At 42.7% G+C, this 144,179-nt stretch overlaps 2 protein-coding genes across 5 annotated transcripts; one reads left to right on the top strand and one right to left on the bottom strand.

Annotated features, from left to right (window-relative positions):
* Nucleotides 1-17,723: 17,723 nt before the first annotated feature.
* Nucleotides 17,724-37,409, bottom strand: LOC111152056 (zinc finger C3HC-type containing 1). Of its 3 annotated transcripts, none has more exons than XM_022510339.1 (10): nt 37,249-37,409; nt 35,246-35,357; nt 31,898-32,048; nt 31,220-31,303; nt 24,006-24,133; nt 22,668-22,822; nt 21,540-21,783; nt 20,965-21,177; nt 20,332-20,538; nt 17,724-18,161 (listed from the first exon to the last, which is right to left on the bottom strand). In XM_022510339.1, the coding sequence occupies exons 1-10, from the start codon at nt 37,392-37,394 to the stop codon at nt 18,093-18,095; spliced, it is 1,509 nt and encodes a 502-aa protein (XP_022366047.1). In that variant the 5' UTR covers nt 37,395-37,409; the 3' UTR covers nt 17,724-18,092. The 3 variants fall into 3 exon arrangements, with proteins under 3 accessions (XP_022366047.1, XP_022366048.1, XP_022366049.1); XM_022510340.1 differs by lacking the exon at nt 37,249-37,409 and adding an exon at nt 36,979-37,130; XM_022510341.1 differs by lacking the exon at nt 20,965-21,177 and having other exon boundaries at nt 37,249-37,399.
* Nucleotides 37,410-56,747: 19,338 nt separating this feature from the next.
* Nucleotides 56,748-121,557, top strand: LOC111152019 (kelch domain containing 10). 2 transcript variants are annotated; one of them, XM_022510288.1, is made up of 10 exons: nt 56,748-56,919; nt 89,281-89,367; nt 105,762-105,983; nt 107,202-107,356; nt 109,986-110,134; nt 111,746-111,830; nt 112,908-112,974; nt 113,507-113,554; nt 115,553-115,692; nt 116,343-121,557. In XM_022510288.1, exons 1-10 carry the CDS (start codon nt 56,748-56,750, stop codon nt 116,550-116,552), a joined length of 1,335 nt encoding a protein of 444 aa, XP_022365996.1. In that variant the 3' UTR covers nt 116,553-121,557. The 2 variants fall into 2 exon arrangements, with proteins under 2 accessions (XP_022365996.1, XP_022365997.1); XM_022510289.1 differs by lacking the exon at nt 89,281-89,367.
* The last annotated feature ends 22,622 nt before the right edge of the window (nt 121,558-144,179 follow it).

The raw sequence follows: 144,179 nt of genomic DNA, 5'->3' as shown, positions 1-144,179 counted from the left end.
CTCTCTCCCTCTCTGTCAAATAAATAAATAAAATCTTTAAAAAGAAAACAAAGAGTTTGTCAAGGGGAGACACCCCCCATCCCCAGGGCCCCTCTTGCAGCCCTGGTGCTCTCTGGCCCCTATCCTCCAGAGGGCCCAGGCCTGCCGAGGAACTGACACCCTCCTGTGGCCACCTACATGGAGGGCTGGTCCCCCCAGCCCAACATAGGGTGCAAACATGTCCTTTCTCTTCACATCAAAAGGACACAGTTGCATTTTTCATACCAAACATTTTCTAAGATCTGTTGGTTAGAAGGTTTTGAGCCACAAGAAACCAAAACACCCCTCATCACAATAAAATTGACTCAGACAAGAGTGATCAGTGGATGCTAAACAGGGGAGAGCGGCTTCAGGAGGAACAGGACATTTATGCGGTCTCAAACTATGTCCCCACAAATTACTTATTAATTACAAAATTTCAATAGTAACCATACAGTACAGAAACTAGACTAGTAACATACTAGTACAGAAACTAGACAACACCCTCACCAAGCGACCAAAACTAACATTTTGCTGTGAGGTGAAAAGATACCTTGTCTCTCCCATTGTGGTACCTTGAGAAGGACAACAAGTCACTTATGTAATATTCAGGTCAGAAAGGTATAATCTATTGGGCCCCTGGCTAGCTCGGTCAGAAGAGCATGTGACGGGGTGCCTGGGTGGCTCAGTGGGTTAAAATCTCTGCCTTCGACTCGGGTCATGATCCCAAGGTCCTGGGATTGAGCCCCACATTGGGCTCTCTGCTCAGTGCGGAGCCTTGCTTCCTCTTCTCTCTCAGCCTGCTTCTCTTGACTCTCTCTGTCAAATAAATAAATAAAATCTTAAAACAAAAAAAAAGAAGAGCATGTGACTTGACTCTTGATCTTGGGGTGGTGAGTTCGAGCCCCATGCTGGGTGTAGAGATTACTTAAAAATAAATAAATAAAACTAAACAAACAAACAAACAAACAAATCCAGTTTGAGAAAAAAAAATGTGTAACCTGAAACTGATAATGAGGAAACATCAAACAAACCAAGTTGAAGAACATCTTATAAAGTAAAATAACCGAATAAGTGGCCTGTTAAAAAGGGTCATGAGATCTTCAAAGACTAGAAACAAAAAAGCACCAAAGGTTGAGAAATGGTTGCAGATTAGAGGAGACTGAATAGTGATGGCAGTGATGTAATATGTCATCCTGAATTAGATCCTGTGCTGGGAAAAACAAATACTTTAGAAGACAACATTGAGACTGTTGACAAAATTCGAATATGGACTGCAGGTTAAATAAAATTATTAGATCAGTATATTGTCCTGGATTTGATAACTGGACTGTGATTGTGGAAGAGGCTATCCTGGTTCTTAGGAAATACACTGAAGAAGGAGTATAGGTAGTAAAGGGACATGAGATATATAGTCCGCTCTCAAGGGATGGGGCGGGGGGAGATTGTGTGTATAAAGGGAGAATTAGGAAACAAACATGGCAGGCGCGCCTGGGTGGCTCAGTCAGTTAAGTGTCCCACTCTAGGTTTCAGCTCAGGTCGAGATCCCAGGGTCATGAGACTGAGACCCGTGTTGGGCTCCCTGCTCAGTGGGGAGTCTGCTTGAGATTCTCTCTCCCTCCCCCTCTCCCCGCCCCCTGCCCCGGGCCACTCATGCTCTCTCTTCCTCTCTCTCTCTCTCTCTCTCTCTAATACATAAATAAATCTTCAAAACATTAAAAGAAAACAAACATGGCGAAGTGTTAGAAGTTGGGGACTCTAGGTAAAGTTTACAAGTGTTTTCTTTAGTCTTCTTGCAACTTTTCTGAAAGTAAAATTATTTTAAAAATAAAGTTAAAAGCAACTACCACCATCTGACTCGAACAGGCTTACACAGTGAGGTAATTTATTATCTCCTGTAAGAGCAAGTTCAGGGGTGGGACGAGCTATAGTAGGTTAGTGGTCCAGCGACCCCACGATGTCAGAGAATTTAGGTTCTTTCCGTGTCTCCATTCCACCATGTTTAGCACAGACTTCATGTTCAGGCTGGCTGCAAAGGGCCCTGGAGGTCCCAGGTTCATACACAGACATGAGCTGTGCCAATGCAGAGAGACTGTCTCCCCCTCTGGCTTTTTTCTGCTTGGATACTACTCTTCCCTACTTTCTACTCCTAGGCGTTGCTCCTGCAGTTAACCCTCTCTGTCTCTTATCAGCACTGTTCGCTCTGTTTCCCCTGCCCCCCACCACTGGATCATTTCCATCAGCATAAAGACACTCGGTAATAGCCTTTCTCTTGCAACACAAACAAGCCAGCTGCTCTTCTAGCCACCACTCCCATTCTCTTCCAAGCAAAAGCCCATCAGTGGTGTTATCTGTATCTGTCATCGTTCACTCATACACACACTCCCTTTTGGTCTCTTTACCCCCACCTGATCCAAACTTGCCCCCACCACTGCACTGAAACCACAGCCTCCAGCTTACCAAGGTCACAGTCAATCCTTAGCCCTCAGCTTAGTCAAAGGACCCCAGTGATCGTCCCCTCCTGAAAACTGCTTCATCACCTTTCAGGACACATCCTTCCATGTCCTGTGTCCCTCCACCTCTTATCATCTTGGCTTTTAAATATCAGGGTTGCCAGAGCTTTGTTCCTTGATTCTCCCAGGGGACTTCCTCCAGGCCCAAGACTTTAACACCAAGTGTATTCAGACCTCCTCCAAGTTTACACCTCTAACCCAGTGTCTTCCTGGGGTTCCAGGTCATACACCATAATTCTTTTTCCTTTTTTCTTTTTCTTTTCTTTTCTTTTCTCTTCTTTCTTTCTCTGTTTCTTTTTTCCTTGGATTATGGAAAAATTCAAATCTATAGAAAAAAGGGGAACATAATGATGAACCCCATGGTCTTAACTTGCTTTGGAGATGTCTTTCCATGGGTTTCAAATGAGTATCTTAAAGTTAACTACGGCTGGATTAAAACTCTTGACACCCCCTCAAATACCCTCTTTTCTTGATCTTTTCCTTTCTATGAGCTCACACCCAAACCCTGATTGTCATTCTTTGTTAAATGAAGGGCAAGCAAGACTCAGATTATGCAGATCCTCTGTTACCCACCCTGCAAAATCACAGTCCCGAAACTGGTAAGGGCATTCATCTTTGCCTGCAGGTTAAATAAATACACACTCTCAATAGATATGAGGCTGTAGCATCCTTACCTTCCAATGCTGGGAGGTAGATGCACAAGCCTACCCCTGGATCCAAGAAAAGCCAGGTCCTTTGGGAAGGAAAAGGAAAAAGGGAAATGGATGGTGGGTAGGTGATGACTGGCCCACTATACTAGAAAACTACAGGAAATGTGCCCATTGCTAACATCCCCCCACACCCAAAAGAAAATAACAAAAGGCAAAAACCAGTTATAGTTTATAGATCGCACACACACACACACGCACACACGCCTTTTTAATCTGTAAAATAACATATAGTATCTTACCTCACTTAATCCTCATAATGCTGTGATAAAGGCAATAGCGTAATTAGTATTTAAGTTTCCTAGATGCAGAAATCAAGGTTTGGAAAGGCGAACTGATGTGCCTAATGCTGCAAAGCTAATAGGGGCAGAATAGGAAGTAAACCCCAGGTTTTGTGACCTCAAATCTATTAATACCTTGCCCCATACTTCAGAGATAAGCCCTGTACAGTTGGGCAGGTTGTTCACCATGCCAGCAGCCCATGCTCTGCTAGGAAGACTTCATAGGGGTGGGCCCACAGTAACCCTGACCAGAGGCTGTATCACAATTAAAACAAATATTGTATGTATATGTAAAGCTTTATGTTTTATAAGGTGCTTTTGAAACTACCTTTTTCCTTAACTTCCTGTTGTAGTGTTTTAATAGTAGTGATGCAATAAATAAAAAGTATACCATAGTAGAAAGAGTCCAGGGTCCTGGGTTGGATACATCCAGGTCCTTACTCCGTATACGGACTCTGCCATTTCCACTTTTCTCTTCTGTAAAAGGAAGTTGAGACTAATGCCTGTTCACCTAATTCTATGGAGTTGTTGTAGGGTCAGTGAGACCAGAAGTCAGTGAGACTTCTGAGAGTTTTGTGAATGATAAAGCTCTTTGCCAAGCTAGTTACCCTTATTTTAATAAAAACTAAATGGGGCACCTGGCTGGTTCACGCAGTGGAGCATGTGACTCTTGGTATCAGGGCTGTTAGTTCGAGCCCCATGTTGGGTGTGGTGATTACTTAAAAAAAAACTTAAAAAACAAAACAAACAAACAAACAAACAAAAAAACCAAGAGCTAAAGCTTGCACAGAAGCTCTCCCATGCCCCCACCCATGCTGAGAACGTCACATGAGCTGGAGAGGAGCTACAGAGGTATATCTTATGTTATAAGCTTCTTAACACTCTGGAAGTCAGGCCACACACCTGCTGGGGCACTCGGTCCCCTTTCACTTTTCAGTCTAAACCTAGCCCCACATTTCCTCTTCCCCATCCTCGGCTAATTTCCCCCTCCAATTCCCGCCTGGTCTTCCCCCTTCTCATCAAGGTGCGGGGTGGGGGGAGGGGAATCATGTCTTCCAGACCCCTATCAACCCCAACAAAATAAGTTCTTCAAGGGACCAGAATGAAACCCTTCAAGCTCACGCTGTCCATTCTGCAAGACAAAGTGAGCTCTGCCTCCAGACTCCCGTACCAGCGACGTCTGTTTGCTCGCCTAGGTAGCAAGCATTTCCCAAGCTCTTCCTCTGGGTCAGGCATGGGCTCTGTCCTGGGAACACAGGAACGCAGACCAGATGAAGTAGCTGAGAAGTTCGAACAGCTGAAAGTCAGCTTACACGTGATTTCACATTTTTCAGGCCTCCACTGGATGCTTCCTCTTCGTCATTTCTCACCCGCTTCTGTAACGTGGTGTGCGCTGTGGAAACTCGGGCCTAAGATTCCCAAAGCCCTGGGAACAATCAAAATCACTGGAAAGCCGATCTTGTACAAAACTTCAGTATGCCTCGAGGGCACCCAGTTCCTTTGTTTCAGGAAAAAGAGCCCTAAAATTGGTCTTGTAGATATGGAAATAGAAAGGAAGAGCTTTTTTCTGAAATGGGGATGTTGGCTGTGTCCTGACTCCCAGCAGCTAAGTTGGCCTCAGGGTGCTGAAGGACAGGGGCAGAGGGCTGTGGAGAGGAAGAGGTCAGAGGTCGTGTCTCTGCTGGTGGATCCTTGGTCTGGGTTCCCGCCCCAGTTTGAGGACAGGGGCCGGAAGCTTAACCAGAGTGTTCACAAATGGCTTTGGGAGACTTGGACCATGCCCTGCGGCTTTGGGGCGCACTGATGATGCTTGGCACTGAATCAGGCTGAGGGGCGTTAGCCACACACAGAGAGCCCGACTTCTCGGGGCAGCCCGAAGCATGGCAGTTTGCGCTTCCTCAAGTGGCTTTGGGGTATGTGTGGTCAGCCAGTGGGAGCGGAAGTCAGAGACACAGAACCTGACGTCAGCTGGTGGCACCATACACCGTGACACCTTGACAGGCTGGCTTGAGGACACACATGAAGCACCGTCTTGGGACTCCCTGAGAGATCCAGGGACCAAGGGTGGCACTGATTTCCCACTTAGGCAGTCAAGGGGCAAAAATCCAAATTCTCAGGGCACCTGGATGGCTTAGTTGGCAGAGCCTGTTTGTGACTCTTGTTCTCAGGGTTGTGGGTTCAGGCCCCACACTGGGTGTAGAGATTACTTCAAAATAAAATTTTACGGGGCCCTTGTGTGGCTCAGTTGGTTCAGCATCTGCCTTTGGCTCAGGTCATGATCTCAGGGTCTTGGAATCGAGTCCTGCATCGGGCTCCCTGCTCAGCGGTGAATCTGCTTCTCCCTCTGCCCTGACCCCACTCGTGCTCTTCATCTCTCTCTCAAAAAAAATAAAATCTTTAAAAATAAAAATATATAAAATCTTCTAAAAAAATCAGAATTGTAGGGGCGCCTGGGTGGCTCAGTGGGTTAAAGCGTCTGCCTTCAGCTCAGGTCATGATCCCAGGATTCTGGGATCGAGCCCCACATAAGGCTTCCTGCTTAGCAGGGAGCCTGCTTCCTCCTCTCTCTCTGCCTGCCTCTCTGCCTACTTACGATCTCTATCTGTCAAATAAATAAATAAAATCTTAAAAAAAAAAAATCAGAATTGTCAGGATTGTCTTACTCGCCTCCTTACCTGTCCTGTAGAGCTAACACCGGCTCTAGCATTCCCCCCGGGAACAGTCCGGAGGTTTCTGTTTATTTCTGGCTCAGCAGGCAGTGCTCAGAGATGGGGCACAGCCCAGCACCCAGACATCCTGTTCCTCAGTGGGCAGGCTGGGCACCGATGTCAGGTCTGCATGCATCTCGGAAGGGGAAACCTCAGCTGAGGGAAGGAACGTCCCTCTGCCCAGGGCACCACCCGATCCCCCTCCTTCTTCCAAACCACAGCCCAAAGCTTCTAGGCCTGACTTCTCGGGGTTTTTTCCTTGGTCCTTGACTTTCCACTGTCATCTCTCACTTCTGCTCTTTTTCCCTGTTCTTGACTTAGACACCAGCTGCTGCCTGCAACCCACCCCCGCCCTTGTGGTAGCACCTCTCATCCCCAAATCAAGTCCTTCTGTAACTCCTCACAGCTCATGTTGGGGGTGGGGGGTGAGAGAGAGACAGAGACAGACAGACAGAGAGACACTTGCCAATTTTCCCAGAGGCTTCTTGGCATCAACAGGAAGTTCTGAACAAGTTAGATACTTATTACTGAGTATCTGAAGAGACAGAATGAAATGGAGATTGATTTGCCCAAGGTCTCCAGGGTGATGCAGTGCTGGGGCCCTAGAAGGGCCAGGCTCCCCATTCCAGCCCCATCGTCCCCTGAACCACAGTACTTCCTGCCTGCAGAGCACTGGGCCCACACAGACTGTGTGACTCGTGGGTTGTTCTAAATGGCCATGTTTTCATGAACTCGGTGCTCCTTGTTAGATCACACGTCCTAAATTTTCCCTCAGAATATGTGGTGATGAGGGAGAGTCTTTTGGAGTCACAGGGTCCAGGCCCCTGTCCTGAGGGAGTCTAGCCCCGAGGCCTTGTTTCGTGGAGGAGGAGCGCCTGGCTGAGCTCTGTGAGGCAAGGCCCAGGACAGCTGCCTGCCTACCAAGAGCCAAAGTATCCTTTACGAGGCTGTCAGAAAGGTCGGGGCTGGGAGTCACCCTCAGTGGGCAGGTTCACCGGAAAGCCCGTGGTGACGACACTGAGGTCCTGTTCTAGTGAGCAAGGCCAGAACTAGGTCTTTCTCCACCCTCCTGTCTTGCCTCTCCCTTCCCTCCGGGGATAATCTGTCATCAGACGCCCTTCCTGCCAAACTAGAAAGCATGAGGGGCCATGGGTGGCCCCAGGAATGCTGAGGCTTTAATGGAGAACAGATTGCACAGCGGGAGGTACTCCTGCCAAGTCCCCAATTACTTGGGGAGCTGCAGGGAAAGAGGGAGACAGGCAGTGGCCACAGCTGTGGGGAGGTGGGGCCCGAAGCAACCCTCCCAGGGGGTCTGGGGGGGCAGTCAGGAGGGTAAGCTGGCCTCTTGGCCTGTGCTTCGTTTTATGGGGCTCTTTTGCTCTTTTTCTGGAAGGAGAGAGCCACATGCCAAGGCCTCTGGGATTGCTGCCTTCAAACACTGCTTCCTGTGTCTCCCGTCCCACCCACAGGTGTCCCCATTTGGCCTTCTCGGGTTCCCTTTACCAGCTGCGCCACAGATGGTTCTTACCGTGGAAATCACCTCAAGGCTGTAAACTTCTTCCTCCGGTCGCAGGGAAGGGGCCCACATGTCTTCTCTGTCCCATCCTTCTTGTTTCTCTCACTCTGTGAGTGAGACAGGGAGTAGAGGACTTGGGTTCTCATTTTTTGATATTTTGAAAAAGTATTTCTTAGTTCTCCCTTTAAAATGTTTTTGTGAGGGGCGCCTGGGTGACTCAATGGGTTAAGCTGCCGCCTTCGGCTCAGGTCATGATCTCAGGGTCCTGGGATCGAGTCCCGCATCGGGCTCTCTGCTCAGCAGGGAGCCTGCTTCCCTCTCTCTCTCTCTGCCTGCCTCTCTGTCTACTTGTGATCTCTCTCTGTCAAATAAATAAATAAAATCTTTTTAAAAAAAATGTTTTTGTGAAAGAGAACACCTATCTGCTTCCTCATCTGGCTTTGGAACAAAGCCCAGTTGAGCCTCGATGGCTGCTGGCCCTCAAGGCTGGCCTGGGGAGTACTGGGGGGACCCCCTGAGTGGGGCAGAGGGAGCCCCTCAGCGATGAGGCGGTGAGGAAGCTGCAGCCGGGGCAGTTCTCTAACTCCTGGTTTCATCTCTGATCCATGGAGGTGATTTTCCCAAGGCTGTGAGGCCTCTGCTCTGCCTGTGCTCATGCCAGAAAGAGACCGGGGCCAGGCTCCTGGCGCGGTTTCGAGCTGTGTCTCCAGAGCCCAACTGCCTCGACTCACCCTCTGAGGGGAGAGCAAGGAGGAAGTGCAGCACTCGCCAGCTTCAGCGGCCTGTTCTAGACTCCTGGCAGCCTGCTGGTCCAGGTCCAGGCCCAGGGGGCTCCAGGCTACAGGATGGATGACTCAGGTAAGCCGTGCTGGACAAACAAGCCAGTATTCTCAACCCAGCAGGGTGATGACAGTAATTAGCTCTCCTGTCGTCATTATCCCCCCACCTTCTGAGGGTGGGCTTGCCAGGCCGGGAGCCAGGGCCTGAGGAGATTGGCAGGAATGTGGTTATCTTGGTCTGTATCTTGTTGCCCAAGATTCTTCCTGATGCTTCTAGAGCTGGGCTTGGAGCTGAGCCAGCAGCACCTGCATTGTCGGGTGATGTCATGAAGGCTGCTGGGCGAAAAGAGCCTCCCCAGAGCAAGGGTAATGGGAAGAAATTCTGGTGTGTCTCTTTCTCTGGAGCCCAACACCTGTCCTTTCAGTTCTCCCTTCCCTCAGGGGACCCGGAAGACCAGGCAAAGCAGAGAAACGGACAGAGGGACAACTGGGTTGAAGCCAGTAGGGTTGCAGAGGGGCCTGGGTGCAGTTAAGGACTGGGGTAACTTTCTTATTTAAATAATACTTAAAAAAATACCTACGATTTACTGAGCACTTTACATATTTACTTTGCTTCTCAAAATACCCCTGTGACATTGCAACTGGCACTCGTCTCATCTTATAGATGGAGGAACCCGGGCATCGACTAGCTGGCTCAGAACCACACAGCTGGTAACCCATGAATCCGGAATTTGAACCCGGGCTGCTGAGCCAAAGGCCGGACCAGTGACTCCCACACCCCTCCTCTCTTCTGCTGTCTTTGGGGCTGCACAGGGGGTGCTGCATGCAGAACCTTAGGATTCTAGGCCTGGCTTAGTCACAACACCCACGCGTGATCTTGGCTGTCACTCCGGCCTTCAGATGCCTCCCTGCAGAAGCAGAGGGGGTTGGGGGGCTGTGGGGCCAAGGAGTCTCTGCAACCAGGAGTTTCTAGTTCTGTGGCTCTAGCCCACATGGAAACAGCGCTGAGGAAAGGTCCCCCTCTCCTCGTCGGGACGGCCCATTGGGAAGTGTCTGCTCCTGATCATCAAGGGCAGCTTCAGGGGCATTTGAGCAGGGCTGTGATAAACTCGTGGCCTGGTGCCACTGACTAAGGGAGCAAAGCTGCTTCCCCACTCCACGCGTCCGTTTCCCCACTGGATTCGGAGGAGACAATGACCTCTTTGTGCTCAGTGTCACAATGAGTCAGGGTTAATTAGTATTAGTCATAGGCTTTGGAATCCTCACAAGAAAATGGTCATCTGCTGGGTCCTGGCTGCACTGTGGCCATGATGACACACCATGCTGGCCCGTGCCCCTGGGAACATGTCCTCAGAGCTTCATTAGTGGCTCTGTGGGTTGACCCCGAGGTGACCCAGCTCCAAGTGCTGGTGCTGAGACTGGCAACGAGGATGATACCTGCCGATGTCTTCTGGTCCCCTGGGTTTCCTGTTGTGGCTGAATTCCTGCTCGAATCTGCTTCTCATCCCTGCGGCTCTTGCACACAGGGTCCTAAACCTACCTTAAGTTTTTTCCTTCCCTGGCTCCTCCGTAGACATCATTCTCTCCATTTCTCTCTTCTCCCTACCGATGTCTTGTGCTCGCTATCCATCTCTTTTCCCATCTCTGCACAAGCCTGCGGAAGAAGCAAGGCAGCTTCAGCCTTCAAGGAACCTCAGTGGGGTTAAGAGAGAAGACAGGTTGCAAAGTAAGGATGATGTAAGAATGACGCTGAAAATGAGAATAAGCCACAGTGAGAAAGGAAGAGCTGTCATGCCTGCCAGGGTGGGTCTGTTAGTGGTGAATATAAAGACACGAGGCCAGGCTTGTAGGTTTGCCTTGTCTTCTGCAATTCCTATAGAATTCAGAAAGCCTGCCAGGAAGTCAGGTGTGGAGCAGGGGGGGCATCTAGTGGCTTTGGAAGGTACTACTGCATTACTGCTCAGCACCAAAGCCACAAACCTGATCTTGACCTTCTAAGTAGGCTACAGGGACTTGGGCTCTGGCAGATGTGGCATGATGGTTAAGGAAGGGAGATTTTCTAGGTACTTAATATCTGATAAGTCGCCTTTCACTTGACAGATAATTTCCTTATATATATAGGAGAAAGGTTTCACATCTATTTTCTTCCCCTTTTAGAGAAGGAGTCTTCATGGACCCCCAAGACCATGGGGGCAGCTGGAGGGTCTCAGAGTAAAGACGGACCCAGACATGTCAATGGAAGGAAAAAGGGATGATGAAAGGTGCTGCCCACACCTACATGCGAAGAGTTTAAATGACAGAATTCAAGTGGCTGTTGGTTCTGCAGAAGTGGCCATTTCTTTTCTTCTTAATGTGGTAAAGCCACATCTAAAACATACCATCTTAACCATTTTTGAGAGTATAGTAAGTACCATTAACTACATGCATATTGTTGTGCATAGATTTCTAGACCTTTTCTGTCTTGCACAACTGAACTGTTCTGTCTTGAACAACTGAAAGTCTATACCCACTGAGCTCATTGCCCCCTTCTCCTAGCACGTGGTAACTACATTCTACTTTCTGTTTCTGTGAATCTGACTCCTTTTGAGAGAAGCGGAATTGTATAGTTTTTGTCTTTATGACTGGCCTGTTTCACTCGGCAAAATGCCCTCAAGATTCATCCATGTTTTAGTGTCTAAAAAGGATTTCCTTTTTTTTTTTTTTTCTAAATGGCTGAATACTATTCCATTGTATGCAGATACCACATTTTCTTTATTCATTCATCTCTCCATGGACATTGAGTTTGCTTTCACTTCTTGGCTATCTTGAATAACGCTGCAGGGAACATGGGCGGGTAGCCATTCCTTTCTAACAGGTAGGAAGAGACCCAGCTCAGAAAAAGATTAACTGAATTCCACAGTGGAGTGAAGGTGGATTGAAGGTGAATGGAAGGAAGGGAGGGAAGGAGGGCAGAGCGCTCTCTAGATCCCTTCCCCAAGATTTAGAACAGGTTGACTGTCCAGTCCAGTCTATAAACTGTGAAAAAAGGGACGCCTGGGTGGCTCAGTTGGTTAAGCATCTGCCTTCAGCTCAGGTCATGATCCCAAGGTCGTAGGATGAGTCCCCACATCAGTCTCCCTACTCAGCAGGGAGCCTGCATCTCCCTCTCCCGCTCCGGCTCCCGCTCCCCCTACTTGTGCTCCCTCTCTCACTGTATTACGTTCTGTCAAATAAATAAATAAAATCTTTTTTAAAAATCTGAATGACATCCTGTGTACCGCTTGAATACATTAACTTTCCATTCTCGCAAGTTCTCTTCCAGTTATGGCTATCTAATTCACAGCAGAGAGAGGTGCATGGCTGTGCTTCCCACGGATGTCACGAACGACTTTCCACACCGCAACAGGTTTATTATGGTGATCGTTTTAATAGTTCGAATCGTATTCCACTGATCTGTACTCTGTGGAGCTAATCACTCTTCAACGGTTAGATGTTTAAGTCATGTCCAGCTTCTTCTTCTTCTAAGTAAACTGACCGTGTCATGAATGTCTTCCTGTAGATCACTTTTCCTCCTTTGAACTGTATTCTTGATTAGGAGGCAGACAGAGTGTTACGAGAGCAATTAACTTATGCTTTAATTTCCTCATTTGTAACACGGAGATAGTAACTGTGTCCCCCTCACTTGCTACGAGGTTAAAATATGTAGTGTTTAGAATAGTACGGACCCATAGGGCTGACTTGGAACGAGAACTATTTGTAGCAGTAGTAAATTCAAATTTCAAGAGAACTGTGAGCGTCCTGGAGTTGAACCTGGAATTCCTTCCTGGTCAGACGTTTTATTCCTTACTTGCATTCTCTTGAGGGCTGTTACTGACCTACTGTGGGGAACAGTCCTTTTTTTTTTCTTCTTCATATCTACCTACGTGATAGTACAACAGCTGACAGAAGTGAGGACAGAAAGCTGAAACGTATATTATTAAAATGGCCTGGGGGCACCTGGGTGGCTCAGTGGGTTAAGCCTCTGCCTTTGGCTCAGTCATGGTCTCAGGGTCCTGGGATCGAGCCCCGCATGGGGCTCTCTGCTCAGCAGGGAGCCTGCTTCCTGCCCCCCCTCTGACTGCCTCTCTGCCTACTTGTGATCTCTCTCTGTCAAATAAATAAATAAAACCTTAAAAAAAATTAAAATGGCCCGAATCATTGGATAAACCATCTCCATGGCCTATACCTCCTTCCCAGAGACCTTCATACAGACTTGGTTCCCCCCTTTCCCTCTCTTCCTGGCTGGCTTCTGCTACAGGACCGTCAACTCGCACAGAGCGGCACTGTAGAAAGAAAACCAGTAACCTCCAGCAACACTTTGGCCAAGGAACCATGAGAGAAAAGAGAGCATGGGACAGAGATGGAAGGAACAGTCTCTAATTAAAGCTGCGGGAGTCACTGCAAAGGGCATGGGTCAGCTGACCCAGATGACAGCTACATGGAAGCCAAAGAAAACCCAGAGTGGGACTAAAACTATAAATAGCAAGGAAAACTGAGGAGGAAGTGTTTGTGCTTTTGCTGTTGGTCGAGCTGGACAAGCAGCTGTTTTTGTTGCTAAGACGGAACAGGGTGGAACGGATTTAAAAGTGGGCTCTGAGGCAGCCACAACTGGTCTGAGGGTTTGAGGAGTAAGAGAGGAGAGCCCCCAAGGAGCATGCTGCACCTGTTAAGTCTGTGAAAGTTGGCTAATTTAAAAAGAGCCAGGTGAAAGACTCACTTCTGGATACCAGTATCCCATGAGCAGTTGTGAGAGAGTTTGCTCAGCTGTGAGACGCAGATCTCAGCTTTGTGCTCAGGAAAGGAAGCTCACAGAACCACCATCGTTGAAAGGTATTCCTGGCTGAGTTGTAATGGAAAGATCAGCAGGCTGGGGAGTAGGGGTCTAGTGGCAGCTCGGCCACATTCTAGCTGTATGATTGCGCTTGTGTATGTGTGTCTTTTTTTGTTTGTTTGTTTTGAAGATTTTATTTCTTCAACAGAGAAAGACACAGCGAGAGAGGGAACACAAGCAGGGGGAGTGGGAGAGGGAGAAGCAGGCTTCCCACCGAGCAGCGAGCCTGATGCGGGACCCGATTCCAGGACCCTGGGATCATGACCCAAGCCGAAGGCAGACGCCCAACTGACTGAGCCACCCAGGCATCCCCAGTGCTTGTGTTTTTAAAGGGCATTGAACTTCAGTCTTTCCTCTCTGTAAAAACAAAGTCTCCTTGGATAGGGAGTGCAATCTTTGTTAAAACCATACGTAGGATCCTAGAGATCCTTAGTGGAGAAGAATAGTAAAAGGGAGTCCGAAGGCAGGGAGGACTGGCTAAACTAGGGAGTCTCCAGGATACCACTGCTCACCCTGATGCTGGGACCAAGACTGCCAAAGAAGGTTCTCACCTGCGAGGTAGAGAGGAAGGCGTCATAAGTTCTATTTGTCAGCAGATGATTAGCACAGAGATTACAGAGCATCCTTGTAAGCGACCTACTGTGGCTCATGAAAGCAGGTAAATTCCTTACTGTGGTGATTTATAGCACCAACTCTGAGGATGGTAAAGTAGCAAAAAATGAAATTTTAGGCGATTATCTTTTTTTTCAAGATTTTATTTATTTGACAGAGAGAGAGGGAGAGCACAAGCAGGGGGAGTAGCAGGCTCCCCACTGAGCAGAGAGCCCAATGCAGGCTCGATCCCAAGACCCCGAGATCATGACCCGAGCCAAAGGCAGATGCTTAACCCACTGAGCAATCCCAATTACCTCTTTGAAGTATCTGCCAAAAGAAGAAAAATTGTATTTTCAAATGAAGACTCAAATCAGGAAAGGTGGGTTCCTAGAAAGATCACACCAATAACTTTGATGGGAACAACTCATAAGAAGAACGAGTAGCCTGGGGTTGGAGTGATGTCCTAGTGTGTGGACAAGAACAGCAGCTTTGGGAAGAAGTTCATGAGCTCAATTCCATCAGTATCAGTCAGAGTTCTCCAGTGAAATAGAATCAGTGTGGTATGTATAGATACATACAAAGGGCTTCTCTATGGGAATTGCGCCACACGATCATAGAGGCCGAGGAACCCCATCATCTGTCTCATGCAAACTGGAGGCCAAGGAAAGCCGGTGGTGCCATTCCAACCCACGCCCGAAGGACCGAGAACCAGGAGCTCTGAGGTCCGAGAATAGGAGACAGCAGATGTCGCAGCTCAAAGAACACATTCACCCTTCCCCTGCTTTTTGTTCTATTCAGGCCCTCCGTGGATTGCGTGCTCCCCACTCACATTGGTGAGGGTGATCTACTTTACTTCTTCACTGATTTGAAAGCTCATCTCTTCCTGAAACAGCCTCATGGATATGTCCAGAAATAATAATTTACCGGCTATCTGGGTATCCCTCAGCCCAGTGAGGCGGACACATAAAATTGAGCATCACCCCATCTGAGAACAACCGCTACTTCTTGAAAGTACACTCAGTCCAGCCTTGCAGCGTATTTAACAGAAACTCAGACGGGATCCTCGAGCCTTGGGTATGTAGCTACACAGGCTGACCATAAGGTGGATGGCTTTACTTCTATGCGGTCTCTAGATTTGGAGAATTTGAAACAACGACCCTCGATTTTAATACACGGGGTCCTCCTCTCCTGACCTCTAGAACATTGTTTGTAGACAGATGCTGAACTCAAAATGTTAAAAATACGACTATTGTGTTCCCTCCACACCTGGGTTCTCGATCTGGAATGGCTGGCGGCAGACCTTGAGGTCGCCCTGGATTCCTCCCTTTCTCACGCCCAGATTATTCACGTTGAAGTTGTCACCGACCTTCCTGTCAAGTCATCCACTGTCCCTGCCATCACACTCCCTTAGAGCCTTTCTGTCTCCCCTAAGGTGCTATCCACACACACCACAATGATCTTCCTGAGTACAAATGTCATTTCCCTGCTCAAAAAGTTTCCCTTTTCCCACAGAATCAAGACCATACTCCTTAGCAGAACACACAAGACTCCAGTCTGGCCCAACTTCTGTTCTCTTACCCGTTCTCTTCTGTTCTTCAGTGTACAGGCCTAGCCACAGCTGAATGCTGGATCTTTCAGGAACATAAGAAATTCTGCTCATTTGCTCACAACATTCCTTCAGCCTTAAATGTCCTTATTTCATTAAATGTCTACTGTGTTCCAGGCAGTTTCAAGTGTTGTCTAAACAAGACAGACAACATGGCACCTGACTGGCTCAATAGGTAGAACATGTGACTCTTGATTTTGGGGTCATGAGTTAGAGCCTCATGTTGGGGGTAGAGTTCACTTAAAGAAAAGATGGACAAGGTCCCAGTTCTCACAGAGCCTACATCTCCCACTCATCTCCAAGTCCAGCTCAAATCTATACCTTCCCGGAAGTTCTCTCTTATTCCACACATGAGAATTTACTCCCCCCCCCCCCCCAAAAAAAAACATTGTTTTAAATAAGCTCTACACCCTACATGGGACTTGAACCCACAACCCTGAGATTGAGTCGCATGCTTGGGGCATCTGGGTGGCTCAGTTGGTTGAGCATCTGACTCTGTGTTTTGGTCAGGTCATGATCTCAGGACTGTGAGATCCAGCCCCGCATTGGCTCCCTGCTCAGCAGGAAGTGTGCTTAAGATTCTCTATTTCTCTTTCCCTCTGCCCCTCCCACTCGTGCTAGTTCTCTCTCAAATAAACAAATCTTAAAAAAAAAAAAAAAAAGTCACACACTATCAACTGAGCCTGCCGGGTGCCCCTCAATTCTTCTATCATACTCCTCCCAGAATACTGAGCATTCCTTTTTTTTTCTTTTTAAAGATATTATTTATTTATTTGACAGACGGAGATCACAAGTAGGCAGAGAAGCAGGCAGAGAGAGAGGAGGAAGCAGGCTCCCTGCTGAGCAGAAAGCCCGATCCCAGGACCCTGGGATCATGACCTGAGCCAAAGGCAGAGGCTTTAACCCATTGAGCCACCCAGGCACCCCAATACTGAGCATTCTTGTGCAACATTTGTGTACAAATGTGTCTTCCAGCCTGAATGATAGACTTCTGGAGGACTGAGATAGGTAGTGATTATGTGTGCATTACACGAGGGCTTGCACGGTGCCTCCCACATGGAAGAGACCGTTTCTTGAATTACACCAAGTCTATCACAATCTGCTTGCATTTATACTTGAAACACACACACAAAACAAGCTTGTGGAGCTTTGCCTATTTTAAAGAAATGTGTTTTCGTTGGAGGCAGGTAGAGAATAAAAATTGCAGTGGACTTGAGGGGCGCCTGGGTGGCACAGTCGGTTAAGCTTCCGCCTTTGGCTTGGGTCATGATCCCGGGATCCTGGCATCGAGCCCAGCATTAGGCTCCCTGCTCAGTGGAGATCCTGCTTCTCCCTCTCCCTCTGCAGCTCCCCTTGCTTGTGATCTCTCTCTCTCGCTGTCTCTTTCTGTCAAATAAATAAATAAATAAAATCCTTAAAAAATTAAAAAAAAAATAAAAATTACAGTGGAATTTAAAAAGTTTACCCACATTATTATACCCTGGAATTAGGGTTGTAGTCCTTTTGAGCACCTTGTGTTAATGATTCTACACCATTCCTGAAGTGGTGACCTGGAGGATATGAGCTTCTAGAGGGCAGACTCCAAACTCAGTCACCAATGAACAAAAAGCTTCCATCCGGGGCCCAAAGTCTCATTTCTGCGAACGTCAGAGAGCTCCCCGCCAGTCGACCACTAAGGGGACCATGGAGAGTGACCATGAACTCTCAGGCCAAAGGCAAAAGAACACCCCTACAAACATAACCTGGAAACAGCTCTACTGGCCTCATAGAGGGTTGACTCAGGAGCGATAGCAACATGATGTACCCTTTTAAAAATTAGGACTGGCTCAGTCAGTTCAGCGTCTGACTCTTGATTTCGGCTCAGGTCACGATCTCGGGGTTGCAAGACCGAGCTCTGTGTAGGGCTCCGTGCTCAGAGTGCTATCTGCTTGAGATTCTCTCCCTACTCTTCCCCCACCTCCAAAAAAAGAAAAAAAAAAAAAAAAAGAAATACCTCTTTGACTAGAATCATAAATAAATTAATAAATTTTTGGCTTTGCAGCCAATCTGCAAACTGAAACCTTGATTTTGCTTAGTGCCCCCCTGGAATTTTCTCAGCGTCTGCCTTGTTTCTATCAGCCCAGACGGAAGAAGGAAGGCAGTTCTCCAGCAGTAAGAATCTTAACAAATGTTTTATTAACCCATACTGTCATATTCTCGGGATAGAAGAGTCCTCAAAACATTGCTGCATACTGAAAGAGGGTAAAAGTGCTCAAGTCCTTGGTCTTCCGTCTGGTGGAATAACCCCACACTCCTTTAACAGAAGCGGGCTTGCGGAACTCCACCTGCCCCCGCCCCAGCGTGGAGACAGCCCCTCAGTCAGACGGAGACAGTAACACTCACTGCCCTTTGCAAGGACAGGGGCTCCTAATGATTGAACCGGAACAGAGAAAAACTTAGCATCAGCTGGCCGGAAAGGAATTCAGACTTTTTTTCTCAAAGTCACTCATTCCGCTTCTCTCCAGGAAGAGCTGGAATAGCTTCAGGATGAACATAACGATTCCCACTGCCGGAATATTCGGAATACCTTCCTTGATTTCTCCGAGAGACTCTATAGGTAGAAAAGCTCATTATTAGAGATTAAATTCTTTTACAGAGATGAAGGGTGGGGTAACAGCTTTAAGGCTTGGTTTGTAAATTTCTCTCACAGGGATGGGGTCTAGGATTGAGAAAAACAAGTTAATTTTATATTATTACTTTTATTCTGTATATCTAATATACACCTAAAACCAGACTAAACATCAAAATGCCTGCATTCTACAGTCTGACTACTGCTAACACACTCTGAGCCTGTCAAACACGCCTCGAGTCCTCCCTCCAAGTATCTGCATCTGTCCTAATCTCTGTGTGTGAGGCGGACACTTGGGACCCACCATTCGTGCAGCACACGTGTTGCACTGGTTTCCATTCGTGATGCTGAACTGGCCCCAGGGCCTTATTTCTTGTGAATAAGGATTCACATTCACATGATACCTCACTGGGGTTAACAGTATAATCCAAGACCAAGGGGTAAAACAAAGTTAAATGACTCTTTCAAAGTTTAAACTATGACCCTGGACTTCTCAGCTCCATTTATAGCCGGCAGAGCTAATAATAGGAAGATTCTCACGGCCACTTGATCATGCCTATGAGGTGATCTGAGATTCTGAGAAATGGTGTTACAGGGAGACAAAGCAATGCACTAAAAGCTAAAAGTTCTCAGAGAATCAGAACACTTGGTTCCCTCTGCCTGTGAGAGTCACAATGAAGAGCACAGGGTCTCAGTGAGAATATAAATGATCATCTAGCAAGATAATCCATGAAGTTACCTCCAGTTTCGGGTATCAGAAGACATTTTCACTGTCTTCTTATCCTCTTTGTGGATGAGTGTTTCAGTAAAAGAAAAGTCCCGGGGCAGGGGCTGGGGAGAATGTGAGCTCTTACTAATGATGGAGGGGAATTTAGTGAATAGAGGGACAAAGTTAAAAGAAACTTTAGTTGAAAAAACAACATAAACTTTGTTCTAACATCAAGATCCTTTAACCAGCCTCATTAAGCTCTCAACTTTCCAGTCATAGCAGCTGTGGGAGGGTTAAAGACAAACCACCAAAAAGGATCTCAAAAGTCCTGGAACCCAGGGCCAATTATGAGGCCAACTTCTCCCACTATAAAAACAAAACAAAATGAAATGAAAAAACCACCAAAACAAAAAACCCCACAAAAATCTTGTGGGATTGCTTGTTCGTAAAACAGTGACAGAGGGCGGTCAATAAGACTCTATTTCAGGAAGATCTGGGGACAGAATATATGTGCAGACATTTGCCCTCAGATAGCTTTATGTATCTTCAAAAGTTTTTAAATTGGAAAAATGAAGATTTTTTTTTCCTGTGGAAAAACCTGGGAAGCCTTCATCTGCATTGTCTTACTAAGGGTACATATGTACATTCTCGGGCTTTTAGCAATTCTACAGTTCTGTCCAGCAGAATCCCACAAACCTGGGAGTGCTTCTTGTAAACATCTACTGGCGAGTATTATTTTACTTTGTCCTTGGACAGGACAGGGGGTCAGAAATTATTCTATTCACACCACGCTGTAAGGCCAATTTGGGAAGTAGCCAGCAGAGGAAAGAGAACCCAGTTCCCATGATCCCTTAATGCCCACCCTCCTATCACAGAGTGCACCCTCTACACAGGTGAACCCTTGTTTTCTCAGCTGTCACGATGGATTCACATCTACCCACATTCCCTAAGCAGCAGCGATCACGACTCCAACGGCTAGCTGAGGCTCAGTGCACGAGCCTGGGGCTGTGGAACAGAGCAAAGGAACATGCCCCCAGTGCAGAACGAAACTGTAATCTGGGGGTTGGAGTACAGAGCTCCCGACAGCTAAGGTCTGTCTGGCCAGGCTCCAAACCAAGTGACAGCAACTGGCAGAAAAAGCAGCTGGTCTGCAACATGAGGCCGGAGCAGCTGCCTGCCCACCCGTTCCTGTTCCGACACTCCTTCTCTACTTTGTGTCATTTTAGTTGGAGAAAAAGAATTTACCAGAATTTGAGGGAATGCCAAATGCTAACCAACTGCAGGAAGACTGAATCAGTTCCATGCCGAGTCTCTAGGACCCAACCTGAGTCTAACTTGACTTCCGAATGCTGAGGGCAGGCAGGGTGCTAATTATAGGACCGCCTCTTGTTCCTTATCCCATAAACAGCAAGGGCTGCGCACGCAGGCAGCAGCTTATCTCACCGTGGAGTCTGTTTCAGCCGGCTGGCTGGACTGCTTGTGGGCCAGGAGGATGTTCAGCACGGCCTTCCAGCCTGGCTCTGCAGCGGCACTGGCGTCTACCTCCGTTCCGCCATGTTCTCTGGTTTCCTGGCCAAGTGTGACATTCACCCACGGGCACCAGTCTCTGTGCTGAGAGGCGGGGTCAAAGAAGCTTCGGGATGAGGTATCCTGAGAGGGGGAAGAGAAACAGTGCTGATGAAGGGCGGAAGCCATGTCAATTCAGGAGTCGTCCAGTCCAGAATCTCACAACTGCCCCCATTTCCAATTTGATGTTCTCCTTTAAACACTGCCTATGTCATGCCAACTCTCTTTATAAATACTTTCATTCCCTCTGTGTTAAACCAACAGTACGTGGTCAGGTCTGTTTCCCTGATCTCACTGCCATCCCCGTGGGTCTGAAATATTTACTACCTCTCTGGAATCCACTGCAAAGATGTGGCATCCAACCGTAGCTGTCCCACCTTGAGACTTAGTTCACGTTATCCCCTTAGAGTCACACGCCCCAGGAAGGGATCCTGCCTGCTTCCCTGTGCTACACGTGGGGGCCTGGCATGCTGCTTGTGCGCAAGGACTTCTACACGTAGGTGGACCCACCGAGCTGCTGGAAGAGCAGAGGCGAGCGCGCTTGGCTCTCCGGAGAGGGCTTGACGGCACCTCCAGGCCAGTGCTGTCTCCCGTTCCCATGCTGCGGGTCACCGGCCGGCTTCTCGTGGTGGGGCTGGCGGACTCTGGCTCAGGACGGTCGACGGGACTGGAAGAGTCCCAGCTCCGAGTTCGGGAGATGACGGGACCAGGGCTCCTTTCGGCCTGAAGGAAAGAAGAAGTAACAGTAGTACACAGATGACATAAAAGATAAGGGTCAGAAGATGACATAACGGATAATGGTCAGTTTTCTTAGAAGCAGGTGAAAGCCAAGGCTTTACAGTTTAAACTCTTAAGAATTTACCTTCTGAACTGTCAACAAAACTAAACTCTCCCAAAAAATCATCGATTTTGATACAAAATCATGAATTTAGCTTCTGCACTGCAACTGGCTCAGAAAAACACGAGGTTTTTTGATCAATGTGGTCAGAAATGAAGCCCACCCGCCTCAGGTCATCTCTGACTTCTCCGCCACTTCTGGCAAGAGTGCTACAAAGGCCACCTGAGCAAGCCAGTTAAGTCCATACCTGCTCTGAGCCAGGGGAACACGTGGCATCCTGGCTCCGGGTCATCATCCTCCGAGGAGACTCGGGCACAAGAGGGAAGCGCTCCGGCTTCCCCTCAGGGCCTGGGAGGGGAGAGCTGGTCAGGCCCAAAGACGCATCCAGGTCTGTCATGGAGGACTCAATCTGCTGGAAGCCCCAGAGCCCCACCTTCCTCATACACTGTGAACAGCTTATCAGGGAGAGCTGCAGGGGTTCCAAAGAAGAACTAGGCAGGAACAGAAAAGAGAGTTTTCTCTAAGGGTAACATTTCCAAGGGACTAAGTGTAATCATTCATGAGAATGCTTTGTCTTGCCAAACAAAGCTCTGGAACAGCCCAGTGGACTGGGAATCATGTCATCTCAGGCCCCCAACTCCATCGTCTCTCACAAAGTTCCTAGAGAAAGATCTAAGGGTCTTGGTGTAACCTCTAAGGCAAGACTATCTTGAAGGTTATGTTTTATAAATTTCTCCTATTCCTTTTGAAACATTTTCCTTTTAAATGAAAAATATTCCTTAATCTATCAAAGAAAGTATATTTAAAGTAAATCTAGACTGGTTCCTTTCTTTCTTTCCTTCTTTTTTTGTTGTTAAATATTTTATTTTTAAGTCATCTCTACATCCAACCTGGGGCTCAAACTCACAACCCTGAGATAAGTCAGTCAGTGCTCCACCGCCTGAGCCAGCCAGGTCCCCCCCTGCACCTCCCTTCCCTGGTTCCAGAGAGAGTCTAAGCCAAATTGAGCAACTAGAATGGGAACACCAACATGGGGGCCTGAGGACTCCAGCTGGCATTTCCTTTGGTAGTTTTTATGAATTCAACAGATTTTTCTTCCTTTCTATAGACAGAAAGGAGCTTCACTGTTTCCAAGAGCACAGATTCTCAGCTGGGACAGTGAAGAAAAAAAAAACCAAACCAAAGTTCAGGTGTATCCAAGAATTCCTGAGTTCGAATTCTATTAGTGATTCTTACTGTCCCCTCGCCACTTGCTCAGGTTTTGTCTGTTTTTCTGACAGGAAACATCATGGGACCTCCAATACTATTAGTGACTGATGTATGCCAGTGTATGATGCTGTCAGGGCTCATGTGCCCTGCAAAGTCACCGACTAACCTACACGCCCAGCCGCACAGAGAGAGGACACAGGCAGTGACGTGGACTTGGATGTCTGAGCCTAATTTGCTTGCAGTTTTTTTCTCATCAGTTCGGTGGTCAAGTTCATCTTCAAGCAGGTGCAGGAGAAGACTGATCTTGTCTTCTGTCAAGCACTACAATGGAACCAAGGTAACAAACTGAAATTTCCAACCACAAAAATCACAAATGAGGATATTATCTAGACGATATAAGGCAAAAATCATGAAGGAAATCCCAGACACAAAGACAATTCTCTTCACTACGGAAGGCTCACTTTTAGGACAGGGATAAGGTTATAGACAGAAGCTTTCTGAATTGCCCTGCATCTGCTGACTGAGAAAGGTAGCAGTTGTCCTAGAACTACCAAATCTTTTCTTAGTTCTAATTTGTTTTCAATTTACCAATTGCAGATTTTCTCTGAAACCTATAAACTTCTACACATTACTATTTATATCTTAACCTTACACTGGATTTACTTCTTGACAGAACAAGAGAGCTTGCCAAGGTCTTTATTTTTGTTCTAAGAATAATAAAGAACTGACAAGGGGAACAGAAAAGCTGCCTTGGCTAGGGACAAGGGACATTTAAAATAGGCACAGAGTTGGGGCACCTGGGTGGCTAAGTTGGTTGAGTGCCCGACTCTTGGTTTTGGCTTGGGGCATGATCTTGGGGTCTTGAGTTCGAGCCTGGTGCTCAGCAAGGAGTCTGCTTGGGACTCTCTCTTCCCCCTGCCCCTCCCCCCATGCTCTCTGTCTAAAATAAAGAAATAAATCTTAAATAAATAAATAACAGAAGTTAAACTTTGGCTAAAATCCAAACAGCCTCTCAACTTGAAGAAGCAAAATAATAGCTTCTATTTCCCATAGTAAAGCTTGTCTTTGGTGTGTCTACAGGGTGAGGAAACGGGACACTAGATATTCAGTTTCAAAGTCACATGGGCCAGAGCATTTCTAATTTCCATTCACAGGGGAGAAGGGAGTTTGTAACTTCTCCTGTAGTATTTTCTTTGGGAAATGATATGCAATAAACCATACGAGGTCACATTTCAGTATCTTCTGTTAAATAGTTTAAGTAACAAATCAGGATAAAATTGAACGTAATGCCATTTAAAGAAGCCTATCTAGAAGTTTCAATGGATCGCATTTACTTAATCTCTCCATAGTTGCCCTTCTGGTGGAGATTGGAAAAGGTCAGTTGAGGGACAAACAACTAGTTCTCTTCATAACAATCTAAATCCTCTGTCATGTAAAGAAATCCTTCATGTACAAATGGCAGTGACAACTGAAGGCCACTGTAGGCTAGCCAAGAAAAACTCACCATAGTTTTCAAGTCCTCTGGCCTCAAGGAAGGAAGCTGGAGGTCCAAGTGACAAAGGCTTTGAAAACGATCTAGAAATTCACTAACAAGAATAGCAGGTTCATCCAATGGCAACATCCCAAATCGATCTGTAGACAAAGTACACTGGAAGATCATTTGGTGTAAATTGTAAAAAATAAAAGATGTATATAAAACAATATGGGACAGGTACCAATAAAATTGATAAAATATTTGAAGGCGAGTAGGGTTTCTCAGAAGCAGTCAGGCTAAGCTGAATTAGAAGACCAACAACAGTGTGTAAAAGCTAAGTCTCAAAGGAAGGGCCCAGGTGGGGAATTCTACATAGCTTCACGGGACTGGGACAAAATGTGCCTATAGAAAGGAGCAGAAGATGGGGTTAAAGTGTAGAGAGTAACTAGACCACAACTTTACTAACATATGTGATGAGAAATTACTGAAAGTTTTTTTTTAATTTCACATAATTTTAAAAAATATTCTATTTGTTTATTTATTTATTTAATATTTTATTTATTTGTCAGCAAGAGCTTGAATGTGCACAAGTAGGAGGAGTGGCAGGTAGAGGGAGAAGCAGGCTCCCCCCTGAGCAAGAAGGCCAATGCGGGACTTGATTCCAGGTCACTGGGATCATCACCCCTGAAAGAGTGATATTATAGACAATATGCATTAGTTTAGAGTAGAGATTGTAAGGGGTCAGTCAGGATGCAAAAAAATAAGCTTAGCAGACATTAAAGTGATTTAAGGTAATAATCCCTGTAAGACAGCAGTGGCAGAAGGATGGAGAGAAGGAACATCAATGTTACAAAGCTCTTACTGACCGGGCAGGTGGCGGATGGGTACCTGGGTGATGGGCAGTAAGGGGGGTACATGATGGAATGCGCACTGGGTGTTAAAGGCAACTGATGAATCACTGACCTCTATCTCTGAAACTAATGATTCACTGTTTGTTAATTAATTGAATTTAAATTTTAAAAAAGTACCCAGTGCGACAGATATTATTATCATACAAATTCTACAGATGAGGAATCCAAGGAATATGAAAGTAACATACCCAGGTCTCATTACCAGTGAGTGACCAAAAGCTCCTGCTTTTACAGAGTTTCTATTACAGCACTTGCCAGTTCTTTCTAGTCTTCAACAGTACTAGGGAATTCCTAGTTTCTTTTATTATTTTTTTTTTAAGATTTTACTTTTATTTATTTGACAGAGAAATCACAAGTAGGCAGAGAGGCAGGCAGGGAAGCAGGCTCCATGCTAAGCAGAGAGCCTGACTCGGGGCTCGATCTCAGGACCCTGAGATCATGACCTGAGCTGAAGGCAGAAGCTTTAACCCACTGAGCCACCCAGGCGCCCCGAATTCCTAGTTTCTTATAGCTCTACTTTTGTTTTGTTGTTACCCTTTGTTTTGTTGTTACCCTTTTGTTACTAAATATTTCATATACATAGACTTTTTCCCCCAACAATATCTAAGCTCCTAAAACAGGGATCAAGCTGTCTGGACCCTTGTGTCCAGCAAAAACCTAATATTGTATTTTAGGCAATAGCTTTAAAACTATAGTTATGACCCCTTCTTAGGTTCTGAAATCAGTTTATCATTTACCTAATTTATAAACCAGTTATTTTAACGAAACAGAATGCAATAACATTAAACTGTGGCATGTCCATACGATATATTATCCAGCAATGAAAAAAGGTGAATTCTAGAAGACACTGAGGAACCTTAAATATATAGTGCTATGTAGAGAGAAGCGAGTCTGAAAAGCTGCATGCTGTGGGATTCCAACTATATGACATTCTGGAAACAGTAAAACTATGGAGACAGTAAAATGATCAGTGGTTGCCAGGGATTCAGGGGGAGGGGAGGAGAGAGTGATGAACAGGTATAGCACAGGGGATTTTCAGGGCAGTGAGGCAGTTCTATATGATAATGTCATGGTGGATACGGGTCATTATATACTTGTCAAAATTCACTGAAAGTACAACAGAGTGAACCCTAATGTCTACCACTGACTTTAGTTAATAAAGATATTTGTTTGGGGCGGCTGGGTGACTCAGTGGGTTAAGCCTCTGCCTTTGGCCCAGGTCATGATCTCAGGGTCCTGGGATTGAGCCCCACATTGGGCTCTCTGCCGGGCAGGGAGCCGGCTTCTCCCTCTCTCTGCCTGCCTCTCTGCCTACTTGTGATATCTCTCTCTCTCAAATAAATAAATAAATAATTTTTTAAAAAGTAATTAAAAAAATATATTTATTAATTAAAAAAAGTTAGAATCTGCTAAAAAAACTTTTAATGATCAATGAAACCTCATACTGTAAGAAAAATAGGGTACAGTAATATACAGCATTAAATTGGGAAAATGAATACAAACTCATGATATTAAATAGAAATCTAGCGGTGACAGTTTCACGAGCATACAAATACGTTGGAACTTACCAAACTGTACCTCTAAATATGCGCAGCTTATTTTATGTCAATTATCCCTCAACCGTAAGTATGCTTTAAAAAAAAAAGAAAGGAAAAAATCTCTTTTCTAGTTTTGTTCTTAAGAGGTACAAAAGCAGTAAAAATAGCACTTTTATTCACATTTATTATATCATTAGCAACCAGATTTTGGTCTCTAATGTTATTAAATATTCTGAAACTATCTTTTTAAAAGATTTTATTTATTTATATGGCAGAGAGAGATACAGCGAGATAGGGAACACAAGCAGGGGGAGTGGGAGACGGAGAAGCAGGCTTCCTGCAGAGCATGGAGCCCAATTTGGGGCTCGATCCCAGGGCCCTGGGATCATAACCCTGGGATCATAACCTGAGCCGCAGGCAGACGCTTAACGACTGAGCCACCCAGGTGCCCCAAATATTCTCAAATTATTAAAAGTTGTTGCAAGTAACCAAATATGTCAAGACACTTGCCATCAATTTAAAAAGATATATCATTTTACTAGCAAAGTCCAATTATAAAAAAAACTACAACCAACAAAAAAGATATGGATTTTAAAAAATCAAGTGAAGGGGCACCAAGGTGGCTTAGTGCGTTGAGTGTCCAACTGTTTTTTTTTTTTTTTAGATATTATTTATTTGACAGAGAGAGACACAGTGAGAGAGGGAACACAAGCAGGGGTGGAGTGGGAGGAGAAGCTGGCTTCCAGCCGGGCGGGGAGCCTGATGCGGGGCTCAATCCCAGGACCCTGGGATCATGACCTACTAATGACTGAACCACCCAGGCACCCCGAGTGTCCAGCTCTTGGTTTCGGCCCAGGTCATGATCTCAGGGTTGTGAGACCAAGCCCCAGGTTGGGCTCCCTGCTCCGCGGGGGAGTCTGCTTGAGATTCTTTCCCCCTTCTCCTCCCTCTTCCTCTGCTCCTACCCCTGCTCTCTGTCTTCTCTCTCTCTCTCAAAATAAATAAATAAATAAATAAATAAATAAAAAACAAACAAACAAAAATCTTTAAAAAAATAAATAAAAATTAAAAAATAAAACAAAAAATCAAGTGAGGTTTAACAATAAGAAGGAAACATGTTCTGATGACCAGTGGCTCTGGTTTGACAAAACTTTGGAGAAAAAACCAGGTACCAACATCTTTCTGGTCACTTTCCAATTTACGGTTTGGTCTGATTCCTACAATCCTAAGAAAATATTAGTAAAAATTGATGAAGGCAAAAGAGCAATGAAGATTTTAAACCCACCATGAAAATGTTTTAACATAAGTCAAAATTTATGTTTCATAATTAACATATGTGAGTATTTTGTCTACTTCAGTGTTTGATGTGTTCAAAATAATCAGTCCAGTAAATTAGTAATTATAAATTAAAATGTTTAAAGGGATTTAATTTAGGTTGGTAAATGTTAGAAAAAAATTACTTCAAAATTGTATTTATTAGATATGCTTAATAAATGTAAGCATTAAAGTATAAATAGTTGTAGGTTTCCTCTCTTCACACTAAAGTCTCTGGAAAGAAAAAAAACCAAGGGTGGTATATTGAAAGGTCACATTTGAGATCTATTTGGGAGGTAGAATGCACAGGAGTGGGTGGCGATGATAGATAGAGAAGGGCATCTAAGGGGATGTCCAGGTTTCTGGCTAGGGTAACTTGGGGGAGTGGGGTCAGTGCCATTTAAGATGGAGAAAATATATGAGAAGTAAGGTTTAGGTCTAAAATGAAGACTTCAGTTTTGTATATATTGAGTTCCAGGTGCCTACAAGTCATTACATGAAAATGTTTAGAAGGTAGTTGAAAATGAGTCCAGCTCAAAAGAAAAGTCAGGGGGCACCTGGGTGGCTCAGTGGGTTAAAGCCTCTGCCTTCAGCTTAGGTCATGATACCAGGGTCCTGGGATTGAGCCCCGAGTCGGGCTCTCTGCTCTGCGGGGAGCCTGCTTCCCCCTCTCTCTCTGCCTGCCTCTCTGCCTACTTGTGATCTGTCTGACAAAAAAAAAAAAAAAAAAAAAAGTCAGGATAGGAGTTAGAGGTTGGCAAGGAGGTGGACCAAGAAATCATAGTATATAGTAATAAGAGTTGGGAACCACCAACAGAGTCCTGGGCAGATCCTAAAAACCTGGACTGGGTATACTGGGAGGATTTACATCCTCATGGGACTGAGGTCAGTCCTACTACACAGTGAAATAGCTAGGCCAACAGCAGAATCTCCTTGTTACACATCATCTTCACTTTAAGAACGTTATTCCTTAATAGTCCCTTTTTATCTTCCCTTCATTATCAGCAAATGGCACTCTATAGATACTTTCAATCTCTCTCTTTTTTATTTTTTTAAAAGATTTTATTTAGGGACGCCTGGGTGGCTCAGTTGGCTAAGCGGCTGCCTTCGGCTCAGGTCATGATCCCAGCGTCCTGGGATCAAGTCCCACATCAGGCTCCTTGCTCAGCAGGGAGCCTGCTTCTCCCTCTGCCTCTGCCTACCACTCTGTCTGCCTGTGCTTGCTCTCTCTGACAAATAAAAAAAAAAAAAAAAAAAAAAGATTTTATTTATTTATTTGACAGAGAGAGAGAGAGTGAGAGAGGGAACACAAGCAGAGGGAGTGGGGAGGGAAAAACAGGCTTCCTGATGAGCAGGGAGCCCGACAAGGAGCTCGATCCTGGGACCCCAGGATCATGACTCAAGCCAAAGGCAGAGACCTAATGACTGAGTCACCCAGGCGCCCCCTCTCTTTTTTTTAAAGATTTTATTTATTTATTTGAGAGAGAGTGAGCAACAGAGAGAGCACGAGCAGGGGCAGAGGGAGGGAGAGGGAGAAGAGGACTCCCTGCTGAGCAGAAACCCCAACTCAGGGCTTGATCCCAGGACCCTAAGATCATGACCTGAGCCAAAGGCAGACACCCAACTGACTGAGCCACCCAGGCGCCCCCACTTCCAATCTATTTCTTCCTCTTAGTGGTCATTCATGGAATATTCCCAGGCATCAGTGACCCTGGAATTGGCCTGAGCTGTTCGACTGAAACAAAAGGTAGACCTACATGGCACTAATGTCTGCAGGCATGAAGTTTTGCCCCTGGTCTTGGTGAGCCCTCTGGAGGGCTCTGCTGTGGAGGCTGGTTACTCAGCAGGAATAAGCTTATGTGACCAGTAAAAGATATATTTATTTATTTTAAAAAGATTTATTGAGAGAGATAGCAGGGTGGGGGCGGGTAGAGGGAGAGAGAATCTCAAGCAGACTCTGTGCTGAGCGCTAAGCTGACACAGGGCTTGAACTCACGACCCTGAGATCACAAGCTGAGCCAAAACCAAGAGTCTGATGCCCAGCCAACTGTGCCACTCAGGTGTCCCAACCAGTGAAATATTTAAAAATCCCACTTGCTGGGGTGTCTGGGTGGTTCGGTCAATTAAGTACCTGATTCTTGATTTCAGCTCAGGTCATGATCTTAGGCTCATGGGATCAAGCCCTGCATTAGGCTCCATACTCAGTGGGAGTCTGCTAGAAGGTTCTCTCCCTCTACCCGCCTCCCCACTCATGCATACACTTTCGCTCTCTCTCTCTAAAATGGGTAAATAAATCTTTTTTAAAAAAAATCCCACTTGTTACTACATTTTGGACTTTTTGTGCATACAAACACTTAAAGGCCAAGAGCTTTTAAGGGTACAGACACGATTAAAAATAACTAAAATAACTTCAAAATATATAAAAACATTAGCAACTGCATCACCTTACTATTTTTCACAGAACAAGTTTTTTTTTTTTTTTTTTTAAAGATTTTATTTATTTATTTGACAGACAGAGATCACAAGTAGGCAGAGAGGCAGGCAGGGTGGGGGGGAAGCAGTCTCACTGCTGAGCAGGGAGCCTGATGCGGGGTCGATCCCAGGACCCTGGGATCATGACCTGAGCCAAGGCAGAGGCTTTAACTCACCGAGCCACCCAGGCGCCCCCACAGAACAAGTTCTAAATCAAGATCTGAAGATCAGTAACAAAGGAGCTATCATATATCTTATAAGGCAGAGCATTCTAGAGTGTGAGGCTTCATAAACCTGCTGTGTCTCTTAGCCTAAGTATAAATTTTGGAATCATAAAGAAAACATACCCTGATGTTAGTTTCCTAGAATACATAGTCAGGTTCACTCTAAAGTAGCTTAGTTCTAAAAAAAAAGTAACGACTGAAGTTAATAATTAGAGTGAAGACAATCACAAAGTCACCAGATTCAAGGGAGTGTGCCTTCCAAGGCCCTTCTACAGGCAGTCTTTGGCTTCAGAGCTGTTGTCACAATGTGTCATTTCACTGTGATAAACTGTGTGTAATCACTCTCATTTGGCTTCCTGTGAGTCTGCTTTAGCAACGGAACCCCCTTTAACTGCCACCATTAGTGCACCAAAGGAAGCCTGGGGAGAACATGAGATTGCTTGCTATGGTGGGAAAAGCAGACAGTTTGAAATCAGATAAAACCATTGTTTTGCCTCCTCACCAGTTGATTCTGTTTCCTCACCCCCAAACTGGGCTGAGAATCTAGCTCCCAGGGCCCCTGTGAGAATTATGAGGGATAATGTCTACATGGCTGAGCTGTTGGCATGCTGACAGCCTATAATAAAACTTAGTAATAACAAGTGGATGAATGTAAGTTCTTGAAAAGCACAAATAGAAAGGAAGAAAAGAAACCTCAAAGACTAGATTTTCACAAAGATATAGGCAATACTAGAAATGCAATAACCAAGAAGACATGGTAAATGGGAGATCCTGGAAATGAGTACCTGGGGAGGGGCTGTCTGGCCAGAAACAGAACTTCTCGTGGGCGGTGCACAAGGCTTTCTTCAGCTCAGCACATCGGTCCTTATCTGAAACCCACAAAGGGAGTACTGCCTTAGAAAACGTTATATAGATTCAAAATCAAATGGCCAAGAACTTTTAAGAATATAGACAGAATTAAAAACAAAAATGACTAAGATAATGTTAAAAGATATGAAAATATTAGCACTGTATAATCTTAATATTTTTCACAGAACAAGTTCTAGAGCAAGATCCTAAGATCAAGAACAAAGGAGATAGCATGTACCTTATAAGGCAGGGTATTTCCAAGCACCAGGCTTCATCAAAGTGCCTTGTCTCTTTGTCTGAGTATATATTTTGGAACCATAAAGTAAACATACCCTGCTGTTAGTTCCTCAGAATGCGTAAAGTCAGGTTCACTCTAAAATAGCTTCGTTTTAAAAAAAAAAAAAAAAAAAGTAGTAACTGAAGCTAATAATTAAGATGAAGACAATCACAAATTCACCTTGATCTATGAGACAGTACATATTCTTCGATCAAACACAGGTGACTGGGTTTTTTTTGTTTTTTTATTTTTTTTGTTTTTGTGACTGGTCTTTCAGGAAAAATTCATCTAGTATCTGTGAACATGGAGGAAAGTATAATTTGTGCTTTATACTTACATCGGTCAAAATCAAAAGCTGGTTGTAAACTGGCACAGAGAAAAGCCTGGCAGCTGGAGCACTTCAGCATGTCGCACTCCACTGTGACCCAGCCGTATTTCGCACAGACGAGTGGAGACAGCTCGGAGGGCTTACCTGCCCATCTCAGAGAGTATTCACGTTAAGAAAAACAATGCTGCAGGTATATTAAAATGAGTAAGTCAGAAATTAAAACTTTAACTCATTCTTTTGTATATACGGGGATAAACAGATTAAGAGGAAAAGCACTAAGAAAAGGGTGAAAAAACTATTTTTATTTATTTATTTTTATTTATTTATTTTTAAAGATTTTATTTATTTATTTGACAGAGATCACAAGTAGGCAGAGAGGCAGGCAGAGAGAGGCATGGAAGCAGGCTCCCCGCGGAGCAGAGAGCCCGATGCGGGGCTCGATCCCAGGATCCTGGGATCATGACCTGAGCTGAAGGCAGAGGCTTTAATCCACTGAGCCACCCAGGTGCCCCGAAAAAACTATTTTTAAAGCACACGTACTTCACAGAATAATGAAAGTTGTTTGAAAAATGAACAGAGGGGAACAATTATGATTTTTTTCTCTACAAAGCCCTGTGTATTTTATATGTTCAAAATGTAGGAATTTGAAAATATTTCAATTTCAGCAAAAGAGGAAAGCTAGAAAACAGAATTTAGATATGAACGTTAAAGGGCTCCATGCTGGGAGTCTACTTAAAAAAAATAGTAAGTAAATAAATAAATAAAATTAAAATAAAAGCAACAGAATTACTTAACCAGCTGTGTTACATAAATGACTGTCACATCTAAAGTGGTGATCAATTCATATCCGCCGAAAACGAAAAAGACCCAAAGAAAATGGTTCTAAGTACCAAGCAAAAATCAGGAATTATGGGTGCCTGAGTGGCTCAGTCAGTTAAGTGTCTGCCTTTGGCTCAGGTCATGATCTCAGGGTCCTGGGGTTGAACCCCATGTCGGGCCCCCTGGAGCCTGCTTCTCACTCTCCCTCTGCCCCTACCCCTGCTTGTGCTTGCTTTCTCCCTCTTTCAAATAAATAAATAAAATCTTTAAAAAAATTATGATTAAAAAATCAGGAATTATTCCAAGGAGCAGCAGTAGAAGGATGTTCAAAATACCTTCCTCTTCCTGAGCAATTTATTCATAAAGCCATCAAGTGGTGAGCAAGGAGGACAGCCAGGAGGGTGAGGGGAGGCAGCTCAGTGCCAGGTGTCAGTACCCAAGGTGGGTAAAAGGGGCTGCTCACCTTGAGGTGTTGAAGCCAAGTAGGGTGGAAAGAACATCCCCATGGGGCCCCCACTTACCAAATCAGGGGTCACTGGAGTATCAAAATATATCATGAGAGTAATGGATTATAACCCACTAAATAAAAAAAGCAGCCCAAGCTGCTATGAATAAATTACTACTTAACAAAGTTTGATGAGGAATGGGATATTTGCATAGTTTCAAAGCACCTCTGCACAAACACTTTTTTTAATTACAAAGAAAGAAGAGAGTTACTTTACCATGGAAAAGATGGACAGACAGTCCCTGAATCAAGTGAACTAAGGAATCACTGCCAGGAAAGGGATAAGTCAAAATCGTTGTGCTACGTGATGAGATGCAATGAGGACACAGCGCCATTCTGGGAGGCTCCTACACTACCTGAATCTAACTGGAAGGAAAGAGCAGACGGATGGGAGCGACACTCAACAAAACAATGGGACTGTCATCTTCAAAAGCATCACAATCATGAAACTCAAGGAAAAACAGGAATCTCAACTGGTTCCTTTTGTTAAAAAGAATATTACTAGGACAACTGTTGAAATGACTAGAAGCTGAGGGTTAGATGGCAGTAATTTATTAAGTGAAACTTCCTGATTTTGATGGCTGTGTTGCAGTTATGTAGGAAAAAGTCCTTATTTGTAGGAAAACATTTGGGGGTAGTGAGGGATCACTCTGGCAACTTACAAGTAGCTCAGAAAGGAAGTTTTTTGTAACCCGTGCAACAAAGTCTGCAAGTCGGTAATCATTTCATATTTTTGAAAAAAATCACTCTAGTGAATAAAGGGCAAAAGTGATGGGAGGTCACCTCTGAGATCAGGTCACAAAGAGTCTAGCTTCTTTCACGCTCTCTCTCCCTTGCTCACTCTGATGGAAGCCAGCTGCCATATTGTGAAATGTCTGTGTGGAGAGACCCATTTTGCAAGGAACGTAGGGAGGTCTCTAGCCAACAGCCACTACAGACCTGAAGCCCTCAGTCCAACAGACACGTGAGTGAGCCTGGAAGTACATCTTTTCCTAGTGGAGCTTGAAGATGACTACAGGTCAACTGTCATCTCGACTGCAGCCTGTGAGAGACCCTAAACTAGAGGATCCAACCAACATTCCTGACCCACAGAAATTGTGACGTAAGTGGTTGGTTGTTTTAAACCACTAAGCTGTAGTGTAATTTCGTTATGTAATAATAGATAATATACAGAGGGAAATTCAGAAAGAGGAAGTGTAGTAGGCAGTCTCAAAAAACATTAGGTTTTGGGGCGCCTGGGTGGCTCAGTGGGTTAAAGCCTCTGCCTTCGGCTTGGGTCATGATCTCACGGTCCTGGGATCGAGCCCCATATCGGGCTCTCTGCTCGGCGGGGAGCCTGCTTCCTCCAGCCCCCGCCCCTGCCTGCCTCTCTGCCTACTTGTGATCTCTGTCTGTAAATAAATAAATAAAATCTTTAAAAAAAAACAAAACAAAACATTAGGTTTAGGTACCAATAGCCTTACGCTGTAACCCTGGCTCTGCCATTTGCCAGCAGCTTGACCAGAGGCAAGTCACATAACCTACCCAAAACTGTTTCCTCTTCTGTAAATAAGTATAATAATAATAATACTTATTTTCACAGGCTTAAGGGGACGATCGAATGTGATAATATATGTGAAAACATGTTACATTAAAGTGTTAAGTTATTATTATTTCTTCTGCTCTCAAGCTCTTAGTGTTTTCTTCTGTGAAAAGGTCAGGTCATCTCAACACTTGTTTGTAGTCAAAAGACCGAGAAGCGATGTCAGGTCATCTCAAATATTCCTTTGAGGAATAACATTTTATGATGCTAATTTTCCTATAAAATTTCCTACCAAATTATCTTTTTTCAAAATTTTAACTAGTCTCCATGCCCAGCATGGGACTTGAACTCACAACCCTGACACTGAGAATTGCATGCTCTACCAACTGGGCCAGCCAGTCGCCCCTTACCAAGTTTAATTCTTGAATTTAAAACATCAGAATAAGGGGAGGAGTAACAGTTCCAGGAGCAGGGAGAAAGTGCGGCTCACACGACCAAGAAAAAAGGATATAGAAAACGTTTCCACTCTGCTAAAGAAGGCTTCTTTGCTTGTAGATTCCAATGGAGGCTGTTCTGCTTGGGGCGATCCATTAACTGACTGGAATGTGGCAGATGTGTCCTTCCTAAAATAAAGTGGCAGAGCTCTTGGTAATCCTTCCAGAGCATCACTTTGTCCAAACATTTTGCACCTCACTTTGTGGCACATCATAGCATCAATCATGCCACACTAGATTTTAACCTTTCTAAAAATCATTTCAGTTATGTCATTCCTCTGCTTAAAATTATCAATGGTCACAGACCTGTACCCCTGGGGATAAAAATATATTATATGTTTATAAAAAATAAAATTAAAAAAAAAATTATCAATGGTTTCACAATACTTACTAAATAGAATCCACATTGTTCAGTCTGGCATTCAAATCTCTTTACAGTTTGGCCATACCTACTAATCTATACCAGCAAACTGTTCTAGCTCACTCACTGGTCTCCAATAGTATTTCACACAATTTCAGTAAACACAAAATTAGACGCAAGGCTTCTATGCGTTATACAATTTGAGCCACCTTAGAAATTTAACTCTTTTAACACAGGGAGAATAATTTTGATATTTCTACCTGGGTCGGCTCTTGGTACCCATTCTCCCAAAAAAGAACTAATCTGAAAATTCAAATCAAAGTAAAGATGTTTAGCAGTGCCTGGGTGGCTCAGTTGGTTAAAAGTCATGGGATCCAGCCCCGGATCGGGCCTCTCTGCTCTGAGGGCAACCTGCTTTTCCCTCTCCCTGCCACGCCCCCCACTTGTGCTCTCTCTGTCATATAACTAAATAAAATCTTAAAAAAAAAAAAAAAAAAGTAAAGATCTTCAGGCAATTTCATGAAAAATATTCAGGGAGAAAAACCCCAACAAAACAATTATCTTATTTTCAGTGAAAGGTATTTCAACAGCGTGTGGGAGAGGGAGGAACTATTGAGGACAAAAGTCATTTTAATAAAGAAAGGGTGACACCAACTACTATAACTCAAAAGAAATAAACTCAAAGACTCTTTCACGGAGAGTCAGAGAGCCTCAGGGAGGTGTGGTTCTTTAAAGAAATTGAGAGGATCCATAAACTTGGATGAGAAAAAAAGTGACATTTATGTTACTAACCTCTAACTGAAATTTAGCATTTCCTTCAATTATGAATGAAAGTAATAAGAAAAACCCCACAAAATATAGTAGCATCAGCAGTACCTGTGAGTATGTAACCAATGGAAATCAGGTATTTTGTCACCACATTAAGGTTGTACGTCTGAAATGTCATTTATGCTTATGATTACTTCAAAATTATGGTAGATCGCAGACATTCCTAGATGTTAATTAACTCTTTAATAATGAACCATGTTACTGCATCACTTTTTATTGTTTTATTTTTTAAAAAGACTTTATTTATTTGAGAAAGAGCACGCACAAGCTGCGGGGAGGGGCAGAGGGACAAGGAGAAGCAGCCTCCCCTCCCAGCAACGGACCCTGGGACCACCACCCCAGGAGAAGGCAGGCGCTTTAACCGACTGAGCCACCCAGGCACCCCACTGCATCACTTTTTAAATTCTACTATCTTGATAACTGCATTACAACGTAACTGTTTTTTTTTATAATCCCATGTAATTCACTTCATACACTTAAAAATATTCTGAGAAGGGGTTCATAAGCTTTATCAGGCTGCCAAAGGTGTCTAAGGCTCAAGAAAAGCTGAAGAAACCCAACTGAGATGTCAGGTGCATATTCAGTTAGCGGTCCTCTTTTTTATCTCCTTCCCTCCAAAAACTGGGGACAAAATTCCGCGCGTGGTGTGGAAGGCAGTACATCCCGAGAAGATTAAAGCCGAATAAATGTAGGAAACCCATTCTCCTTCACAGTCCGGGACGTAGCCAACCCCGCCAGCCGAGTAGCACCCAGGGGATCCCCCCAGGCCTGCGTTCCCCAAACCCTGTCCAATCCGCCGGCGCCGGAGCCACGATGGACTCGCGAACTCACGCTTCCGCGCCTCCCTCTTCCGGGGCAATCCCCTCATCTATCAGCTGCCGGACTTTCTGGGGCGTCCCTTCTGGGGAGCGAACAACTGCACCCCAATTCTTTTCAACCCCCGCAGCAAAAGCTTGCCCCTCACTGGGCGCCGCCATCTTGGTCCGTTGCCGACTTGCTTCCCCGCGGGTTTGAAGGCTCAGGAACTTCCGTTCTGCGCGGTTAAGACCCTCCTCCCGAGGCGCGGTCCCGCGCGTTTACCCACGCGACTCGGAGAATCTGACCGCGAGGCCTACTCCTTCGTGGCCATCTTAGAACTAGGTAAACCCTCATTTTAGAATGAGGTAAACCACCACGGGAGGCCCTGGTGTTTAAACCCAGATTAATCGTTTTCTTTATGCGCGAGCGGATTGGGGCTGATAAGGGGTTTTTAGAGCGTTGTTTCTCCCAATACGACAGAGAGGAGGGGCCAAATTTAGTCTTAAAGGAATTAACTGATATGGCCCTCCTACCTTATATCCTTTTACAAGTGAAAAAATGGCCACCGTCACTTGAGAGTAAATAATTTAGAAGCTTTCTTAGAAACCGTGTTACAGGTGGGTTTAGAAGTCTGTGGCATTTGCCGTTATTGAACACCCTCCCTCCTTTGTCCAACAAGTATTTATGGAGTGTGCCTTACTGACGCTGTCCTAAGCGTTGGCGGTGACAGCAGTGAACAAAGGAGACAGGTCTGAACAGAGTGAGATCTCAAACAAACACGTGTTCCTATAGTTTTGAGATTATGATTAGAAGTGCTCTGAAGGAGTGCCAAGTGTGTGCAAGGAGGACCTCATTTCGTCTGCAGATTCTCCCGGGACTGTCAGGCGGGGGAGTTAACAGGGATGAGATTGTGGGAAAGAGATTAGATTGGAAGGAGTTGGTCTCATCTAATCAATTGGAAAAGAAGACTGTTGTGACTGAACGGCAGACCCAGATGGAAGTGGGACCACCTCCAACCCCTCCAGCTCACTCCCTGAGGGCTTCTAACTGCAATAATGTGCCCACCCCTAGGACCTTCAGTCTACTGATCCAGCCACCTTTCCAGGATCCCGAACTCCAGAGCCTCCCTTATTCCTTCTCTCCCTAGCCAGCTTAAGTTCATTGCCAATCATTATCATCATTTCTTTGCAAAATTCGAACATGGACTGAGAATTAGTTAAGATTGAAGTATTATTGTTAGTTTGTTATAGGTGATAAAGGCATTTTGATTATGGTTTTTAGAAGTCCTCACTTCAGGGACGCCTGGGTGGCTCAGTTGGTTAAACAACCGCCTTCCGTTCAGGTCGTGATCCCAGTGTGGTGGGATGGAGTCCCTGCATTGGGCTCCTTGCTCCATGGGGAGCCTGCTTCTCCCTCTCCCTCTGCCTTTGCCTGCCACTCCGCCTCTCTGTGCTCTCGCTCTCTCTCTCACTCTAACAAATAAAATCTTGGAAAAAAAAAAAAAAGTCCTCACTTTAAAAAAAAAAAGGACTGGGGCGCCTGGGTGGCTCAGTGGGTTGGGCCGCTGCCTTCGGCTGGGGTCATGATCTCGGGGTTCTGGGATCGAGTTCCTCGTCGGGCTCTCTGCCTGCCTCTCTGCCTACTTGTGATCTCTGTCTGTCAAATAAATAAATAAAATCTTTAAAAAAAAAAAAAGGACTTATGAGAGATATGTCTCAAAGTATTTATGGGTGAACTGGTAGGATGTCTGGGGTTTGCTTTCAAATTCTTGAAGGGTGCCTGGCTGGCTCAATTGATGGAACATATGACTCTGGATCTCAAGGTTGTATGTTTGAGCCTCATGTTGGCTGTAGAAATTACTTTAAAATAAAAACTTTTTAAAAAGTTCTTTTTTTGTTGTTTATTTATTTATTTATTTATTTGACAGAGATCACTAGTAGGCAGAGTAGGTAGTCTGCCTGCTTGTGTGCTCGCTTTCTGTCTCTGACAAATAAATTAATTAATTAAAAAAAAAAGTTGCCCACTCCACCCACTGAGCCAGCCAGGTACCCCAGGAAGATGTCAAAAAATTTTTAAAGATTTTATTTATTTGACAGAGAGAGAGCACAAGCAGGGGGAGTGGCAGGCAGAGGGAAAGGGAGAAGCAGGCTCCCCAGGGAGCAGGGAGCCCAATGTGGGGCTCCATCCCAGGACCCTGGAATCATGACCTGAGCCGAAGGCAGAGGCTTAACTAACTGAGCTACTTAGGTGCCCCAAAGATGCCAATTTTAAGACATGGATCAATAAATATTTCTGAAACATCTAATTCCCAGAGTCCCTTGGCAAATGTGATATGGAGGAAAGAGCTTTGGAGTCAGGTATGGCTCCTCCTCCCACTAGCATCATTAGATATGTGGCCTCGAGATTGAGTAACCTCTGGTTATGAGATTAAATGGGATAATGTCTATGAAAATGATTGGTACGTAGTTCTTGGTAAGTGCTAGTTTTCTTCCCAAGCATTCTCGCATAGGTTGTAGAGGCAGTGATGCACCATCCAGGGCTGCCTTTAGGAATGAACTAAATATATCCTACAGTCATTGGGAGTACCACCAGCAAGAAGCCCTCAGCTGTCAGTTCCTTTAGGAGTTCCTTGAATGAAAGGAGCTATTTGCCTTCCCCAAGGCACCTGTATCCAGGGACTAATCAAGATAGTGATACAGGGACGCCTGGGTGGCTCAGTCATTGAGCGTCTGCCTTAGGCTTGGGTCATGATCCCAGGGTCCTGGGATTGAGCCCCACATTCGGCTCTCTGCTCGGCAGGGAGCCTGCTTCCCCCCACCCTCTGCCTACTTGTGATCTCTCTCTCTGTCAAATAAATAAATAAAATCTTAAAAAAAAAAAAAAAAGGCGATAATATAAAAGGCCCAGCCTCCTTGCCCCAATTTAGGACAATGCTGAAGGGCCATCCAGCTTTGAAGTTTCCTTTGGGGTTCCCTGGGGCCAACCTTGAGAGTTCATCACAGTCCACCTTCTTCCCCTGCCCTATCATGCTTCCTTCCCCTCCTTTTCATGGTGTTGATTCAAAGTGCCCTTTCCCAGACCCTCTGGCATGCTAATCTCACTCCAGGTCAGTTTATTCATTTTGTTTATCCCAGGGAAGCTGAGAGCTCTGCTGATAGCTCCAGCTACCAGACTGTCTTTGTTGTCTGTGTGGGTTTTTTATTTTATTTTATTTTATTTATTTATTTGAGAGAGAGAAAGAGTGAGAGAGAGCGAGCACAAAGGGGGTGATATCAGAGGGAGAAGCAGACTCCCCCCTGAGCAGGGAGCCCAGTGTGGTACTTAATCCCAGGACTCCGGGATCATGACCTGAGCCAAAGGCAGTTGCTCAACCAACTGAGCCACCCAGGCCCCCAGGGGTTTTTTAAAATTCACTTTCTCTAGTAATCTCTACACCTAGTGTAGGGCTCCAACTCACGATCCCTGAGATCAAGAGTTCCATGCTCTTCTAACTGAGCCAGCCAGGTGCCCCTGTGTGTGTGTGGTTTTTTCAATGTGAGAATATACAAAAATTTCTGCTGTAAGTTTTTTATGCTACGTAGGGCCTCTTAAGAATGAGTGAAACAGGGCGCCTGGGTGGCTCAGCGGGTTAAAGCCTCTGCCTTCAGCTCAGGTCATGATCCCAGGGTCCTGGGATCGAGCCCCACATCGGGCTCTCTGCTCAGCAGGGAACCTGCTTCCCTTCCTCTCTCTCTCCCTGCCTCTTACCTGCTTGTGATCTCTGTCAAATAAATAAATAAAATCTTTAAAAAAAAAGAATGAGTGAAACATACTATGTTTGCTAGTATAATTATTTCATGAAGTACAAAAATGTGCCATGCAGCTAAATTTACATTTCTAGTGGAAATTTAATTTCTGTAAAACATGACAATAGGTTTTTAAGTGGGTACACATTTGTCAAACATTATGATTTCTTATGGGCTTTTTATTGATGTGTAACTTACACAATATAAAAATCACCCTTTAATAGGGTGGTTTTTAGTATACTCATGGGGTTATGCAGTCATCATCACTATCTAATTCCAGAACATTTCATCTCTCCATAAAGAAACCCCATAGTTGGGGCACCTGGGTGGCTCAGTGGGTTGGGGCCTCTGCCTTCGGCTCAGGTCATGATCCCAGGGTCCTGGGATCGAGCCCCACATCGGGCTCTCTGCTCGGTAGGGACCTGCTTCCTCCTCTCTCTCTGCCTACTTATGATCTCTCTCTCTGTCAAATAAATAAATAAAATCTTAAAAAAGAAAAAAAAAAGAAACCCCATAGTTATTAGCAGTGATTCCCTGATCCTTCCTTCCCTCAGTCCCTGGTAACCACTAATTTTTTTTGGTACTATGGATTTGTCTATTCTGGACATTTCATATAAACAGAGTCATACAGTACATGGCTTTTTAAAAAAAGTTTTATTTTTAAGTAATCTCTACACCCAACATGGGGCTTGAACCTACAACAGTGAGATCAAGAGTCACATGGTCCACCAACTGAGCCTGCCAGGTGCCTCTAATATGTGGCTTTTTGTGCTTGGCTTCTTTCACTTCCCATAATGCTTTCAAGGTTCATTCATGATGTAGCATGTATTAGTACTTCATTGTTATTTATGGCTGAATGATACTCCATTGTACCGATGGATATACCTTATTTTGGTTTTCCATCCATCCATTGATGGACATTTGTGTTTACATTTTTTGGCTATTATGAATAATGCTGTTATGGATATTTATGTACCAATTTTTTTGTGTGGACATATGTTTTCAGGTCTCTTAGGTATATATCAAGGAGTAAAATTTGAGTCATCTGGTAACTCTATGTTTAACACTTTGAGGAACTTTTCCAGTGTGGCTGTACCATTTTATAATCCTACTGGCAGTGTAAGGATTCTAATCTCTTTATGATCTTGTCAACGCTGATTTTTTTTTAAATTTCTTTAAAACTATCCCTCTTTTTTTTAAATTTTTACTTTTTTATTAACATATATGTATTATTTGTCCCAGGGGTACAGGTCTGTGACTCGTCAGGCTTACACACTTCACAGCACTCACCTTAGCACATACCCTCCCCAATGTTTATAACCCCACCAACCTCTCCCTACGCCCCTCCCCCTGGCAACCCTCAGTTTGTTTTGTGAGATTAAGAGTCTCTTATGGTTTGTCTCCCTCCTGATCCTATCTTGTTTCATTTTTTTCCTTCCCTACCCCACAAACCCCCCACGTTGCCTCTCAAATTCCTCGTATCAGGGAGATCCTATGATAATTGTCTTTCTCTAATTGACTTATTTCGCTCAGCATAATACCCTCTAGTTCCATCCACATCATTGCAAATGGCAAGATTTCATTTCTTTTGACGAATGCATAGTATTCCTATAAATATATACCACATCTTCTTTATCCATTCATCTGTTGATGGACATCTAAGTTCTTTCCATAGCTTGGCTATTGTGGACATTGCTGCTATAAACATTTGGGTGCACGTGCCCCTTTGGATCACTACATTTGTATTTTTAGGGTAAATACCCAGTAGTGCGATTGCTGGGTTGTAGGGTAGCTCTATTTTCAACTTTTTGAGGAACCTCCATACTGTTTTCCAGAGTGGTTGCACCAGCTTGCATTCCCACCAACAGTGTAGGAGGGTTCCCCTTTCTCCGCATCCTCGCCAGCATCTGTCATTTCCTGACTTGTTAATTTTAGCCGTTCTGACTGGTGTGCGGTGGTATCTCATTGTGGTTTTGATTTGTATTTCCCTGATGCCGAGTGATGTGGAGCACTTTTTCATGTGTCCTATTCATGGCCATGTGTTGGCCATCTGGATGTCTTCTTTGTAGAAATGTCTGTTCATGTCCTCTGCCCATTTCTTGGTTGGATTATTTTTTCTTTGGGTGTTGAGTTTGATAAGTTCTTTATAGATTTTGGATACTAGCCCTTTATCTGATATGTCATTTGCAAATATCTTCTCCCATTCTGTCAGTTGTTTTTTGGTTTTGTTAGCTGTTTCCTTTGCTGTACAAAAGCTTTTGATCTTGATGAAGTCCCGATAGTTCATTTTTGCCCTTGCTTCCCTTGCCTTCGGCGATGTTTCTAGGAAGAGGTGGCTGCGGCTGAGGTGGAAGAGGTTGCTGCCTGTGTTCTCCTCAAGGATTTTGATGGATTCCTGTCTCACATTGAGGTCTTTTGTCCATTTTGAATCTATTTTTGTGAGTGGCATAAGAAAATGGTCCAGTTTCATTTTTCTGCATGTGGCTGTCCAATTTTCCCAACACCATTTGTTGAAGAGACTTTTTTTTTTTTAAAGATTTTATTTATTTATTTGACAGACAGAGATCACAAGTAGGCAGAGAGGCAGGCAGAGAGAAAGGGGGAAACAGGCTCCCTGCTGAGCAGAGAGCCCCATGCGGGGCTTGATCCCAAGACTCTGGGATCATGACCTGAGCCGAAGGCAGAGGCTTTAACCCACTGAGCCACCCAGGCGCCCCGAGACTGTCTTTTTTCCATTGGACATTCTTTCCTGCTTTGTCAAAGATTAGTTAAACATAGAGTTGAGGGTCTATTCCTGGGCTCTCTATTCTGTTCCATTGATCTATGTCCACACTGATTATTATCTACCTTTTTAAAAAAAAGATTTTATTTATTTGAGAGTGAGATCATGAGCTGGGGGTGGGGAGGGGCAGAGGGAGAGGGAGAAGCAGATTCCCCGCTGAGTGGGGAGTCCGACTCGGGGCTTGATCCCAGAACCCTGAGATCATGATCTGAGCTGAAGGTGTTGGTTAATCGACTGAGCCACTCAGGCTCCCCTGTCTACCGCCCCCCCACTTTTAAAGGTTTATTTATTTACTTATTTATTTGAGAGCAGGAGAAGGAGATTGCTCAGGGGAGGTTGGAGGGGCAGAGGGAAAGAGAGAGAGAATCTCAAGCAGGCTTTCCACTGAGCATGGAGCTGATATGGGGCTCAATGTGGGGCTGGATCTCACGAACCTAAGGTCATAACCTGAGCTGAAATCAAGAGTCGAGGCTTAACTGACCGAGCCACCCAGGTGCCCCTATTGTTCATCTTTTTTACTTTAGCTGTCCTAAGGAATGTGAAGTGGTATCTTATGTGTTTTTTTATTTGCATTTCCCTAATCATAGTGTTGTCAAGCATCTTTTCATGTGCTTATTGACCATTCTTTGGAGACGTTTCTGTTGAGATCCTTTGCCCATTTTACAATTGGGTTGTCTTTTAGTTGAGTTTAGGAGTTCTTTATATATTCATGATATATTGATATATATTTATGATATCCTCAGATACCTGCTTTGCAAATATTTTCTCTAATTCTGTAGATTGTCTTTTTACTTTCTTTTTAAAAAAAGTTTGTTTATTTGAGAGAGAGAGAGAGAGTGAGTGAGAGAGAGAAGGAGCACAAGTCGAGGGAGGATCGGGGGAGGAGCAGAGGGAGAGGGAGAAGCAGACTCCCCGTTGAGCAGGCAGCCCAACGTGGGGCTTAATCCCAGGACTCCAGGATCATGACCTGAGCTGAAGACAGACGCTTAATGACTGAGCCACCCAGGCGCCCCTTCTTTTTACTTTCTTGATGACTTTCTTGGATGAATTTTGTTGAGATCCAATTTATCTGTTTTACCTTTTGTTACTTATGCTTTTGGCGTCATATCTAAGAATCTCTTGCCAAAGCCAAGATCATGAAGACTCATCTCTGTTTCTTGTAATAGTTTTGTGGTTTTCGAACTTATACTTAGGTCAGTGATACATTTGGGGTTTATTTTTATATATAGGTCTGAGGTTGAAGTCCAACTTGTGGAAATCCAGTTTTCCAAGCACCATTTGTTAAGACTATTTCTGCATTGAATGTACTTGACATCCTTGTCAAAAATTCAGTGAACACAAATAAAGGGGTCCCTACCTCTTTTTAATGAGGTATCTTTACCGATGTTTTTAAATTTCATTGTTATATGGCATTTGGAGTTTGTATTTATCCAAGGTTCCCTTAAGTCTATGAGACTTTGTACATTTTCTTTTTACACTAAAAGATTTAAACATGACGGTATGTTTTTCCTTGAGAGAGACTTTTTCAGGTTAATCTGTAACTTAACAGGTATATAAACCAGGAGACTCACCCCTTTTACCTCCCCGGGTCCTTTTGCCTTTATGCCAATAAAATTATCCAAGGCCAAGTTCAAAGGCAATTTTATTACCTAAAAAGTTGCCAATGCTTAAAGTCAATAATATATTATTATTTCTTTATTTTTTATTCTAAAAGTAACAAAATCATGTTCTAGAACATTCTGACAATAGAGATAAAAAGAAAAAATCCATAATTTCACACAAAAACCATTAACATTTTTCATTTCTCTCATTTTATTATTATTTTTTTATTTCTCTCTTTCAGACTTAGTACAGATTCCACTTAAACCAGGGAGTCTGTGAATTGAGATAGTATACTGGATTGAATAGTGTCCTCCCTCATTATGTCTACCTACAACCTATGAATTTGGAAATGAGGTCTTTGCAGATATAATTAAGATGAGGTCATACTGGATTTGAGTGGGCCCTAAATCCATTATGACTGATGTTCTTATAGATAGAGGGAAATTTGGGTACAGAGATGCACAGGGAGAGCATGATGTGATAAGATTGGAGTGATGCAGCTGGAAGTTGAGGACTGGGAGCAACCCTCCGAAACTAGGAAAGGGACCTGGAACAGGTTCTCACCCAGAACTTGCAGAATGAACCAGTCCTGATGACATCTTAATCTCAGACTTCTAGCCTCCAGAATTGTAAGAAAATACGTTTCTATTGTTTAAGCTCCCCTGGATGTGGTATTTTGGCAATCCTAGCAAGCTAATACACCAAGGAAACGAATAGAGATAGGGAAAAAAGTACCATTATTTTCACAATCCCCTAAGTGAAATTTAGCATTTCCATCAATATTTTTGTTTGTTTGGTCGCTGTGTTTGAAAACTTATATCCTGAAAGATAATGTACTGCTTTGGGACTAAGAGATCCTCATTCTTACTGTTGCCCACCAAAGGACAGAAGAATGGCAGCAGGTTAAGAAAAAGAGAGAGAAAAACAAAGTCCTGTTAAAAAATGGTAACAATGGGGCGCCTGGGTAGCAATGGGGCACCTGGGTGGCTCAGTCGTATGCGTCTGCCTTCGGCTCAGGTCATGATCCCAGGGTCCTGGGATCAAGCCCTGCGTCGTTGGGCTCCCTGCTCAGCGGGGAGTCTGCTTCTCCCTCTGCCTCTGTCCCTCCCCACTGCTTGTACACACACACACTCTCTCAAATAAGTACATAAAATTAAAAAAAAAATAATGTGTCCAAGATATATTGCAAAGAAGAACGAAAGCTACCTGTAGCATACACTCTGTATAATCCCATCTATGAAACAAGCTAAAATGGAATACCTGCACACATCTGTAAATACACAGGAAAAGGTCTGGATGAACAGACATCAAACCATTAACAGTCTTTTGGGTTGAGGAGTAGGATTGGGAGGTGAGTGAATGGGAGAGTTTCACTTTTTCTATATGTTCTTCTATGTACAGAAGATTATACAGTAAGGATGTACTCATCATTTTAGAAATTAGAATTTGATTTAAAGATTTTTATTTATTTATTTGACAGAGAGAGAGATCACAAGTAGGCAGAGAGGCAGGCGGGGGTGGGGGGGAGGAGCAGGCTCCCTGCTGAGCAGAGAGCCTGATGCGGGGCTTGATTCCAGGACCCTGAGATCATGACCTGAGCCAAAGGCAGAGGCTTAACCCATTGAGCCACCCAGGCGCCCCTAGAATTTGATTTAAAGACTCAAAATCATTACTCATGGCTATTGGGCCAATCTTGGGACTATTACAACATAATGTATTATTATCTTATATCACCATCTCCCACCTAAGCACTTCTTAGGCATCTATTCTGTGTAGACAGTATCTCACATTTGTATTGAGACCATAACTGTATGGTTTGCATCTGTTTCTTACAACTCTAGAGATAGTATATTGATTAGGATTTTACTGGCTTTGGGTGACAAACCCAATTTAATCTATTTTAAGCAAGACTGAGCATTTGGTAGAACACTATTTCTTAAAATGATTAATGTTCGTTCCACCTTTTGATTTTGTTCATCCTGTTTTACACAGAAAAAACCTGCTCCTCAATGATGACATGTTATTTTTATCAAAAGTTACTTCAATGCATCAATTATTTATAATCTTCTTTTGCTTCTAGTGCTTATAAGATAAAATCAGAATAAACTTATAAATTAAATAACCGTAAACTCAAAACAGTTCACATTGATGAGTGATGTTTGCTAAGCTACAATCACCAATGTTGGAGAAAAGTAGAAAAAAATATGGCCCAGTTTAGGTTCTTTAATTAATCTCCTAGTGTAATTTATTTTCAGTAGTATTAACACATACAGAACATGCCTGTACATATAAGCTTATCACACCAAAAATGCAAAATGATATTAATAGTTTCAAGGTTTGTTTACTTGCTTGGGATAATCAGACTTAATACTTTACAAATCTTTGCCAGAGAATGTGCTCCTAAAGTCAATTTAATGAGATATCTCTTAATATTTTCATAAAAGTGTTTTGTTCCATTATGATTAACTTCGTGTCACTCTAATCTGAATCAAATGTACATATAACAATTATTGCTAGAATTGGTAACAGGAAATCATATCTGGACTTCAAGTTCAATATTGCAGATGTTAGAAAAAAATGTCTTGTTTTAGCCCAGAACTTTGTATTAGATTATTAAAGGAAATAAGTAAACATTCAAATGATTCAGTCACATAACTTTAAAAATGAATGACCATAAAAAAGGTGGGGGGCAACGCCTGGGTGGCTCAGTCACTTACGTATCCAGCTCTTGATTTCAGTTCAGGTCATGATCTCATTATCTTGAGATCGAGCCCCTGCGGAGCCTGCTGAAGATTCTCTCTCTCTCCCTCTCCCTCTGCCCCTACCCCTGCCAAAATAAATAAAAATAAAAATGATTGACCATTATTCAGTTTTCTTTAGAAACTTCAATTTTTTATTGGACTTGGAACATGAAAACCACTGGGAAACTGGCTTTTGCATTGCTTGCCATGATGTCACATAGCCTTCATTTGGCACAAATGCATATTCACGTGTCATGGCAGCCCTTGTCCTCTTCTCATTAGCTTGAGAGAACTAACATATCACCGCGTCTCCTAATGTCATTTTCCTGATGTCAGATGTAAAATAAACTTATTAAATAACAATAAATTTTAATTCTGTTTCAGTCTTTCAGTTACAAAGGGCCTTTTTTTTTTAGGTTTACTTATTTGTACTTTTACTTTTTGAAGATTTTATTTATTTGAGAGAGAGAGAGCATGAGCTGGGGGACAGGCAGATGGTGGAGGCAGACTCCTTGCTGAGCAGGGAGTCTGATATGGGGCTCGATCCCAGAACCCTGGGATCATGACCTGAGCCAAAGGCAGATACTGAACTGACTGAGCCACCCAGGCGTCCCTATTTGTACTTTTTAACCTACACGTTACATCCAATGTGGGGCTTGAATTCACGACCCATGATCAAGAGTTGACTGAGCTAGCCAGGTGCCCCAAGAGCATTTTCTTTATAATTGATGATTCCAGGACTACATGGTTTACTGCTAGAACAGTATTACATTTAAATCATAGCCTAAACAAGAATTCTAATCTTTTGTGATACTCCTCTCAAATATGCATAATGTGACATGATAGATCTTAGTGTGGCAGGTAGAGGATACCTGGGAGCCAAGGTCTTTTTCCTAAGGCTGCTGCCTGTAGGCAGGTTCACCCATGGCCATGGATAGCTTCCCACAGAAATCCTCAACCCTGGGCACCTGGGTGGCTTGGTTGGTCTTGGTCAGTTAAGTGTCTGCCTTTGGCTCAGGTCGTGATCCCAGGGTGCTGGGATTGGGCTTTAGTTTTCTTTTCCCTCTGCCTCTGTCTACTGCTTATGTGTGTGTGTGTGAGTGTGTGCACGTGCATGCCCACTCTCTTTCTTTCTCTCAAATAAATAAATAAAATCTTATAAAAAAGAAATCCTCAACCCAGTTCACTGGAATGATCTTTGAAAAGATTAATCTGATCATGTCACCTCTTTTCTTAAAGACTTCAAGGATTCCTCCCTCCATCAGGATTCAGTCTAAGCTCCTTAACAAAGTTTGCCTTTCCAGTGTCCCCTCAGGCAGAATTAACTCCTTCCCTATTTCAGAAGGAAATCTTGGTTTTACATTTGTAAAGCCCAAGGTCTTTTTTCCAAATGTCAAAGGCAAATTCAGGCTTTTGTATTTAGAGCTACACAAAGAAACATGGAAGCTTTGAAGTATGTGTGTGTGTGTGTGTGTGTGTGTGTGTGTGTGTGTGTGTGTTTAAATGGGCATGGGGTAGGGGAAAAGAGTTGCCTTCAGAATTTCCATATCAATTTCTTTTTTTTTTTTTTAAGATTTATTTATTTATTTGACAGAGAGAGAGACAGCGAGAGAGGGGACACAAGCAGGAGGAGTGGGAGAGGCAGAAGCAGGCTTCCCACCTAGCAGGGAGCCCCGGGATCATGATCTCAGTGAAAGTCAGACGCCCAATGACTGAGCCACCCAAGCGCCCCTCCATATCAGTTTCTTAGGGCTGGAGTTATTGGGCTTCTGAGAAACTAAAACTTTGGTAAACACTTTGGGCACCTACCCTTATGTTGATCAAATGCCTGCCTAAACATTGAGAGGGGAGCTTAACGTTTGTATAATGCTTCAGCGCAGGCCCTTTCCAACTTGAATACCTAGAGACAAGGTGTTTCAAGACCTTCCTGGATCCCTTTGTCTCCTCACCCCCTTTTCTCCTGCACTCTTATACTTTCATTCTTCTTCCAGGAAATACTGGTCATGTTCCATTGAACTGATTTCATGACTTAATGTTTTTAAAAATACTATGGTAGGGGCGCCTGGATGGCTCAGTGGCTTAAAGCTCCTGCCTTCAGCTCAGGTCATGATCCCAGGGTCCTGGGATCCAGCCCGTTTGGGATCGAACCCTGCATAGGGCTCTCTGCTCAGCAGGGAGCCTGCTTCTTCCTCTCTCTCTGCCTGCCTCTCTGCCTACTTGTGATCTCTCTCTCCATCAAATAAATAAATAAAATAAAATCTAAAAAAATAATAAAAATAAAAATACTATGGTAGGTTAATCTTCCTGCTAATAAAGACGATATACATAAAAATGCCTAGTTCGCAAAGTGTGATCAGTAAATGTGAGCCTTCTTCCTTCTTTTCCTTGGGCAGCCAAACTTAACCTTAGCTATATTTTATTTATTGTGTTTCTATGACAGCTGTATGTGTAATCCTTACGTGTGTAATGTTTATATGTAGAGATGCTTGTAATTTTTGTAATTAAGTGAACTAAGGACTAATTAGTTTGGGCTTCTGAATATCAATGCTGATTTGATCTGGGCTAACGACAAGCAGTTAGTCACCTTTGACTATTCACCAAGGAATTTATATGATTTATATGATTCTGGGACATATTTAAACTGCAACAAACTAATGAACAGTCCAAGAAGTAAACCTTTTTAAAGGATTATTATACATTGCTAATGTGAGAATATGATGTTACATTTACATAAAACATTATACTTTTCCATGTACTTTATTATTTTTTTTTTTTTAGGTAGGCTCCACACCACACATGGGGCTTGAACTCAGGACAGCGAGATCAGGAATCACATGCTCCACTGACTGAGCCAGCCAGGCACCCTTCCATGTACTTTCACATATACTATTTTATTGGCCTCCCAAGATAACTCACGTGCTGTTAAAAAGGAAGATACTACTGCCATTTTGCATGTGATAAAATTGGGTGGGGAACAGAGGACTACACTTGTGTTCTCCACCCTGGCTGTAAATTAGAATAACTCAGGGAATGTTAAAATATGGCCAAGTGCCTGTGCTCCAGGGATTCTTTTTTTTTTTCTAAAGATTTTATTTATTTGACACACAGAGAGAGAAATCACAAGCAGGCAGAGAGGCAGGCAGAGAGAGAGAGAGAGGAGGAAACAGGCTCCCTGCTCAGCAGAGAGTCCGACGTGGGGCTCGATCCCAGGACCCCGAGATCATGACCTGAGCCGAAGGCAGAGGCTTTAACCCACTGAGCCACCCAGGTGCCCCCGCTCCAGGGATTCTGATCCAAATGGCCTGTGTGGAAACTGATCATCAGTGTTTTCCGTAACAGCCTCAGGCGAGTCCCGTGTGCAGTCAGGGTTCAGAGGCACCAGGTTACACAGGGCTGAGTTTAAGATGTCAGTATGATAAATACTCCTAGATTTCCTAACGTAGTATGTACTTTTTACCCCTCCCCAATCCTCTGCCCTCTAAATGCATCCAGTGTTATAATTATGGAAGTTCTGCTGGAAAACAATCCTGGAAATTTGTTTGAATCATTGTGTTCACCATTTATAAAACAGTTTCCTGGAAAATATTGTCAATGCAGACTTCTTGCTAATTCCAACTGACCTGTTCTCCAAGTTAGGGTGAACTGCAAGCTCTAACTGCTTATGAGGCTATTTTCATGAGTAAGCCTCAAGGAGGGTAGAGATGGTCCTGCCATCTGGAAGTGTTAAGATAGTCCTTAAATATTTAATTAGGCATAATTTAAAAAACAGATTTTTAAAAATCTTGATATCATTATCATACCTAACAAATATAATGTTATTTCCCCAATATCCTCCAGTAATCGTTCCAAATTTCAAAATTTTCCCAATTGTCCCCAAATTGTTTTCTAAGGTTGATTTGTTCAGAAGGATCCCATACATTTTGCTATAAATCCCCTTTAATTTAGCGCTGTTCTTTTGGGAACATTTTGAAAAACCCTGTTAAGAGGGAAAAATTAAAATATACGCAAAAGAGAGAATAGTGCCATGAACTCCAGTTCTCATCACCCATCTACATGAAGCATGAACTCCAGGCCATCCTTCCTCCATCTACATTCTCATTGTGTCTCCCATGCCTCTCTGCATGGATGATTTTGAAGCAAAGCATAGACATCATAGTCTTTTACCTATAAATATTTTAGTAACTTTTCTCTAAAAGATGGCTTTTAAAAACCATATTTTAACTGTGCATTTAAAAAATACATACATATATCCATAATACCTTAAAAATTTAATAATGATTCCCAAATATAATCCAACATCCAATCAAATTTTCCCATTAAAAAATTATTGGCTTATTCTAACCAAAATGCAAACAAGGCCCACACCCTGCTTTTCGTTGATATATTTCTTTTTTTTTTTTAAGATTTTATTTATTCATTTGACAGACAGAGATCACGAGTAAGCAGAGAGGCAGGCAGAGAGAGAGGAGGAAGCAGGCTCCCCGCTGAGCAGAGAGCCCGATACGGGCTCGATATCCCAGGACCCTGGGATCATGACCTGAGCCGCAGGCAGAGGCTTTAACCCACTGAGCCACCCAGGCACCCCTCGTTGATATATTTCTTAAAACTCTATTAATCTGTGGGTTCCTTTTCCCTCTTCTTGAAAGATCAAGTTGAAGAAAATAGACTATTTGTTCTATAGTTATCCACATTCTATAGTTTGCAGATTACATCCCCAAGATATTATTTAACATATTCTCTGTCTCTTGTATTTCCTGTAACCTGATAGGGCTACAGGTTTGACTTTATTTGGATTCATTTTTTTTGGCAAGAATACTTCACTGATGATTGTACTTCTCAGCACACACATACTGCTTGCTTGTCCCTTTTTATCATTGCCTACCTCTATTATTTTGTTAGGGGTCATCACCTACCCATTGCGTTTTTGTGTTATTCCATTTTGTTTTTCATGACATTGACTTATTGATGAAATCAGTCTAGGCATGGCAAAGTTTGTCTTCCTGGATTTGTTTGATTGTTTTACATGTCATGTGACTGTTCCTTTGTGCCCTGAAAGTTCCTGTAAACTGGACGTTGGAGCTTGAATCTTGATTAGATTCCAGTGAATGTTTTTGGTATGATGACTTGATAGGTGGTATCAGGTACTTCATATTATGTTATGTTAGCACATACATATTGTCTGTGCACACTTATTTGTTAATTTTTTAAAAAAAGTAATCGCTACATCCAGTGTGAGGCTCCAACTCACACCTCGAAGATCAAGAGTCACATACTCTATGACTGAGCCAGCCAGCTGTGCCTGCACACACTTAATTATTTACTTATTGTTAAAGATTTATTTAGGGGCACCAGGGTGGTTCAGTCAGTTAAGCGTCACCAGGGGTCTTGAGATCAAACCCCTCATTTGGGCTCCCTGCTCAGCAGGAGCCTGCTTCTCCCTCTCCCTCTGCCCGCAGCTCCACCTGCTTGTGTGCTTGCTTTTTCTGTCAAATAAATAAATAAAAATCTTTTAAAAAAATAAAGATTTGTTTATTTGACAGAAAGAGAGAGTGGGGTGGGGGGTTGGGAGGGGCAGAGAGACCTGGAGAGAGAGAATCTTGAGCAGACTCCCCGCTGAATGTGGAGTCCAATGTGGGGCTGGATCTCATGACCCTGAGCTGAAATCAAGAACCAGAGGCTCAGCTGACTGAGTCACCTAAGTGCCCCTGTATCCACTTGTTATGAAGACCCCTTAGCAAATGTCAATACCCATCAAAGTGTACTTATATTCCACATTAAAAAGTTTTGGTGGTAACCTGTTCAGAAGGTTTCTAAAATAATTTAATAATTTTAAGTTTAGTTAGGAACAAAAGTCTCATTTTGTTTCTAGAATTAAAAGTGATTTATTACATACATATCATATGTGTATTATAGATACTATATAACTACATGAGATGGTTTTCAGCTGATTGGTTAATTGAATCTTATTTTGTAGGCTTTTTTTTTTTAAAGATTTTATTTATTTATTTGAAACAGAGAGAGAGAGATCACAAGTATGCAGAGAGGCAGGCATAGAGAGAGAGAGGAGAAAGCAGGCTCCCCGCTGAGCAGAGAGCCCTATGCGGGCCTCGATTCCAGGACCCTGAGATCATGACCTGAGCCGAAGGCAGAGGCTTAACCCACTGAGCCACCCAGGCGCCCTTGTAGACTTTTTTAAAAAAAGATTTTATTTGCTTATGTATTAGAGAGAGAGAGAGTATGAGCAGGGGGAGGAGCAGAGGGAGAGGGAGAAGCACACTGTATGCTGAGCACAGAGCCTGAATTGGGGCTCGACCCTGAGATCATGACCTGAACCCAAATCAAGAGTCCAATGCTCAACGAACTACATCATCCAGGTGCCCCTTTTCCTTTTTATTATGAAGAATTTTAAAAATATACAAAGGTAGACAGAACAGTGTAATGAACCGTTCTTAGGTCCTCATCACCCACCTTCAGCTTATGGTTAAATGTGTTCCATCTAGCTCCCCATTCATTTCTCCTTTCCCATATTATTTTAAATTTTTTAATTGAGATATAATCCACATAAAATCCACCATAAAATTCACCCTTTTTGAGTGTACAATGCAGTGGTTTTTAATAACGAAGTTGTGCAACCATTACTATTCAATGATTTTTAGTATATTCATGGAGTTATACCACCATCACAAGTCTCTTTTTATCCTATAGATTTTTCCTTCGAAATATCTCTTTTTCCTTTGTAATTATTTGTTGAAGAAATTTGTTTATCCTGTAGAAATTCCATAGTCTGGATTTTGCAGCTTGCATCACTGTAGTATTTTTTTTAATATTCCTCTGTCCTCTGTATTTCCTATAAATTGGTAGTTAGATATAGATAACTGATGAGATTCAGGTTCAATTTTTTTGACAAGACTACTTCTCAGTTATGTTCTAGAGGCACATATTTGTCATCTTTCATTTTGTGATGCTAGCAGTGGATGTTCAAAGGGTTGATACATTTATTAGGGATTGCAAAATGATGATATTGTATCGTTCTTTATTTATTACTTGGAATACTCCTGTAAAAATAAAATTTCCTTCACCTAGTATTTGGTTTACTCAGTGGTACAGTTTCTTTAGAAAGATTAGCACTTATTGATTTTTGACTTTCATATTTTAGAGCCATCAACCCCCCCCACCCCCCCAGCCAGGTCTCAAACACTTTCATAAGCAGTGTGTGATAGTGCTTACCGGGTAAAACACCTACCGGGAAGGTCTGCAAGTAGGAAAATAAGGAGGCGGGGCTAGTGGAGACATGAAATTTGACCAAAAGCACATGCATCCTCAGCTACAGCAGATTCTCTCTCTCTCTCTCTCTTTTTTTTTCCTTGCATCACTTTAGGTTCTCCTATATAAAGGTTTACATGAAAGAAAGAAAGAAAGAAAGAAAGAAAGAAAGAAAGAAAGAAAGAAAGAAAAAGAAAGAAAGGCCACCATATCTAAGAACCTTGAAAAGTTTTGGTTTCCTTGAAGAATACAACCGCTTTTCCCTTATCATTGGTAAACATCTGTAAACTATCTGTATTTTCCTGCTTAGCACTGCGCCCAATAATTTCAAAGCCAAGTTTTCTATTTAATTTTGGAATAGTATATCTGTATATCTGCATTTCCGCCTTGATCTTTCGTACCTGTTTCTGTGTTTCTGTGTTAAAGGTGATTCAAATTTTCTACAAGCAAAAAAGTATTTGAACAAAACATTTTCATATAGCCACCAGTCATTTTTGAAAGTACCTTTTTCTTGGCAGTCTTCTCACTGCTAGGTGTTATTTTGAACATCTTTACTAACGTAATAAGCCAGAAATGGTTTCTCATTGGGGTCTTCATTTGTATTTCTCTGACTACTGGTGAGCTTGAACATTTTTCATGTTTATTAACATGGTTTAAAATTGCTTGCTTCGGAGGTGGCTTATATTTCATTAGGGAGGAGCTCGGCCAGTCAACTCAAAGACAAGATAGATCCAGGAATACCTCACTCTTACATTTAAGCTTCGACTCCGCCTCTGTTTTTTTTTCCTCCACCAACAGAGTCCTTTGTGTATGTCAACCGTCAGGGAAAGGGATCTCAGTCTGCAAAGCCGGCGGAACACTGTATCGCCCCCAAATATGTGTATTATGTGCATATCCTATTTCTGATTTCGGTGTTTATGGAAAGAGTTCCTGAACCCTACCGTGCCTGGAGGACCGGCTGTCGCGGGGACTCTTTCCGCAGGAGTGGCCTCTCTCACTCGGCCTTCGATTGGCCCTCCTGATCCCGCAGGAGTCGCCGCGACGCGGGCCTGCTCCTCGCGGTTGATGCGTGTGTTGGGGGGCTTCTTCTCTTTTTCTCCCCCCCCCTTTTTTTTTTTTTTTTTTTTTTAGCCATAGCTATGGTTACCACGTCTCTCCCCGCCTCCCTCCACCTACCAAGAAGACGACTGCCCATTGGCTGTCTGTCACCAAGTAAGCCAGTCATTGGTCACTGGTGAGAACAGGGCGCTCCCCCTTCCCCTGTCTCCCGGGTCTCTCGAGGAGCCCAGGAAGGAGGCTCGGCTAGTGTCGCCGGGCCAGGGGCTGCTGGGACCCGGCTGCGGCAATCGTTAGCGGGTCATGTCGGCCGCCCAGGGCTGGGACAGGAACCGCCGGCGGGGAGGAGGTGCCGCTGGCAGTGGCGGCGGCGGCGGAGGTAGCGGGGCCGGCGGGGGCAGTGGGGGCAGTGGGGGTCGGGGGACTGGCCAGCTCAACCGCTTCGTGCAACTCTCCGGGCGGCCGCACCTGCCAGGTGAGTCGTGGGACAGGGTCCTGACAGGTTGCGGGCGCGGTGGGAAGGCTACTGCTACCTTTTCTTTTTCTCCCTGGCTTTCTTTTCCTTGGGAGGAGGAAAGGCAGGCCCACGCATAGCAGAGGGATTGGGGCATAGAGAAAAGGAAGGGTATCTTTGAGGTCAGGGAGGGAGCAGGAACACAGCGAAAAGAAGTATTTTTGCTCTGTTGAAAGCTCTGTGCTGAGAGTTGTGTTTTCTTTTCAAAGGAGAGGCCGCTGTTTCATTGACATTCCCAAATGTTTCGCCTATTCTCTTCCCAGGCTCGTCCTCTTCCGCAGTTTGATCTTGTAAAAGAAAGACATTGGCGCCTAGCTGTGAGAAATTATTTTTAAAAGGGTGCTAGATTGAGGAGAGAAGAGGGAAGAGCATTCCAAAGGGTGCTTTTGTAAAAACCACTTCGAGTGTGTAAGAGTTAGGCATTCTGAGACAAGAAAGGAGGAGGAGGAAAGGCGCGGGGTGGGGAAGGGGGGACGTGAGCGGGTGTTGGGATGTGGCTGGGAAACAGAGCCAAGAGAATTAGGAAAAACTAGTTAAATTATTAATATTTTGGAATATCTAGAGCAGAATCTGGATTTTAAGGGGGGAGAAAATGAAGATCAAGAATACACATAGTGACAAAATTATGCTGCCTTTACTGTATAAAAACAGCTGATTGAGAATTGGAAAAATGCGCCCAATGTGGTTATTTTACGTTTTGGCCTACAATTTCCTATCCTTGAGTTCAGATGCCTTAAAAAAACAAAGACAAATCAAATCGATGTGTGTGTGTGCAGACAATTTTAAAAAGATAACATTTGTAAGTTAAGTATAGTATGGGGGAGATAGGGAAGTAAATACTGCCCAGAATATAAAATATTATGTTGGGCAAGCTTATTTCTATCTTGAAGAGAACTATCAGGAATGATGTGTTAATCATTCACCATATTGTTTGTGAATAATGTTGAAGTTGATTTTATCAGGGATGTATTTGTTTAACCCAATGAGTTTTGAGAACATGATGGTTTTTGAATTCCTTTTACTAACATGACTGTACTTCCAAGTAGTCAAAAATTATTTGATTAATTTGAAGGTAACAAAGGGAATTTTGCACATTGAATGAGACAGTCACTTGTTTGTGATGAAGTTATTGATATGTGTTAGAAATGCACATTAACTATTTCTATGTGCCATTAAAATTAACAATGAAGCAGTTTTAAGTAGTCAAATATATAATATACTAGGAGTTGGGTTTGAGTCGTGATAGTATCAAACTGGGTATTCTGGAATTGCTAAATATGTGATCTTTAAAAAGAGGAAAAAAAGGAGAAATCTTTTTTCTTACCCCAAATGAATAGTAAAAACCTATATTTTTGTATATTGGCAGATTTGAAGATAAATCTCTTACCAAAGACTTATCAGTTTGCCCTCTACTACTGCTTATATTTAGGTCTTTGATCTCAGGTTGATTATACCATGGGCTGGGTATAGGCATTCCCAGGCCCCAAGAACCTGGTTGGTGCACTTCCTCACTGCCACCACCTGATGGCAGTGGAAGCCATGATTTCTGATGATGGGGCTTAGGTGTGGAGCTATTTCTGCATTTCCTTAGCACACAAGGCCAAGAACAGCCATTTGTCCAGAGGTAAAGATAAACGTGTTTAAGGTGTGAAAATTCATGTGATGGGGTGATCAGCCTTTTCTTTTTACTTTCTTTTCCCCTTGATTGGCGCTTCCGTCTTCCTTCCCAAATAGGCGGCCTCTGCCATTTATTCACTCTCAGAATCAGGAACATCTGATATCTCAATATATTTGGAATTCTTTTACACCAATTCATTATTTCCCCTAGCATGACATTTTAAGTCTCTCCCCCCACCTGCTCCCCCGGAATGAAAGGTTGTATATTGAGGTGTTTAAAAAGATTTTAGGTGATGGCGAGGGTTAGAAATATCTAGCCCCATTTTATGGCTGACCCTGAGGTTAAATTTTTTTTTTCTTTTTTAAGTTTTTGTAGCTAACTTTCTCTCTCCATTGAACTCTAATCCCGTTTTCCTTTTTTCATCCTTCTCTACCAAGACTTCCAGATACTAAGCGTCCAGATGCTTTCTTCCTTTTTGCACACCCCCTATCCAGTTCCTGGTGAAACAAAACAAAATAACCTGATCTTCCTGGAGTGTTGTCTCTCCTTCAGTGATAGCATCCTTATCCATGCAGTCAGGCAACCTTGGGCCTCTTCCTTGAATTTTCTTCTCCCTTGCATTTCAGGTTTGATTAATCACCCAGTTCTGTTTATTTTAGTTCTACTGTAACTCCAGTCCAGTCTGCCATCATCCCTCACTTAGGTCTCCCGCAGTGGCTTTCTTTTTTTTCTTTATTTTTCCCCTGCAGTAGCTTTCTAAGCAGTCTTCCTGCTTCTACTCTTGCCCTCCAGTGCATACAGCCCATTCATCTTTTGCAAGCACAGATCTGTTCTGAACTCTGCTTACAACCCTTTACTAGCTCTTTGTTGCTTTTAGGGTAAGGCAGAAATCTTAAACACCACCTAAAAGGTACTGCGTTGTCTGTCTAATTCTCGAGTTAATTCTACATCACATGGTTTGCTCTTTGATCGTTTTCTGTTTCATTAGACGTATCATGCTCCCTTCTGCCACAGGGCCATTTCACATGCTATCCCATCATACAAGAACTCTCTTACTCCTCATTCTGGGTTGTTTTTTTGTTTGTTTGTTTTTTGTTTTTTGTTTTTTTGTTTGTTTGTTTGTTTTTTTAGCTTCTCTTCCTTTGGAACTTAGCTCAATCACACTGTGTTTTCAGGAAAGCCTTCTTGGACCTTCCCTGATTTATTCTCTTCTCCCTATACACACTCATAGGGCCTTGTGGTTTTCCTTGGGGATATTTACCATTTATGCATGATTCCTTGATGTGCAGGATTTGATACTCTTGATACACACACATATATGTGTGTACATATACACACACACAATGCACTCATTTAGAATTTGAGAATATATATGTACATATACACACATATATATTCTCAAATTCTAAATGAGTGCATTGGCATTATATGTAAGCAGTTAGTTTCTTGTGAATTTGATTGATTAGTGGGTTCAATCCTCTACAGCCCCATTGACTCTGGACAAATGGATAAAATCAAATTCTTACACATAAAAATAGATTAGACTCTGCATTCATGGTGAGAGCACAAATGATATTTTGTGAAACCTTTTTGTGAAACCTTGTGAAACCTTGCTTCTTATCTTTTTTGCTGTCTCCTAAAATGCAATAGTGGTTATGTGTTTGCCCCGGACCAAGAAATTCATAGTTTGTTGGTCCTGGATTTCTAACTCATAATCTGTATATGCTCAGTATAGAACAGGGAACATTTTTATATAGTAAGTATGGAGAGGTAGAGCTCAGGGCCAAGAAGATCCTGGGGATAATAGAACAAAAGTTACTATTGTAATTTCACTGTGTGAATTTGGTTAAATACAATGTTTTACTTGGGATAACAGTTAACATTGCTACTAATGAAAACTGAAAAACTGACAAAGGAAAAATGTAACAACTGGTAAAGCTGGGCAAAATAGCATTGAAATCCTAATTTAAAAATGTGAAATGTGATAAATGTTCGTGACATGAAATCCAAATGGTGCTAAAGAGTGTGTGATACAAGGCAAGTTTTCCTTCTACCTTTGACCCCCGATAATTGACTTCTTTCCCTATAAGCAACCAATGAGAAATTCCGTGTGTGTGTGTGTGTGTGTGTGTGTGTGTGTGTGTGTGTGTGTGTAGAAACAGCATTTCTTTGTTTGGAGGGGCATTTAAAATGGTTACAGTCTTGCTAATGTAAATGATGATACAATGAATATCCCTCTATACGTTTTTACACATGAGTAAGTCTGTCTAGAATAAATTCCTAGAAGTGTAATTACTGGGTCAAAAGCTATGTACTATTGAAATTTTGATAGATATTGTCAAATTGCCTTCCATAGAGGTTGTAGCAGTTTATGTTTCACTGTTGGTGTTGGGTGCTGACCCCCCACACCCTTGGTAATAGAGTGGGTTATCAAACTTCTTAAAAATTGCCAACTAGTAGGTGTATTTTTCTTCATCTTTTCAATAGATATAAGAACTGTATTTGTGAACTTTATTTATAATATTTGCTTATATTTTTTATTCGCCTGGTTATTTTTTTTGTTCATTTTTCTGTTGGGATGTTGAATATTTTTAATAGAAACTCTGTATTTTAAGGAAATTAGTTGTCTTTGATATGTGTTGCAGATATTTTTCACAGCTTGTTATTTAGCTTTTACTTTGTTTCTGGTATATTTTTTTCAGCAGAAATTAAAAAATTTTTTGTAGTTATCTTTATCAGTCCTTCGTTGGATTTTATCTTTTTGCATCATAAGAAAGACCTCCCCTATTTTAACTATTATTTCTGATTAAAATGAAAAGTCTTGTGTTTTTTCTTGGTACTTTTATGATTTTAAGTTAAATGCACTTATCTATATAAAATATAAATTATGTAAAGTAGTAAGTTAAGAATCTTTTATTTTTCCAAGTGGCTATGGAATTATCACAGTATTGAAATATTGTCTGTAGGTACACTTAGTTCCTACATATGATTTGGGGTTCTTACTGGCACTTTTATTCTGTTCCATTGATTAGTTCACCTGTTTGTACCTTAATGACCTCATTCTTTGAGTATAGTATTCTCTACTCTAGTTCCAGAGTTTTCCTGGATACTTTTCCTTGTTTAGCTCCTCTCCCCCATTCTGTTGTTGTTCTTATTGGTAGAATGTTATATTTACAGATTGATTTAGAGATATTTGATGTCTTTTTGAGGTTTAAACTTCTGTTCAAGAACAGGGGATATATTCATTTCTTGTTGTTTAAGTCTTCTTTTGCATCTCTCAATAACATCTTAAATTTTTTTCATAAAGATCTTCCACATTTCTTGTTATGTTTAGCCCTTGGCTTTTTATCTTTTTTGTTGCTATTGTAAATGGAGTTTCTACTTTTATTATCTTTTATCTTGTTGTACCTGCCACCTTTAGAATTCTAATACTATCTATAATAGTTTTCCAGTTGTTTTTCTAGGGCTTTGCAGTTAAATGATCACATTATTACCAAATAAAGATAATTTTATCTACTCCTTTCCAATTTTTATACTTCTTTCTTTTGTCAAATTAATTTGGCTAGTACTTTCATTAAACAGTAAGACAGTAGTGGATCTTTCTCTTATTCCTGACTTCAGTGGGATTTTTTTGTGCTTTCCTGTTAAGGTTAGATCTGACTTTAGATTGAAGTGTACCTATTTTATCATGTTATGTATTCCACTATTGCCACTTTATTAAGATTTCTTAATATGGAAGTACATTTTTGGATGCCTGAGTGGCACAGTCAGTTGAGTGTCCGACTCTTGGTTTCTCCTGAGATCCTAATCTCAAGGTCATGAGATTGAGCCTTGTATACCGCTCCACTCTTAGTGGGGAGTCTGCCTAAGATTATCTCCCTTTCTCCATCCTGCTTATACTGTCTTTGAAATAAAGAAATCTTAAAAAAAAAATATGGAAGTAAAGTTTGTCAAAAGCTGTTTCAGCTTCTTTGGAAATTATGTAATTTTAATCTTTTGATCTACTATTGTGATGAATTGTACAATAGATTTACTACACCATCCTTGCATTCCTGAATCAGCTCGCTTGGTCACCGTGTATTATTATTTTAAATGTGCTGCTGGGTTCTATTTGCTAAACTTTATTTAGAAATTTTGTACTGCTTCTCATAAGCTAAATTGCTTTGTAGTTTTTTGTGTTTTATCTTTGTTCGGTTATGCCACTTTCATAAAAATTATTTCAAAATTCTCTTTGTTTTTGTTTGTTTTCTTTCTGTCTCTGGCTAAATGGTATTGAAGTTGAAGGTTTGGTTAAATTGCCTGTGAAATCTTTTGACCTTGAGGGTTTGGGGGAAGAGGATCTCTTTGACCATTATGTCTACTTTTATGATAATTTGCTTACAATGTATATTTTGGGGGGAAGCTTTGATAACTTACATCATCTTAGAAAATAATCCGTTTCATCCAAGTTTTCAAAATTATTTTGTGTGCAGTTGAGCAAGATATTCTTTAATGATTAAAAACATTCCCTGGGGGGACCTGGGTGGCTCAGTCATTAAGTGTCTGCCTTTGACTCAGGTCATGATCCCAGGGTCCTTGGATGGAGCCCCACATCAGGCTCCCTGCTTGGCAGGAAGCCTGCTTCTCCCTCCCCTTGCTTGTGTTCCCCCTCCCCCTCCTTGTGTTCCCTTTCTTGCTGTGTCTCTCTCTGTCAAATAAATAAATAAAATCTTAAAAACAAAACAAAACAAAAATTTCCTGGGTTATTTTCCTTGGTCTTTGGATTTTTGAACCAGCTCTTGGATTTTTAAAAAATTGGTTTTACTGTTTTCTCTGCTTTCTTATTTATTATTTTTTCTTTCATTGTTTTAATGATTTATTTAGCTTTTCTTAGATTTATTTTGTGATTGTTTTTCTGTCTTCTCATGTTGGATGCTTAATGTTCTTTTTATTCTTTCTAAGTTTTAAATTATAAGATTTCTTCTAGGGGCATTTGGGTGGCTCAGTTAGTTAAGCATCTGCCTTCTGCTTGGGTCGTTATCCCAGAGTCCCCTACTCATGCTCTCTCACTCTCTCATTCTCTCTCAAATAAATAAAAAATCTTTAAAAAGAATATAAAAAAAGATTTCTTCTGAATACTGCTTTAGTTGTGTTCTGTAGGTTAAGTTATAGGCTTCCAGTTGCATTTTTTTTCTTAATATCTTGCAATTCCATTTTTAATTTATTTTCTTTAGTACAAGAGTAGTTAATCTTTTAAACTTTTTCTTAATATTTCCATTTATGTTTTGAATAGCTTGAGATATAATTCAAATGCCATGCAGTTCACCATTTAAATTCACCATTTAACAACCAGTGGTTTGTAGTATAATCAGATATGTCCAGTTATTACTACAGTCAGTTTTAGAACATTTTCGTCACCTCAGGAAGAAACCCCATATCTTTTAGCTACTATTCCCTTATCCTCCATTTTGGTTCCCCATCCCAGACCCATTTCACCTCTAAGTAACCACTAATTTACCTTTTGTCTCTGTAGATTTCCCTATTGTGGACTTTCTTATATGAATGGGATTGTGTGGTATATGGTCTTTTGTGACTGCCTTTTTTTACTTTGCGTAATGTTTTCAAAGTTTACACATGTTAAAGTGGCGGATATCAATACTTCATTCCTTTTTATGGCTAAATAATATTCTGGTGGTACGGATAAACAACATTTTGTTTATCCATTTATCCATTGAACATTTAGACTGTTGCTACTTTTTGGCTATTAAGAATAATGCTGCTATAAATTGAATAAAGGTTTCTATGTGAACATAGGTTTTCATTTCTTTGGGGTATATACCTAGGAGTGAAATTGTTAGGTTATATGGTAACTCTGTGCTCTATGTATATTCATTTTAGGAACTGTCAAATTTTTCTAAATTGGCTGGAATTTTACATTCCTATCATAAGTGTGTAAGGGTTCCAATTTCATCATGCTCTCTCCAGCACTTGTTATTATCAATCTGACTTTTTAATGCCAGCCATCCTAGTGTGTATGAAGTGGCATCTCATTATGGTTCTTGATTTGCATTTCCCTGATGACTTAAGATGTCAAACATTTTTTCTTTATTTCCTTCTTGCTTTCTTTGTTTCTCTTCCAACTTTTTTGAGGTATAATTGACATTGAGCTTCTTTTCATGTGCTTGTTGACTAATTGTATGTCTTCTTTGGAGAAATGTCTTTTAGCTACTTTGCTCCGTTTAATTAATTAATTAATTAATTAATTAATATTTTAAAAAGTAAACTCTCGGGGCGCCTGGGTGGCTCAGTGGGCTAAAGCCTCTGCCTTCAGTTCAGGTGCTGATCCCAGGGTCCTGGGATCAAGCCCCGAGTCGGGCTCTTTGCCCGGTGGGGAGCCTGCTCCCCACCCCCCCGCCTGCCTCTCTGCCTACTTGTGATCTCTGTCTGTCAAATAAATAAATAAAATCTTTAAAAGTATACTCTCCACCAGTGTGGGACTCAAACTCATGACTGCAAGACCAAAAATTGCATGCTCTACTGATTGAGCTAGGCAGGGGCCCCTTCCCCCATTTTTATTTTTTTTTTACGATTTTATTTATTTATTTGACAGAGAGAGAGAGAGAGATCACAAGTAGGCAGAGAGGCAGGCAGAGAGAGAGAGAAGCAGGTTCCCCGCCAAGCAGAGAGGCCCGATGCGGGGCTTGATCCCTGAGATCATGACCTGAGCTGAAGGCAGAAGCCTAACCCACTGAGCCACCCAGGTGCCCCCCCGCCCCATTTTTAATTGAGTTGTCTTTTACTATTGAATTTAAGAGCTCTTTACATATCCTAGTTACAAGTTCCTTGCAAGATACATGATTTGTAAGTATTTTTCATGTTCTGTGTTGTCTTTTACTTTCTTAATTGTTTTGTTTGAAGCATACAAGTTTTAAATTTTGGTGAAGTCCAGTTTATCATATCTAAAAGTCTTTCCAAATCCAAGGTCATAAAAACTTATCCCTGTATTTTTTACATTTATGCCTTTGATTCTCTTTGAGTAAGTTTTAATGTTTGGTGTGAAGTAAGGGTTATCTCAAGTGACTGTCCTATTTTTCCAGCTCCATTTGTTGGAAAGACCGTTCTTTCTCCATGGAATAGTCTTGACATTCTTGCCAAAAATCAGTTGACCATAAATATTCAGGTTTACTTCTGGATTCTCGATTCTGTTCTGTTCATCTGTGTGTCTATTCATGTGCCAGTACCACACTGCCTCTCATACTGTTATTTGCAGCAAGTTTTGAAATCAGAAAGTGTGAGTCCTCCTACTTTATTCCTTTCCAAGATTGTTTTGGCTATTCTAGGTCCCTTGCAATTCCATATAATTTGAGAACCAGCCTGTCAATTTGTATGAACTCAGAGATTCTCGTAAGGATTTGCGTTGAATCTGTACATCAGTTTGGGGAGTATTACCATCTTAATAATGTTAAGTTTTCCAATCCCTGAACATGGGATGTTTTTCATTTATTTAGATCTTCCTTAATTCTTCATATAAATTTTTTTTTCCTTTTTTTTTCATATAAATTTTTTTAAGTTTTGTAATTTAAATCCAATTAATTAACATATAACATAGTATTTGCTTTAGGGGTACAGGTCTGTGATTCATCAGTCTTATATAACACTCAGTGCTCGTCACAACACATACCCTCCCTCCCCATGTCCATCACCCAGTTATCCCAACCCCTCACCCTTCTCCCCTCCAGCAACCCTCAGTTTAATCTAAGATTAAGAGTCTCTTATGGTTTGTTTCCCTCTCTGGTTTCATCTTGTTTCCTTTTTTTTCCCTTTCTTCGCCTATGAGCCTCTGCCTTCTTTCTTAAATTCCGCATATTAGTTAGATCATATGATAATTGTCTTCCTCTGATTGACTCATTTCACTTAGCATAATACCCTTTAGTTCCATCCACATCATTACAAATGGCAAGATTTTATTTTTTGATGGCTGCATAATGTTCCATTATATATTCACCACCTCTTCTTTATCCATTCATCTGTCGACGGACCTCTGCTCTCTTTCCATAGTTTGACATTGTGGACATTGCTGCTATAAACACTGGATTGCAGGGGCGCCTGGGTGGCTCAGTGGGTTAAGCCGCTGCCTTCGGCTCAGGTCATGATCTCAGGGTCCTGGGATCGAGCCCCGCATTGGGCTCTCTGCTCAGCAAAGAGCCTGCTTCCTCCTCTCTCTCTGCCTGCCTCTCTGCCTGCTTGTGATCTCTGTCAAATAAATAAATAAAATCTTTAAAAAAACAAAACAAAACAAAAAAAAAAACACTGGATTGCAAGTGCCCCTTTGGATCACTACATTTATATCTTTGGGGTAAATACCCAGTAGTGCAACTGTTGGGTTGTAGGGTAGCTCTATTTTCAACTTTCTGAGGAACCCCCTTACTGTTTGACAGAGTGGCTGCATCAGCTTGCATTCCCACCAACAGTGTAAGAGGTTTCCCCTTTGCATCCTTGCCACCAACATCTGTCATTTCCTGACTTGTTAAATTTTAGCCATTCACAGGTGCCTGGGTGGCTCGGTGGGTTAAGCCTCTGCCTTCAGCTCAGGTCATGAGCTCAGGATTCTGGGATCGAGCCCCACATTGGGCTCTCTGCTCAGCAGGGATCCTTCTTCCCCCACACCCCTCCTGCCTCTCAGCCTACTTGTGAGCTCTCTCTCTCTGTCAAATAAAAAAATAAATAAAAATCTAAAAAAAAAATTTTAGCCATTCTGACTGGTGTGAGGTAGTATCTCATTGTAGTTTTGATTTGTATTTCTCTGATGCCAAGTGATGTTGAGCTCTTTTTCATGTGTCTTTTGGCCAGTTGGATGTCTTCTTTGCAAAAATGTGTGTTCATGCCTTGTGCATTTCTTGATTGGATTATTTGTTCTTTGGATATTGAGTTTGGTAAGTTCTTTCTAGATTTTGGATACTAGCCCTTTATCTGATATATATCATTTGCAGATATCTTCTCCCATTCTGTCGGTTTTGTTGACTGTTTCTTTTGCTGCGTAAAAGCTTTTTATCTTGACGAAATCCCAATAGTTCATTTTTGCCTGTTTCCCTTGCCTTTGGAGATGATCTTCTTTAATTCTTTCAACAATGTTTTATGGTTTTCAGAGTTCATTTGTATCTTGCTTGCTTTTCTCAGTCCTGTTGTCCATGTCCATTGCTATGTTTTCAGCAGTGTTTATACTCCTTTATGCTATGTGCAATGAAGATTTCATTTCTGTGTTGGCTTTATTTTTTCCTTCCATTTCTTTCCTGCTTCCAGTCTGCTTATATTTCATCTCTTCTGTGGTCTATCTTCTTTGAGTTAGAATCTCTTAAATCTTTTCTGCCTTTGAAATATCATTAATTTAAGATAGTACAGTTTACTATCTTCCACTTCCTACCATGACCACTGTACAAGGAATACAAGCTCATTATTAAAATTTGGAAAATATTGAGTGAGAACTTGAAAATCATCCATACTAATTCCACTTAAAGACCAAGAGATCAACATTTTGATATTTTGCCTTCCTTTTAGTTCTTTATCAGTGAATTATGTTTTATTTAATACTATATAAATAATTATGTATGACTAGCAACAACTAGGGATTCTGTTCAAAACTGTTGTGTTTTAAAATGTTTTACTAATAAACACTCATTTATATTTTCTCTTATTTTATCAGGAAGAATCTATTCCTCCTCAGTTTATTATATGAATAAACTTTTAGATTTTCTTCTAACTGATGTGCCCTGTTTTATTTCTCTCATTTACAGCCAAGCTTTCAGAAATAATAGACTCTTATTTAATTTTTTTTCTCTTCAATCTATTGCAGTCTCACTTCTGCCTCCTTTGTTCCACTCAAGTGCTCTTGTTAAGGTAATAACTTCCTAATTGCTGAATCTACTTAGATTTCTTATAGTCTTCATCCTGCCCAACTTTTCTAGATTTATACTTTGACTACCTCCTGTACTAAGTATAATACTAGGTGTAGAGCCTATAGAGCCTAAGAATACGTAAAATTAGACAAAGTCTCTGTTCCTGAAGAGCTCTTTGTTATCCTTTAGCTCTTGAACTTCTCATTAGTTTTCCTTTATCTGCCCCTTAATATTAGTATCTGAGAATATATGCTTGTTTATTTGTTTTCCCTTCCTACTCTTAGATTTTCCCTGGGTGATATACTAATCTCCCAACAATGCCTAAATCTTTTTCCAACCCAGACAGACTCCTGGTCTGTTTGGTAATGGCTACTAGACATTACCACCCAAGTTACTGAAGAGTGTCTGAAATTCATCATGTCCAAAAATAATTTCATCACCTTTCCTGCCAAACCTGTTCTTCCTTTTTGCTCTTTATCCTAACTAATTTCATAGCTAACTCATCAATTTAGTGATTCAAGCTAGAAACCCGAGAATCACAGTAGATTCTTCCCTTTTGCTCATTCCTTATCCAGTTGGTCACAGATTTCTCCTCTTTACCCTAATTCTTCTGTTTGTCCCTTTTTAACCTCTCCAACTTCACCATCGATGTCTTTCATTTTATATTTCAGCTATATAGAAGTACTTGTAGTTAGTAACTTAAATTCTCAGAATAGGGTGGGGAGAGAGATTAAAAAGAAAAGACTTGTAATTTACTGCAGTCTCGTACTGTCATTATTCCGTGCACACCATTTCTTCTTCCCAGAGTTCCATTCTCCTATTTGTCTTCTAAGACCCACTCAAGTATACTTTATACAGCTTCTTAAAATTCTCTTTTTTAGTGCAAATAGGTTACTTGTACAGAGTAGTCACAGTGTATCTGTAAAACACCCGCTCAAGGTGTTTTACAGCCATCAACTTATTTCTCCTCATAACCTTGTGAGGTAAGTAACTTTTACATCCTCTTTTCTGACGGGGAACTGAGGCTAAGTGAGAAACTACATAACTTGTGCAAAGTTATATAGGTAATAAATGTCAGAGTACAAATTCAGGCCAGTCTGTTGGACTTCAAAGCCTATGCTCTTGTGCCTCTTCTGTGTGCCGCCACCTTCCTGTGTATATATATACACATATATATATATACAAAGGATCATGGTACTTAAGTATGCGGAATTGCAATTGTTTCTCAACAATAATGTCTTATTCCTTATCATATTCTACAGAAACTTAGAACACTGTCCAGCTTTTAGTAAAAAAAATTTATTGAATGAATAATTATCAACATCTGTGGTTATTCATGCAAGAGAGCTATTTTACATTACGTAGTCTAAAATACTTTTTTTTTAACTAAGGAATTTAGCACATACAATTTTTTAAAAAGATTTTATTTATTTATTAGAGTTGGGGGCGGGGCAGAAGGAGAGTGAGAAGTGGATTCCCCGCTTTTTTTTTTTTTTAAGAATTTATTTATTTGACAGACAGAGATCACAAGTAGGCAGAGAGGCAGGCAGAGAGAGAGAGAGGAGGAAGCAGGCTCCCCGCGGAGCAGAGAGCCCGATGTGGGGGCTCGATCCCAGGACCCTGGGATCATGACCCGAGCCGAAGGCAGAGGCTTTAATCCACTGAGCCACCCAGGCGCCCGATTCCCCGCTTTTTGTATGGCTTTTCTAAATATTCTGTTTTTCCAAGTACACTTTTATGTTGAATATTATCAGAAATAGTTGTAGCATTCTTCCATCTGTGCCTTTATTCTGTCCCCTCCTGCTTATTCAGAAAATTTACATTATCACTTCTCTGTCCTGTGTCTTCAAACTTTTTCTCTCCATCAGATCATTCCTCTAGCATTTGAGCTTTCAGTTTCGTCTCTTCTAATCTCTCCTTTTCCCTTCATAGCCAAGTTTGTGAAAGCATCGACTAGAGTTGCTGTCTTCATCACCAAACCTCCCGATCACATCTTTGAAGTTGGTTTTGTTAATGTCACAAACGACATATGTGTTGTCAAATCAAATGGATGCTTTTCAGCCTCCATCTTACTCTCTCTTCATTTTATTCTCTTTTTTTTTAAAGATTTATTTATTTATTTTAGAGCAAGCATGTGAGCAGGGGGAGGGGCAAAGGGAGAGGGAGTGAGAGAGGGAGAGCAGACTCCCTGCTGAGCAGGGAGCCCTACATGGGGCTTGATCCCATGACCCTGAGATCATAACCTTAGCCAAAACCAAGAGTTGGCCCCTTAACTGGCTGAGCCACCCAGGTGCCCCTCTCTTCATCTTATTTATTTATTTATTTATTTATTTTAAAAAGATTTTATTTATTTATTTGATAGACAGAGATCACAAGCAGGCAGAGAGACAGGCAGAGAGACAGGAGGAAGCAGGCCCCTTGCTGAGCAGAGAGCCCCATGTGGGGCTTGATCCCAGGACCCTGAGATAATGACCTGAGCTGATGGCAGAGGCTTCATCCACTGAGCCACCCAGGCGCCCCTCTCTCTTCATTTTAAAACATTCTTTTCCCTCAGCTTCTCAGGTATTAGGTCTGATTTTCTTTTTATGACTCTGGCCTCTCATACTTAGTCTTCTTTGTCAACTCTTCTTTATCTACCAGGCCTTAATGTGAGTTCTCACGTCTTGATCCTATACCTCCACCTTCTTTGTTTCCACTTAAATTTCAAGTATTCTCTTCCAAATCCTTGGTTTTCAGTTTCTATCCATATGCTAGTAAGTAGGGCCACTTTGTAACTTCTGCTCAAATCTTTCTTGAGGGACATGTACTTGCTTTCTTCATGCGTCCACTTACATGCCTTATACCCCTCAAGTTCAGCATATCTAAAATTGAATTTGTGACCTTTCTTTATTCTGAAGGTGAAGGGGAGCTATTGGACAGTTTTAAGCAGGGGAGTGATATGATTAACATACATTTTTAAGATGTTTCTATTTAAATTCCAGTTAGTTAACAGACAGTATAGTATTAGTTTCAGGTGATTCAACACTTCATACATCAACCAGTCCTCCTAACAAGTGCCTTCCTTAATCCCCAACCCCTATTTCACCCATCCTCCCACCCACTTCCCTCTGGTAACCATCAGTTTGTTCTCTATAGTTAAGAGTCTGTTCTTGGTTTGCCTTTCTCTTTCTTTTTTTCCCCTTTGCTCATTTGTTTTGTTTCTTAAATTCCACCTATGAGGGGCATCTGGGTGGCTCAGTGGGTTAAAGCCTCTGCCTTTAGCTTAGGTCATGATCCCGGGGTCCTGGGATCGAGCCCCACATTGGGCTATCTGCTCAGCAGGGAGCCTGCTTCCCCCTCTCTCTCTCTGCCTGCCTCAGCCTACTTGTGATCTCTGTCTGTCAAATAAATAAATAGAATTTTTAAAAAAATTCCACATATGAGTGAAATTACATGGTATTTGTCTTTCTCTGACTGACTTAACAGCTCCCTGTCCATCAGCTGAGGAATAGATAAAGAATATGTGTGTGTGTGTGTGTGTGTGTGTGTGTGCGCGCACACACACTTATACACACATACACTGGAATGTTACTCAGCCATAAAAAAGGCATGAAATCTTGGCATTTGCAACAACATGGATGGAGCTGGAGAGTAGTAGGCTAAGCAAAATGAGTCAGTGATTTACTTTCTTTTTTTTCCTTAAAATTTTATTTATTTGACAGACAGAAATCACAAGTAGGCAGAGAGGCAGGCAGAGAGAGGGGGAAGCAGGCTCCCCACCCAGCAGAGAGCCTGACACGGGGCTCGATCCCAGGACCCTGAGATCATGACCAGAGCCGAAGGCAGAGGCTTAACCCGCTGAGCCACCCAGGTGCCTAAGTGATTTACTTTCCTTAAAAAGATTTATTTATTTGAGAGAGAGCAAGTGCATGTGCACAAGTGGGGGGAGGGGCAGAGGGAAAGAATCTCAAGCAGACTTCCCATTGAGTGTGGAGGCCAACATGGGGCTCATCTCATGACCCTGAGATCATGACCCGAGCTGAAATCAAGAGTGGGATGCTAAACCAACTGAGCCACCCAGGTGCCCCAGTGATTTACATTTTTAAAAGCTCTCTAGCTGCTGGATGGAGAATGGAGTATGGGAATTGGTAAAAAGTGAAGCATAAAAGCTGTTTAGAAGACTTGATGTAGTCTCCTCAAAGGATGATGGTAGCTTGGACTAGGGTACAGTGGTATAGATGGTGAGAAGTGATTGAATATGTGATGTATTTTCAAAGTAGCATTAATAGGGTTTACAGTGAGTTATGAAGGAGAGAGAGGAATCAAGATGACTCACACATTTTTGTCTTGAGCAACTAGGTGGATGATGGTGTCACTAAATGAGATGGAACATACTGGAAGGAGCAGGATTGTGGGGGTTCTGTTTTGACTATATTAAGCATGATGCCTATTTGACCTCCAAGTGGAGGATACAGGGTAGGCAATCTTCATATATCAATCAAACTCAAGGGAGAGGTAGAGGTTCAAAATATAAATTTTGGAATTATTAGCATACAGATGATATTTAAAAGCCTCTGGACTGGATGAGATCACCAAGGAGGATTAAAGAGAAATAAGGGCAAAAAACTGTAACTTGAAGGTGAGAAGGAAAGGACAAACAGACAAAGAAGGTCAGTAAAATAAGAGGAAAACCAGGACTGCTTGATTTCACAGAAGCCAGGAGAAGAGAGTATGTCAAGAAGGAGGGAGAGGTCACCTTGTCCAAGGCTCTAAAACTGTGGGCTGTGTAATATTATTATTACAGTACTATAGTTTTCATTGTTGGTATAGTAGGCTTTTGTGGGGTGGTCTAGGGACCTATTAACTATTTATAATGTGGGAAAAAATACTAGGTTTCATATCTCAAATTGACATATAAATTTAGAATTTTGAAATGCAGCCTAATTTTTAATAGCCTCTATACTTTTTTTTTTTTAAAGATTTTATTTATTTATTTGAGAGAGAGACAGTGAGAGAGAGCATGAGCGAGGAGAAGGTCAGAGAGAGAAGCAGACTCCCCGTGGAGCTGGGAGCCCGATGCGGGACTCGATCCTGGGACTCCAGGATCACGACCCGAGCCGAAGGCAGTTGTCCAACCAACTGAGCCACCCAGGCGTCCCTAGCCTCTATACTTTTTAAGGTTCACTTCGTTTTTTTTCTCCCTGAACTATTTTTAAGGCCTTTTTGAAAGAAGTTTTTAGTGGTTTTGAACCCTTAGGTCATTAGACTGTTACCAGTTTATTCTGGGCAAGCTTATAGAACACATAAAAGTTATGCTCAGCTAAATATGTAAATTGTTATTTAACTCATCCCCCTGTTATCGAACTCATCCCACCCTATCCCCTCATATTTTTTCCATGAATTTATAAACTAAATAATACTACATAAATATGGTAAAATCAAGTAGTATACAAAGGAGACAAAATCTCCCTTCTGCCCTAGATCCCTACTTCTCTAGACTCTCCCCAGAGGTATCACCTGTGGTGTTTCTAGCGTATCTTTCCAGAAATAGAGTTTGCATATATATGCATATAGATATATGTTATCTTTATTTTTAAGTAATTAGAGTACAACATAAAGTATTCTTTCTGCACCTGTCCTTTTTTTTTAAACTAAAAATATATTTTGGGGATAGTTCTCTATTACCATATTGAGATTGATCTGATTCTTCTTCATGGCTGAAAGTATTGTGTTATATGGATGCACAATAGTTTACCATCCATGAAATAGATATTTACATTGTTCCTGGTCTTCAACATATGAAAACACTGCTGCAGTGCCTAGTGATAAATATTGACAGCTTGCCCATTTAATGTCTGTTTTTAAAGTTTTCTTCAAGTTACAAAACTAAAAACCCATGCTTCTGTTTATTCCTTCATTTTACTCAACTTTCCCTCCAGCTTGTCTGTGGGTCTTTATGTTTTATCCCCATAATAATATTATTAGCTAGGAACTTTTATAAACATAACCCAGTAAGGAGTAAGTACTGTTGTTATTCTCTTTTCACAGAGAAGGAAGCTAAGGCCCAGAGTTGAAAATCTTGTCTAAGACCATTAGCTAGCAAGGTACAGAGCCAAGTCCATGCTCATAACCCCATAGTGTGTTCTCTGCTGCCTGTCCTCCCCAGTTCTATGTGTTACTAATGTAATTCAGGCCTTTACTGCCTTAAACTGGACTATGCTAATACTGGTTTTGTCATTTCTCCTCGTCTTCTCCTGTTCTAACCTATATACTGAAATAAGTTAATCTTCCTCAAGCACAACTGGTTATTTAGGATGTGCTTCCCAGATCAGAATCCTTCAGTGGCTTCCTGCTGCATTAGAATTCAACCTGATCTCATGCTCCTCCTTTTGTATTCGCTACACTGTAGAGGTGAATTTACTCCAAGCTTTATCTAAGATACTAGCACTGAATTGTCTGCTGGATAGGGAAGTTAGAAGTATGATGACTAGCAAAAAATGAGACAAATAGTCTTTGGAGTTGATTGGAACTTGGAGCTTATTCTTATTGGCTTTTTACCCACAGTAGATCCTGCCATATAGTTTCATCAACAAATTGTCAGCTCAGTTAATTTGAATCAGATGTGTAATTGATCAAAAAATGCCAACATCTTGATGTCACATAAGACTAATTCCTTAAAACACATACAAACACATAAACCTCATGCAAGAATATGGAATTTTTAAAAAAGATTTATTTATTTTCAAGCGAGGGAGAGCAGGGATAGAGGCAGAGGGAGAAGGAGAGAGAATCTCAAACAGACTCCCCACGGAAATCATGACTTGAGCCCAAGCCAAGAGTCAACCACATAACCGACTAAGCCACAAGGTGCCCCAGGAATATGGAATTTCTAATGTGCATTCCAAACTGGATACTTTAGAAAGAGGTAACATATTGAACTTTAAATACGCATGCATATGCAAAACTAAACATTGAGAAAACCATTTAGGAAGAAAAAATAACTTTTTAAAGCTACATCAAAAATTTTTATACTCAGTTTTAAGTATGAAACTTCACTGTGCATTTATGGAAAAAATGCCACAATACAAATGTTCTTGTGAAATGGTATCTTTTTTTAAAAAAATGGTATCTTGGGGCGCCTGGGTGGCTCAGTGGGTTAAAGCCTCTGCCTTCGGCTCAGGTCATGATCTCGGCGTTCTGGGATCGAGCCCCGCATTGGGCTCTCTGCTCAGCAGAGAGCCTGCTTCCCTCTCCCTCTCTCTCTCTGTCTGCCTCTCTGTCTACTTGTGGTCTCTGTCTGTCAAATGAATAAATAAAATATAAAAAAAAAAAATGGTATCTTTTGAAATTTTCATTTCTGAGTAAAAAATAACATTTTATTTTGTTTTTTTAGAATAGCTGTTATTTTTTAATATAATGCTTTAGGCAGGTATCTTACTGGCAGTCATGTCTACTTTGGCAGTATTCATATCTATATTTTTTACTTTTGCACTGAAGTTTTTCTTATTGGCTCTCTGCTTGTTACATAATAGGATTGTTACCAGTGTTTCAAAATAGCTTTATTTTATTTATTTATTTATTTATATTTTTATTTTTTAAAAAGATTTTATTTATTTATTTGACAGAGACACAGTGAGAGAAAGAACACAAGCAGGGGGAGTGGGATGGGGCTCCATCCCAGGACCCTGGGTTCATGACCTGATCCAAAGGCAGATGCTTAACGACTGAGCCTTCCAGGCATCCCAAAATAGCTTCATTTTAAATGTTAAACTTTTAACAGGTTTTTTTTTTTTTTAAGATTTTATTTATTTACTCGAGAGAGAGAGAGACAGAATGAGAGAGCATGAGAAGGGAGGTCAAAGGGAGAAGCAGACTCCCCGTGGAGCTGGGAGCCTGATGTGGGATTCCATCCCAGGATTCTGGGATCATGACCTGAGCTGAAGGCAGTTGCTTAACAAACTGAGCCACCCAGGTGCCCTAAACTCTTTAACAGGTTTAAAAAATATATATTTATTTGCGCGCGCGTGCGAGAGAGAGAGAGAGGAAGAGAGAGAGCGAGTGCGAGCAGGGAGGGGCAGAGGGATCAGGAAAGGGAGAATCCAAAGCAGGCTCCACTCTTAGCATGGAGCCCAACACGGGGCTTGATGTCAGAACCCTGAGGTCATGACTGGAGCCCAGATCAAGGGTAGAGCCTCCCAGGCGCCCCTAAACACAGTTTTAAATTAGATAGAAGACATTAAAATTTTGTTATTTGGTGAATATTTTGTTGCTTTTTGCCAAATTTGGTTCAACACAGCTTTTATTGCCTTTGGTCAAGTCTGGGTATTTTCTTTGAACACAGTGCATTTGCCAATAGAAAATGGTAGCCCAAGAGAAGGGAAAGTGAGTTCATAAAGAGCAGTTGTGTCTTCACTTCAAAATTGATTACTTTTCTAATTTTAATCAGGGAACAGAATCAGTAGCAAAGTGATAAATGACATTTCTGGGTAGACTTATTTAACTATAGAATTTGCAAATTTCTGTCTGCTTGGTTCCTCAGTTTCACTTGCAGAAATAGGGAGGATTCAGTGTTTCTAAAGAGCTACCTATCTTTGGTGGTCCTTAAAGGAGGTAGGTTGCGAAATTTTAGTTCATAATTGTCACAGTGTGTTGATTAAAAACAAATCTGTTTTTCATATCTAGTCTCTTATGTTTACACTCACCCAATGCCTAGTCTTTCTTGTTCTCCGTCAAGGATAATTTTTGGGAAGAGAGATCATTCTCTGGGTCCTGGGTACTCATTAGAGTGCAGGAAATCCAGAAACAGGAAAAGACCAAGTCATATACTCTGACTCCTAAGTGGGTTATTACTATACATAAAGAAACTGATTATTTTCTAGGTTTGTAGGATGTATGTCATATTCATTATTTTTATTTTTTAATTAATTATTTAATTTACATTCTAGTTAGTTGACATGCAGTTCAATTTTTTAAAAAAAGATTTTTATTTATTTGTCAGAGACACACACAGCAAGAGAGGGAACACAAGCAGGGGGAGTGGGAGAGGGAGAAGCAGGCTTCCTGCAGAGCAGAGAGCCTGATGCAGGGCTCGATCCCAGGACCCCGAGATCATGACCTGAGCCGAAGGCAGCGGCTTAACCCACTGAGCCACCCAGGCGCCCCCCCCCCTTTTTTTAAATCTTAAACACAGAGAACACCTTTAAGCAGTAAAAAAAAAAAAAAAAAGTTTTAAAATTAACTTTTTATTTTTTTCTTTTTTCCCCTTTTCTAGAACATTTTAGAACCATAAAATGTTAACATTGAAAAAGACCTTAGAAATTATTTTACCCTGTCTTCTATCCAGTGTGGGAATCCTTCCTACAATAGCTCTAAACATTTTTAAAAATCTCTATTTTACTGTATTGGGTTTTTAAAAAAGCAAACTCTGTGTACAACATGGAACTTCAACTCACACCCCAAGATCGAGAGTTGCATGTTCTAGGAACTGAACCAGCCAGGTGCCCCTAAATCTCTATTTTAAAGAGGTCTACTTATTTTGACCTCTTAGATTAACGGGCTGCCCATTGTGTTGTGGAGAAAGCTGTCAGATTATTTGTTGACTCTAATACAAAGACTTGCTTTTAATTCACCTGCAAGTTCTATGACTTTCTCCAGTTGTGTCTTCTTCTGGAGTATAGAGTAAATCTATTTCTTCTTCCATTTGACCACCCTTTAGGAAAAACATTTATAACATTCTGGGGCTGAATTTTTTTTTTACTTTTTAACCTGGGGTTTACAGTTTAACCTGGAGTCTGTGGCTGGTCTTCAGGGAGTTGTATCAGATGTAAAATTGTGAGTATATATGTGCATTTTTGGGGAAGAGAGCCAATAATTTTTATTAGTCTCAAAAGTACCTGATTCCCCATCAAAATTAATATGCCAGACCTACCTGGATGGACCTGGTAATATGCTTTTTGGTTTTGTTTTTATTTTTATTGTTTGTAATAAGTTTGTAGTGAGCCAGCAAGTCCAGCACCTCAAGAACTATTGCTCTAGGTACTTTCTGAGATTCTTGGAGCATTTCTGATTCCATTGAGAATTGTAGAATTTTTAGAGCTTTAGAGACCACCTAATATACATACTGTAGTTACTTTTTCTATCAAAAGATTAAGCTGATCCAAAAGGGTGAAGTTTTTATTTAAAAATGTATTTCAGGGCGCCTGGGTGGCTCAGAGGGTTAAGCCTCTGCCTTCGGCTCAGGTCATGATCTCAGGGTCTTGGGATCGAGCCCCACATCAGGCTCTCTGCTCAGCAGGGAGTCTGATTCCTCCTCTCTCTCTGCCTGTCTCTCTGCCTACTTGTGATCTCTGTCTGTCAAATAAATAAATAAAAATCTTTAAAAAAAAATAAAAATGTATTTCAGGGGGCGCCTGGGTGGCTCAGTGGGTTAAAGCCTCTGCCTTCGGCTCAGGTCATGATCTCAGGGTCCTGGGATCAAGCCCCACATCGGGCTCTCTGCTCAGCAGGGAGTCTGCTTCCTCCTCTCTCTCTGCCTGCCTCTCTGTCTACTTGTGATCTCTGTCTGTCAAGTGAATAAATAACATCTTTAAAAAAAAATGTATTTCAGGGGCTCCTGGGTGGCTCAGTCATTGGGCGTCTGCCTTCGGCTTGGGTCATGATTGTAGGGTCCTGAGATCGAGCCCCGCGTTGGGCTCCTTGCTCGGCGGGAAGCCTGCTTCTCCCTCTCCCACTCCCCCTGTTTGTGTTCCCTCTCTCACTGTGTCTCTCTCTATCAAATAAATAAGTAAAATCTTTAAAAAATGTATTTCAAAGTCTTGGCAGCGTTCATTAACGTTAAGAATGTGGTGGTGCTGTTTGAAATCAGAAGTGTTCCCAAGATTTTTTTTGTTATATTTAATATTTTAATCTGACAAAGTTTATGAATTATTCTTTTTTATTAACTTTTAATCTGTAAAATTTTTAGCCTATTTGGTTTTTATGAATCCTAAGGAAGGACACTATGGCTTAGCATTCAGTCATTTATGAACACTGGTTTCAATATCTCATCTAGATTTTGGAATAGTTTGAGCCTAGTACAATTCCTCCTGTGCCTACCCCTCTTCCCCAAAGACAAAACTCCTCAACCAATAAGGCTTTTGTTTAGTTGAATAACTAATAACATAAACCAAATGACAAAAAGCCTCTTAAGATTTGAAGATGTCTCTCAATGTGCTGTGATTACTTCACTTTTATAGAAGTCTATGATAGGCACACATTTTGCTATCAATGTCAGAGGAGTAAAGTCAGAAGAGACAAGAGACTACTGTGAAAGAAAACAGAATAATGAAGGTGCAGCAGGGGAAAATGAACATGTTTTAATAAACAACAGAAGTGGTGAGCAACAGAGATGGCAAGAACTAGGATTTTCTTTTTTTTTTTTTTAACATTTTATTTATTTATTTGACAGAGATCACAAGTAGAGAGGCAGGCAGAGAGAGAGAGAAAGATAGGGAAGCAGGCTCCCTGCTGAGCAGAGAGCCCGATGTGGGGCTCGATACCAGGACCCTGGGATCTTGACCTGAGCCAAAGGCAGAGGCTTTAACCCACTGAGCCACCCAAGCGCCCCAAGAACCAGGATTTTCATTCATTTAACCATTTATTCCTCTCTTAGTGTTGGCTTATATATAAACAGAGATATATATGAAAACAGAATGTTTTAAATAAAAAGGGGCTCCAGGCTGGCTTAGTTGGTGGAATGTATGACTCTTGATCTTGAGGCCCAGAGTTCAAGCCCCGCATTGGGTGTAGAGATTAAATAAATAAAACTTTAAAAAAATCTGAGGAAAAAAGAATGCTTTGAATAAATAGATAAATAAGTAAATGGTTTAAAGACAGGCAATATAACATATCTGATATCTGGGGGAACATATAGCTGCTTTTGCCTCAATATTGCAACTCCCCTTAGGTGCCTGGGTGGCACAGTCTGTTAAGGGTCCAACTCTTGGTTTTAGCTCAGGTCTGGATCTCAGGGTCCTGGAAGTGAGCCCCACATCAGCTCTGTGCTAGCGGGGAGTCTGCTTGAGATTCTCTCTCTCCCTTTGTCCCTCCCGTGCTTGCTCTCTCTCCTTAAATAAATAAATAAATCTTTAAAACAATATATTGTAACTCTGTAAAGATACATTCTTGTGTAAGCCAGTAAGTAGTCAATAGCTGCTCACGCCCTTAAAAGAATCAGACTACGTGTTTCATACAGTTTCATACATAACTGTTTGACTCCTAAAAACCTAAGGGTTGGGAAGTACTAGTTATTTCATTCATTAAAGTGATTTACTGTGGTTTTTATTTTAATAAGTTGGCAATATGATGGGATAATGGGAGAGAATACCAAAGTCTTGGGAAAGGAGAGCAAATTCTTTGGAAGTTTGGGAGAATGTACTTTTAGTTGAGAATCGTTGCCTTAATGTTCATTCATTCATTCAACAAGTACTTATCAAGTGCCTCTATTAGACGCATTTCTCAGGTGCTGAATTGAATTATGACTAAGGGCATTAATATAGAGTGGTTAAGAATGGCTTCCAACTGAGCCAGCCAGGTTCCCCTATATCCCATCATACGACGCTTGATCTCAGGGTTATGAGTTCAGGCCCCACATTGTGTGTAGAGATTACTTAAATAAATAAAATGTAAAAAAAATATTTAAAGAGGGCACCTGCTGGATGGCTCAGTTGGTTAAGCGACTGCCTTTGGCTCAGGTCATGATCCCAGAGACTTGGAATCGAGTCCTGCATCAGGCTCCTAGCTCCGTGGGACGTCTGCTTCTCCTTCTGAACTTCTCCTCTCTCATGCGCGTGCTCTCTCTCTCTCTCTCAAATAAATAAATAAAATCCTTAAAAAAAATTTAAAGAGTGTTTGGATCTAAACTGTATGGGTTTGCATCCCAGATTTTTCATTTGCTTAGCTAAGTGACCTTGGGAAAATTACTTTATCTCTCCGTTTTTTGGTTTCCTCATCTATAAATTGGGAGTCATAATATTATCTATCTCAGAGTTGTGGTGAGGATTAAATGGGTTCTTGGAATAGTATTATTATTAAGGGAATGCAGTTGTTTTTATACCACACACAAACATACGTATATATATGTATATATACGTATGTATGTGTAAAATGCTATGATTACCTAATTAAGCCATAACACAGTACAGTATAGCACTCTAATTTATATTTTGGTTTGTATTGATTTATATACCACTTTGTTTCAAAAAGGATTTGAGACAGAACCAAAACCTCCTAAAGAACACTCTATATTCCACCAAAACAACAGAACTAAGATATGGTTTCAGATCTTGCTTTGAAAGGCAAAACCTTAAAAATGCTAGGAATAGATTCTCAGTAATTTTCCTGAAGTGCAAAAGAAAGTGATTTACTTAACGGGTAGGTAGCTGCTAGCCCGAAGTGTGCCATTGTGCAAATTATTTAAAAATGCCTCTTCCAGGCATGCCTGGCTGGCTTAGTCGGTGGAGATTGACTCTTGATCTTGGGGTTGTGAGTTCGAGCGTCACATTGGGTGTAGAGATTACTTACAAATTAAAAAAAAAAAAATCTTAAAAATAAGTAAATAAGTAAAAATGCCTCTTTTAGGTAAACGTAGTCCTTTGGGTGCATTGGAGAGTAGAATGGAGGCTGGATTTTAGCCCCACTTAGTCACTTGGCCTGAAGCTCTTATGAAGTAAGCAATCTACACAACTGTGATTCTGAATACAGTATTAATTTGCTTCTCTTTTGAAATGACACTGAATTGTATAAAGCATTAGGACCATACCATGTGGCATAGTCATCTAAATCAGAATTTTTAGGTCATGTTGAATAGTTCTGTTTGTTAGAATATTTGTAATTGTTTCAGACATATCATTTTGAATGTAGTCTGTCTCCTATCAACACAGTTTTTTTCATATTTTAAATTTTTTATGCTTTTTACTTTGAGATATTGTAGACTCACATGTAGTTATAAGAAATAATATAGAATGCTCCATTTACCCTTGATCTAGTTTCCCCAAATGATAACATCTTGTACTATCATATATAACACATCCAGAAAGTTAACATTGATACCACCCACTGACCTTACTTTGATTTCATTAGTTTTACATGCATTTATTTGTGTGTATGTTTGTATTGAGTTCTAGGCAATTTTATCACTTGTGTAGGTTTGTGTGACCACCTAGTCAAGATAAAGAACAGATCTGTTGCAATGATCCCTTGAATCATCCTTTTATAGCCACAGCTACTTCCCCTGGTAAACCCCTGGCAACTACTAATCTGTTTTCCATCTCTAAATTTTGTCACTTCAAGAATGTAATGTAAATGGAATCCTACAATATGTAACCTTTTGTCATTGACTTTTTTCATTCACCACAATTCCCTTGGGAGCCATCCAAGTTGTTACACAGATCAGTAGCTCATTAATACTGAGCGTTATGCCATGGTATGCATATACCACAGTTACACCACTCATTCATTGAAAGGTTGTTTCCAGATGTTGGTTATTCTTGATGAAGCTACTACAAACATTTGTGTACAGGTTTTCGTGTGAGCATAAGTTTCTTTTTTTCCAGTTTGCTGGATGTTGAATTTTTTTTTTTTTTAAGATTTTTTTTTTTTTTTTTTTTTTTTTTTTGTTAGAGAGAGAGAGAGAGAGCATGAGCACAGGCAGACAGAGTGGCAGGCAGAGGCAGAGGGAGAAGCAGGCTCCCCGCTGAGCAAGGAGCCCGATGTGGGACTCGATCCCAGGACGCTGGTATCATGACCTGAGCTGAAGGCAGCCGCTTAACCAACTGAGCCACCCAGGCGTCCTGGATGTTGAATTTTATCAAATGCTTTTTCTACATTGATTGATATGATCATATGGTTTTCCTCCTTATTCTGTTAGTGTGGTGAATTATACTGATTTTTTTTTTTTAAGATTTTTTTTTTTTTATTTATTTGCCAGAGAGAGAGAGAGAGAGTACACACAAGCATGCAGAGAGGCAGGCACAGGCAGCGAGAGAAGCAGGCTCCCCGCCGAGCAAGGAGCCCGATGCGGGACTCAATCCCAGGACCCCAGGATCATGACCTGAGCCGAAGGCAGCGGCTTAACCAACTGAGCCACCCAGGCGTCCCGAATTATACTGATTTTTTAATGTTAAATCGGTCTTATATTCTTGGAATAAATTTCACTGGATCATGATGTATTATCCTTTTTATATAACTTTGATTTTATTTGGTAACCTTTTGTTTCAAATTTTTGTGCCCGTTTGTAAGGGATGTTGACCTGTAGTTATTTTTATTTTTATTTTTTTTTTTTAAATTTTATTTATTTATTTGTCAGAGAGAGAGAGGGAGAGAGAGCAAGCACAGGCAGACAGAATGGCAGGCAGAGGCAGAGGAAGAAGCAGGCTCCCTGATGAGCAAGGAGCCCGATGTGGGACTCGATCCCAGGACGCTGGGATCATGACCTGAGCCGAAGGCAGCTGCCCAACCAACTGAGCCACCCAGGCGTCCCGACCTGTAGTTATTTTTAATGTCTTTATCAGATTTGGATATCAAGGTTCTATTAGTCTCACACATGAGTTTCTCTATTCTCTGAAAGCATTTGTATAAGATAAGTAATATATCTTCCTTCAGTGTTTGGAGTGAAGCCATCTAGTACTCTTAAATTTTTTGCACAATGCCCAAATTTGTATTTTTCTGTCAATGTCTATATTAATCACTTTCTATATCTTTCTTCTGAACAAGGGAAAGACTTCATCATTCTTCTGTTTCCCTTCCCTCATTCCCCTTCTTACCCTCACAGTTATTCCTGCCAATATCATCTGAGATTGCAGTTTTATGAAAATTAGTAAACCGTGTTTTGTTCTTTTTCCAATCAGCACTTAACTTTAAGGCCTTACTGGTTTCTCTCCTTACCCTTTTCTTATACCTTGTTTAGTGTTTCTGGATTAGTTTTTTTAGCTCCAGGTATATATCTTTGAGTAATTCTTTCACCAGAAATCTGAGGGAAACAAATTTTTTGTGTCCTTGTACATTAAAAAGTGTCTTAATTTCACTCTCACAATTGAGAGTTTGAGTAGATATCTGGACCATCAGTTGAAAAGACTGTTCTTCCCCATTGAGTAGTCTTATCACCTTTGTCAAAAATTCTGTTCCATTGGGCACCTGGGTGGCTCATGGTTAACATGGTTAAGCGTCTGCCTTCAGCTCAGGTTATGATCCCAGGGTCCTGGGATCGAGCCACATGTTGGGCTCCCTGCTCAGCTGGAAGCTTGCTCCTCCCTCTCCCACTCCCTCTGCTGTGTTCCCTCTCTCTCTGTGTCTCTCTCTGTCAAATAAATAAATAAAATCTTTAAAAAAAATTCTATTCCATTGATCTATATGTCCATCCTTATGCCAGCACTAAACTGGTTTGAATACTGTATCTTTGTAGTAAGTTTTGAAGTCAGAAAGTGTGAGTCTTCCAATTTAGTTCTTTTTCAAGATTGCTTTGGTTTTCTGGGTTCCTTGAATTACCATATGAAGTTTACGATTAGCTTGTCCATTTCTGGAAAAAAGGCAATTGGAATTTTGGTTGAAATTGCTTAAATCTTTTATATCTTAACTTTGTGAAATACTTTCTACTTCTTTTTCCTTCTGTACTCTATTGTGAATTTATTGGCTCCATCTTTCATTGTACCAATTTAGTTTGTTCATTAACTATATCTTTTCAGTTCTTAAGTATTTTAGTTAAGTGATCAAAAATTAATTTCTGAGGGCTCCAATTGATTTCTTTTTTAAATAAATATATTATTATCTTGCATATCTCTGAGGATATTAATTGTACTTGATCTAAGGTCTTACCCTATTTAACCTGTCAACTCTCTTTGGGTATGAGTTCTATTTGTCACATTCATGCCTCCTTTTCATGTTGGAATCTTGGTTTTATACTCATTTATCTTTGTTTGAGAGTCCTTGTTAGCCTTCCAGTAAATGTTACATCTATTACTGCAGCAGGTCTCCGCTGATAGTGGGTAGAGATGGAATGGGATGGAGTGTACCATTGCCAGTCTTCTTTGTAGTAGTGTCTCCTCTTCTACCTGGAAGTCAGTATCCATCCAGGGTTCTGTCTTATCTCAGAATATCTCAGAACACTGATCCAGTGTTTATACTCCTTGTTCCTACCTGGGGAGTGACACCAGTCTTGTTTGATGCCACTATTCCCATCTGAGAATACCTCTCTCTATTCTACAATGTTTATCCCAAAGAGGTAAATGGGGGAGAGGCTGATCTGCTTTGTAACTTCCGTGCTACCCCCCTAACCTGTAAATTCTGTAAGTTGTTTCACTTCTTCCTGCTGTTTTCCACCTCTGGGATTATTTTACTGTGGGGCTGTTCTGACCACTTGCAGTAGCCCTCTACTCTAGGTGTATAGGACCATGTTTTTGTATTTCAGCGATTCCTCATACTGTTAGTCCAGCAAAAAATATTTCTTCTTTTGATTATGGATTTTTTTTTTTTTTCTTTTGAAAAAATAGCTTCTGTGTTATTTGCTGGCCTTCGGAGAAAGGGGAGTGTGCTCAGCCTACCCCTGAGCCTATGTTAACGCCTATGTCATATTTATAAAGAAGTAAATTTAATAGAAAGGAAAAAAAATTAAAAGTTAACAAAAAATAGGGGTGCCTGGCTGGCTCAGTTGGTAGAGCATGTGACTCTTGATCTCTGGGTCCTGAGTTCGAGCTCCATGTGGGGCATAGAGATTTCATTAAAAAAATTATAAACATTAGCAAAAAAATAAATATTGAAGAAATTATGCTTTTTGTTTTGAAGGGTAGAAGCAATCACAAATGAAGATTGGCAGTTTGAATATATAAAAATCAATGCTTTATTGAACAAAACTTCAGACCAGGAATGTACCTGTATGAAATTAGAAAGGCATATAGTTGCTCTGTTGCTAGTTTCTCTCTGTTTCTAGTCTTCGGGTAAAGGAAGAAAATGTGGGTTCTGAAGCCAGGGCCTAACCTCTGTAGAGTCAACATTAGCTTGTGCCTATGACAGATGTATGTTGGTGGCTGAGAGAGAAACAGGCCAAAGATGTTCAACAGAGCTCTGAGAAAACATCAAAAAGATTTTTTTATTGTAACTTTGGTTCAGTAATTTTCAATATTATTCCCTTAGTGCTATTCTAAATTTCTATATCTTTTTCCATTATAAAATAAATCATGGAATTTTTGGATACTATAAAAGAGGAAATAATCTTCAACCCTAATCATAACCACTGTTAACACTTTGGTATGTTTCTTTACAGTATTTTTTAACACAATTAAAAAAAAAAAGTAATATGATATTATTTTTCTTCCAGTCCAAAAGTAATGCCTACTCATTGGGAAAGCTTGGAAAATAAAGACCAGCATTAAGGAGAAAAATCCAAAACTCACTCATAATAACCACCCAAAGATAACCACAATTAAAATTTTATGTATATGCTTCCTGTATTTTTCATGAATCTATACAAGCACTTTTTTCTTTGCTAATATGGTATCATACTTTGGTACTATTTTGTATTTGCATTTTTTGTTTGCAATATAATGTGAATGTTTTCTCACGTTAATAAATATTCTTGTATATGCTTCTTAGTGTGTGGAATTTGAACATATTTAAGTATGTTTATTTAGCATACTTACTTAGCCATCTCCCTATCGTTGGACATTGGAAGTGTTTCTAATTTTTTACCATTATCAATAATATCATAGTGAGTATCTTTGTCCATACATCTTTCCATGCATCTGTGATTGTTTCTTTAGGAATAAATTCCTAGAAGTGGAATAGCTGGGTCAAAGGGTATGTACATTTTAACACTTTTGATACATAAAAATGTCAAATTTTAAGCTAATCACTTGTTATATTCTGTCTTGTATTGCTATCTAACTGTTTTATGTGTCTGTCTTGTCTCCCTAATTCGAATATAAGCTTCTTGAGGTCAGGGGAAGTTTTTCATAAATTTTATGTATCCTTTGACAATATAGTTTACAATGTTGGACTTAGGAGTTATTCAACAAAAATTGTGTTGCTTTAAAGCTATGGTTCTTCAGACTTTGGATGTCATTAACTTGTAATTTAAAAAATATATGTATTTTGGGGCTACACATAGACTTGTAAATTTTCTGTTTTTCCGAGAAAGAATGATAAAACCAAAACCAATTATGCATTTCCCATCACCTTCATTTCATAAAATAAAGCGTATTTAATAACACAAAATTCCCAATCCCTGAAAAAAAGGACAGGCCTTTAAATTGAACATTTTACCTTTAAAAAAACAAAACAAAACACTGCCTTGTCCACTTTTTTCTCATTTTGTTTTGGGCTGGTCAGTCTTTATCCTAGCCTAGCAGTGGTCTGTAGACCAACATTTGGGCATTGCTGATTTAAAAGACTTGGACGATTAAAAGATAACCCTTTTGCAAAAATGAATACTTCTTTCCCTTGCCAAGGAGTCTGTCTTCTCCACAATAACAAGTACATATGCACCAGTAATGTGATTTCATTACACACTGTTTGTGTGTCTCTATGTACAAGTATAACAGTAAACAAACCAGACCTTGCTGATAAACATCTAAATGTATTTTCAGTTGCCAAACCCAAAAGCTGTACACTTTCTAAGGAATTTGAGACAGGGTAAGTGTGGTATAGTATAGTGGATAAAGGGCTGGTTTTTGTTTTTGTTTTTAAAGTCAATAGAAGGCTGGTTTTAAAGTCAGGCAGGCTGAGCTTAGATGCTGGGTCAGGCATTAAGTCACTTAATTTTCCTTTGGCTTCCTGACTTATAAAATGAAGAGGATAATATCTTCCTCAAAGTGTTTTTATGGCTACTGTTACGGCAGTTACTTCACTGTAATATAATTATTTGTTTAGACATTTGCCTTCCTCACAAGACCAAGAGCTGTTGAGGGTAGGAGTCATCTCCTTCTTGTACTACCCTAAGGCCTAGGCTAGGGTTCAAGGCATAGCAGATGCTTAATGAAATGACTGTTGAATCCATATAGGATTGTTGTGAGGATCAAATGAGGTAATATGTGTGGAAGCTCTTTGTAAACTTTAAACTCTATACATACGTTAATTGTATTGCCAGTTAAAGCTATCTTTGGGAGCTATCAAACTTCGGAAAGAGAGAAAATTATCCCATTTACCAGTTCAATAATGCTTTATATTTTTCTACTATATTATAAGAAAGCAAATTTTAATTGGGATTAATATGGAGCTGATTTGCTTCCTGGGAAGGCAGATGAATTTTCTTTTTTTCTCTCCCCCAGTGGAAGTGCCAAGATATTAAATGTTTGCTTTATTTGGTTGTCACCATAACATTTTAATCAGCTTATTTCATATGCAAAGAATGGTGCCCATTGCTTTATCCTCTTAACCATTTAACTGATAAAAGAATACCAAACCTGGAAGAAAACAGAAGCCGACATTATGCCAAATTAATTTTAGCCAGAGCTGCTTTTTTGACATTCACTGATTTTTTAAAATGTCATAATTTCTAATCTGTTTGTAAAGCTCCTGGTGAATTTTTGCCACAAGATGGCATTGGTGATTATTGAATGCATGTACTGTTGAACCAGAATTCTGAAAAATGGTGTACATGTTGTTCGTATTCTCTGGGGATGAGTTGAATACCTTCATCACTGCTTATATATTAATTTAATTTTGTTTTGACTTCCAAAACAGGGTTAAATGCTACTTTACATCACTTCTTTCTGTATTCAAGTATTGTTTTGTTTCCTGTTTTTCTGTCTTTATAACTACAGTAACTATGTATTATTTGCCATGTGTTGTATGTGTCTGACTGATTGCTGATAATTGTGGTGACAGGTAAGAAGAAAATACGATGGGACCCAGTTAGGAGGCGCTTCATTCAGTCCTGTCCCATCATAAGGATCCCTAACAGGTTTTTGAGAGGTGGGTGATAACTAGCAAGAGATCTCTGCTTCGTGTGGATGGGGTAAAGGGAGCTTTGAATTTTCTAAACTCAAATATCCGGTTTTAAAAAATTGTCTAAACAGCTAAAATTGGAGTAAGAAAAGTCTAGAACTTAATTTTAAACTTGTGTTTCATGTTGACCACTGTTGGAATTGTAATTATAAGTTTTAGGGAGTTAGAGTCAATGTGTATTAGATTGTAGATGGTGGAAATAAATCATCTAACTGACATCAGTATTAGTCTACTGTAACCATATGAGAAAGAACTTTGAGTGAATATTCTGTAAAATATGGGTGTGGGAAAGAATTTTCTAAATATTCTGAGGAAGAAATAAAGATTAATTTGTTTGATTTTATAAAATTTAAAACCTCTTATGTCAAAAACTATAAATAATGGCAGACAGTCTCTCCTTTGCTGTCCTGCCCACCATTCCCTTGCAGTGTATTCAATAAACTTAAAAATAAATAAATAAATAAATAAATAAGATAAATTAAAGAGGGTACTATTTTTAACAAATGGTTACTATCATGAATATACAAAGAGCTCTTATAAATCGATAGCTTAAAAAGCAAATAAATGCCCACTAGAAAAATAGGTAAAAGGACATGAATAATCAGCTCATAAAAAGGAAAGGTCAGTAACTATGAGCAAATACTTAGTTTTACTATTATATAAACATGATACTTAAAATAATAAGATATCATTTTCACCTATGAGGTTGCTGAAGACTAAAAATAAGAATACCCAGTGTTGGCAAGGGTATGGGGACATGAAGCTCATATGCTGAGGGAAGTGAACATTTAACACAGCCTGCCTGGATTCAGTTTGGCAATATAATGTAAAAAAAACCCTAAAAATGGTGACATCCTTTGACCTAGTAATTCTTACTTTTAGAAATGTTGCATTCCTTCTATTTCTTATTTTTTCCACCAAAACATACTGTACACTGGAAAAAAAAACCTGAAATGAGGGTTGAAAACTGGTTCACACTATTTTTTCTAGATATAACAAATTGTCAGACAAGTATGCTTAATGTGCTTTAGACTTCATTAAATTATAAGCCACTATATCTAATTTTAACTGAAGATTATTTAAAAAAAAGCCTTCAGCTGCTAGAGCTGTTCTATATCTAGTACCTAATCTATTTCTAGCGCCATGTTCCACAGCATGGAAAGAATAAAATCTAGACTAAATGGGTCAGGATAAGATACTTAGGGTGGTGTGCTATCTTTTAGAATAAATAATAATTTTATTGATACAAATTAAGAAGATATAATTTTAGTATTATGTGGCATGAACCATTGTGCATACATGGCCAAGTAGGCACATCAAATTCTATAACTTTTTTTTCCATTTATGAACTAGAATGCTAATTTATTGTTTTACAATGAGAAAGCTAACTCAGGCTGACTAAATTTAAGTACAATTAAGAAATTGCTTAATTAGGATGTAAAATTTAATGTAGTACCAATTTTGTACAACTATAAATGTAAAAAAACAAAGAAAGCAGTGAAATAGCATCATTATCTGGATGTGAGATTTTATTTTCTTTTGAATATTCTGTTTATCAATTTTTTAATAATGGAAAAAATAGATTAGCACAGGTAAGTTGCACACCTTTGATTATTTTGTTAGCCCTAACTTGCCTCCAACAATGGCTGAGGAAGATGTCTCTGCCAGTGCTGAGAGAGGCGGGGGTAAACCCAGCATCACCATCATCAGTCACCAGTGACTGCCTCTAAGTGAGTGGTCTTGTCTTAGTTCTCGCCTTCTTTGACCTGTTTGTAGTGTTTGATGCTGTTGACCACCTGCACCTCTTAAATTTCCTTCTTCTTTTGGGTTACTTTACTGTACAATCCTAGATGTTTTCTTCTTCTCTTTGATTGTTCATTCTGTTTCCCTCACTAGCTTCTTACTTCCTACCCACTAGAGGCGGGTATTACTCCAACGTTCTGTCTTTCTCTCCATTATCTCCTTTGGTTCTCTCATCAGCTTTCACAGACTTAATTCTCTTCGTTCGTTCATTCATTCTTTCATTCTTTTAGTATTTCTTGATTGCCTCCTGTGCAACAGGCAGTGTACTAGCTCAATATCTAGATAATATAGAATCAGATAAAGGAGCAATTACAGAAAATAATTTGAGTGTAATTCTTTGTGATAAGTGTCCTGATGAGGTAGTATGGTATGGGATTACACAAAATAGGTACCTGACTCAACTTGTGGGGAGCAAGGAGAGGAGTGGCCCGCAGGATAACTTCAGAGGAGATGTACTTAAAGGCTGAGTAGGTGTTAATGAGCAAGGGAGGGTTAGAACATCTCAGTCATGGGGACCACACAGCTTAAGTAAAGGCAGTTAGGCAAAATGGAGCACAGACTCTCAGAGAACTGTAGGGAGTTCAACATAGTGGGAAAAAGTATGGAGAGAAGAAGCTGGAGAAGGCCCAGATCAAGTGGTGGGGGTACCACCCAAGGGGAGTTTTCAGAATCATTTTGTTTTTTTAACCAGTGAAGAGATTTAATGGAAAGACCAGCTATGAGGTTATTTTAGTTATCAAGGTGAGCAGTGATAGAGGCTGCAGCGAAGGCAGAGGGTAGGGAATTGATTTTAAATATAAGAGAGAAGAATTTGATGAGACTTGATTGATTTGGCTAGTATTGAAGAGGAGGAGCATTCTGTGTGGACTGTTGTGCTCTTTAAATGTGTTATATAGGTGGATAGTGGGGCAGATTTGAGAGAAAACATGATATATTCAGTTTACAATCTCCTCAAACCAATAATAATGTATCCTTGAACCCTCAGTGTAAGAGTTATTTCCAGGGAAATCACCTTGGAAGGCCTGTCTCTGTTCTGATCCCACCCTTGGTGTACCTGCCTGTATCATAGCACTTATCACACTGAATTATAGTTGTTGGTTTCCTTGTCTATGCCTGCTGTTAGACTGTAAGCTCTGTAAGGGCAGGGGTAGTGGGACAGTGCCTTTCATTTCTTTATCTCCAGTCTGTAGCACAGTACCTGTGGTAGGTATATCATGTCTATTTCAGTCCAACTGAATTATTTTTTTTAAAGATTTATTTATTTATTTGAGAGAGAGAGAGATAGAGAGAGAGAGAGAGCACATGAGAAGGGAGAGGTCAAAAAAAAAAAAAAAAAAAAAAGACCAGGGAGAGGTCAGAGTGAGAAGCAGACGGGAAGCCTGATGTGGGACTCCATCCTGGGACTCCAGGATCATGACCTGAGCTGAAGGCAGTTGCTTAACCTACTGAGCCACCCAGGCATCCCCCAACTCAATTATTTAAAAGGCCACTGTCAGGGAATAGGATGGGACTAAAATTTTCATATGTTCTCAACTTCTCTCTGGTGGTGTGACAGTAAGCTAATGAGTTGTTGAGAACACAAAAATGCTGGTGTTTATTGTTTTCTTAGATTAAAAAGAATCTATGCTTTTGAAATTGCCACTTTTAAGACTCTCATTTTGGGAATCCAGTACATTACCTCTGTTGATTCTGATTTAAATAGTTTCAAAGGGCTCATTTTCTGTCACTGGATTCCTTCACTAGATCCTGCATTTTCTCTTAAAGCTATTTCTCATTTCTTATAAAGCAATTAAAAGTGTGGTATGAAACAATATTGGCATAATAAAAACAGTGGGTTTCCATTACAAAATGATGGCCTAAATGTACCCATTTATGTTTCCATGCTTCTTAGTATCATTGCAAAAGACAAAGTAAACATAAGAAAAATAACAAATCATAATTGTAGAAAAGGAAAGCTTTGAAGCCAGATTATCTATGTCTGAATCCAGGCTCTACCGTTTACCAACTGTGTGACTTTGGACAAGTTCCTTACTCTTTTTTTTTTTTTTTCCTTCAATTTCCTCATCTGTAAAATAAGGATGATGATGGTAGTACCTGCCTCCTAGGGTTACTGTGAGATCAAGAGAGATATTATGTGCAAAGCACTTTGAGTTTTTACATTTAGCCAATGTTGAATTAATCTTAGCTACTTTCATTATTATTTTATAATGCCAGAAAGTCTAAGGAATTTCAGGGCAATAGAAAGCAGTTGGAATTACACTGATTGAGAAACCAGAACAGAACAAAATGGAACCCAAAGTAGGTGTTCCTGCTGCATGCTGCAAGTCAGAGAATTCTTAGTAGGGCCTCTTTCCTGAAACTCCAGGCCCAGTGTCAGCAAGTATGGGAATAGGGAGCAGGTATAGGAAGATGGAACATCAAGGCAAATAATTAAGGGTCTTCCTCCAAAACAGTTATTTCCCTTACTTCTCTCTCTTCACACAAAGAGCGTTGGCAAGAGCATTAGTTCCTAGGATAAAGCTATGAGGACAGCTGCTCAGTCAGAGTTAGGGGATTTGCTCTGGGGAAGGTTGAGCAGGCTATGTTCACATGGACTGGGATTGGAGAGAGAGTGGGGGCACAAAGCAGAACTTTGGATGAGGGAGGTGTAACAAGGACAGGAAAAGAAAGGGAGCTCCATCAAGGTGTGGTGTACGTTAAAGGACCATACCATCAAAACACAGCCTTTCTCATTTGGGCAATACCAAGGCAAAGCTACTCACCTTTTCTCTCCTTCTAAAGGGCAACCTGTCTGTCAGTCTACCACCTACCTACAGAGGCCTACCATGAGAGGGACCTCCCATTTGGAGGTTTGGAGACAAAGTACTACAACTGTTGAGGAAATCTTGTCTCTCACAATTACTAACCAATGTAGTCCTTCATTTATTAATAAAAATAGGTGATCAAGGCCCATCAGACATCTGAGGGAGATTAGATGTGAAAAAGGGATGACTAAGATGAACAAATGAAATACCTGACCATGGGGGAAACAGAACAGGAGGAAGCAGGATGGAACTTTGAGAAGATCTGATCATAGGAGATTTCCTCAGAATCAAGAGTGAATTGGATCCATAGATAAAAAACCAACTGCCATGGAGAAAAGTGAATGATTAAAGAATTATTTCTGGGGGCGCCTGGGTGGCTCAGTGGGTTAAGCCTCTGCCTTCAGCTCAGATAATGATCTCAGGGTCCTGGGATCAAGCCCCGCATCCGGGCTCTCTGCTCAGCAGGGAGCCTGCTTCCCCTTCTCTCTCTGCCTGTCTCTCTGCCTGCTTGTGACCACTCTGTCAAATAAATAAATAAAATATTTAAAAAAAAAAAAAGAATTATTTCTGTGTTGAAGTCTTGATTGCTGACATAAAAATGTAGTTTGAGTATTAAAAGACAAGCTTAAGACCAATTCTAAGGAAAATAAGAAAGAGGCAATATAGAGACCATAAAGCAAGAAGACCAAAAGAGAAAATACATGAGAGAAATTCATCTTTGAAGATAAATCTAAGTGTTCCACTCTCCATATCATGGGATTACAGAAGGAAAGATCAGATAGTGGAAAGGAGAAAATAAGGAAACACAGAATATTTCCCTATACTGAACAAAGACTAACTTTTCAAGTATAAAGGGCCCACCAAGGAACAGGCAGGAAGAACACAAAAACAAAAGCATCTGTCTATACATTGAACTCCTTATGATTCCAGGGACAGAAAATTGTTTACATTTTCTTAGTCTTAGACCAAGACTAAGAATCAGACTGGTGTTGGATTTCTCACCTGCAACATGATTTGCTAGAAGATAAGTACCTTCGGTGTTCTGAGAGAAAATTACTATTTTTTAAAGATTTTATTTGTTTATTTGACAGAGAGAGACACAGCAAGAGAGGGAACACAAGCAGGGGGAGTGGGAAAGGGAGAAGCAGGCTTCCCTCTGAGCAGGGAGCCTGATGCAGGGCTCAATCCCAGGACCCTGGGATTGTGACCTGAGCTGAAGGCAGACGCTTAATGACTGAACCACCCAGGCGCCCCCTGAGAGAAAATTATTTTGAACAGAACTCTGTACCCACCCTCACTAGTGTTTAAGTGGGGGTAAAAATAAATGAGAACTCTGAAAGTTTACAACACATATCCTTTTTGAGAAAATTACTTTGAAGAGATACTCCCAGTAAAATGAAAACAAGTCCAAGAAAGAGGAAGATTGGGATATAGGAAGCTATGGTGTGGAAAGAAACCAGTGAAACTTTAAGAGTTGCATCCAAATAGAGGGACTAGGAAGCCCAAGTTTAATTGTTAAGAAAAGATTTATAAAAATACAGAAATAAATGTGTGTATATGTATATTTTATATATATAACATTCTGTAACTAAAAATACAGAATAATATAAATACATATGTGTGTGTGTATTTATATGTGTGTATATATAGATATTAGTAACATTGTACAGCATTTCAGATGATTTAAACAAATTGGGGGTAGGGAGAAAGTAAAACTGCTTAAGATCATCTTATTTTTTGTTTCAGAATTTACAGGTGTAATACGGGCTTATTTAAATTCAAATAATATGGAAATACATAGAGTGAAAAATGAATGTCCTTATCTGTATATAACAAATTTGAACAGATTAGTAAGAAAAAGACATCTCAATAGAAGAATGTATTAAAGGCTTGAGCAGATATTTCTCAAAAGAAAAAAATCTAGTTGACCAGTCTCATTAGTAATGAGACAAATGCCTATTAAAACCACAATGAAACAGGTATACAAATGGGTAGGAATTGCTTAATTAAAAAGATTGACAATACCAATAATAAGTATTTTGTAAACAGTTTGAACTTTTCTAGCAAAGGTAAAGATTTCCATATATTGTGACTCACAAATTACCTTTCTGGATTTTATAGCCAACAAATGTGGGTCCCTGTGCACCTGAAAACATGTACAAAAATATTTATAGCAGCATTAAGAGTCACTAATTTGAAACAGCCCAAAATGTCTATTCATGCAACGTAGAATAGATAAATCATGGTATATATTCATACAAAGAAATACTATTTGACAATGGAAATGAACAGGCCACTTCATTCCCAACAACGTGAATGAATCTCACAAACATAATTATGAATGAAAGAGCCCAGAAAGAATATATACTCTATCATTCTACTAAAATACACTTCAAAACTAGGCCAAAGTAAACAATATTGTTTAGGGACGCAAACTTAGGTATGATAAAGCTATTAAAAGAAAGCAAGTTTTATGATTGCTATAAAAATAGGGAATGTGTTCTTCCTCTAGAAGTGAAAGAGGCAGGTTGCAGGGAGTTGTGGCCAAAAGGAGCAGGTAAGGGGGCATCTGGGTGCTGGCAGTATTCAGTATTTTGACCTGAGTGATGATTGCCTTTTTTATAATTTGTTCAGCTATACATTTATAGTTATATGTGTTCCTGTACATGTGTTATATTTCGCAACAATGTTAAATTAAAAAAGCAAAGGTCCCCCTTCACATCTTTACTCTTCACTTCATTCCCTTCTCCAGAAGTAATCACTGTTAATAGCCAAGTTTCTTTCTGTATGTAGTTGGTTTGTTGGTTGACTTGTTCATTTGTTTATTTTTTGAGAGAGAGAGGATGTGAGTTCGGGAGCCTGGGGGGAAGGTTGAGAGGGGTAGAGGGAGAGAGAGAATCTTAAGCAGTCTCCACAGCCTAGCATGGAGCCCCAGGAGCCCCATGAGGGGATTGATTTCAACACCACGAGATCATGACCTGAGCAGAAATCACAAGTCAGTCGCTTGACCGACTGACCCACCCAGTTGCGCCTATATGTGGTTTATTCTTAATATTGTTAGGAAAACAAAAGCTTATGGTTTTTAAAAAGATTTATTAAAGAGAAAGAGAGGGAAGTCACAGGTGCTTGGGAGTGGCAGAGGAGCAGAGGGAGAGAGAGAATCCTCAGGTGGACTCCCTGCTGAGTGAGGAGCTGGGAAGCCAAGGCTTGATCCCCGGGCCCTGAGATCATAACCTGAGCCGAAATGAAGAGTTGGCTGTTTAATTGACTGAGCCACTCAGGTGCCACAAGTTTGTTGGTTTTAAAAAAATATTAGAGGTAATGGGATGTAGATCTTCCTAGGAGAAAAGGAAAGAAAAATAAGAAAGCTTAATTATTTCAGCAAAATCAGAAAAGTCGAAAACCAACAAGATTTTCTTGATATCAAAAAATTTTAATAAAATTTGATTCTCAGTATGTTCATTTTGTTAAAATGCACCAAGCTATACTCCTATATGATGTTTTCTGTATTTTCCATTTCAATAAAAATTTAATTTTTAAAAAACCATACCCATTCCTGGTAAGGAAAAAATTGGCAGGCAGACAAGAATAAAGGAAAATTTATTTTATTGTATAGGCTATGTATAAGAAACCAATTGCAAATATTATACATTATGGTGAAACATTACCAATTTAAAATGAAAATAAGACAAAATGCCCACTGCCTGGGTGGCTCAGTGGGTTAAAGCCTCTGCCTTCGGCTCAGGTCATGATCTCAAGGTCCTGGGATCGAGCCCCACATCAGGCTCTCTGCCTAGCAGGGAGCCTGCTTCCCCTTCTCTCTCTCTCTCTGCCTGCCTCTCTGCCTACTTGTGATCTCTGTATGTCAAATAAATAAATAAAATCTTTTTTAAAAAAAAAGAAAGACAAAATGCCCACTATCATTTCCACTCTTCAACCTTGTTCTAGAGGTTTCAACCAATACCATAGAAGACAAGGAAAAACATAAAAGTACATGTATTGGAAAGAAAGAGCTGAAAGTTGTCATTAATAACATGTACATGATTGTCTACTGTAAAATCTGAGATAATTAATGATAACTAATACCAGAATTCAGACAGTTGACCAGATGAAATTTGAACTTGCAAAGATAAATTACTTCTGTATATATTAACAACAATCAATTAAAAAATAGAACAAAAAAGATACCCATTCACTGTTGTATGGAAAATTATAAAGAACTTAGAAATAAAAAACAAGAAAACAATGAATCTGTACTGATGGTTATCAAAAAAGATGAGGATAAATGGCTAGAGACTATGTTCCTTCATAACATAATTTCAGACTCAACAGAGAAGCAACAAGAATGGTAAAAAATTCTATACCATTTGCCCAGATTCTCCAAATGTTAACATTTGATCACATTTGCTTGATCCTGATCCCTCTCTTCTCTTCCCTCTCTTCTCCTCTCCCCTTTTACCCCCTCTTTCTATGCATATATGACACATGGATATGTATACACATGTATATTGTTTTTGTTTGAACCGTTTGAGGGTAAGCTATAGACATGATGCCCTGTTAGCCCTAAATACTTTAGTGTCCCTGGAAAACAAATATTCTCTTTGACTGCAGAACAAGTATCCAAAATAGGAAATTACCACTATTAACACTATAAGGAATGGATAAAATTAACACCAGTATCTGATTTACAGACCTTACCTTTAGAGTTTGCCAATTATTCCAATGATGTCCTTTGTAGTAAAAGAAAATGCTAAATCATGTGTTGCATTCAGTTTTCATATATCTTTAGCTTTGACATTGATATTTTTCAACATTATAGACTAGTTATATTGTGGCATATCACTTAGTTTGTGTTTGTCTCATGTTTTTTTCATGATTACATTCAGCTTATGCATTTTTGGTAGGAATGCTGAAGTCTTTTTTTTTTTTTTTTTAAAGAGAAAGTGCAAGCAAGGAGGGGCAGAGAGAAGGAGAGCGGGAATCTTAAGCAGGCTCCACAGCCAACGTGGATCCCCATCCAGGGCTCGATCTCACAACCCTGAGATCATGACCTGAGCCAAAAATCAAAGAGTCAGATGCTTAGCTGACTGAGCCACCCCACAGTCCCCACCCTGAAGTAATGTTGTGTTCATGTCCCTTGCAGATGGTGTTGATTTTTCCTGTTATGATGACATTAATTTTGATACCTGGATAAGATGATGTCTTATATCAAGGGACTTTTTTTTTTTTAAGATTTCATTTATTTATTTGTCAGAGAGCAAGTGAGCAAGTGAGCACAAGCAGGGGGAGTGGCAGGCAGAGGGAGAAGCAGACTCCTTGCTGAGCAGGGAGCCCCATGTGGGACTTGATCCCAGGATCCTGGGATCATGACCTGAGCCAAAGGCAGACACTTAACAAACTGAGCCACCCTGGCATCCCTCAAGGGACTTCTTACATTTGTGGGGTGTTTTGTTTTGTTTTGTTTTGTTTTTAACAAACTTGACTCCAAAATTGATTGCAAGCGTAGATGGAGAAAAACAGCCCAGAAGTTCTTTGAAAAAGTAACAGAAAGGGGAATTTGTTCTACTAGATATTGAGAAGATACTTCAAAGCTGTCATAATTAAAACAGTGTGATAGGGACGCCTGGGTGGCTCAGTTGGTTGAGCAGCTGCCTTCGGCACAGGTCATGATCCCAGCATCCTGGGATCGAGTCCCGCATCGGGCTCCTTGCTCATCAGGGAGCCTGCTTCTCCCTCTGCCTCTGCCTGCCATTCTGTCTGCCTGTGCTTGCTCTCTCTCCCTCTCTCTGTCTGACAAATAAATAAATAAAATCTTTAAAAAAAAAAAAAAAAAACAACAGTGTGATAATGGTATAGGAGTTGATAAATAGCAGAGCTGGTGGAACTGAATAGAGCCCAGAAGCCAATGATGATATATAACTAGGTACAGTTTAACAACTACCTCAAGTATGCTGTGCTCAGTACTTGAAATGAACTCATCATAACACCAGAGTCTGTCAAAGCAGATTTGTTTTATTGCTGCTATCTTCTACACTAAGATTATTTGCCCTGGGAAGCCAGATCTTTACATATGCATCTCATACAGGGTACGGAGTTCCTCTGGTAGGAAATGCATATATAACTATGTAATAATGCTTGCTGGTATGAATAGATTGCTTTTGCCTGAACAGCTTGGACTCTGGGAGTAGTAAAAAAGTCTGCTTGCTGGTCAGGGGTAGGAGCCAGCTGGCTCAGTCCTCCTTGGCTTTCCAGTCCAGTTTTCCAGATGTAAAATAGAAGACCTGTCTTCTCTGGTAGAGGTAATGGAAAGCGTTATGTTTGGAAAAAAGTGACCAGTTAAATGAAACTGAATCTATCCTTAGGCTATTTGATATTTATAACTAGCTAATACTTTCAGCAGTAAAGGTTTTTTGTTTTTTTTTTAATGGCCTCCCCACAAATTAATATAATATTTAGAGGTGGCTACATCTTGTAAGTAATAAATTTACTAAGCAATAAATGTTATATGCTATTTTACTTGCAAGCTTTTGCATTTAAGATTCTGTGTTTTTGCTTTATATTGATTGTGTGCACTTTTTTTTTTTTTTAAGATTTATTTATTTATTTGAGAGAGGAAGCGAGAGGGAGATTCCCAAGCAGATTCTGTGCTGAACGTGGAGCTCGATCTCACAACCCTAAGATCAGGACCTGAGCCAAAATCAAGGGTTGGATGCTTAACCAACTATGCCATCCAGGTGCCCCAGTTGTGTGCATTCTTGAAAAGTAATAGATTTTGTGTCCAAGTTTGTGATTAGACCTGGATATTGGGATTTTCCTAATTCTACTCTAGAACATGTCAATTTAGTGTGTGATAAAGTTGGCATTTCAATTCAGTATAGAAGAGATGGCTTTCCAGAAGTGGTTTGATGGCAAAAGCCTATCCATTTTGGGAGGAAAATTAGAGCCCTACCTCATATAGTACACAAAAATAAGTTCTGGATGTATTCAGTTTCTGAGTATTAAAAAAAAATCTGTAAAATTACTAGAACTAAATGAAAATATTTTTATAATTTTATGATTCAGAGATAAATGAGATATAAAGCAGTCTTTTTTCTTTTCTTTTCTTTTTTTTTTTTTGCAAAGGAACCTTTATTAAAAGATTGAGAGATTCAGTAACACAAAAACTTCCATACATTAAAAGATAAAATTAAGACAAGTAGCAGGTTGGATAAAAGAAATATTATAAATAAATAATTTCTACAAATCTGTAAGATAACAACTAGGTAGATAGAAAAGAGGGCAAGGGGTATGATCAGGCAGCTCCCCACAGAAGAAATATAAATGGGCCGGTTAACATGTGCACTAGTAAAAAATCAGGGAAATACAGATACCTGACCCTAATTTGTACCCTTCTGATGGGCACATAGGAGAGAGGTTAAAGAGACTGTGAAGAAATAAGCACTTCCAGAAATCATTTAGGAGTATAATTGTTCCAGTCTCTTTGGAGAGCAATATGGCTCTGTCACATTGCATCTGTAACACTTTAAAGCATATATTCCTTTGACGCAGAAGTACTCAGACATTTGCATGTGAACATATGTAAAGGAAGCTTTGTTAAAATACTGTAATGGTGAAAATATTGACTAATCTGGCTAATCATCTGTCACCTTAATGTTGGGCAGCTAGCTTCTCTCTTCCTTTGGGCTGTAGTAGAAACTAAAGCCCATTTCCCTGGTTACCACGAGCTCTTGCTTCTGCCCTGGGTTAAAGAGCAAGTGTTGGTGACAAGGTGAGCCCACGGAAGAGAAGATGGTTCAGACATCATAGGTACACACTGCCTTAGCTGGATGTTGCCTTGTGGATATTGGGAGTCACCTCTGCGTACTAGCTCAGTTTTAATTTTTGACTTTTTTACGCTTGAGATTTTTACATTTTCTAGTGGAAGTTTCTGAATTAGGTAACCTAATTCAAAGGGTAATTTTATTAGTAGCAAGTCATTTTTAGGAAAGTGGGATTTGCACATGGAGAGTTTGGGGGAGGATTCAGAGAACTATTTAACAATCTAAAACCCAGTTTTATTTTGGTCAAGGCTGATGAACCTGTGCTGTATCCCACATGATGAAAATAAGTGCTTAGTCTCCATGGCATTAGCCCTGACAAATTCCCATGATTTATTCAAAGTAAAATTTGACTTTCTGATATGTTAGTCACTCTTGGGCTATAAATATGTACAAAGAAATCTCTAGTTACTGACCGAAGAAAAAGAAGAGTTACCTTTTACTCCCAGCTATCAGACTTCTTGACAGCATGTTTAATATTTATCAAACATTGATTAGGTTCTCTTTACCCAGCAGTTTAATTTGCATAGATAATGGGATTACAAAAGCCAGCAACTGAGTCAGACCAGCCCTGTTCAATAGAAATGTTTCCTGAGCCACAAATTGAAAAATTTCCAGTAGTCACATTAAAAAAGTAAAAGGTGGCATTAATTTTAATACTTCTATTTAACTCAGGTCATCAAAAATACATTTCAACATACATTCAATACAAAAATTAGTAATTCTGTATTCATTTTTGGATACTAAATCTTTGAAATCCAGTGGGTATTTTACATTGAAATCCTATCTCATTCTGGACCATCCTCACTTCAAGTGCTCAGCATTAATACATGGTTAGTGGCTACTGCATTGAAAGTGCAGGACTAGACTTTAAGCTCTAGAGGACAGAAATGATAGTGGTCCTATCACTGTATCCCCAGCACCTTAGGCAGTACCTGGTACATAGCAAGTATCCAGTAATATTTTTGGCTTAATGAATGAATGAATGAGTGAATAAATATAAGACCATCTTTTCACTAACTCCTCAACCTTTAATCCATTTGAGTTATATTTGTCACAAAAATAGTTGTCAGGTAACTCATAGTGGAAAATTATAGAGAGAAAATCCTAGAATATAGTGTATGTCTTTTCAAATATTTGTCCAAAAGCAGTTTTAGAAAAGTATCTGTTGACGTCAGGGAGTAAAGCATATGACGTTATAAAGATTCTCAAAGTTCCCATCTATTGACCACAACAACTCTGTTTTGTTTTTTCTTTAAATTTGTCTCACTAATTTTAGAAGCATTTCTGTTTTGAGAAGACCATTGCATAATCCAACCCCTGCCCCTGAAATCATATACGATTTCTCTGAAGTATAATGATATCAAAGTCCATTGGGAGCTATACACTATTTTGATCATCCCTGTCACTGTTTACTTTAACCTGAAACTAGAATCATGAAACTCCTAGTGTCTTTTTTCTTTTTTTAAGATTTTATTTTTATTTGAGAGAGGGAGTGAGAGAGAGCACAAGAGGGGAGAAGATCAGAGGGAGAAGCAACCTCCCCTTGGAGCTGGGAGCCTGATGTGGGACTCGATCCTGGGACTCCAGGATCATGACCTGAGCTGAAGGCTGTCGCTTAACCAACTGAGCCACCCAGGTGCCCTGTCTCCTAGTGTCTTTTATATCACTCCACTGGTTTCAGGTGTTACGGGTAATACAGGACAATTGTTATACATGATCTTTGCCTTTGAGGAGCTTCTAACCTATTTGGAGAAGAAAAACAAATGTTAACAAAATGAGTAGAGAAAAATTTGTAAATTTTTGTTTAGTATTTTTTGTGTGCCTTGGGCTTGGTACTAGAAAGGTGAATGCAAGTACATTCTTCTTTCTTCAAATAGTTCACACACTTGGAAAGATTAATATATAAGCCAATAAGCATTTTTTTAAAAATATTTATTTATTTGACAGACAGAGATCACAAGTAGGCAGAGAGGCAGGCAGAGAGAGAGGAGGAAGCAGGCTCCCCACTGAGCAGAGAGCCCGATGCGGGGCTCGATTCCAGGACCCTGGGATCATGACCTGAGCTGAAGGCAGAGGCTTTAACCCACTGAGCCACCCAGGCGCCCTGCCAATAAGCATTTTATTTATTTTTTAATTTTATTTTATTTTATTTTTTTGCCAATAAGCATTTTAATAGAAGTCTGAAAAATCTGTGAGGTACAGGCATAATACCCCCTTATAAAGATGAGGAAGCTGAGATACAGTGAGGGTCAGTGACTTGCTCAAGGTGGCAGTTAGAAACCTGGATTCAAATCTAGACATTTGTAGGAGCTTTTGCTTTTTCTTTCCACACCACACTTTCTATGTTTTGAGAGTCCTAGAAAGAGAAATTTAGTTCTTCAGTTGAGGTAAATCACAGCTTATGAGTAAATTTTCTAACTGATTATAGTTTGCCTAATATTATATTCATGTATTTACATAGATATGGTATAATAATCTTGCTGTGAGTGTATATCCTCTTATTTGAATCGCAGGGTATTGAACTTTAAGGGCCCTAGGGTTTAACGATGAGAAAGCTGTAAGGCCTGGATTTGGAGGCATTTCCACAAGTAGGCGTTGAAGGGTAGGGTAGGAGACCAGGCCAAGGGCTAAGGGAAGACTTGGCTTTTTAAGCAGAGAGACAAACTTAGGCAGAGGTGTGAGCTATCAGGCCAAAGTTATGTTGTGAAAGGCTCTAAATTGTGAGTTGAAAACTGTACTTGAGCAGGAAGGAGTCCTCAAAGATTCTCAGACAGGACTGACAGGTCAGAGTTGAGGGATTCAGTGATTGATTCATGGTTTATTTGTTGTTTAGTTTCTCTAGATAGGTGCAACTTCTTTTCTGTTCTTATTTGAATTTATACCCCAGGAAGTGAGATTTTGATTAACAAAATACATAAGGCCTATGTTAGGTTGGTAATAAGTGTTTTTTTTTTTAATATAACATGTTTGTTAGGTGTCCAGCATCATCCTAAATATTAATTAACATTATACTAGTATCTATTCCTAGTATAAGAAAGTAGGTAAGTCTTTAGGGTGACCGACAACTGTTGTGGCTTTTTATTCCATCCAGTATGGAGTTAAGCATCTTTGGTTCTGTAGCTATGTAAGGGTTTGTGTAGACTGGTATAAAAAATTGTAAGGATAATAGAAATAATCTAAGAATTTAGGGTTTTTTACTCTAATCTTAAAGTAGTTTTTAGTGAACTAGTTGATGCAATTTAAACTTCAGATAGCTTTCAAATATAAACTGTAGAAATAGCTTTTCTTAGTAAAGCTCTCAGTAGGATGAAAGATGCTCTTTGAGATAACTATAAGGATATTTTTTGTTAACTGCCATACTGTCTGGAGTGGTATTTAATTCTAAATCTTTCTATAACTCTTTGAAAGCCAGTTTTCTTTTTAAGTGTATGATTATATAGTGTGGACAAATCATAGGTTTTATGTGTGTGTATTTTTATTTATACATGACTCATTCACATTTGTGATTATATTTATGTAGTTCTCTAATATTTTCAGTTTAATTTAGTTGGCCTGTGTTTTTGTTCTCCTCTAAGGAAATACGAAAATTTGTCCTGTTAGCTTTTTGCTTATTAAACCCCTCCTCCTTCTTGAAAATTTCAAGTTGTCAACCATTTTTTTGAGTTTATAATGCTATTTTATCTCCCTTGGAAAAAAAACTTTTCACAGTGACCAAAATCTGAAAGTTAGTTGTATGAAATAGAAATGGAGACTAGCTCCTTAAAAACTTAAGTAGCCGTGTGTGAATGTAAAAAATAACCTAAGCAAATAAAAAGTAAATCAATGTTATAAAACTTCCCTGATTCCCTCTTAAAGCTAAAATGATTGTGACCAAATTTGTTTGTGCTTTTAATCTGCTTGGCCATCTGTGGAAACCCGTCTTCTTCTCTCCTAGGCCACAGACCTCCACCAGCACGAAGTGGACATCGTTGTGTGGCAGATAATACCAACCTCTATGTGTTTGGAGGTTATAACCCAGATTATGATGAATCTGGAGGGCCAGATAATGAAGACTATCCTCTCTTCAGGGAGCTTTGGAGGTATCATTTTGCTACAGGAGTATGGCACCAGATGGGCACAGATGGCTACATGCCCCGGGAATTGGCGTCTATGTCACGTGAGTGCAAGTAGTTCCGAACTTTTGACTTTATGAAATGTCTGTGAGGACAGGTCAGTGTCACATGGTTCTTGTTAATAATTTGTAATAATACTGTCATACGATTAAACTCTGTTAAGGGAGAGACTTGCTACTGTGGTAATAATGCAGCATGGTGATTCAGAATCACTTGGGAGGCGAGTCCTGAGTTTGAATCTAGCTGTATACCGTTTCCTTGCTTGATGATTCTTAGGTTCAAGTTCCTTACTTGTAAAATGGGATTAGTAATATTTCAGAGGGTTCAATAGAAAGTAGCAGATACAGGCTAAGTAAAATGTAGTAGAGGATCAACAGAGGGGGTTTATAATGACGATAGTAGCTTCTGAGCAAAGTATTCCACACGTAGTATCCGTTTACCTCACAGCATTTCTGTGATGCACTTACTAGAATTATTGCCGTTGTACAAATGGAAAACAGGATGTTAGAGGGGCCTTAAGGGACTTTACTGAGGTCATACAAGAATTGAAACCTGGCTCTTGTGGCTCCAGAGCCATGCTGGCTCTCAAACTATATCAGCTGAACAATTGATTTCTTAAAATGCCATTGAGGTAAAATAGTAGCATGATTTGGGGGGGTACTTGTTAGAGAAAGAATGTCTGTGCATGTGTGTGTGTGTGCGTACGTGTGTGCATGTGGTGGCAGGAACAGAAGAAATATAGAGAACACCAAAGTTACCAGCAGGATACTGGTGTTTCTTTTTATCTGGTGAAGGATTAAGGTGACAGAAGCATAATTTAAAAGTAGAGATCATTCATTCCCCTGGCAAGAACAGAATGATCCTTTTATCCCTTCATCCAGAGTCCTGCTGGGTCTTTGCTGAGGCAAAGATGATACTTCATTTCCTCTGCTTTGCTGCATACTTGAACTGTCTTCAGTGACAGTGGTGTGCCATAGTTCATGTCCTCTAGTAGTGTTAGACGCAGTATTTCAGGAACTCCACAAACACGTACTGAATACGTGTCACATACCTAACAACGAGCTGGCCTTATGGTTTAGTCTGTACAGTTTGAAGTAAGCCTTTTCCTGCAGAACTTTATAGTAGTTAGATGTCAGTGGTTTGAGTTACCTTCTGAGAGAACATTAAAGCAGACATTTTTTTAGTCTCTCTTATTCTGGGTTTACATGGGAACAGACCACAGGTAGCCAGTACATAACGGACATGTGCATCTTCTTCCCCAGTTGTGCTGCATGGAAACAACCTGTTGGTGTTTGGAGGTACAGGCATCCCGTTCGGTGAGAGCAACGGCAATGACGTCCATGTGTGTAATGTGAAGTATAAGAGATGGGCTTTACTCAGCTGTCGGGGGAAGAAACCCAGCCGTATATATGGACAGGTACCAATCTGTGGCCAATCATGGTGGATGTATTAGTGCAGATCTTTCTAGTTCTAGGGACAATGTCAGAATATTTGTTACTACTTTTTTTTTTAAACAGAATGAATTCACTGTTTAATATTTGATTTTTCAGTTCATTTTTTCAAGAAGATTTTATTTATTTATTTGAGAGATGAGTGAGAGCATGAGTCTGTGGGGAGGGGAAGAGGCAGAGGGAGAAGCAGTCTCCCCAGCAAGGGGCTCGATCCCAGGATCCCATGACCGACTGAGCCACCCAGGTCCCTAGGGTTTTTGTTTTCCTTAATTTATTTATTTGAAAGAGAGAGAGCACACACATCAGTGGGGAGAGGGCAGAGGGAGAGAGAGAATCCTCCAGCAGATTCCCCACTGAATGCAACACCACATAGGGCTTGATCTCAAGACCCTGAGATCGTGGCCTGAGTTGAAACCAAGAATCAGGCGCTCAACTGACCGAGCCACTCAGGCGCCCCCTGATTTTTCAGTTCTGATGTGAAGTCATAATTTGCAGATCTGGTTTTTTACCTCCTTTCCTTTTTTCCCTCACTCTTTATTTCTAATCCAATTTGGGATCATGACCTAGATCTATACATAAATATTTTTTTTTAAAGATTTTATTTATTTATTGGACAGAGAGAGAGATCACAAGTAGGCAGAGAGGCAGGCAAAGAGAGAGGAGGAAGCAGGCTCCCTGCTGAGCAGAGAGCCCGATGCGGGGCTCGATCCCAGCACCCTGGGATCATGACCTGAGCCGAAGTCAGAGGCTTAACCCACTGAGCCACCCAGGCACCCAAGAAGTATTTTTTTTTTAAAGATTTTATTTATTTATTTATTTGGGAGAAGACGGAGAAAGCATGAGCAGGGAAAGGGGCAGGAGAGAAGCAGACTCCCTGCTGAGCAGGGAGCCCAATTTGGGATTCTATCCCAGGACCCTGGGATCATGATCCAAAGGCAGCCGCTTAACTGACTGAGCCACCTGGGCGCCCCTCTACAGAAGTATTTTAAATGTCAGGATGCACCCTGCCTCTACTCCCACCCCCAACGAGTTTGGGCTCTACATATATCAAGGTGCTGTCATCTCTAAAATGATATTCTTTGGAGAGCTTTCTGACCTAAGTAGTAGAGTAGATAATATCTGCACTTGGAAGGGACTTAATACAGGTTAATCTAAGCTAAAACACAGGTTATGTGGACATTAGTTTCTAGTTAGATTCCAGTGCTTCAAACCTTAGGTCTGAAAAGTTCTATCCAAAAAGATAGGGAGCAACCCTCCAACATCGGCGACCCTTGGAGAGTAATCGGCTAAACTTAAAAGCATCTTTAGCTTCTTTTTCAACTGGCCAACATTAGTACTGATAATAAATACCTCCTGAGCTATGTGTAGAGGTACATACTGGATAAACTATTCCACTGGAGGAGGCATTACAACTCTGAGAAATGACCATAACAAAAGTGGAATTTATGCTGACGGGAGTCTGGTGGAAAATGTGACATTTTTAGGACTACCAACTTTAGACATTTTACTTAAGGGGTTCTGGTGCCTTATTTTCATATCTGCTTCTTCTTCCTGAGAGCGTCTTTTTTAACACTGCTTAGAAAAAGAGAAGCAGCTTTGCGTGGAAATGTTTATGTCCGTGATGTATACATTCTTTGGTTGGCCAGGACCCCTAAACGATATCCAGTCCTCTTGCCTATCTGGGTAGAACTGCTTTGTAGTTGAGCAAAGCTTTACCTTTCTTTCTTAACTTTTCTTTCTTTTTAAAGATTTGTTTATTTATATATTAGATTGAGAGAGAGAGAGTGCATGTGGTGGGGAAGGGGCGGAGGAAGAGGGAGAGAGTGTCATAAGCAGACTCCATGCTGAGCAACCCGATGCAGGGCTTGATCTAACAACCCTGAGATCATGACCTCAGCCAAAACCAAGAGTGGGACACTTAACCAACTGCACCACCCAGGCACCCCAAAGCTTTACCCTTCTAAAAATAATCCCTGGGTTCTCTAAAAATCGTTAATCTTTTATTTATTTGTTTATTTTTAGGTATATTTTTTAAAGATTTTATTTTTTAGGGGCATCTGGGTGGCTCCGTCGTTAAGTGTCTGCCTTCAGCTCAGGGCGTGATCCCAGGGTCCTGGGATCAAGCCCCCGCATTGGCCCCCCTGCTCAGCAGGAAGCCTGTTTCTCCCTCTCCCACTCCCCCTGCTTGTGTTCCCTCTCTCACTGTGTCTCTCTTTGTCAAATAAATAAATCAAATCTATTAAAAAATTTTTATTTGTTATTCATTTATTTGAGTGAGAGAGGGAAAGAGCCTGAGTTGGGGGAGGAGCAGAGGGAAAAGGACAAGCAGACTCCCCACTGAGCAGGGAGCACAATGACATGGAGCTTGATCCCAGGACCATGACATGACCTAAGCCTAAATCAAGAGTCAGATGCTCAACTGACTGAGCCACCTCGGTTCCCCCCAAATCTATAATCTTTTAAAGGTCTGCTATTTTAGAAGGTTAAAAAGTAGAAGAGAATTTCATGAAGTCTCATTTTGGGGTATTGAATACGTCTGTATTCTTTAATCAGGCGCTAATGAATCCATGGTATTCACCTTTCCTTGCCCTCCAGGCCATGGCGATCATCAATGGCTCCCTCTATGTTTTTGGAGGGACAACTGGCTACATTTACAGCACAGATCTGCACAAACTAGATCTCAACACGAGAGAGTGGACACAACTGAAACCAAACAACCTGTCCTGTGATCTGCCAGAAGAGAGGTGAGGCTCTGGGATCAAAGCATATTTATTCTTTCTTGCTAAGTTTGACTTTTTTCTGAATACTGCTAATACGGTTGGAGGAAGACTCTTACAGCCTGGTTAAAATAGCCAGCTGGCTGGTAGATCCCAGTTCAGCATTAAAGAAAAGTCGTCTGGTTAAGGAATGATATTTCCCCCTTAACCATAGATTTTTTTCTCATAGTATTTCCTTTTATAATCCATTTTTTCCTGCATTAGGAAGATAGAAACACTTTGAAGAAGAAACCAGTGGTAGCAAATGTAATTAAATACCACATTACAGACAAAACAATCACTTTCTAGTTACTTTTGTTTTGCCTTCTTAACTTGCGTTTTGGGATTGTTTGGCTCATTTGCTCGCAGCTGTATACCCAGAGAGCCTGTGGCACTCAATTCCCATAGTGGTACTCAGTGAATATTGATTGGGGCGTGGGGGGCGTGGTGGTTGGATGGGTGGTTGAGAGGAGGGGAGGACCTTCATTTCAAGTGCCCTGTTAAGCATGCAGACATCACAGGGTGCTCCTAGCCACCTTCTGGGAGCAGTCCTAGGCCTTTCACTTTTCTTTCCTGCTAGGACTTGCCTCTTAGAATTAAACTCTGTGAAATACTTTTTTCCTCTCCAGTTTAAAAGCAAAGACAGTAAATACTTTTTTATTCACTTTGTTTAGATGAATCCAGTTATCTCTTCGTTTCCTTTAAACAAAATGGCCTAGAGGTTCTAAGGAAGGCTTTATCTTTGTTGTAGTGTGGCAGTGGGCTGATGTTTGCAGAGCTACCATGTGAGGACTCAGGGGGGTGGGCTGCTGCTGGAATAATTTTGATGTAATTTATTTTATCAGCACCAGGGCCTTCAGGGAAAGGAGGAAATAGATTAAGTTTTCAGAGCATTTTCACATGGTTGCCTTCTTGAATCATTTTATGGACACATTATAAATTGTTTCAGCTTCTAGCTAGACTGCTTGGATAAAAGTCCTGGTAGGTGTTTCACATTATAATCACAGTTCTATGTGGCAGAATTTTTCTGATATTTTTTTTCTATTAAATAAGTATCTTAATTTGAAAGTCCATACTGTGGGGTTTCTAATGAAATGTAGACAGATCACTTTTTAAAAACTCTGTAATAATTTCCCCCCTTATACAAAGTTATCACAAAAAGATTTTAGAAAATCTGGAAAAGGCAAATAAGTAAAATGAAGAAAATGAAAAAATAAAATATAAATCTAGAGATAGCCAGGGTTAACATTTTGGATCTATCTCTGTAGTCATTTTCTCTGCGTATTTGTGTATGTATAAATTTTTCATGGGATTAGAGCCTATCTGCTCTTACATAACTTTTTTTTTTTTTCCAGTTAATGACATGGAAAGAAGTTCTTGATATATTAACTGTCCTCTCTGCCTACATTCTTACTGGTTGCACGCTAATCCATTTGATGTCTATTCTGTAATTCATTTAACCAATTCACTATTGTTAAACACTTAGCTTGTTTCTAACAATTTATTACTATGAATAATTATCCAACAAAAGCCTTATGGCAAAATCTTAGGTAGATCATTTTTCACTTCATTATAAACAGATTCCATGTATGTTTTCAGATACAGACATGAAATTGCACATGATGGGCAGAGGATTTACATCTTGGGAGGTGGTACTTCCTGGACAGCTTATTCCTTAAACAAGGTATATTTAAAAATAATAATAATGAGAGAGAAAAGGACAGAGAGAGGCATGTTTCATACTAAGTAAGATAATTCTCTGACTATAGATACTTGAATTTTGGAACAGTTTCTTAACACCTTTTTTTTTTTTTTTTAAGACTTTATTTATTTATTTGACAAAGAGAGATCACAAGTAGGCAGAGAGGCAGGCAGAGAGAAAGAGGAGGAAGCAGGCTCCCTGCCAAGCAGAGAGCCCAATGCGGGACTCAGTCCCAGGACCCAGAGATCACGACCTGAGCCGAAGGCAGAGGCTTAACCCACTGAGCCACCCAGGTGCCCCTTAACACCTGTTTTATGTTACATGCTCTTTATAACATATGGCCAAACTTTGTCCCTGATATGCTTTCCAGTTGACCGTTGTATCGATCACACTCTGAAAATACATGAAAATTATCCCCTCATAAGCTGGATGGGGGAAGTGACTAAAAGGAAGACATAGTAGCTCGTGTGGAGAAACTAATGAGAACTGGAACCATGATGCTCAGGATGTCACAGCTCTGTCATCGTCAGTGCTGTGTATCTAGAAAGAACTTTGCAGGTCTAGGACTATGCATCTGTAGGAAGCTGCGCTCTAATGGGTTTTTATTCATCCACTCCTGTGGTGTTGCTAAATCAACATCTCCCAGGAGAAATCTAGATTAGGCTACAGAGCCCCTGGGCTGTTTTGGCACTTTATTGTTCTTTTTCAAGTTTTGTCAAAACTGCATTCTCATATTTTCTTATCAACACTTACTTATTTTCTGGTATAAAAATGATAAATGTTTTTTGTAAAAAATGTGACAGTTGCAGAATTTCAACTGTTTTCTTTTTTTTCTGTGATTAAAAAAAAATTGGAATCCTATATCTGTTTAACTTTCAACTGTATCATTTAATGTTTTGCCTTCTTTTGGAATTAGGGAAGATTGGGGAAAGGCAAAAGAAATGAAGACTTTCCAACTAAGAATACGTGTTTGTATAGGCTGTTATTAAAAAATCCGGTTTTCAGGCTAGCTAAAATTACGTGTGTGATTCTTCTTTTTTTTTTTTTTTTCTCCCCAAGATCCATGCCTACAACCTTGAAACGAACGCATGGGAGGAAATTGCCACAAAACCCCATGAAAAAATAGGTAAATTTAAAATATTGATTCACTTATCTTTAATAAATATATTTTAATTTTTACTTGTTTTGAAGGGGGGAAAGTACTCTTATTGAGTTATATGACAAGTAAAATACGTTATGCTGGTCCAATTATTATTCTTCCTCTGTAATTGTGCAGAGACTTTTAATGGGGATTGTTGCATTCTGTGGGAACAGAGAAATGTGGGTGGTTTAGGAAGTAGACACTTGAATCAAGATCCACCCATCTTTTTGTGGGTAAAAGGACTTGGAAAAGCCACTAGTAACTCCTTGCCCTACCATCCCGTTTTGTTACCCTGGCACCTGAATGCTGTACGGTTACAGTGAGACTTGGATGGCTTTATTTTAGTGTGAAATAAGGAAGGATTGGAAGGACTAGTCAGTGTTTGCTTAATGCAACAATGGGATTGTTTTAAGTGTTTAAGAGTTATTCCTAGTGTGTCTTTCACCATGGCACATCAGCGTTAGTCTTAGTTTTTCTGTGAATAATGGAATTTCTGTGTTTATTATGTGTTTGGCAGGATTTCCTGCAGCCCGAAGATGTCACAGTTGTGTTCAAATAAAAAATGGTAAGGTTTCTAAAGAACATTCTAGTTCCGTTTTTATAATTGTATGTGCTGAGAATGTCTTCATGTGTATATAAAGGGCATAATTTTGAGAAGAGTCTATCTTATAGTTTAAACTCAAGAGAAATCCATAAAGTTATGCTTCTTTTAGTGGTTTTCATCAGGTACATGAGTCGGGTGTCTGGGTTCCCTCAGTTACTAGAGAACTCAAAGAATGGCAATAAATAAGCTTTTCTTATACGGGCTGACCTTTCAGCACTCCACCCCGAAGCTGTCTATGGTTATGGTTGGTAATACTGATAATCTTGACATATAATTGAGACCTCGGTGGACATAGTATTAAAATTACAGTAACTCCTTCAGAGTGGTATTTCATAAAGTTTATTCTGTGCTCTGTCTAATGCCAAATAGGACTCTTAGCTCATTCTTTGGCTGTATTACAACAGAGGCATTGTATGGCTTCCCAAAGCAGCTGTGCCTACCTCGTCCAAGTGTGATAAATGACTCCTCTTTGGACAACCCTCCTGTCTTCTAATTTACAGCTTATTTTATAGTTTGGTACACCCCCTTCCATTTTTCCTGGGGGGAGGGTGTGTATAAGTGAGTTTGAGAGCCCATATCCTTTCAGCAGTTTAGTTGGGATTTAACTAGGATTATGCTGCCATCTCCAGTACAAAGCTGCTTTTTATGATGCTTCTGCTTTCTGGATAAGATGTGTAGATCGTGGCATTGTTCAGCTTTGCCTCTCAAGGAAGCAAAGCTATACTTTGCCTTGGCGCTAAATTTTTCTTGAATCTTAGTCAAAAAAGTTTCCAGTGTGTTTTATTTATTTATTTACTTTTAAAGATTTTATTTATTTATTTGTCGGAGTGAGCACAGGTAGACAGAGTGGCAGGCAGAGGCAGATGGAGAAGCAGGCTCCCGCTGAGCAAGGAGCCCGATGCGGGACTCGATCCCAGGATGCTGGGATCATGACCTGAGCCGAAGGCAGCGGCTTAACCAACTGAACCACCCAGGCGTCCCTCCAGTGTGTTTTATAGTTTAATTAAGTATTGGCTTGAGCTTGATCTAGACCTGAATGAAGACATCTCATTTGATCCATTGAGGCCGGATACCGTACCAGTGGAATTCAGTCTTAGTTTGGGGCATTTTGTTTGAATGTTACAAGCTGACCAGTTATAACTATCTAACTTTACAAAAACAAAACAACAACAATGATGAAAAACCTTTGATTTTGGGGAAGGTTGAAAGAAAGAACTGTGTAGATCAAATGGGACTTCACACTGTCCTCCTTTGGCTAAAGAAAGCTTGGAAGAACCACTTTTATGCCTCCGAACTGAACATTGCAGTGAATGTTTCTCCTCAGGTTAAATGTCTGCATAAAGGACATTTGTCTTTATGGGCAGACAAATATCCATCCTTTCTAGAACATTATTTGAAAGAAGAATTTGCAAACTGGTGGCCTGCAGTTATGTTGTGTCTGGCTCGTATGTGTCTTAAATTTTTTTGGATTAGCGGATAACACTTAAAAATCAAAATGTTTCCCTTAGGAAAAAAAAATCCAGATTTCCAGCTTCTGTGGAAAAATCAGAAGATCTGGCTGTTGTGGGCCTTAAGTTCCACATGGTATAGGTCAGCTGGCGCTGCGTCACCATCTCCCCCTTTAGAGTGTGTGCGCTCCTGTTGGCTTATTTTCCCTGGACCTTCTTGTTCATTCACTTCCTGTGCCAGGTACCTACAGGTATTTGGATTTGAGGACCCAGACATGGAGCCTGCTTAGAGACTTGCATCCCTAGTCCTAGCAAAGATCCCAGCACAGTGTCCGTACTTTACTGAGGGACATGACAGCAGCCGGAGAGGACCACTCAGCCACAGTCATCTGTGCTGGAGGAGATGCACAGAACTGGTCCCCTGTCAGCTCACAGGGTGATCTGCTACGAAACATGCTGTTGCCGTGTCTCTTTTCTTTTGTGTGATCTGGGGTCTCTCTTTTCTTGATAGATGTGTTTATTTGTGGGGGCTATAACGGAGAAGTGATCCTGGGAGATATCTGGAAGTTGAATCTGCAGACCTTTCAGTGGGTGAAGCTCCCGGCTACCATGCCCGAGCCAGTTTATTTTCACTGTGCAGCTGTTACACCGGTAAGTTTTTGTTTTCTTAACCTTCCGTACATAGTTGCAGGTGATAAGGAAATCTTTTCAGCAAAGTTAGCAAAAGAAAAAGATTCTGCAGTTAGCAATCTTGAGTTAAGAATGGGTTTCTACAACTTTCTTCAAGACAAAGCAAGCTCTCCCTTTGAGAAAAGGGGAGAGAAACCATACACACAGTTTAAAAGCAATAGAAAGGTGAAAGGAAGGCTGTGTGTGGCATTCAGGCCCTGGCAGGGACAGAAAAGCTGTCTTCTGGGAAGGCAGAATAGCTCTATCCCCACGAAGCCTGTTGTTAAAGATCCCATTAGTTTCACGAAGGCAAGGGCCTTTATTTTCATCTTTGTATTCCCAGTATTTGGCACTGTGAATACTTCATATAATGTTAGCTTAATGTTTGCTGAAGTTAAAAAAAAAAAAAAAAAAGGAAAGAAAGAAAAAGAAAAAAGCTACAGTTTTCTCCTAGTAACTCATTCATTACTTAAACCCTTCTTGATCTCTGTGTTGGAATCGATGAGAAATTCTTTTTTGCTTCACCTCATCTCACTTTGGCCTAGTGGGCAATTTTTTGCTGACTCTTCAGCCTCAGCATCTGTTTCTTTCCCATTTGAATTTATCCCCTTTTGACTGCCATTTGTTCACAGGCTGGTTGCATGTACATCCATGGAGGAGTGGTAAACATCCATGAAAACAAACGGACTGGGTCATTGTTTAAGATCTGGCTGGTGGTACCTAGCCTGCTGGAACTGGCATGGGAGAAGCTGCTTGCGGCCTTCCCTAACCTAGCAAACCTCTCCCGAACACAGCTTCTGCACCTTGGACTCACACAGGGACTCATCGAGCGCTTGAAATGAGGATTTCTGGACTGTTCATTGATACTGGAAATGTTAATTTAAAGAGACTCCTTTATTTATGGGCAGTGTAGAATGTGCTACAAAGAGGATTGGTTACCCTGATCAAGGCCTTATTCAGAAAATACATCAGATGCCTTTCTGTACATTGGTTTTAAGTTTATGGAAATCTCACTTTCCCTTGTGCTTCTTTCTTTGCTTCTCTCCCTCCTGCCCCAACACACACACACACACACACACACACACATTCACATACTCCCTCTTCCTTGATGGAGTTGAGGGAAAGTCTGAAGGTACCTTAATAATGTTGTGAATCAAGATAGGATAATTTTTTAAAGGAACTCTGAAACTATGACCATGTTAGCCAATGCTCTACAAATTAAAGAAGCATCATTGACAAAAAAAAAATAAAATTTTTAAATATTTAAGTCTAGCCACAACAATGAGAAGTTTCAGGATAGAACAAGAAGGCTAACCTTGAGAATCGTGCGGGTTATATGCAAACCTAGATGTTTAACTTACTGTTTTCCAAGATGCTGCTAATTGAGTAGCTGGCTCTGGTGGCAGCACTGGTTGACATCTTGCTGCATAGATACCCAAACCCATCCTTTGACTTTGGAGGAAAGTCAAGCAGTTCAGCAACTCTTGATTAGTGATTTCTTTTCTTATCCTTATGGTGCCAGCAGTGGTTAGATTTGGCTCGTCACAAGGCTTATGTGTGTGTTGTAGTTGTGTGGTTTATTGTGGCTCTTAGAAATTATGGCACCAAGAACGTTTTGAATCAAGGAGTTTATGGTGGTCACAGTTCTTTGTTGTGGGCAGTTTCAAAATTCTTCTGTGCTTATTCCTGGTTTCAAATATCTCTTTGACTTCTTCATGGGAGGACTTGTAAACCCTAAATGTGTGGCATAAATGCCATGGGACATAAAGAAGCTTGTAAGAGGCCAGAGAAGAGCAGGGCAGGGAGGGCCTCGGCACCAGACTGTGAGGCCCAACGGTCATATTGGCCACTTCCTTTTCACAGCTGTTTCTTTTCTGACACTGGGCCACACACCTGCCATTTTCTCAGGCAACAGGTTTTATCTCTGGAAAGCCAACTGGTCCTTGATTTTTCCCTTAGTTTATTGTCTCCTTTTTTGGTCTGCTTTTAATATGCATGGTGCTGTGAGTAATTGTCTAGTTATTGGATAAAAGGTCTTGGTGAGGTGGGGGAAGCCATAAGTCATCCTTCCCGATGAGCTAAGTATCATTTTAAAAACTAGCATGAGGAAGGAATGAAACCGAGGATCATTAGTTTTTTGGTGTGAAGTTTTAGTTCTGGGTTTTATTTGTTTTGTTTTGTTTTGTTTTGTTTTGTTTTGTTTTGTATTTTAACTCTAAGAAAGGAGTGACCTAAATTTTCACTTCTTTGCCATCAGGCTGCTAGATAGTTGAGCAAGTCACTGAGATGTGAGCATTTGGAAGTCCTCAGGTGTTCGCCAGGTGCTGCAGGCGTACGAGAAGGCACAGTGCTGATCATCCCATCGGTCACCTCACGACAGGAGGCTCAGATGGGAGATTTGGGACACATTTTTTCCTTTAAGTGCCTCTTTTCCACTTAGCTCTTAAAGTTACTCTTCTTTTTTCCTTCATCCCAGAAGGGATCTCTTTAGCTCTTGTGTGGATTTAAAATCACTTTTGAGTTGTGGCTAAAGTTACCATCCATTGTTGAGTTCTGGAGAAGAGAAAACTGTGGTCTCTAGACTTGGACTTTTAACTTCCATGCCTTATTAGAACATCCCACCCATGTTGGGTTGAGTTCATGGTGCCCATAGTCTGCAAGGTCTTAGAATACCACTCCCCTGTGAGTTTGGGTCCTTTTGGGGGGACTGAGGGGTAAGGTCCAGAGGAGGAGAAGGAGCAACTCCTCTAGAGGACCCCTCCCATCTTGCCATGACCAAGTCTGTTTGACATTTAGCCTCTTACCACCCACTGCTTAGCTTACTCCAGAGAGGAGCTCTCTCCAGAGCAAGTCAGTTTGAGCAGCGCCATGAGTTCAAGACAAGGCTTTGCTGCATGACTCAGCCTGGTCTCTGGATATTTGGTGGAATATATCCAGTTCAATAAGCTGTGCTGTCTAGGGTGGTAAAAGGATTTTTGTCATGGATTTATATAGGGACCAAAGCCTGAATGCTCAGCCTCTGTTCTTATCTTCCCATGCTCCTTGGGAAATAAGCAGATCTCTAGCTTTGCTACACTGGAGAGCTAGAAAGAGAGTCTAGTTCAATCCACACTTGCTAGCAAAAAAGGATTTAAGCCTTCTGAGGGCAGTCTTCTTTGAGGTAGACTTTTGGAGGCCTGACATCCAAGACCTTCTATGTGATGTTTTTATAAAAGTACATATCCTTGGTCTAAAGTGTCTTCTTTTAATATAATACTAGTGAAAAGGATGTGGTGTGACCAGCTCAAAGTGCTATAGAACCGCACATATGCACATGTTCTGGATGCCAAATAAGACTGTGTGTATGATGACTTAAATGTACATGACTAGAATTTTATATAGGGGGTCCCCAGCCGTTTAGTATACCTGTAACCAGCGCCCTGAATTCCTGACATTGTTACTTGGTTTAGGAAAGATTATGCCTGCTGCTTCTCTGCCTCTTTGAGGCACTCCCTGCCATCTTACTGCAGTCCTGTAAATTGAAGTGCAATATATAGAAACACATATGAATATATAAAGATTATATATAGGGTGTAACTACAAAGCAGGTAGACTACTTTTTTTTTTTTTTTCTTTTTTAATCTGCCTTGGGGAAGCCAGCTCATTGCTTTAGAGTCAGCTTATATCAAGAATGTGAGATGTGATCAGCTACCATAAACCAACTCTTGGTCAGTCTGGATCTTCAAGTCTGTGTTTTCTTACTCCAACTCTTAAAGACTTTTTATTCCTTGGGCTCGTTAGAGTTGAGACTTTTCCCCAGTCATCTTTGTACTATCTCATGTGTGCATATCTTCCTACATTTCTTTGCCCACAAAAAGAGAAGTCTACCTGTAAGGAATTTCCTAAATGGAGAATTAAAACCTAATATTTAATACTATCAGTTCTCCCATGTATATACTAATTTATCTGTGAACATAATATGTTATTAAATGAAGACAATGATGCTTTCTTCATTTAATAAAATATTTTCCACATTCTGGAAAATCTATAAACCAATATAGAGTAGATGGAAATTTTAACTGTTCTTCAGGGGCCAAACTGAAATCCTTTCCACTGGCAGAATTTTTTTTTCAGCGCCCTAGTGACTTGGTGTAAAAATTTGCTCTAAATTATTCATTTCCATTACACAGATAGATTTAAACGTATAATAATAAACATTAACTTTTCTAAGCAAAAGGTTTATTAACAGTGACCTTTGGTTACCCAGGGTAGCTAGGGTAAAGCACAGATAATTGAAATTCATAATTAATCAGTGTTTCAACTTTTCTATCAAACAATTGATTCATTTATATTCTTCCTCCCTAGCCCTCTCCCACAAGCACCTCCTTTTTAGTGGAGTGGGGCTAATAAGTAGTTAGAAATGAAAAAGAAGAATCACGGAGGGCTAGAAACCAGCAAGCATATAAGCAGCCCTATTAGCCGTAATTGTCAATTTGATGACAGCTGTTGAACGCTGGAATTAGGACCCACGGGTGGTAATCCTGAGTCGAGATGTTAACTCTTCACTCCTCTGCTTCGGCGTAGTGTTCCTGCCCTGAGTTCGAGGCTGTCTCTCCTCTAACCACCAAAGAGCTCTCTGCGCCTATGGGAAGAAGCAGCTACTGTGTGTGAAGCAGAGGAAATCCCTTCATTTGAACACATTTCTTTGGCTCTTGACAAATACTTGCATTTCCTCTGTTCTTGCAGGAGCCTTATTTTCCCTTTGGAAATACCCTTTCCAGCCATATAGCTTGGCATGTAAGAAAGGTTGAATTATCCTGGAAGTCTGTGTTGGTCTTCATTCTGTAAAAGCGGCTTGTTTTTACGTGGTCTTACAGATGTTTAGAAAGTGGCACCGTTATTCATTTGTCTAGCTGCCAGCACTCCGATGTAGCACAAAAAGCCATTTCCTTCTCTTCATTGATCTGGCATTGAGCTCCAGGACGGATGAGGGTTTATGGTCCGTGGTCATGAGCTCCCCAGACTGGTCTCTGTTAGCTTCAAGTGCTTTGGTTCCCCAGATTCCTCGGGGCCCCTGGAGCGTTGGCAGCGCCTGAGGCGGGCTCGGCAGGGCTCCATACTCTCCGTGTGTGTTGTGCAGATTGTGCCGGCGATGGCGTTTCCCTTCCGAGGTCACTGGATTTGCCAGAAAGCGACCTCTTCTCTTACCTGGGGTTAAAAAGAAGTTCTGAGGTGTTCTTCAAAAGTGGTACCATCTTTTTAGTCTAATTTTCATGATTTTATCTTTTTTTTTTTTTTTCACTTGCTAGAAGTTTTTTAAAGGCCCTGCTCAGTCAGTGTACAGGGTGAGTCAGAGGCAGGTTCACCAAGGTGTAGTAATTGCTGTTTTACTAGTTGCACATTTAGAATACAAAGGAGGCATCAGAAACACACTGACTTTCTCCAGAGCCACTTCCTTGTACACAGAGTCTGAGCAGGGACGGCGCCAGGCGTCTCCCTGTAAAGGCACCTGCCGATGAGCATTTGACTGGAAGAACCTAGGCAAGAAAGGGAAACCTGTCATGCAGTCTCTGAGGGCAGGCCTGGGCTCGGCTCTCCGTACAGGGTGCGCTTAGGCCACACACGATGCTTGCCTTACTTTTCAAGCTATTTGCCACAGTCCTGTTCAATAGTGTGGAAGTCCTTTTGCAGTCCGGTGTGCATGCCATATGATCAGGACAGCTTCTCCACCTTACCTGGTTTCCTACAAGCAAGTAGGAAAAATAGTGAATTTACCCTAAAATGTCCAATCTGTATTTATGTACCTTGTCAGTGTTTTGCTGTTGGTTTTCTAAAAACAATCTGATCAATAAATCTTATCCAAATCGATTTGGTGCAAGGCTGCCTTGATTGACGGTCATTTGCGTGTATGTGACCTCACCGCTGGGACGGAAGCCTCGGTCCACCCACCTCCGCCGCTCCTTTCCCGACCCAGCAGGGCCCACTTTTCTTTGTAATATCTGTGAGTCATCTGCCTTCCACCGCTGCCTGCTGTGGCTCCTTCCCTCTGCTCACTGTCTGGAACTCGTGGACACACAGTCGCCCCCTCAATAGAACGCTGTTCCCCTCAGGACATCAGCAGAAGAGTGAGTGACCATGGGGGCAGGGCACGCTCCCTTTTCCTTTCCCTGTCCCACCCTGCGTACTCCCCGAACTACCACTAGCCGAGTTTGTGTGGATGTGTCAAGACATTTCTGAAGAGCTGGAGGAGCGATAAGGAAATTCAAAGGGAATAATGTGAATCTTTACATAAGGAGTCACAACTGTTAACGATTCAAGAGAAGAGACCCAGGAGGAGCTGAGCCCTTCGCAGGAGTCCCTTAGGGATGAAACCACAGTTCCCAGTTCTGGCCTTGGTCTTCCAGATGCTTCTTTATCTAAAATCTCTGCTTTGTGTCGCTTCACCATCTGCTAGGATCCCTCTCCCAGCAGTGCTTTTCTGCGAACTCTGAAGTCTGGCTTTAGTGTGGACACTCCAAGTCTGGTCACTTGTAAGGTCTCCCATCCAGAACTGCACACATGCCTCTTAGCTTTCAGTGTTTCCATCGACAAACAATTGGATTAAATATACCCTCTGGGGACTAATAATCTTAGATATTACAATATAAGCCAACGAGAGGAAAACATGTAATTTCTACTCCTTAATGTATAAGGTACAGTTAATACACTTACTAGGCAGAGCAGTCTTGTTTCCCTTGCTTTCTTTCTCCTACCTCTTCTGAGGTCTACTCCCCTGAGGCCTGCCAGGAATAAGAAATGGACCCTATACCTTTTTGACTTCCGACCAGCCAGAGCTTTGAAATGAAGTCTTGTTTGTATCTGATTCGGTTCTTAGTTAAGCCCCAGCTTGGGTTGGGTGGGATGAGGTTTCAGTGGCTTGGTTTGGGGGGTTTTCTTCTTCCAGTTCCATGGATAAAATTCGAGTTTGTCAAAATGCTGTCACTGAGCCATTATAACTGAGCAGTTCTCTTATGGTTAATCTGCAGTAATTGCTTGAGGGGAGAGAACATTGATAAAACCATCCAGTTTCCATGTGTTTCGTGTGAAGAACTAAATTTTTAATTCTATTTAATTTTAACTTAAATGTGAACAGTCACACGGCTAGTGGCTACCGCAGCACAGCTCTACAAGGAGGTGATCTGGAGAGTTGGGGGACCGAAGCTTACTTAGCTCTTAGTCATTGTTACTGTGTGGCTTAACTCACATGTGAAGTGCTTTGAAGAATGCCTAGCACGTAGGAAGCGCGACTGCGTGTTTACTGCTACTGCTCTCTAGCTGCTGTCATAAGAAATGGAGATGAAGTATTTACTCAAAGTTACAAAGTTAACCAGTAAAGAAACGAAGAGGATGAGACGGGGGGGGGGGGGGGTGGGTGGCGATATAAGTGAGCTAAATCCTCAACTTCCATAGCAGGAACATAATACATAGAATGTCTCAAATTAAGCAATAACCAGAAAAGCGTATTAATTAGAGGCATAAAGGAAGTTATCAAAAACAAAACAAAGAACAGCCCATAGAGCTAACAGGAACAAGATGGCCTGGGAGGTGTGACCGGCCAAAGCAGGGACTGCTGGATTTTTTAAGTACGTTCATGGTTTTTTGTTCATTTTTTCCCTTTTTTCTCCTTAATAAAGCCCAACCCTTCACAGCTCTTTGGATTGAGGCCTTCTTCAGGATACTGTGATTCTGGGTCCCTTCTGACCAAATTAGGCTGTAAAAAACTGGGTAATTCAAAAGGTAGGGCTGGAGTATTAGTGTGTGTGTATATATATATACATATATATATATTTTTTTTTTTTAAAAGAGAGTGAGTGCAGCCGTACACGAGGGGGAGGCGGGTAAAGGGAGAGAGAGAATCTCAAGCAGGCTCCACAGGGCTTGATCTCATGACCCTGAGATCATGACCTAAGCCAATCAAAAGTCAGGTGCTTAATGGACTGAGCCACCCAGGTGCCTCAGGAGTATTAGTGTTTTTAAGTTCTTTATTGATTAAGTCATAGCTTGACTAGTATTTGGAAATCTTTGATTAAAAGGCAATCTTGGGAGCTAGTAGGAGGAAAAAAGGCAGGGGAGGGAGAGAATTTAAAAACAAAACACCGATCTCTCAAGGTTTATACGTGGTTTTATTCTGTTGCCCAAAGTCCCTTCCTCACCATGCTGTCCATTCATAGAATCAAGCAAGAACATTACTTCGGAGGCTTTTTCTTTCCTGTATTCCACAGTGAGGTGAGAGGAGATGGAGGGCTTCTGAGCGGTACACAGAGCAGAGCCGGCAAATCCGCCCGTCCTGCACAGGCCTCGGGGTCTGGCCCCAAAGTCTCCAGTGGAGCAGTGAGATGCTTTTCTGATTCTCAAGTATCTGAGCGTGTGTGAGCTCCCGCCCAGCAGCCAGCCTCCAGGACGGCCTGGGCAGCTCTGGTAGGAAGGAAGGCAGCAGCAGGGCGCACGCAGGCAGGGCAGTAACCTGGGCTATGGAGGACAGAAGGACAGGGACAGGTGGGAGCTCTGGCCACTTACTATTTGGGAGCCCACCGCAGGCCGCGAGCTGTACAGCCCTAGTGCAAGTGGCAGCTGCGAAAGGAAGAAAAAGCAGCTGAGGTTCTCTCTGTGTCGCCTCGGAGAGGACAGACTGGTCAGTTCATCCTGGCTGTCCTGGCTGAGGTGGCCCTCCCTGTGACTGCCAACGACGTCGACAACATCTCCCCCACCGGACGTGAGCACACTTCCGTGCTCCGGCGACTGCACAGGAATACGTGCAGATCTCCAGGGTCTTGGTTCCTGCCTGAGCCTCACGCTGGAGGACAAGGTGGAGTGTGCCCTGGGACAGCCAGGATCCCATCATGGGTCAGCGCTGGCACCTGCCCCTAGCTCCCCCTGCACGGCCAACTCCCTGGAAAGGAGGCCGACCTCCCGCCCACAACCATGGGATCCCTAAGAACGGCAACTTGGAGGTCGCTCAGAGCGGCCTGTACCTGCGGGGCGCCCTGCTTCCCCCACCCCCCAACCTCAGAGCCAGCCCAGCGTCTGGCTTCCCGCGGGCTCCACCGCGCGTTCTCACGCGCTCCCTCCTCCGCACGCCGGGACTGCAGGGTAAGCCTGGCGGGCGGACTCCCGCGCGGACGGAGTTACCCACCTCCGCGAAGCCCACCGGAGGCTGGCCCTGCCTGCAATCGCCCGTCGCAGAACGGCCACCATGGGGGCTGTGGAGCCCCCGGCTGGCGGGGCGAGCCGTGCGGGAGCGCCCCCCGCCGCCTCCCCTCCGCGAGCCAGGCTCCGGCCGGAACAGCCTCGTGCCTGCGACCCCGCGACGCCAACGGCCCCGACCCAGCGCCTTCTCGGCCTACCCCTGGCGGGCGGCGGGCGGCGGGCGGCGGGCGGCGGGCGGCGGGCGGCGGGCGGCGGGCGGCGGGCGGCGGGCGGCGGCGGCGGGCGGCGGGCGGCCGGGAGGGGGCGCTCGGCCCCCGGCCCAAAGAAGGGAGCGCGCGGGGCGAAGGCCCGGCCTGGGTCGGCGCGCGCCTGCTCGCACCCCGGACTAACTGAGCACGTAGTAGGCGCCCGCGGCCTGCGGGGAGCCGGCGCGGCGGCGGGGAGCACGCCTGACTGCGCGCAGCTTCCGAGGGCGGTGGGGAGCGGGGAGACGGTCCCGGGAAAGACCGCTAGCGAGGCTGGGGGAGTTACTCCGAGCTGCTGGACACAGAAAAGTTAGGGAGAGCCTCTCGGAGGCCGCAGTGAACATGCACCAGGAGCTAGAAAGCGCGCGAGGGACAGTGTCACTACACCGGGACCGGGCATTCCAGACGGAGCCCAAACCCAGCTCCTGGAGTCTTCCAGAAGGGGAAGAAGCCAGGTGGCAGCAGGACGGGGACCCAGGGGAAGAGGCATGGGAGGCAAGGAAGGGGAGGCAGGCTGGGCGGATGATAAAGAGCTGGACACATTAGTCCGGTTTTTATCCTAAGAACGACTGGAAGCTGGAAGCCAGAGACAGGACGAAGCGGTCCCTCGGGCTGGGGCGGGGAGGGTGCAGGAGGAAGCAGGGCCCTCTGCTAGGAGGACCTGGCAAGGGTCCGGGCAGGGTGAGGGTGCTTTGGGCCAGGGCACAGAGCAGGGCTGGATCTCAGCTCCCGTCACTGCTCACCCTGGGCCGGCGCCCTTGGGTAGTGAGCAGAGGCCCAGCAAGCCCAAGCGGTAGGAGAAAGGCTTTGCTAACAGCCCGCACCGGCAGGGAGGCAGCTGGGGCAGGAGAGGAGAGCAGGCTCAGGTGGAACCTGGGACGGGGCGCGGGGGGAGCTGCACAGTAGCCTCCAGACCCTCCCCACTCTTCGGAGGGCCCAGGCCCTGCATCGGCAGCCCACGCCTGGTTCGAGAGCCTCTCGGGAGTGAAGCGGGAACCGCTCCGAACCAGAATGATCTGGTTTAGAGCGGCTGCCTTTCCCTCCTCCCTCTCCCCCACCCGCGCCCTCCCTCTCCTTCAGCGAATGGCTGGTTTTTGCCGCAGTCCCTGACCAAGGTAAACAGAAGAGGAAAGAGGGAAGAATGCTCTGTTTCCATGGCAACCCAGAGGGCAGTCGATATGGCTCTCTGGGATGTGCTTCAGGGGAAGAAAAGGCTCACTTGAAAAGCAACGGGGAGATGGGCCCCTTCACCATGCACACGGTGGGGGATTGTTCTGGAACACGGTGAGGGTCTAACTGAAAGGAGGGTTTGAGAGGAGTCAGGCGCCATCAGTGCAGTGGCAGAGGAACAGAAGGGTAGGGGACACACCAAAAAAGCAGACAGGCATGCTATTGCAACAACTGTCCATCAGTGGCTCAATCCTCACACCCAGGGAGCACAAAACAAAGATGGCAGAGATCTCAGAGCCTCCCCAGATGCACACCCGGCTGTCCCTTTTCAGAAAATGCTTCCATGGGGCAGGCCGGTCAGCCAAAGGGCAGCCACAGAGGTTGGACCCAGAGCCTCAAGGCCAAAGACAGGTTTTGTCTGAAACAGAGAAGCCCACTGTCCTCCAACTGCAAAGTTGGGGGTGGGGGGCACTGCTGCTCCATCTGTGCTCTCCCTGAACCTCCCTCAGACTCCTGGGAGGCTGGCACCTCAATGAGGCATCATGACTGTGGAAAAGTCATCTTTTTGGTGAAGGGGTGCGTGTGATGGGATAGCTTCATGGGATTATGGGCATGGTGGTTCCAGGGGTGCCCCCCCTCACCCCTCCAGAGGACAAGGGCTGTCCATTTTCACCATGTCACTGTCCTACTGCTGACTACAACTCTCCCTCGCACTGAGGACATCTCTCAGGAGCAACCTGTGGGCATCAGAAACCTCTTCTGTTTTCTAGGCTTCATATTAGATTCATGAGAAACTTGTTCTACCTCAGGAACTGGCCTGAAAGTTTGTGGGGGCCCTCTTACCCGTCCAGGCAGGGATGGGAGAAAATCCGGGACAGAGGGAGGTGGGAGGTGGTAAGCTTCCTGTTCCCACAAAACAGAAAGAACCTGGATGGCTCCAGCCCAGAGAAGCAGCAGCAACAGCAATGATTTTTGGGAAACTGAAGGGAGGTGCCTCGGTTTCCCCCTGCAGACATATAGAGAATCCTGTCAGTGGGGCTACAGGCCCAGTAAGTGCTCACCCACACGTTGTACAGCCCACACCCTTCTCTTAGCGCAAGCCCCCAGATGTTGTGGTCTGCATGGGAGATGCCTTCAGGACAGGACTCAGGAGTGGGAGGGAACACCCTCGGAAGACGGAATTGACAGACGTGCTTTTCCTTTGCAGAACACCCAGAAGTGCCAGGTTTACTCAGCTCTTTCCATGGCCTATAGATTCAAAACTTCTGTAGCTCTTCTTTAGCTGCCACCACTGCCCCTTTGCTCATTCTATTCCAGCTCCCCTTTGCTGTTCCTTGACCGGGCAGGCTCCCACTTCAGGTCTGTGGCACTGGCTGTGCCCTGGAAGTCTCTTTCTCCAGTATCCATGTGGCCGATCTCACACCTGCAATTCTTTACTCAAATGTCACCCTCTCAGGCGCCTGGGTGGCTCAGTAGGTTGGGCCTCTGCCTTCAGCTCAGGTCATGATCCCAGAGTCCTTGGATCAAGTCCTGCATCGGGATCCTTGCTCAGCGGAGAGCCTGCTCCCCCCTCTCTCTGCCTGCCACTCTGCCTACCTGTGATCTCTCTCTCTGTGTCAAATAAATAAATAAATAATCTTAAAAAAAAAAAAAAAAAAGTCACCCTCTCAACAAGGCAGAGCCAGGGCAGGGGTGAGTGAGGTGAGAGAGGCAACACGGTCTTCCCTGACCCTTTGGTTTAAAATTGTATATTGCTACCCCCACTCGTTCTCCCTCATCCTCTCCCCACAGAATGCGACACCCTCTCACTTGTCATTTCTCTTGTTTGTTTTCCGACTTCCTTTATTAGAATGGAAGCGCCAGGAGGGCAGGCATTGTCTCTGTCCTGTGCTGGGAGGTCTCCACCACTGCTGAGATGCTCGGGAGGTGCACTGGGAGGAGATGGGATGGCCGTGGGGACAAGGTGGGCAGGGACCCACCTCTTAGAACCACACAGGCTCTTCTGTCCTGCAACCAGGAGCTCCTGTCCTTCTGCCTCATGAGGCTCCCGCCGTTCAGTCTCGTTCAGTCTCTTCAGTCCCTAGAGCGAAGGGACAAGAGCAGGTCCTAACAGTCCGTCAGACAAACCCCCCACTTGCGGTGTGTCACCTTCAATTTCCTGCCTGCCTGCCTCTTTCCTGATTGACCTGATAAATTCAGGACAGCTTTTATTGCTTTTGGCAAAAAACTGCCATTAAGATTTACAGAGCCAAAAGCTGGCACGGTGTAATCTTCAGAGTAATTTACACAGTGAGTTTCAAAAGATGGAAAGTTAGCATTTCAGAGGTAATTTCATAGAAAGGATTATCAGATTAATCACTGTGTCAATTTAATAGTTGGTGTCTCAAATAATTAATTAGCTTTCTTGGAGTCAGCAAGGCAAAAAGGGACTCTAAGAGGAATAAAAATGGCTGTGTCAGACAGTAAGTGTGTTTGGGGCAATAGATCTTGAGAGACTCCTCGTTGGAATTACCCCGTGCAGTGTCTGGCGTGGCTTCTGTGGCTCAGAGACATAACAAGAGGAGAAAAGCTCTGGGAGCACCCAAGTCTCCCTGAGACCCGCTGATGGAGGCTGGTCTACACCTGCTGAGTGAGGCGGCCCCGCCACGTGTTGAATTGTCCTGTGACACCTGGAAAGTGTGTCTAACCACGCCGTGCCTTGCCAGGCTGCTCTGGAGGGAGAGCTGGGTGTGACTTGCAGCCCAGCCTGTGAAATTACCTGTGAGAACTCGGGGACGGAACAAAATCAGCGCGGCTGGGCCATTGTCATGGCAGTCAACGGTTCCATCGAGATGAAGCCCTCAGTCAGCCGCCACATGTCGGGGCAAGGCTATGTCTTCAGTGGGTGTTATGGGTTACATTTGTCCCCCCCCCCCCGCAAATATGTTGTGGTCCTAATCCCTTATACCTCAGAACGTGATCATATTCAGAGACAGGGTCTCTACAGAGGTCATCAAGTTAAAAACGAGCTCACTGGCATAGGTCCCAGTCCAGTATGACTGATGTCCTTATAAAAAGAGTGTATCTGGGGACACCTGGGTGGCTCAGTCGTTAAGCATCTGCCTTCAGCTCAGGTCATGATCTCAGGGTCCTGGGATCAAGCCTGGCTTTAGGCTCCCTGCTCGGCGGCAGCCTGCTTCTCCCTCTCCCACTCCCCCTGCTTGTGTTCTCTCACACACTCTCTCTCTCTCTCTCAAATAAATAAATAAATAATCTTAAAAAAAAAAAAGCGTATCTGAAAACCCACCCATGCACATGGAGGGAGAATGGCACGTTCACGTTCACTGCCAGAAGGCAGATAATGGGGTGATGCTTCTAGAACACCGAAGATTGTCAGCCAACCAGCAGAGCTGGGGGAGGAGCAGGGAACAGATTCCCCCTCACAGCCTGAGAAGGCACTGCTGACACCTTCCTGGATCTTGGACTTCTAGTCTCCGGAACTGCATGGTAATAAACTTCTCTTGTTTAAGCCACTTAGTCTGTGGTACTTTGTTATGGCTGAATTAGTAAATAATTCAGCGGGGCATCATGGAGACTTGGGTGTTGTCATTCTTAAGAAGATTCCTGTAGGGTGCCTGGGTGGCTCAGTGGGTTGAGCCTCTGCCTTCGGCTCAGGTCCTGATCTCAGGGTCCCGGGATCGAGCCCCGAATCAGGCTCTCTGCTCAGCGTGGAGCCTGCTTTCTCCTCTCTCTCTGCCTACTTGTGATCTCTCTCTCTGTGTCAAATAAAAAAATAAAATCTTTAGAAAAAAAAAGATTCCTGTATTTTTGTGTGTTTTTAAAAGACTTTGCTCTTTTAGAGCAGTTTTAGGTGCACAGTAAAATTGAGAAGGTACAGAGATTTCCCACAGGTGCCCCCCCTCAGCCTTTTCCACCATCCACGTCGGCACGAGAGCTGTACCTTTGTTACAATGGATGAACCTACACAGAAACAGGGTCACCACCCAGAGTTCGTGGTTTCCCTTCAGGCTCACTCTCAGGGGCGTGCGTTCTGTGGGTTCGGACAGATGTCTGAAGACACATGTCCACCATTGTGGTGTGATCTCCTGCAGGGTCTCTTCACTCAAAATGCTGTGTCCCACCCATTCCTCCTCCCCTCCTTCCAACCCCTGCGGCCACAGGTCTTTTTACTGCCTCCATAGTTTTCCGCTTTCCAGAATGCCATAGAGTTGGAATTACTACAGTCCATAGCCTTTTCAGACTGGCCTCTTTCACTTAATATGTGTTGAGGTTTCTCCCATGTCCTTTCATGGTTTGATAGTTCATTTCTTTTTAGTGCTGAATAATAGTCCATTATCGTCTGGATGTACCACAATTTATCCATTTCCTCCATTTTTTTCTTTAAAGAAACTTTTTTTTTTAAGCGCCAGCTCAGGACAGAATATAAAGATATGACAAATCTGGGCGGTAGGTACAACAATATTTTATTTTATTTATTTTTTTTTAAACTTTTTTTTTTTAATTTATTTGACAGAGATCACAAGCAGAAAGAGAGGCAGGCAGAGAGAGAGGAAGGGAAGCAGGCTTCCCGCTTCACAGAGAGCCCGATGTGGGGCTCGATCCCAGGACCCTGGGATCATGACCTGAGCCAAAGGCAGAGGCTTTAACCCGCTGAGCCACCCAGGCGCCCCAACAATATTTTAAAGAATGAAAAAGACTGAGGTCCTTTCTCCTGGGGCTGCTGACCAGATCGGCTCCAAGCCTGGAGCTGTGGGGGCTAGTGGCCTCGGCTTGAGGAGAGCCTGCATGGAAGAGAACAAGCTGGCAGCCTCCTGGGGGCTCTGATGCCCAGTGCGCACCTGGACCCAGCTGGCCAGGGTACTACATGAGCTTTAAACAATAAATGGTTTTGGAGCTTGAGTGACTCTGCTTAGAATGTGATCTGCTAGGCCTTGCCTTCCTCCCTTCTAAAATGAGAAGAATCCTAATTAATTAATTAATTAAAATGAGAAAAATCTGCCCCCAAACTTGGGAAGATGAGACACAAGAAGAAACTTGGGGTGACCTGGAAAGTGCCAGAACATTGATAGCTGTATGGTTAGAAACTTCCTGAGTAACTGACACCCCATTTAATAGCCTGGAAGAAGTTCTGGTCCCAGACTCGAGAGCTATGCTGCCCACCCAGGTGCCACTCGCTCTATTCACCCCCAAAGCTTCTTACTGACCTTCCGAGGGTGTCTCTCTGGGGTCTGCTTCTCGACCTTCAGGGAGGATGATTTTCCTTACTACTGCTTCTTCTCACCACCGTCTGGCCACCCTAACCCCTGTAGCCTGGGGTGCTCCTGGGAGGATGATGGCCAGTCCTTTCAGGAAGGGCACTAATGAGGGTGCCTGGGTGGCTCAGTGGGTTAAAGCCTCTGCCTTTGGCTCAGGTCATGATCTCAGGGTCCTGGGATCGAGTCCCGCATTGGGCTCTCTGCTTGGCAGGGAGCCTGCTTCCTCCTCTCTCTCTCTGCCTGCCTCTCTGCCTACTTATGATCTCGCGCTGTCAAATAAATAAAGAAAATCTTTAAAAAAAAGAAAAAAAGAAAGGGCACTAATGGTCAAGATGCCAATGACCTGCCAAGTCTGCTTGAGGTACCCAGCCATTAGAAGGGGACAGAGCTTCCATGGCTATGAAAGAAGATTCTTCAGGCTTCCACAAGCTGTGGAAAAGGAGTCTGAGGAGAGGAGAGAGGAGAGAGGTGAGAGGGGGAGCCAGCCAAGTGGCTAGAGGCTACAAATGTATTCTTCAATGGGGAGATTTACCTCAGACTGCCTCTTCCTCCACGTCCCTCTTGGCGAGGAAGAGCCTGAGCCCCTGCCTCACAGCACCTCAGAGTGCAGAGCCCAAGCCCCAGGTCCAGGTTCTATCCTGCCTACTGCAGCGTCTTTCCCGTTCCCCTTTGCCTCTGTTTCCCAGGGACACAGCTGGTGGGGGAAGAGCTAGTTGGCCATTGCCAGAGGAGGCTGTGTGGGAATTTAGGGGCTGCCTCCCAGGTCTACACATTTAAGCTCCCTCTCAGAGGCTCCTTGAAAAAGGGAAATCCAGCCTGTGCCACCAATGCTCTTCTCTCCCCTCTCCTCAACCGTCACCTGCTGGGCACCTTGCCTGCTGTCTTTCCTTTGAAGATTTAAGTTTAAATTCTCCCCATGAGAGCAAGATGGCTCCAGGAAGAGGACGGTAAGTCCTAGACTTGGACCTGGAGGAGGAATTCAACCATTTCTCTTGTCTTTTCAACCGTGTAATTTATTTCCTGCTCTTAGGCTTTCCCACGTTTCTCCACTGGGACCCTTCTGTGGTGCCTTGAACTGTCAGCCGTTCCCAAAGATGCCATGTTGGAATTCTGGGCCTGGAATAGGGAAGAGAGGAGGGCTGGTTTAGGGTGGAGGCAGTGGGATGCAGGAAGCAGATGATATATTAGATACAAGCTGTTTTGGGGGAACAAATTTTCTTATTTGGGGAAGTAAATTTTTTGTAAATTTGGATCCTAAAATGGCGTAATTGCTCACTCTTCCCCAGGAGGGATGTCAAGCCCAGATGGCGTGATCCGTTTCCCAGGCACTCTGGCAAGGTCACTGGAAGGGCCAGCTGGCGGCTTTCTTGTTATTGTAGAGTTATTTTATTCTTTAACATTTTACTGATTAAAGTCCTTAAATCTCAAGAGGCCAGATGGAAGCCAAATAATATAGCTCTTTTGGTTTCCTTTTAATGAGATCAGGGTTGGGTGAGTTCTCGGGTAGGACAGAGAGGGAGAAGCTGTCTGCTGGGTGCCCTGGGACTGGCTGTCCAGAGGCCTTGCTGTGCCGTGATTTCTTTGATCCTCTTCCCTGTTGTCAGTCCCTATTTTCCAGAAGACTCTCGTAATGGTTTCTGTAGGACTTTGCGCTTCACAGGCTTCAGTTAAAATTTGACTCAGCTTGGAGGAGGGTGAGGGGGATGAGACCAAGAAGCCTGTCAAGACGTTTGACCCTTAAAGCCACCAAGTCCCACGAGGCTGCTTGGCATAGGAGTACGGAGGGGAGCACCGAAGACGTGCTGGGCCCTTCCCTAAGTCCTGCTGCCAACGAGGAGGTGCAGTGTCAAGTCCTGCTCTCTTCAGAAGAGCTTTGAGCAGCCCAACAGCAGCAGGGTGCACCCCGTTCTGCTGGGATCGAAGGGCCTGAGCCCATTTGACCTAGATCTCAACCCTGTAGAGGCAAGATGGCCGCCTGCTGCCCTACCTCACATTCACATAGTGAAGGAGGTGAGAGAGGGTGGGCAGGCCAGGCCGGGTGAGGGTGCCGAGGAGGCGGGGCCTTGCGGAGCTCTCCAGTAACCCCCATGGGCCTCCAAGAGCCTCTCCAGACCCTCAGGAAGCTGTCGCCATTTTATTCAGCAAGCAGTTTAGCACCAGCTCTGTCCCAAGCCCCCCCCCCTCATTAGACCCTGGGGCACCAAAAGGACACAAAAGGAACAGGAAATGTGTCTGTTCTCAAGGATATCCTAAAAAGGTCAGGAAACACAAATCTCCCCCACAAAATGGCCTGAGGACAAACCGGCCCAGCCTATTCATGGTACATAAACCACGGAAGCTTCACAAGCTGGGGGCAGAGGAAGCAAATCAGAGAGGACATGAAAAGTTCAGAAACACTGGCACGTAGGGGAGGACTGTGACCTGGGGAGATGTTTGTGACCAAGCGTCAAGATTGGCCATACCCTCGCACACATGCGCGCCTCAGCACGTGGGAAGGCGGCCTGTGCTCCTGGTGCTTCCTTCGCTCGGGGTTTTCGGGGGTGCTCACCTGGCTGGAACAGTGGCTCTCAGACTTGAGGGTGCAGAAGAATTTTAAGACAGCCTTTTTTAAAAGTGCAGAGTATGAAGCCCCAACAACCCTAGAGGTTCTGCTTCAGTAACTTGGGGTGGGACCAAATCTGCATTTTTCAAAAGGTCCGCAGATGGTTCTGTTGTTAGAGCCCCGGGAAACCACACTTTGGAAATCAGTCCTTTCAGACCTCAAAACCAACGCCTTCCCCTGGACCAGCCTCAGGAAAGGAACATTAAGGAAGAGATTCTCCACTGTTTTAGGACTCCGATGGGGCAGCACCTTCCACTCCCAAAGCCTCCACTCACAGTGACCACACACCACACACGTAACACCCACACACTCATGGCAAACACACCACACTCACTCTTCCACACTCACACCACAAGCCATACCGCACCCCCCACCACATGCACCACACCATACCACACACCACAAGCTACACACACACACCAAGATACACCGCACCCCACATTCCTCTCCTGAACTCAAGTCCCGGGCAGGGGCCTGTCCTCAGTGACTCAAGGCAGGGCAAGCTGACCACCCACGCAAGTGAGGCAGCCGGCAGGGGAGGGTTTGAGCGACCGTCCCACTGCACATTTTTGTCACCAGAGACTAACTGCGTCATTGCCTCACTCACGCTGGCCATGGCTGCGCAGAAAGGTGAAGGCCTCTGGCTATTGTTCCTTTACCAGCTCTGCCATGAAAGAACCTCTTTCCTCTCAGCTGAGATTTATTGATCTCATTTTTGCAGACAGAGAAAATGGATACAGGGAAGTGATCAGTGAAAGCAGCAAGGCACTGAGCTGAGTGTGTTAAGTGTTCAATAAATTTGCTGACTGATGTCTAAGGCAGGGAAATGACACTCAAGAAGCTGGATCCCTTCTTCCGAGGCCTTGTGTGCTGGTCAGGGCCAGGGCAGGGGCCAGGGCCAGGGGCCAGGGCAACACCCGCCTGGCCCTTCCCAATCCTGGGTCTGGCCAGGCAGAGCAGTGGCTTTGGGCTTTCAGGACACGTGCCAGTGTGTCCCCTCTCCCCCACTCCCCAACTAGGGAAGAGAAGCTTCTCGGGAAAGGGGCAAACACGAGTGTCCACAAGGGTGTGAGGAACCCTCAGAGCCCTGGGTACAGCTGTGGGAAGGCTAACATCCAGCATGTGACCCCGCAAGTGACCACCTGGAGGCAGAGAGAAGCTTGAAGTGATGAAGTTCTTGAACCTAGGTGAGGTTCGGTGGGGTGAGGTTCGGAGCCGACGGCTAAGAAAGAATTCTTAAGACGTCTTTGGTGCAAAAATGTGGTTTATTAGAGCACAGGGACAGGACCCGTGGGCAGACGGAGATGCTGCGCCGGGCATGTGAGGAGTGGCTGGTTATATACACAGGAGTTGGGTAGGTGAGGACAAAGGGGTGTTCAGAAGGGCTATTGGGGTAAAGAAGACTGTCAGGATATTGAAGGCCTGGTTACTATCAAGCCAAGGCCGCTTTCCCTCTAATGAGGCACTAACATAAAGACAATTGGGAGTCTCCTGGTGGAATGTTACATTCCTGCTATCAAAGCGTCCTTGTTAGTGAGATTTAGGTTTAAAAGAAATTTAACTTTATTTACTTTTCCTTCTACCTCAGCCTCCTTCAGTTTTTATGGAGGGGAGGGTGACATTAGGGCTTGAGGAACTGAGTTATGTGCCTCTGGAAATTGGGCTATCGATAAGGTAACTTCTTTGTTGTAAATCTCAAGTACATTTGTAAACCAAGGGAGACTCTGTCTTGCAGGATTGTGATCTCTGCAAGTTAACTATTTGTTTCTCATTTACGGCAGTCAGGGGTGCCTGAGGAATGTGACACATATTACCGAGGGGAGCGGGTGGAGACGGGGTGCAAGGTGCCAGCTTTTGCTTTGTCCTCAGCCAGCCTCCTGCTCCCTCATCAGAAGAGCCAGTGGGGCTGGGGCTTGAGGAGCCACAGGGACGTAAAGACCGGAGGCCCTGTCTACCGTCCTCCCTCGCGGGGTCAGCAGCAGTGGGGTCAGCAACGGGATCAGCAGTGGTGGGGGCAGAGGGCGAAGTTAGGAACAGCCGCTTCTTGGCCTCCCGCTGCTCTGAGTAGGGCTGCCCTGGGCCTCTTCTAAGGGCTGGCCCCCTCGCACCCTGGGCCAGCCTCCTCAGCGCCCATGTCGCGGAGGGAGACGCAGTTGACTCTGAAAAGAATCTTCTAGAAGCTCGGGCCACGGAGCGCGCCTGCTCCGGCGGCCGTGGGGACCCAGGTGCCCGCAGGATGAGGGGCCAGGCGGCTGGGTGAGCTACTCGCAGCCCTGCGGCCTACTGTGGGGGTAAAAAGCACTTGCATGCATTTTGCCCACGACGCCCCAGGGCAGCGGAGAGCCAGCGGTCCCCCGGCCTAGGCGTCGCGGCGAGGCCGGGACAGCAGCTGTCGGGGCCGGGAGGACCTCTGGGGGCGCGCAGGCCGGGCGCCCTTCTCTCCCGCGGTGGAGCCCGTCCCGTGTGCGACGGCCCGGCCGGCGGCCTGGCTTCGTCCCCCAGGGCGGGAGGGGGCGGCCCGGAGCCTGCGGGGTGCGGGGGGTTAGGGACGCAGGGGCCACGGGGCGGGGGCAGGCAGGCCGCGGAGTCGGGCGATCCCTCTGCGGGGCTCACAGGTGCAGAGGCCGGCGGACCCTGGATTCATGCCAGGAGCAGGTGGCCCTGAGATCCCCGGCTCCAGCCCCCACCTCGCGTGGCCCCCGCAGGAAACCTGGCACCTTTCCCCGCGCCAGCTGCGCCGCCTGGCACCAGGTCCGCACCCAGGGGAGCCCGCGGAGCACGCCGCTGCCGGGGGACCGGCTGCGTGACTCAAGCCTGCTTGCTAATCACTCCTCTCTCCTCCGCCTCGCGTCTCGCACAGCCCGCCTTCCCCTGGAGAAAAGCGTGCCCATCTGACGCCTCGCCCGCCCGCTCCCCGGGACACAGTCATCTGCCCTTGCGGCTGGCCCTGCTCCACGCAACTCCCACACCGCTCTCCCCAGCCTGCCGCCTCCTGCTCCAGCTTCCGCCGGGACCGCACAGTGGTCCCCTACCCCTTCCTGCGCCGCACCTGGCGGCTAGGCTGTGTGTCCAGCTGTCTGTCCGGCATACCCTCTCTGGCCACCTGCACAGGGAAGGGCACAGACCCCAAGTCTGGAGGCATCTTTGGAGAGGAAGTATCAGAGCGCAGTGGCCAAGCTCTTTGAGCCACCGTTCAACTGTGACCTGTGGCACATCCCCTAAAAGGGGCCAAGAACAGAGTGGCCCCTGGGTTTGTCTCTGTAGCTCAAGTAGGCGGTGGGAGGTCCCGGGAGTGTTAGTGGCCTGGCATCGCAGAGCCAGCCTGCTGGGGACAAACGGCTCTGTCCTGCTGCCCAGCAATCTGAGGTCTGGGACTCTAGAGTGGGCTCTGACACCAGCGCCAGGCTGGACCCCCGGCAGGGGCAGGCCCTCTTTGGGCTTCCGGGTCTTCTGTAAAATTAGACAGTCCAGCTGCTTGATCCGCAAGACCACTTCCAAGTTTTCTAAGCCATGACAAGGAAAAAAAATATCTCACCTAAAGGCTGAAGCAGCCCCAAAACAAACACAGGTGCAGGTGGTGTTTCACAATGTAAGGAGCTCCTCTCTCCTGGGCAGCTGAATACAGAACTGGCTTCCCAGGCCTGCCACCTGGAGGGTCACACAGGACTTTGCAGTCAGAAGGGCCCTGTGATTGGCTTAATGCTCTGTTGTGGTTGTCTTGAAATTCTTGGTAATTTTTAACAAGGGACCCCCACCACATTTTCATGTGCTCTGGGTCCCACAAGTTATGTAGCTGGTGCATGCCAAAAATACTCAGAACGTCGGTCAAGGAGAAGCATTTGCAGCTTTCCCTGCCATGTTTTGCTCTAGAGATCTTGGCTTCTGGAATTCAGAAATGTGGACCATGGCCTGGGGACCAGGGAGAGGGCGAGACAGTTAGGAAGCACTTGGTGAGAGTTAAATTGTTCAAGGGGTTGATGAGTCCTAGCCAATTGCTGTCCTTGGAGTCAGACACAGGCACGGCACTGGGGCTTTGTGTGGGTATCTCCTGCGGGGACAGGCTGCTGTTGTTGTCCGGTGTCCAACCCCTCCTTCTCCTGTAGTGCTGGGGTTATTAGCTGGCCATGGCCAGAATCCTGGCAAACACACGCGACTTTTCCCAGATTCCTGTGTAGCTTGAAGTTTCCATGAAATGAAGTAGCTGGCCGATGGGTGGATGTGCCTGGAAGACTCGGCCACCTTCCAGGAGCTTTCCTTAAGAAATCGTTGGTGTGTCCTTTCTTCTAAGTGTTATATATATTTTATTTTATTATTTATTTATTTATTTATTTTAATAAATGCCTATTTTTTTTTAAAGATTTTATTTATTTGACAGACAGAGCTCATAAGTAGGCAGAGAGGCAGGCAGAGAGAGAGAGGGGGAAGCAGGCTCCCTGTTGAGCAGAGAGCCCAATGCGGGGCTCGATCCCAGGACCCTGGGATCATGACATGAGCCGAAGGCAGAGGCTTTGACCCACTGAGCCACCCAGGCGCCCCGCTAAGTGTTATATATATTTTAAAGATTTTGACAGTGAGAGAGAGAGAGAGAGAGAGAAGAGTGCACAGCAGGGGGAGGGGCAGAGGGAGAGAAGAAGCAGGCTCCCTGCTGAGCAAGGAACCGTGTAGGTCCCAAGCCCAAGGCAGATGCTTAACCGACTGAGCCACCCAGGCGCCCCCCCTCCCAAGTTGTATGTTTGATCTGGAACACAGCAGAGGAGTTTTAAATCTTTAGATGAAGATCTGGAGTCAGAAAAAATATATGCTATTTGTTGTTATCACTTCACAATAGAAATTGACAGAAGAGTGAATTGGCACACAGTTGCCCATCACGTTCCATTCTTCAGATAGAAGAGGACACCAGTGTCCCATCTCTAAAAGGGATGTGGGTGGGGTAAGTAGAACCTCATGTATGTGGGATGAAGAGCTGAGCAGGGTAAGGGGGATGGTGAGCGACAGGGCTGCCATTTTCGGGGGGCAGGAAAGGGCCGAGGAGGTGGTATTTGAGCAGAGATCTTAATGAAAGATGGGAAGCAGCCGTTCCAGAAAGCTGGGGGAAGAGCATTCTAAGAAGAGGGGTAGGTTCAAACTGTTTTCCCAAAAATGGGGATCTCTCCCGTCATATTCACACTCCTGTTTCTAGCGATCTGTTGTCATCTCCATCTGGAGGCCCCAACAGCAGCTCATACTCAACATTGTCTAGAATTTCTCTTCCGCTGCAAACCGGTTCTTCCTCCTAATTCTGTTACTAGTGCCACTGTCTGCCTAATCACCTCCATTGAAGTCTTGGAGCTGTGTCTGTGCGTGCCCGGTTACCAGTTGTGACCACTTTTCTTCCACAAATGCTCTCTGATCATTACCAAAGCTCCGTGTGTCTTATCCACATCTGGAGTCCGGCCTCCCCACGGGCTTCCCTGCCTGCGACAGCTCCAGCCTGTCATCCTCGGCATTGTGGTCAGAGGCCCTTTCCGTAAACACACGTGTGACTTTATTCTCTGCTCAAAAAATTTCGGAGTCTCTACTATAAAGTCTGCAGTCCTTAGCCCCGTAGCGCAGGTGCACCTTTCCTCCGAGGCCCATCTTCCCACGCTCCTCTGAACACATCTGGATTTGGACTCTCAGCACTTTTCCTAAGACAGCTCCTCCTCTCCTGTCTTCAGGACTCGATTCCTGCTGCTTTCCTCCCCCTCCTGAAATTCAGTTGCCGCCTCTCCCACCTCAGCTTCTCACTCAGTGGAGACTTCTCTTCCTTTGACCTGTAGAATTCTAAAATTCTATTTGCACCCCTTCCCCTCCTCCCACCCCTCCCCCCCGCCCAGAGTTTTTCGATTGTAAAAGCACCATAACATTGGGAGGGAATTGAAAATGGAAAAACAATCATCCACATTCCCACTTCAACAAGTGAGTTCACATTTGGATATTCTGTTCTAGTTGGCGATCTGCGTGCATATTTTTACATAATTGTAATCACAGTAGACATACAACTTTGATTTGTTTTCCCTTCCACCCAACATTTCCCCCATCTTTTTATGTAGTCTTTTTAAAGTTGTAGGACTTTTTAAAAGTGGTCAAAAATAAGTCTGTGGGTATCTCATTCAAAGATGCATCTCAGAGAGTTGAGGTACTGTAATTTATTAAACCATTCTATCATTAAACCTTTGGATGGGTTTTGTTTTTAGCTCTTGTGGACTAGAAATTTTGTGAGGGGAAAAAGGGAATGCTGAGTCTTCTCTGTATTCCTAGCACCTAGCAAACTCCCTCAAATAGTATTTACTGGGTGGATGGATAAACCAATAAACGAATGTACACAGTGAACATCTTTAGGCAGAACTTATTTTTTTTTCCTGGTGAATATTTTCCTAGGATAGATTTTCCTGGGATCGATGAGCCAGAGTGCTCACATCATGAGGGGTGGGCGCTGCACACTGGCGCACATTTATTTTTCCAAAATGGCCACATCAATGTATGACGCATCCTACAGGCTGTGACATAGGACATCTTTCCACGGAGAGTCAGGGTCTAGGCTTCCTTTGAGAATAGTTCTCCGTAGCTGCCTTGATCAACAGGGGGCAGTGGGAGAAATGCAGAACTTTCAAGTCTAGGTTCTAAAAGGTTCTAATATGCTTTTGTCCCTGTCTGTCTCCCCTTCCTTCTCAAGATACTTGCTTTCGGAATGCAGCCACCTTTTTTTTTTTTTTTTTTAAGATTTTATTTCTCACACAGAAAGAGAGAACACACAGGGGGAGCAGCAGGCAGGGAGAGGGAGAAACAGGCTCCCTGCTGAGCAGAGGGCTGGACATGGGCCTCCATCCCAGGACCCTGGGATCATGACCTGAGCCGAAGGCAGCCATTTACTGGACTAAAGCCACCCAGGCGCGCCTCAGCCACCATGTCATGAGGCGGCCCAGGCCACATGTGGAAGCCCTGTGTGGGCATTCTGCTCACATTCCCAGTTAGGCCCCAGTCAATAGCCAACCTCAACCATTAGACATGTGATTGAAGGAGCCCTAAGACGATCTAGCCCCCATGGAGAGAGATACTAAGTGACTTTTTTGTTTGGGGATACTTAGTTATGCTTCAGGAGTGCCTGATACACACACAGCCCCATGTTGTATTCGCAAAGGGCTGTACCAATTCGTAGTGCCACCCGCTGTGGAGGAGTGTGACAGAACCTGGGATGGCCAGGAGGCACAGACTCTCACTGTGGAATAGGCCGAGGCTAGAGTGGTTTCCTCATCAGAGAAAACACATCCTCTAGTCCAATTAGACACATACTTGGAGGAAAGTCCGCAGTGTGTCAGGTGACAGGATGATGGCGTCTGTGACTGAACGTAGTTTCCCCGGCCCTCACATCTCGCATCTACCCCGGTACGGCTCCAGCCTTGTCAGTTTGTGAGATGCCACTGATTTTGCGTCCGACTAAGAAACTCCTGGTCCATGTGCATCTAGACACCCCTCCCCACCGCCCCCACCCAGGGGCCACATAACTATACTCTTTACTATTGAATCAATTTCCATAGAGCCCAACAAAAAGGAATGCATGGAAACGTAGAGAGGGCCCTCTGGCCTTCCTTTCTACAAGTTTAGCTCTAACTGCCAACTGCCAACTCCTTACTGCTTTTCTTCTCAGCCACCTTCTACTTAACTAGCCACAGAGCTCTCTACGGTCTTCAGCATGGAAAGCACAGTGCAAAGTCCAGTCCAAAAGAAGGAAAGGATTGCTTTTCAAGTAAACTGTCTACTTAATCCAATTGTTAATCCAAAAATACTTCCTCAGCATCTCAGAGATGCACCTGCCCCCAAGGACCTCAAGGAAGCCACAGTCTAACAGCGGCTCCACCATCTACAGGAGTTCCAGCTGTCTGAGATCTGGTTTTCCTTGGGTATTTGTTCCAGCACTGCCCCACTGTTGTACCTACTGGGACAGGGTCGGGAGGGCGAGCCAGTGAGAGCAGCGGATCCCTCACCAACAGAAACTACTGGGAGTGGGTGGGGAGGGAGGGTGTATGAGTTTTGAGGCAGGAAATAGTAGTATACTGTAGAAACACAGTAGTTTCTTTCTTTTTTTTTTTTTTTAAGATTTTATTTATTTATTTGACAGAGAGAGATCACAAGTAGGCAGAGAGGCAGGCAGAGAGAGAGGAGGAAGCAGGCTTCCTGCCGAGCAGAGAGCCCGATGCAGGACTCGATCCCAGAACCCCGGGATCATGACCTGAGCCGAAGGCAGAGGCTTCAACCCACTGAGCCACCCAGGCGCCCCGAAACACAGTAGTTTCAATGAAAAGTGCTCTCTCTGGCTATGTAGAAAGTATGTAGTGTCTCACTTGAAGAGAATCCATAATTCTAGGATGTAGACTTTGTCTTCACGTTCCATCCAGGGCACTTGACCTAAGTGCAGTCTAATCGCTAACATTAAGGTAGTTAGCTCCAAGAATTTTCAAGATGGCTTAAAAAAAAAAAAAACTTTAAAGAACTCATTTGAAAAGCGAAAATGAACTTTTAGGACTTCATCAAGATCAACAGCTTCTGCACAGCAAAGGAGAACAGTCAACAAAACAAAGAGGCAACCCACGGAATGGGAGAAGATATTTGCAAATGACAGTACAGACAAAAGGTTGATATCCAGGATCTATAAAGAACTTCTCAAACTCCACACACACAAAACAGATAATAATATCAAAAAATGGGCCGAAGATATGAACAGACACTTCTCCAATGAAGACATACAAACGGCTATCAGACACATGAAAAAATGTTCATCGTCACTAGCCATCAGGGAGATTCAAATTAAAACCACATCGAGATACCACCTTACACCAGTTAGAACGGCCAAAATTAGCAAGACAGGAAACAACGTGTGTTGGAGAGGATGTGGAGAAAGGGGAACCCTCTTACACTGTTGGTGGGAATGCAAGTTGGTGCAGCCACTTTGGAGAACAGTGTGGAGATTCCTCAAGAAATTAGAGTTTCCCTATGACCCTGAATTGCACGACTGGGTATTTACCCCAAAGATACAGATGTAGTGAAAAGAAGAGCCATCTGTACCCCAATGTTTATAGCAGCAATAGCCACGGTCACCAAACCGTGGAAAGAACCAAGATGCCCTTCAACGGACGAATGGATAAGGAAGATGTGGTCCATATACACTATGGAGTATTATGCCTCCATCAGAAAGGATGAACACCCAACTTTTGTAGCGACATGGACGGGACTGGAAGAGATTGTGCTGAGTGAAATAAGTCAAGCAGAGAGAGTCAATTATCATATGGTTTCACTTATTTGTGGAGCATAACAACATAGAGGACATAGGGAAATGGAGAGGAGAAGGGAGTTGAGGGAAATTGGAAGGGGAGGTGAACCATGAAAGACTATGGGCTCTGAAAAACAACTTGAGGGTTTTGAAGGGGCGGGGGGTGGGAGGTTGGGGGAGCCAGGTGGTGGGTATTATGGAGGGCACGGATTGCAAGGAGCACTGGGTGTGGTGCAAAAACAATGAATTCTGTTACGCTGAAAATTAAAAAAAAAAAATGGAACTCATGTTGAACATTTAACTGGAAGCAGAGCACTGTACTGAGTTTACTTTTAGTAGTTAACTAACTCGAGATGGAAGCCACGTACTACCTTTTCCAACTCCCAGGTTTGGGGGCTGACGGCTTTAGTTCAGACTTCCTTCTGCCAAGTCTCAGGTTCATGAGTTAGCCAGGCAACGGCTCTGCCCCTCGGGCTGGCCAGGGATGATACCCCTCCTCATTTGGAAAACAAGGGGCCTTTCTGTAGAGCTGGAGCTCAGTAAGCTAATGCCTATAGTCTGGGCCAAAACTATCACAGAGCTGCCTGATTCCAGTCTACACACCGTGTGTTTGAGGAACAATCACGCCTGGCCGCTGCTCCTGAGAAAACAAGTTTTGCCCCCAACAGAGCAGATCACCACCTTCTGACTTTCCTCCTATGGGATGCAGGTCATGAAAGCAGAGTCTGATTCAGGGTTGTTATTTT

The sequence above is a fragment of the Enhydra lutris genome, unplaced genomic scaffold (genome assembly GCF_002288905.1).
Source record: "Enhydra lutris kenyoni isolate GAN:26980312 unplaced genomic scaffold, ASM228890v2 scaffoldscaffold27, whole genome shotgun sequence".
Taxonomy (NCBI): domain Eukaryota; kingdom Metazoa; phylum Chordata; class Mammalia; order Carnivora; family Mustelidae; genus Enhydra; species Enhydra lutris.
Note: the sequence above shows the minus strand (reverse complement) of the source record. Positions and strands in the feature narration are given on the sequence as shown.

Excerpts from the sequence above, each read along its gene's own strand:
- LOC111152019 (XM_022510288.1), top strand. The coding sequence starts at position 56,748 with ATGTCGGCCGCCCAGGGCTGGGACAGGAACCGCCGGCGGGGAGGAGGT. Across the intron at positions 111,831-112,907 it reads CAGCTTATTCCTTAAACAAG|ATCCATGCCTACAACCTTGA; the intron begins GTATATTTAAAA and ends TTTCTCCCCAAG. Across the intron at positions 112,975-113,506 it reads AAAACCCCATGAAAAAATAG|GATTTCCTGCAGCCCGAAGA; the intron begins GTAAATTTAAAA and ends TGTGTTTGGCAG.
- LOC111152056 (XM_022510339.1), bottom strand. The coding sequence starts at position 37,394 with ATGGCGGCGCCCAGTGAGGGGCAAGCTTTTGCTGCGGGGGTTGAAAAG. Across the intron at positions 32,049-35,245 it reads GCAGAGTGGAAACGTTTTCT|TCTCTGAGATGGGCAGGTAA; the intron begins ATATCCTTTTTT and ends TAACGTGAATAC. Across the intron at positions 24,134-31,219 it reads GCCAGACAGCCCCTCCCCAG|ATCGATTTGGGATGTTGCCA; the intron begins GTACTCATTTCC and ends CTTTGTCTACAG.